Source organism: Lytechinus variegatus, chromosome 15 (genome assembly GCF_018143015.1).
Source record: "Lytechinus variegatus isolate NC3 chromosome 15, Lvar_3.0, whole genome shotgun sequence".
Classification (NCBI taxonomy): domain Eukaryota; kingdom Metazoa; phylum Echinodermata; class Echinoidea; order Temnopleuroida; family Toxopneustidae; genus Lytechinus; species Lytechinus variegatus.
Window position 1 is genome coordinate 13,302,806 of NC_054754.1, and position 144,179 is coordinate 13,446,984.

The following is a 144,179-nucleotide window of genomic DNA, read 5'->3' on the forward strand; positions in this document are numbered from 1 at the left end:
TATCATGACAAAGGGGGAACTTCATGAATTCCGAAGGGCGGGGGCTCAATAAAGGCATCACTGGGAAAAAATATTTTATTACCTAAAATATTTGATGATCTTGAAATCGGTGGCACTGAAAATATTTGTACGACTGTGTTGAACTATATACCAGTGACAGTTTTATGTTCGTATCAGATGACGAATAGTAGAGAAGGTGACTTTGTGAGGGCCGAAGATATAATTCGAGGATTGCACAATAACATCTTAAAAACGTACTGTGCCTACCAGATACTACAAAGATTTGCATACAATGCTCTGTCATTTAGCATAGAATGGCCTCAAGTGTAAACACAAGTTCGGTTTTGTTCACTGTATCTGAACTCACGATGGTACTTTGAATGCATATGTAGCCTTATGTAATCCCCCGGCCCTTCTGTGTTTCATTCTACCCTCGGCTTGCAAGAACTTACTTATTCATTGGAGCAAAGAAATTAGATAGATGTTTAAGAGAAAACAATTTACTGTCAAAGTCAAAACGCTTTGTTAAAACATGCCCTCCACACTCCCAGCTGATCTAATACGCTCGAGAACAAACTCGAAAACAAAGAATATAGTGCGTTGACCGTATATACAGGGCCATCCAATCGGAAGCGCGTTTCGCCTTGATAGCGACACATTCGACCAATCAGAAGTTACGATACGTAATCGCCTTTGCTATCGATAAAAGTCCTCAGCAGACGACAGAGTGAAGTCAAACCATTTTCTCGCAAATAATCAGTTAGACTCCATCCTGCCATCATGAAGGTTTCTGTGATCATCGCATGCTTGGCCATTGTGCCTTTCATCGTAGCCCAGGTAATCATGATCTCTTTCCCCTTTTATTTCCTTTCTCGTATTAATGACATTCAGGTTTATATACACGTGAAGAAGATTTAATATTATTTTTACCACAACGACAAATTATTGAAAAATTAAGTAGTATTGTAATTGCGGCATTGCCTTCAACTGTAGTTTTTCATTACCGGACCCCATGAGCAAATATCTCACGTAACCATAAAAATGACTCCATTTTGTTTCTTATATATTGTTCTATGTATTTTGTCTTGTTTGTAAACATTATGATAAGATCTGTATAACTATCCGTTGCGGGGGGGGGGCTTGAATTGTATTTGTATGAATATTATCAGATTATTTTCCATGTTTTATCACATCAAATTATGAATTCCTCTATGGGAATCCTTGTCACTGATTATAACCAAGAATCATTTCATTTTTTGTAAATGTTCTACATATGATTTAGAATATATGCACCTTTCGAGGGAATCTCTTTAAATGCAGACCGGGTTGGCTTGGATGAGGCGGTCATATACCTTTAGAAAAAAGAAAACATAAACAAAATCTCCAATTTCACTTTCTTGAAGGCTGCTCCTGTAGCCGAGGAGGAGGAAGCATACGACCCAATTGCATATATCGCCAACGTAATCAAGGAAAAGACCCAGCAGGCCTTAGACTTAGTGCAGGAGGGTCATGCTAAAGTGAACGATTTGTTTACCAGCCTAGAGATACCAGCCATCCCGGGCCAGGACCAGTACCCATCTGTTGAACAAATTAAAGCACAGTTGGATGGCCTAACAGAGAATATCGATACCCTAGCTGAGAACATCAAAGAACGTGTTCAGACTGCCATTGATGGGTATGTTTTACAATGCAAAAACGTTGTTTAGGATTTTAACAACGTTGTTTAAACCCGTCACCGCAACAATGACTATTGTTTAAAGCTTTAAAAAAGTTGTTTAAAGATTTAAAAAATGTTTTTTAAGCTTTAAACAAGTTGTTTAAATGTTTAAACAATTGATCAACAGTTTTAATTACTTTTTGTTTGAGTGACTGGTTTAAAAAAGTGCTTTTTTTTACCGTGTACAATGTATGCAGGATTCAATCGGAAAAAAAAGTTTGGGAAACCAATGAGGGCTTGCCCCCCCCCCCGTAAATGGTGATTTCCTGATTATTCGAAGAAAATGAAATGATATATTTCATAAAATGTGTTTGGATTTACAAAATAAATCCTAGTAATTGATTGTTTTTTTCTCTCTCTCTCGCTTCGCTCACACGTGAATTATAAATTTGAGGAGGTTTCAGACCACAGACACCGTATTCTAGGAGCTAGATGTCGATTATATATTTTGGGTATCGAAGTGTCCGTTATAACATGGGAGTTTATATTATAATTATGAGTTTTGTTTTAGAGACAATTATATTCTGGGAAAATAATCCCTTTGTAGCTCGTTAGTGTAGTTTTAAACGGTGATGTGAAGATAATGATAAAAAATATATCTCTTACTCAGATATCATTGGCTTATACTGTATTTTGATAATATTTATTCCACAAAGTTCCATATTTTCATCGTTCGTATGAGGTTTAGGGTGTTTTGTGAAGCATGGGAGAGGCAAACATTAGCTGTATCCATGGTAACAGTGATCAGACAAAGGTTTGGCTCTCGATCGTCTGTTTTGGTGACAAAATTCTCACTTCCTGTACAATTCTATAGAGATATCTCATGATTAATCAACAATATATTTTACTTGTACATTGTCTTTAAATGATATATTTCATCACATCAGTTCATTAATTAGTTACACTCGTTGAGCGTTTAGGGGAGAATTAAGGTCATAAAACACGCAGTGAATGACCGAATGAGGTCGGTTATATTCATCAAATTCATTCTGCGTCTGTTAAGATTTTCTGTTCATCAATGCCGAATATTCGGTTTGAAAATATATGCTGATTCTAAATTTTCAGGATTTATTTTCGATCTAAATCTGACAGATAAGAGGGAAAAGAAAAGAAAGAAAGACTTCATTTTTTGTAGAAAAACAAACTATAGATCGAATGTATAATCGCGACAGAAGATAATATTCCCCACTATTCGCAACAGATCCCGTAAATACAATCAATGATATTTGTTATTCTTAATCTCTTTTTCATTTCATTTAGACTCAACTTTGACCAATTTGACTTAGACGGTGAACCCGAACCCGGTAGTGAGCCAGAACCAAACAGCGAGCCAGAACCAGAACAACCTACATGGTCTTGGCCTTGGTGATTCCATCTTCAGGAATAAATTCCTCAGATGCCACCTCTAATAATTTAATTGAATAGTATGCGCCTCATTGGCAGTTTGGTCCAGATTCTCGCGGAGATAACTACAACAAACGCAACTTCATCACGATCGATCCTCATGAATCACACTTTGTTGTCTGCTTGTTACAAAGAGGGAATTATACAATTACCATTCCTTATTTTGATATATAAAACATAACTTTGTGACGCCACAGGGTAAACGTCTTTTAATGATCGCCATGTTAGCTATTTTGGAACAAGATTATTTATTACGGATAGTGAAATTTGATAAGATATGATAATGTGTTGAGCAATAAATTTTGTTTAAATTTCCACACTCTGTCTGAATAATCTGTAAATTGTCAAGAGTCGGCAGTCAAACATGATTCGAGTTTCGATTTTGAGAATGAATATAATGCTGACACAGACTTTCCGGTGGATTTTTCTTTGATTGAAATGTGGATTTCGGGTTCTTCTGCTGATACCAATACAAGAGAGTTTTTGCACTGCTACACACAATGCTTTCAAGAACATAGAAAATGGCAACAAATAAGTCTTTGTCGAAAATTGGTGAATCAAATCAGCAGTTATGTCCCGAACCCTGAAAAAACAACAAATTTGCAACTTTTCGTCAGCTCCGAAACTTAGAACGAAACTACTGTTCCGGTTCGCCACTTTTCGACAAAGACCTCCCAGCTGTCCATTGTCAATTGACGGGCATTTTCAATACATTTTCTTTGTTCTTGAATGCGTCGTGTGCCGTGGAAGCAAAACCTCCCTATTCATTCTTATTAACCATCCAAGGCCCTGTCCTAGAAAGGGTAACGATTGATCCAATCAATCATAACTCTATGGAAATCCATCAGTGTCATAATTCTTTTCTGTATAGAAATTTGCATATTGTCCTTTGTGAACAAAGAGAAGCTCTGTGAAATTTCAAGAAAACAATGAATGCATGTATATCATAGTTAGAAAATATTGTGAACAAACATGAATAATACATGTTGACAATGCTGTCTGTCCATAGTTACGATTGATCAGATCAATCGTAACTCTTTGTGAGATGGGGCACTGATTGACTATTATGATCATGAGTGAATGCATGGTGAGTGATTACATTGGAGGATGGCCAGCGGTGGGTGATTGGGTGTTGATGGGTGCCGGATGGTTTGGCCAAGTTGCTATTGGGTGGGGTGCGGGCAGTCAAATATATTGCTGTTCACACGCGTGACCAAGGAATTTCCAAACACCCCCTAAACGAGTTTTTCTGTGTGCAAAATAGCCCCCTAAACAAGTTGTCCCCAAAATATGACCTCAGGAAAATGCTTGGGGGAAAAAACATACCTTAAATACGTTTGACCCCGCAATTGGCCATTGACCAGTCTTTCAAAACCGCCTTTTTTCTTGAAAATCAGCGTTTTTGATACCCTTAACAAATCCACGCGCGGACCGCGTCCAAAACTGAAAAAAAACCACCCCTTTAAATGTGTTTTTTTGGGTCACGCGTGTGTACAGCAATATATTTGACTCCCCCCCAGGAGTGGGGTTGGGTGAGTGAGTGTTGAGTGGGTGGGTGAGTTGATCAGTGATTGCATGGGTGGGTAAGTACTGATATGATACTGACACAGCCAATGATCTTACTCTTGCACCCTCGCAAAATGTTTTCAAAATGCATCCCCATAATAAAAACACATTAATACCTGTCCTAAATAAAAGTTTAACTTTTATTAGAATGTATACAATGTCATAATGTAAGCAATATACACATATGTAAATGTACATAAAGTATCAATAAATTTCCAATCAACAGTACAACATAGCATGACATCAATCACCATACACATCAAAAACCACTGATAATGTTTCAGGCAGTCAAGCGCCAAATTTTCACCCCAAAAATTGGACATGTAAAATTTTACTATTCAATATCCTAACTAAATTAAAAACAAAAATCATCCAATATCAAATTGAACAATTTACTAACAATCAGAAGTCTATGGCATAAAAAAATACCTTCTGTTTCTGATTAATATTTGTGTATCGAGAGGTTCAATATTGTGGTGTTTGGTATGAATTTCATTAATGATATGTAAAAACTGGCTTTCATTTTGAGTACTAAAATCATTTATCATTCAATATTCCATTCCACAGTCTTGTTTTGAAACCTCAATCTGTACATAAACCCAATACACTGCAAAACTCCGGTGTTGATTTAACACCAACCCGGAATCTATATATATATGTCCACACCAGAGAAGTGTTAAACAACACCGGTTTTGGTAATAGTCTAACACCAGATAGGTGTTTATACAACACAAATTAGTTTTAAAACCGCATCGGTTTGATTCCAAACTGGTGTTGTTTCAATACTTCTCTGTTGTGGACATATATAAATTCCAGGCTGGTGTTAAATCAACACTTGAGTTTTTGCAGTCTATTCAGTGACAGAATATAAACTTTGCAAAAGCTATTAGTGTTAAAACTAATAAGAAAATCCATTATATTTTGTTAAAAAGTGTTCTTTAGCACATAGGAATTACTATTTTTTTTTCATTTTTAGGGTGTTCTTAAGTATGTGTACAGTAACACATACTTTAGAACACCCTAACAGATTGAAAGATAAAATGTTATGTCAAAATAAATGGGATAACAAAAAATCTTTAATTAAACTAAAGTTGAAGTATACAGATGCCTGAAGATGGTAATTACCATCAAACATACTTCACTTTTTTGTTTTTGTTTCCCCCCCCCAGAACATTGCAGTATCCTGTGGAATATCCAAACATACCGTGTTGCTATATTAGCAAAAATATGGTGCTCCATTTGGCTTTCCATAAATCCATATTATTTGTATAGTCATTTGTAACATATGGAAAGTTGTATCAAATATCTGTCATGCTTGCTATTGTGTTTGAGTCTCTTCTCAGTTATTATGTAGGTTTATTTTGATAACATATGCATTAAAGAAATTCTATCATCATAATCCACAATCAGGCTAATGTAACAAAAGACCAAGTATATAGATAAGATATTCCATGAAATTGCTTGACACACAAAACATTTTGCTGTCAGTGCTTATTATATCTATACTAGCTCAAAACTGAATCACAAAATCATTTTTTGAAAAAAGCTTAATATCTAGAATCCCATCTTAACAGACAAATACAGTCAAAGGACAAAATGGTGAAACTTTGGGTATGAAAAAATATTAGAAATAATTGTCATTAAAAAAACCTTGCAATGTAAACCCCTAACATACCAATAAACTAAGTCCACATGCTATAATGATATAACCAATTATAACGATTCTCAAAGAAATTTCCTGTTCTCCCTTTTCTTCAACATGTATAGCACCTAAAACTCCTGTATAATCAAGGCACATCAAAGTAAAATGGTTTTTGCTCACACAAACACTTATTTGGCAAGGATAGCTTTGAAGATCAGAGATTATTATCAAATAATTGAAACTTATTCACCAATGACTAAAATCTCCTTCAGTTCATATCCTACTATGGAAATATATATATCTAAAACAGTGAACAAAATAGCCAGGGAATTTTATTGTAGTTATTTCAGTGATCTTGAAGACCACTGTAAGACCTCACCAATATCAAGTCTTTCAGTGGACTGTCAATGGTCTCTATTCTGTGGAATGGGGGCCTAATTAAGCAAAACAGATTTTAATGTTCCTATAAGATTTGACTAAAGCAAAGTTACCTATTTATCACATACATACTGATACATTCAAACCAGGGTGTAGCGGGGGTCTGAATGAATATTCATACCATCATATATGCATCTAGGGTAATTGCAATTGTTACATCTCTCAATTCAATTCAATTTCATTTTTTCCTGCAGGAAGCCTTTATATTTGATATCCCTCACTCCCTACGCAAGAAAGCATCATGCCCAATTACAAAATCTGACTTAAAGATAACCTGCTATATCTAAACTAAATAAAATGCAAATATACATATTTCAGTAATGAAAATGAACAAATATGTGTTTAGATACCCTCAATAATGACTACCGGTACTATAACTAATTTTGTGCTACAGTTGGAGTTTAAAAGAGTAAATATCTTGTTACTAGCAGAAAGACCTGAAATTTGAAGGAAAACCAACTTAGGTTTTCTTCAATAAACAAAATACATGAACTATTACTTGATGATGATGAGAGTGAGCAGTATTGATATGAAATTAAATACCAAATAGAAATTTAGTGAAGAGCAAATCTAGACATCTACCAACTCAAGTTACTTAATCACAACACAAAAAGCAACAATAACATGTTCTTTTAGAAAAATAAATTTGTAGATTATACAAAATGTAGATCAATGATAATTTTTTTAAAATAAGAATCTAAAATTTTCCATTCTTTTTTTTTAAAAACAGAACTAGAAAGTTTAAATCAGATACAAGGTTATTACACAAATGAATCAATTTTAACATCACCATTCTTCATACACCACCCCAAGAATACATGAAATGACAAACTTTAGAAAGGTGTCGTTGAATAATGCCTATCATTAATGGATGCTTTGTAAATGATGAACATATATATGTATGTTACCATAGCTACCATTAATAACAAAGTTGTAATAAATATGATACGTGTCTTCTGTGCAAAGGGGATGTTTAAAGTTATTGAATAGGGTCAGTTAACAATTAAGCAAAATAGTTAAGACCTTGGATAAAACTAATTCCATGATAATCAGTTAAAAATAAATGTATGAATACAGAAAAATATCAAAATGTTGGTCAAATCATGCCACAAAGGGCTCAACAACATGTGATATTCATACCTTGCAACAACAACAACAAATATAGTCCAAATTACATGTAGTTATGAATGATTGTATGTATGTAGTATATAAAATATTATATAATGGTGGGTAATTCAGAGATACATGTATAAGATCATAAGCAAGAAGCAAACCCTGAGTAATATATTTTATTACCAAAGGAACATCTAGAGAATGTGAACATATCACACACCGTAAGGCCCGAATTCACAAAGGTGGTTTTGAAAACCCACGGTTGAGTCCATGGTTTATGCAGATTTCCCGTATAAAGTCCCTTAATTTACTGCGTTTACTGAAAAGTGTCCACTGGTGATGCATGCTTTTGTCATAGAGCGCCAAATTGACGCCTGTTGCCGTGGTTATCCACGCTATTTTATTAATGAGTCCACTGTTTTTATTCATGAGTCGACTCTTCAAACAGTGGACTCGTGAATAAAATGGCGTATCTAACCATGGTAACAGGCATCAATTTGGCGCTCTGTGACCAAAGTGCGCATCAGTATTGGACAATTTTTATACACGTGCCCGATACGCGCAAAATTAAGCGTAATTTATACAAGAAATCTGCATAAACCATGGATTCAACCATGGGTTTTCAAAACCACCTCTGTGAATTCAGGAACAATAGTTTACGCAACACTGAAGCATTAGTTATGTCATTGGTTAAGCACATATGTAAATGTTCACACTTTGTCACTATGAGTCGTGTTTCAAGTGAAATTTGTCATCACTTGTGAACAGGGACACCACCAGGGAATTTTGATGTGGGGGGGGGACAATCTTTCTTCCCTATCATCCCTCTTTTTTTCCTCCTCTTTCTTTACTATTTGAAAAATAATAAGGGTGGGAAGTTTGTGAAACAACCCCATCCCCCCATATCGCTGCACTGCTTATGAATGACATTTAATAAGAACTGAAACATACAAGACAGTTCCAAAGTTTTTTAAACCAACAGTCTTCTTTCTTTGCTTCCTATCCATCCCTCTTTTTTTATTCATTGAAAAATCATAGGGAGAGGATGGTCAACACCCCTTCCCCCCCCTCCCATAGCCCTGCCCAGCTTGCCAACAACTGAAACATTTCATGCACATACATTATCTTTTATTTAAAGTACATAGTTTGCTGATAAGAATTTAAATATACAACATAGTTCCAATTTGTTTTCTTTGCTATTTAACAATGATGTAAGAACATGTATATACCCATGAACATGACCACGCACTGGTAATTTCGTCTGTTTCATGTCTCTATAAACTACATCGACATCTGATAACTGACAAAAAGTAAATATAACACAACTTAATATAATGGAAGCACAGATAAAAATTCATCTTGATATTTGTGTAATCATCATAATGTCAACCAGGTTGACTAAAACATTCCCAAAGTTCATAGTCATGATATATAGATCACCAGTGTCCCATTTCATAATGCTTATCAGTATTGAATTATCAACCTGTCAACAGCTACTAGCACTTCATAGTCTGATGGCTAATTTAGCTATCGAAATTGTGCATTTGTCATTGATACCAAGTTATATGAAAAAGGAAGCAGATCCCTTTAATCAAGAGTTCCAATGATGTTCACACTAAAATCCTTGTTAATTGTGTATGACACATGAACACAACATCAAAAAGTATTGTATTTCAGGACTGAGCATTACAATTTCTCATATACATATTAGTATTTAATATCATGTTGGCACGTTCTGAAGCCTATCTATTTCCCTTTCAATTTTGATGCCCCATTCCCAACAATTGAATAATCATGGAACACGCATATAATCATGAGGCAAAGTCTAAAGGAACGTAAAGCAAAGTTCAAGAAACGAACGAATGTTCCCCCATCGGCAAAAACCACTGCATTTTTAGCAACAATGATCTTTCCATTAGTCCCACATACAGATCCAACATGCATGTTACAATAAAGCAATCCTTACAAATCATCAATGTAAAGGGGAATATAAAGGATTTTCTATCATACAGAAAGCAAGTGTGATGATAGAGTAATAAGAGAAATATAATTTCTTAACCTGAATTGCAAACCTTTGGAGGGGTATAATAACGAACAATATAATGAATAAACCTTGAGTCAAATTGCAATTTTGAAATGGCTCATTCATGATTTACAACATATAATTCATTCAACAAATCAAATATTCTTCATAAATAATTCATGCAAAATAATTTATACATCTGGGAAACATATTCATCACCTTTACTAGTATAATGTCTGAATCGGCAGGAAGAAACAATAGTAAATTTGCATTAATTTGTCAAATTGTTCTCTAATTGCTTTGGAGGAACCTCATTTGCATTTTACTGCACTCGTGTGCAAGAATGCCTTGTGCAACACTTTTTATGCATAGCATAGCACAGTCAGATACTTAATGCACTAAAGACCTCATTTCCTTTCATAACTTTGGTTAGTTTGACAGAAACTATGGCTAGTGCATTGCTGAAATGATTGCACCAATTTGCTGATGTCGACCAGCGAACAGAATTGGGCAAAAATCATTACCGTATTTATATGGCAAATATCTGTCTGCCAATCAGCTTTCATGATTATCAGTAGATTATCACCATAGTTGTGAAGTGATATAAACTGGGTTCCAAAAGAAACTGATTAAACTTTACAAGAGCACTGTACAAATTCCTCTCAGTCAAAATGAACAATATTTTTACACAGGCTAGCTTCAATAATCGTTACCAAGCACATGTTAACAATTAAGAGATCGGTTCAATATAGCCCTCACACCAATCTGTTTCAGAATCCAAAGTAAAAAAGGCAAAAGAAAGGCCAATGAAAATGAGATGGGATTAAATAAACTTCTCAGTTTATTACACATGTCCTTTACAGGCATGTTTTAGTGATTGGCTCAATCACATAGTAGTTACTGGAAATTAACATAAACATTTCAAATTTGTGCAATGTCCATGCCAATTTTCATCAGTTTCTCTTGGAACCCAGTTTATATCAAACAATTTATGAAACATTGCCTAGATGCACTTTGCCGGTGGTGGAGCTCATAGTGGAAACCATCAGATGTCCGATTCCCTGTCATGGCCTTTTTTAGGCTTATTGCACAAAGAGTTTGATCTTGACTAAAACAAAACCAAATGCAACTCCCAAATGCATGATTCTGATTGGTTGAAAATCAAGTACACTTGGAATTCTGGAGTTGGGTTTGATTGCAACTCTTAGTGATACCAGCCCCCGATTAGACATCACCATCATACCATGACATGAGCAAATAAGGCTTCAAAATCTTACCAACATAATTTCATTCATACTACAATTATTGCACTTGATTGCCTCGACCATCTCTCACCGGTAGCGGATGAGCCTCGGTGTTGAATACATATTTATCCAGCGGTATTAAGTTCGGGTCATCGCTGAATATAAGGAACAAATATTTCAACGTTTCACCTAAGAAGAAGCTCTCCATCTTGTCCCTCATGTTGACGTTATCAGGGTTTTTCACGTTACCGATGGACGAGTAGCCTCCGCCTGGTATCTTGGTGTACTTCTCAAAGGCTTGGAAGATTTTCCAGGCCCACTCCCGGTAGAAGTTTTGTCCCGTGATGCGGTAGAGGTAGAAGAAGCTCTCGATGGTCTCTGGTCTGAGCAGGTTGTGTGTGTCTGCAGGCTGTTAAGGTGAAGACAAAAAGAAAGAGCACGGATAATGAAGGGATTTGTAATCCTACATACAATGGATGATTTCAAGTTCAGTGTTGGTGTTAAAAGCATACTTACATTTGCCTTACATAGCTCCAACACCTAATCAAAGTTTTAAACAAGTGGAATGCCTCTGGCCGTCTCACCTGCATCACGCGATTTAACATAACAGCAGTGCTGACTTTGAAAACTTCTATAACTCGCACAAGATGTTCAGTGATACTTGGTTACTCTTATTTCCATGTTTTATGAATCAGACCAATACACTTACAGAGATAGGATGGTAATTCAACAAATACCCCCAATGTGGCCAAAATTAATTGACCTCACATGATTTCTGACCTTGATCATGTGACCTGAAACTTGCACAGGATATTCAGTGATACTTGATTACTCTTATGTCTAAGTTTCAAAAGTCAGATCAATAAACTTGCAAAGTTATGATGGAAATTCAACAGATACCCCTATTATGGCCAAAGTTCATTGACCTTTGACCTTGGTCATGTGACCTAAAATGTGCAAAGGATGTTCAGGGATACTTAATTACTATTATGTCCAAGTTTTATGTACAAGACCATCATACTTTCAAAGTTATGATGGTAATTCAACAAATACCCCCAATTCGGCCAAAGTTCATTGACCCTAAATGAACTTTGACCTTGATCATGTGACCTGAAACTTGCACAGGATGTTCAGTGATGCTTGATTACTATTATGTCCCAGTTTCATGAATCAGATCCAAAAACTTCTAAAGTTTTGATTGTAATTCAACAGATACCCCCAAAATCGGCCAAAGTTCATTGACCCTAAATGACCTTTGACCTTGTTCATGTGATGTGAAACTCATGCAGGATGTTTAGTGATACTTGATTAACCTTATGTCCAAATTTAATGAACTAGGTCCATCTATTTTCTTCTAAGTTATGATGACATTTCAAAAACTTAACCCTAGGTTAAGATTTTGATGTTGATTCCCCAACATGGTCTAAGTTCATTGACCCTAAATGACCTTTGACCTTGGTCATGTGACATGAAACTCTAATAGGATGTTCAGTAATACTTGATTAACCTTATGGCCAAGTTTCATGAACTAGGTCCATACACTTTCTAAGTTATGATGTCATTTCAAAAACTTAACCTCAGTTTAAGATTTGATGTTGACGCCGCCGCCGTTGGAAAAGCGGCGCCTATAGTCTCACTCTGCTATGCAAGTAAGACAAAAATGGTCTAAAATCACATGCTTGATAGCTGAATTCCACATAAGCTTTGGCTGAAGACCAGCCTTCTTTCATTTCTTGTTTTGTGCTGATGTAAAATCTGTCAAACACTAACACCAAAACGTCAACACCACTCTTGAAATCACCCATTGATGAGTATCATTAGATTTTGATCTAACATGCATAATACTATCAACTTCAATTTTACTTTGGGGAACAATACAATTTGAGATTTTCATTACTGTAGGCAATAGTTTAAACCACTGACTTGTAAATCAGTCAATATTGGTACACTCTACTTTGGTGTAGTGTGCTCTAGGTACATGTCATTTATATGCATGCCAATTAACCCAATGAAAACTTCTTGATTTCAGCATGAAAAGTGATAGCCATTTCTACAGAGCCCCATTTCACAATAACAAATTTGCAATCACAGTTAAAAGCTACTGAAATCATTTCATTGGCTGACACTAAAATTGCTGAAGTTATTGTGCATTTGTTGTTATAACATGTCTTCATGAAACAGGACCCTGATGACAGGGCCCCATTGTACAGAGTTACGATTGATCCAATCAACCTGAACTCTATGGAAATCCATCAGTGTCATAATTTTTTCTACAGGAAATTTGCAAAATTTCATTTGTAATCAAGGAGAACACCCAAAATTGTCAAGAAATCAATGAATTTATGGATATGCATTCATGTCTAGATTTTTTTTTAACAAACATGCATTTCATTTATTGACTTTGCTGGCTTTCCATAGTTGCGATTGATTGGATCAATCATAACTCTTTGTGAGACGGGGCCCTGGACCTACCTTGATGATAAGATCCTCTTTGACACCAGGCAGTGTATTGAAGTATGTGATCTCGGGTGCCAGGAAGGTGGGCATCTGAGCATACATCTGGAAGCAGGTATGGGCAACCTCTTGGGCTAGCTCCAGGTGAGACTCTGGTAGCCCGTTGAAATGACCAAGGGCTAGCGTACCAGGAAAGAAGCAGGCCAGCTCGTCCTGAGAAGAGGAATAAAAGTGTAATGAGAGTAAAGGTAGTGAGAATTCCCCACAAACGATCAGGGTTACATTAATTTAAGGCCATAAAAGGCCATGTGGTGGAATCCCTTATGATAAGTCTCCAAGCCACTCTAACTGGCCTCATTTTTTGCCTTTTTAATTTTTCTGTGTTTTGTTAGAAAATGTGCTCCATACATGTAGAATACTACCCTTCCCTAAAAAAATTACAGGCCTAAAAATCGGTACAACATTATAAAACCTGATAAATAATCTTGCCTTGGAGCAGATAGGCTGAACAACTGATGATGTGGACTATATAGCTTCAAATGAAATTAATGATAGAGCTCAATAAAAACAAAATTAAATATTACATGTTCAAGGTGCTTTACATATGCCAGGACATGTTTTGTCCCCGAGTCTAATTTCTGCAATGGTAACTCTCTAAGAAACTCAGCAGGACAGTTCTTTACTGGTATAACGCCAAGCTGGTATTAAACCAATTACATAGGAAATATTTTAGTCTAAGTTGATCAGGCAAAGTGGCTGACCTTACAGACGACAAAAATTACTCTAGGGTCTTTTTATCAAAGTGGAGACAATGGCAGAGTAGGGATTCGAACTCAAAACCTTACAATCATGAGTCCAATAACCAATGGACCACACAAGAAAAGTGTGTAAAGTTTATAACACCTATTCTATGGGTTGTCAACTTGAGGCAGTCTTGAATAGAGGTTCTTAACGGAAAATAAAACCTTTGGAACAAGATAGCATGTGTGAAAACAGAAAAATCAAAGAAACAGGTCAACCAAAGCTTGAGAAAAATCGGACAAATAATGAGAAAGTTATGAGCATTTTAATATTGCGATCACTAATGCTATGGTGATCCTCACATTGGCAATGCGACAAAGATGTGTGATATCACTTGTGAACAACTCTCCTCATTACTTTAGTATATATTTCACTTAAACTGCCTCTTATATCACATCTATCAGTAGATCATGTGTTCTCTCTATAGGAGGGCATGTTATACAGATTTTTAAAGAATACATCATGGATAAAGAGTTTGTATCACCATAACAAAAAGCAAAAAGAGACATTTTTGGAATATTTTATTGTCCATCAGAGGGAAAGTTATTCACATGTGACATCCCATATCCTTGCCGCATTGCCAATGGGAGGATCTCCATAGCATTAGTGATTGCAATATTCAAATGCTCATAACTTTCTCATTATTTGTCCGATTTTTCTCAAACTTTCTTTGTTCTTATTCTTTGATTTTTCTGTTTCGACACAAGCCTACTTGTTCCAAAGGTTTCATTCCCCTTTAACAACTCACCATCTTAGGGGTAAATGAATCTCTATGAAGCTCTCCAATGAATGTTAGTTTGTTTGGCTCAGATTGTCCTAAGAGTTTCTTCTTGATGCCTTCTACTGCTGCCGAGTACTCATCAAGGAATCTGAAATCAACACATTCACAATATACCTATTCACACTGAATAAAAAAATCATTACTTGAAAACCCCATATTTGTCAATATGATGTTTGAAGTGCAGTATACTCAATGAAAAAGCTGTTACACCAGCCAGTTTGCTTTTGATGGATCATTATCATCATCATCTTGATAGATTGGTTGATAACCATGTACTCAAAATGATTCATTAATCACTTTGTTTCTCTTTCACTGAAATTATAAATCTCATTTAGATACAATACTGTACATTATGTTTTGATCACTTGCTTTGAAATTATAGTGCAATTCACAAATTTGTAAATTGACCACTTCAGCCTGTGCTGATGGCCAATATTTATATGTACATAATATATATATATATATATATATATATCAATACATAAAATAACAAATAAAAAATAGATAAAATAACAAATAAACACTAGTTTTCCTGGGATCTCAAATGTAGTTTTCATAATTAATCCTAATTGTTCCCTGCACTTGGGATTATCTAATCCTTCAACTTTTTAAGTATCACTCGCTCTGCGTACCCTTCAGGAAAAAGCTGTCAACCACCTTAGGAAAATTAGGCATCTCGTAGTAATGAAAATTGTTGGTGAATACGAAACATAAAAATTAATCATGTACTCTCCTCAAACGAACTTACATTTTTTCTGATTTGCTCGTCTGTAACCACTGTTTGAGTAAATATTCATAGTAGCTATCGGCTCGTGCACCCAGGGTCAAGATAGAGTTGGGTCGGAATTGACCAGAGTTGGCATTGATAAATATTGGTACCAGACCTTCTTTCTTTGGCAAATTGTGAAGGTGCATCATTACCTGTTTAAGAAAAGGATATAGAACTGAAACACATGTATTTATCTCAGTGCTCTAATCTCATCAATGTGTATTCTGAACTCAGGCTCAATTCAAACTCTGGGCCCCGTCTTACAAAGAGTTACGATTGATCCAATCAATTGTAATTCTATGTAAATCCATCAGTATCATTATTTTTTCTACACGCAATTTGCAAAATGTCCTTTGTAATCAAATGAGAACACACCAAATTGTCAAGAAATCAATGAATTTATGGATATACATTCATATCTGACTTTGAAACAGAGGGTCATGGATTCGAATCCCAGCCATGGCATAATTTCCCTCAGTAAGAAATTTATCCACACTGTGCTGCACTCAACCCAGGTGAGATGAATGGGTACACGGTAGAAAGACATTCCTTGAATGCTTTGAACGCCTAGGCAGCCCAGCCGGGGTAATAATAATAGCAGGGCCCACTGGGAGAACAGTTTTCATAACTGAAGTGGCTTTCCTGGGTAAACATACCTATATTATTATTATTATTATATCGAGAAATTGTTTTAAACAAACATGCATTTTATCTGTTGACTTTGCTGGCTTTCCATAGTTGTGATTGATCGGAATAATCGAAACTCTTTGTGAGACGGGGCCCTGGGCTCCATCTTACAAAGAGTTACGATTGATCCAATCCATTGTAACTCTATGGAAATCCATCAGTGTCATAATTTTTTCTACCGAAAATTTGCATAATGTCTTTTGTAAACAAAGGAGAACACACCAAATTGTCAAGAAAGCAATGAATTTATGGATATTCATTTATATCTAGAATTTATTTTGAACAAACATGCATTTTATATGTTGACATTGCTGGCTGTCCATAGTTGTGATTGATCAGATCAATCACAACTCTTTGTAAGATGGGGCCCAGGTCTTAAGTTGTGGATTAAATATGGATAGCCAAATGTGACACAAATTACCAACAGTACAAGGTTCAACATCTCAGCTCATTTGACAGTCAAATCATTAACAATTTCTGGCATTGATAGTAAAATAGTTTTCTTCAACTATCAAAGTATAAGGAAAGTGCAAAGTTAACCCGAGAAACATACAATATACTTTTGAAATTTTTGTCCCAAGTTAAGGGGACTTCAGGATACAGGATATTTAATTCAGATTTGTGAATTATCAATCATTACGACATTTCTAGTTAGGCCGATTCAAAATGTTTGAACAGCGTTCAAACCATTAAATAATAAACGTTTCCCTATATCTATACTCATTTGACTAAATGGGGGGGGGAACCTTCACCAATAGTTCCTGAAATTTTACATTTCACACCTTTATGTTTATAAAATAATTTTTTTTCTCCATATTTTAATTAAATTCTTTTTTCGAATAATAATAATAATATAGGTATATTTACCCAGGGAAGCTGCTTCAGTTCCGAAAACTGTTCTATCGGGCCCAGCTATTTTCATTACCCCGGCTTTAGCTGGGCTGCCTAGGCGCTCAAAGCATTCAAGGAATTTCTTCTTACCGGGTAACCATTCATCTCACCTTGGTTGAGTGCAGCACAGTGTGGATAAATTTCTTGCTAAAGGAAATTACGCCATGGCTGAGATTCGAACCCACGACCCTCTGTTTCGAAGTCCGAAGACTAATCCACTGGGCCACAATGCTCCACTGTCACTGGAACTATCAAAATGAAAAATATTTCCCTTCTTTCTTGCCTATGAAAGATCAACGTCTCTAAGCACTTATTTATTTATTTTCTTACCCTGGTCATCGGATCCTGGCGTGCCCGACACATACTTTTCCTCACCCCTGGGGAGCATTCCAACAAGACTTTTCAAACTACAAGTCATGCTACACTTGCTTTCACATCCTACCAGGTATCCATTTAACACTTGGGTGGAGAATGGCAAAGTGTGGACACTTGGCCGCAGTGGGATTCAAATACATGACCCTCTGATTACCAGGCGAGAGTCAAAACTGCTATACCATGATGCTTAAATGACAAACATATAAGCAAGTATAATCACTATCATGTGAACAAATCATTACAAACATCTACATAAACATTAATGTGAAATCATCTGACCTTATCTACAGCTTGCTTGTACTTTGGATCCCCCGTAGTAAATGAGAGATCACGGAACTCGAGTTGAATAGTACTGACTTCAGAGACGGAGCTGTCAGGTCCCCAGCGCGGTGCGTGTGCATTACCTGTATACAAGTTGACATCTGAGAAGGGTACAGGTGATTTACTCTGGAAACAACGCAGTAGGCTGTCACCTAGTACCACCTGTTAGACAAGGACACAAAGTGTTACATGGTGCCAATCGGTAACTTTGGCATATAAAGAATTAAATGCAAAGACAATGAAAGATTTCTTCTTCTATGACAACATTCAACCATTAAAAGAAAGATAGTTAGAATACATAATTATAAAACATGATTCATCATTTGAACCAAGCCTGTTTGGGGTTCGACTAAACCCCCTAGAATTTTCAAAAGCTAGAAAAAAATAGAGGGAAAGGAAAATAGAAACAACGAGAAAGGATCAAAGGCCCTAATTGAAAACCCTGGCTATGGGGCTGTGAACTGATATGATTTGATTTATCATGATGGTATAATTAGTTATATTATCCTAGAGAAGTAAGTAGACCCTCTACAAAAACAAATCTTTCAGTGAAACTTTTTACCCAAAAGATTTCTTTTACTAAAAAATAGTTATAGAATAGAGAAGACATGACAGGATAATTCAATTCTTCTGACCATCAAACAATTGATCATAAATAAATAAATGGCATAATCAAAACCAATTATAAGTATATTGTAAGTGTTAACAAGAATTACAATTGATTGTATCTTTGATGTGACAGGATCCTATACTTACAGCTTTTTGAAGAAACATATCATCACCAGTGAGATGGTAGGTACTGAGAAAGCTCCCTAAAACTCGGATTGTTGTCTCAAATAAATTAACGTCTTTGTTAGGAGTTACGCTCATCTGTGCTATATGATCCCGAGCCTCTTGAAACTCTGCAAACAAAATTAAATGTACATCTTGATTATAAATCTGGACTGGACGTGTTAAGAAACAGTCACTTCTGAGAAAGTGGGTTACAGAATGTACTTACCATCGGTCAAGCCAATGATGACCATGTATCCAGACTGGCCACCACGGTCAAGAAACATTAATTTCTGAGAGAGTGGGTTACAGGTTGTACTCATTGTTTCCAAACTGTCAGCCATGGTTAAGAACAGTAACTTCTGAGAAAGCGGGTTACAGATTGTACTCACCATCTGTCAAGCCAATGATCACCATTGTATCTAGACTGTCCACCATGGTAAAAAAACATATATTTTTAAGAGAGTGGGTTACAGGTTGTACTGACCATCGTTCAAGCCCATGATGACCATTGTATCCAGACAGTCCACCATGGTCAAGAAACATTAATGTATCCAGACAGTCCAACATGGTTAAAAAACATTGATTTCTGAGAGAGTGGGTTACAGGTTGTACTCACCATTGGTCACGCCCATGATGACCATTTTATCTAGACCAGCAACCATGGTCAAGAAACATTAATTTCTAAGAGAGTGGGTTACAGGTTGTACTCACCATCGGTCAAGCCCATGATGACCATTGTATCCAGACTGTCCACCATGGTCAAGCTAAGAGTGAACCATTCACTCCATTTTTTGCTGATTGGTTTGAGTTCATCATGCCCCCAAGCATGAGCCTTGTAAGCTTTCCAGGCATGTTTGAAGGCATCCACCACGGCACGCTGACGATCATTCTTTGCACCTACAAGGAAAGACAAGAAAGCTTTAGATCTTTATTTTGTACTGATTTATGACTTCTCCATGGATAATACTTGTGGCAATTCTGTAAAATATTTTGTGTGTGTGTGTGTTCAACTCTCATTTTTGTCCATGCTTCCATAATCTCATGGATTACTTTTATCTTTTTTAGAAGTACATGACATCTTTCAAAACAAAATGTAGAACAAAGATATATCAATTTAAGTAGCTCCCTCACATTAAACTTTCTTGCACTGCCTAGTGCACAGCTAATGACAACAAAGAAGATCATGAATCGAGAAGATAGTTCCATTAGAGGAAAATAGCAATCAAACCAACATATTCATAAGCTTTTATAGGAAGAAATTCAACACAATTTAGATGCTTAACCTGTAACAGCTCGGCTCTATTTTATACAAAAAGTTACGATTGATCCCATCAACCTCAACCATGGAAAGCCAACAAAGTCAACATCTAAAATACAATTTTGTTTAACAAATATTTTCTAGCTATGCTGTTATTCATACATTCATATTTCTGTTGAGAATTCAGAGTGCTTCTCTTTGTTTACAAATGACATTTTGCACTTTCCTGAAGAAAAAATTGATGTATTTCCAAATATACTTGAGGTTGATTGGCTCAATTGTGACTCTTTGTAAGACAGGGGTCCTGATGTCAATCAGCCAGAGTTGAACAAGATTAATGACCAGGGGGGTGTTTCACAAAGATTTAAGTATGACTTAGAGTCGCACTTAAATGTCTAGTTGCGCGCAGTATAAAAGGCATGACAGCATTGGTCAGATCATGCCAAGAGGACGCGCACTACTGCGTATTGATCAATAAGATTGCGCGTTGCATATCATGTACGCGTCTACATTTAAGTGCGACCTAAGTCATACTTAAATCTTTGTAAAACACCCCCCTGTAGAAGTTATGTAATGCCACTGGAAATTCCACATATTGCCTAACATCCATAATAATTCCATAATTCATAATTTATTGTTCGAAATAGACATGAAATGAAATACTCCGAAAATTTGCTTTGCCCAATTGATCGTGGGCCCGGCAGCCGCTGTGCAGCGCCAGATCGACGAGGCTCTATCCCTTTAATCATTTAACGCCAAACAGGGTAGCAGCAACTCCCATCTTTTAACGTCTTTTGGTCTGACACGGCCGGGGTTTGAACCCCCGACCTCCCGGTTGTGAGACGGATGCTCTACCAACTGAGCCAACACATCAACATCTCACTTTCCCTCAGCAAACAAGTTGCTTGAAGTTAAGCAGGCACGGCAGCAGAATTGCTTGCTGGTACATCAAGTTTACTTTCCCCAAAAGAAGTCTCTATTGCTGGTATTTCCAATGCTTTTTTACAAAGTCTGGGGTCCCCAAGAATGCCGGCACATATGAATTTAATTGCAAATGTGCAATTGCCAATCAAATTTCCTGTTGCAAGTCACATTTGTTCAAAGCATCATGTATCAACCAATCAGAATGTATGTTTCATTATCACTGTATTAAATGTCAGAGAAGAGATTGAAAAGCATCTACTTACCATACATTGAATGAGGATCATTATTGCCAAGATTTCTTTCCTCATTGTCTGGAAAAGGTATCACTACTTCTTTCTCATCATTCTCCTACACAGGTAAAACACAACAGCAAACAAATACATAATGAATACCAGTTTACCGTCGTGCGAATATTCTTACATTTTTTAAATAAAAAAGGTTACCAATTATTTATTAATATATTTGTTCATGTTTGTTGGTGTCAAAATATCACCTAATCTACAATTACACCCTTATTGCATCTAATTCACTTTTAAAATATCAATTCCACCTCTTTGTTGTTCTTTATAAATATTTTTTGGGTAAAATTATGATTTGGTTTTTAAAAGAAACAGAATTGAAACTGTTTAAACACAGTGCTTTCTGCAAAAACCCACTAGAATTTCGATAGCACTGAAAATGTAAGCCTTTAAAATCACCAGAAATCGAAATATTTGCTGTCAAACTTACACTCCCAATAATTCATCCTCATGGTTAAAACATTTTGAAAAGAAATGTGAAATACAAGATAAGAGAAAGTCTGAATTTGATGTTTAAAAATTTGTTTGATAAAAAGTCTTGAGAATTACCCAGAAATAAATCATACACTTTTGTTCTGGTTGTTGCTTCAAAAATGGTATGGTGCCATGATTTATGAAACATCAATAACACTTTTAATTTAAGAGTTACCACACAACACTAAAGGAAACTATAACAATGATTATATCAACTAAATTGCCTTGCAAAAGCTACAAAATCAAATAAGATTTTGGCTAGGAAAGCTCAAAACATTTGTACCTTTAATTTATGACCTAACTCATAACTAATTAAAAAAAGCAAATAAGAACAAATAGATCCAAATATGATAGTTTCATAAACAAATTCCATGCACAAATGAAGACAAATATATGCCAGATAACATTACGGAAATAACTTCCTCCAAATAAAATTCAAATCTTGAATTAATTTAAACTAAACACATGCTACCAAATGGCAGAAAGGCCCATCCTTTAGTGAATGGGAGAGCAATCAATGAAGTGATTTGTGAATGGCTTTCACTAACAACTGCCATGAGCCATTGAAATTCTCAAATGTGATTGGCTAAGAGCAAATTAGTGAAAATCAGTGACAATCTTTTCATGAAACCCTCCCCTGAATGCATGCACTACTTTACCTACACCGCCCCCATCATGCTAAAATAAGCAGATTCAGCCAAAAGATAAAAGATGAACAGAGAGCCACAGATGGACACCAATTTTTTTCATCCAACAATTTTGTTACCCCTAGGGCACCCGCGGCAGCGCCCACGTCCGAACGATCTATATCATATTCTTCTCCATCATCATTGTCGTCATCGCTGATGTTGTCTGCTATGTACACATCATCCTCATTATTCCTCACCCCTTCCTTGACTACATCCGGTGGGACTTGGATGCCGAGATGGGGCAAGACCCTCTCTCCGTCTGCAAGCTCTGTGTCCTCGTCTCTGATTGGTTGGTTCATCTCTGCGGGGTCTCCACCATCTGTATCCCGATCTCTGATTGGCTGGCCTCCCAATTTGGGTGGACCCCTCTTCCCTGGCCTACCCTGTAATGTTAACCATAGTAATATAATTGAATAAGTAATCAATTATTTGATTAATTTAAGAATTGATCAATCGATTCAATTATTTATTCTTTTTAATTCAATTGTTTTGTATTATTTCCCACTTTCAATCTTTCATATTTACTACAATGATACAGTAGCACTAATGCATGCTATAATCACTTTTTAAGTAAATGTAAAAAGATACACAATACCATAAATGATAAAAACAAAATAAAAATCGTGTACATGTATGTATGAATGAATGAATGATTGAATGAGCTAACGAACGAATGAATGATTTGACCTGAAAAGGGTAACAGAATACTATTCCCTTCGAGATCCAACTGACCAAAAAGTAATATTCACCTTGAAACCTTTGTCCTTCTCCAACTCATCTCCTACTCCTGGGTTGAAATCGTCATTGACAGGATCATGCCCCTCCTGCCCCCCTCCTCCGATCCCTAACCAATCTTTATTCTCTTCATCTTTCCTTGCAAGGGGATTGTCATCTAACCCTCTGTCCTTGGTTTCGTCAAGCACAAAATGTCTGAAAACAACAAAGCTGGCAAGAACACCGATAAGGAGTATCACCATGACAACCTTCCTCTGGAGACGAGATAACCTCCTCCATATCTACAGAGAAAAATATGAAAATGCAAGAATCAATAGATTTTACAACAAAGAGATTTATAAATCAATTCATTGAATGTTCAATAAAAAAATTAGCACTGCCAACATCATTGCTTTGATAGGTTTTAATCAAAATTACTGATTAAAAAAAGAGAAAGTACTAATAACCCAGCATTTAGAATTGTGATCTTGATTTTTAAAAAAATTAAAAAACACCACATGCATATTTTTTACATTTTTCTATATGGAAAACACTGTTCAATTGAAATTTTGAAGAATATACTTTTATCTATTTAATTAAAATTCAATCAAAGAAGAATGTATGATATAATCATGACATCTTTTCTTGGAGAATGAATGGTGGCATGTAAATAGGTTTGTACAATGTCATATCGCTCTTCATGCCTCATACTCTAGGCAATGCTTTAATGTATTTTCACATGATTTATAAAATGCAACACGAAACCAGCAGAATTTGATAATTCAATACAAACAACATTACCTTTTACTTTACAAATATCATGGTAGTTTCACATAAGACTAATTCACCTACATATCAATGTCAAACATTTATTCAGTCACTCTTTCTTTTATCAAATGACAGGGTACATACATGTATCCTGGTAATCGAGTTTTATTTGGTGACAGAGCCGCAAAGACTCCCTTTTTCAAGTCCTTACTGTACCAGATATCCAGGTTACTGCGCACTGCAATAAAATTCAATGGCTTCTTTAATTGCGTTTTATTTATGACTGACATGCTGCTGGTACAATGTTCAGTATTTTTAGTTTGATTTTAATTGAAGAGATAAAATGAAAACTTACCCTCCAACAAGACTGTGTTCTCCTGGCTTTGTTGTTATCATAATCTACTATCGTTGCTTTGTTTGTGAATGGCAGCATGATGATGCCCTCTGTTGGTAAAGCCTATTCTAACAGTGAAACTGTCCAAAAATGGATAAAGAACAAAGAGATTGAAAGTTTGAAACTCACTGAACAGACAGATTTCCATCTTAAAACTCTTATCTTGATCTGTCGATAATTTTTTTTGTCTACCGGTATTTCATGAGATTTGAAATAACAAAACAGATGGAAAATTTAGGTCTATAACAAAATAATGACTGCTGGAATCCACAGCACTCTTTCATAGCCATCATGTACAGCAAGGCTCGACAGATTAGCGGTGGCCACCAGAAATTCACCTCGGGCAACCATTATTGAAAAAATGTTAAGTTTTGGTGGCCCAAATCGGGCAACCAATAATTTTCGAAAGTGGTGCAATTTTCCTCCAGATTTTGCAGATTTCTACAGTTGAAATTGCAAGCCAATTCGTCATGCACCCTTTTTGTTAATCTACACACAAATACACACACAGAAAGATTGCATAGTCACAGAGATACCAAGTTCAAAGACCAGCTATGTGTGAGATTTTCTGTGAATCTGAGTGAGATCACAGACATTGTGTACAATGTATATGGGGATAGGCTGTGATAGTTGCGTGAGACAGAGATTTGAGGGGATGATAAAGCAGAGCTACCAAGTCTCACGCATTATGCGTGAGACTCAAGCATTTTGGACTCTTGTTAATCCCCTCAAATCTCTGTCTCACGCAAATATCACAGCCTATCCTCATATACATTGTATAGTGAGTGATTGTATTACCGACCAGCCTTGTATTACCGAACGCGCGCATCATATGCGTCAGAAAATAATCAAATACGCTCAAACCTTTGCAACTTCCTTCCAAAGGGAACTTAAATAGAAAAATGATGTAAAATTATCAAAAACACAATTTCGAAGTCTTTATATCCTCAAAACAATAAAATATGGCCAAAATAGCTCATCAGTGACTTTGTTGTTTTCCCAACTTTTCCCATAGAAAACACACGTTCGGTAATACGATACCTTTTCAAGTGACCAAAATATTTCACTTGCGAAGAGGGGTCCGATTGGAAGCTGATGTCGTAAAAATGAAAAACAATTTCGGCAAAATTTCTGCATATTTATATTTTGTAGGTATTTGTGTATTTATGGTGAAAGTTTGGTGAATTTTATTGGAATAATGTGTTTGATATGATCAAATTCATGAAGTGTTCGGTAATACGATCCACTACCATACACAATGTCTGTGATCTCACTCAGAATTCACAGTAAATCTCACGCATACAAGTTGCCAAGCCAAGTTCTTTGAACTTGGCAACTCTGGAACAAGAGTCCAAAATGCTTGAGTCTCACGCATAATGTGTGAGACTTGGTAGCTCTGTAGTCATGACAGTATGGAGGCCTACCACTACAGCATACAGTATATATTCAGCCGGCCTCGCCGGCCGTCTGGCGTGCATGAGCTTGCATGCATGAAACCACTGCAGCTAGCTGTGCGCTAGCAGACTATTCAGACTCAGGGAGCTACGATATGAAATGTTACTGGAAAGAAATCTTCCACAGAACTTTGAAAATCTACGTCAAAGTCACATTTTACACCAATGAAATGCCCTTCTACAGTCCATATTACTACATCCTGATTATTTACAAGCATTAAAAAGAGGAATTATGACCTCTCTTTTGACTCAAAAAGACCGATTTCCAAATGCATTAATACACATAAAACTCATAGGTGAGTACATACAGTCCCACTTATGCATTTTTATGTATGTTGATATTTGGTTTCTTTCGAAGCTGTGTCGTTTCTAGCCAAAAATAAACAGACAGCTTCTTTCTTTGTTGTTTATAAATGACTTCTTAAACCACTCTTAAGGAAGTAAATACTTTGGGAAGGCATTTCATTGATATGAAATGTGAATTTTTCCATCATTTTGTCAAATATAGGGAAGGACTTTTCTCACTGTTTTTTTCCAGATAGGCCGTTAACTTTTGCCGTTTTCTAATTTTTTTCTTTTATTTTTTCTATAGTGATTAAGGTACATGTATTTATACCCCTTCCCATTGAATATGCCTGATTAAAGAATATGTTTCTACTGAATAATTATAATAATAATTTTCCCCATTTTATATTAATTTTGTCTTATTCATTTTTCTTTCATTTTCTTTTGTTTTTTCTCTAAATTTTTTTTTCCTGTTCTTTTTTTTTCTTTCTTCATTTTCTTTCCTTTGTTGTAAATTCACTTATTTATTTTTTTAATTTTTGTTTTCTTTTTTTCAATATACAATTCTAAAAATTATTTTTGTTTGTTTCCCCCTTTTATGCATTGTTCTAATTTTGCAGCATATTTTTCTGTGATTTTCTCCTGCTATAATAATATATAGTAATAATACCTGGGAACAATACAATTTTTTTGTTCTCTTTCAATCATTTCATATTTACAATGATAGAACAATTTATATATTACCACAAATCAATAAGCAAAGTAAAATAACAGCAAGCACGATTTACATACAAGATGTACAAAGTGGAAGTAACTTAGTGGTAGTGGCTGCAGAATTAATATTTCAGAAATTTGTTTTATTCATTTTTAATTAATGTTTTTCTTTATATTTTTCGGGCCACCAAACTTTACTAACGGGCCACAAAAAAAATTATTTGAAGGTTTTGGTTGCCCGAACGGGCCACCACCAAAAAAAGTTAATGTGGAGCCTTGTGTACAGTATATGATGCACCAAAAGATACTCCTTTTTAGAGGCACAAGGATGGCATGGGAAACTGTCTCTTATACAGGTGCTACATGTAACTCCAAAAATAAAGACTTGAGAGACCAATTTTCTTTGTTAACATTTACTAAAAAATGATTACCTAGCTTGACAGCACATAAAAAGTGATTATGGCCATGTGTAATGAGGTCACCTACGTTTGCATTACAGGGTGATTCTTGCTTTGCATCACCTTATTAACTTCAAAAGTCTCTATCTCACTAAGTTTATACCCCATGATAGTAAAAGTTTTTTTATTTTTTGAAAGGACATTTCTCAAAGAACCTCAATATGCACTCAAATAACATTGGGGGTAAGGCATTAGTGTTATATGGCGTTGAATAGAAGAATATTAATAATTTGTCAAATCTAATATTTGTGATTATAATAATTTGTATAGTCCCCCAATGACCAAAATAATCATATTTCTGTACAGCACAGAGTCAGACCTTTTTAACAATGTACATACTGGGCTTATGGTCAAGAAATTACTTCAGATTCAACCGGAACATATGCAATTTTTTTTCAAAAAAATTAAAGAAATGTATATATTGTGTGTGCTATTTTTGCCTGCAATAACATTACATGGTGGCCTGGTGGGTATATACTGTATTCATCTTATTTAAAGTATAAAACAATTTAAAATAAATTATCATATTATACCAAATAATACCTCTTCACATATTGTGAGTCTAAATATCTCTGACCTGTGTCATTTGACCTTTCCAATCTGTAACAAAACCAAGTATCACTTTCATCCTACAGAATAGTAGAAATCACATTTTCTGTAAACAAACTAGATTGAAATTTAGAATAACTAAAGAAAAATATGTGGAAGAATTGTTGTAAAAATTTTCGACAATATCATTTATTTTTCTATGCTTTTGACCTTGTTTTTGTATTTACATGAATACGACATTGCAAGACTAATTTGTAATCAATTCACAATAAAGGAAAATTTTCTCGCTTTAATTTGACAGCAAATTTGTAGTCAAGCTTTCACACAAATATGAACCTTTTACTAGTACCAAAAATAGCACAAAATATTGAGAATCCCCACTGACTTTGTACAGGTGGCACCGCTTCAGGCACCATCCCTAGTGCTCAATCTTTAGAGATGTGAAGTTCTATTTATCATAGAGCAATAAAACTTTCTAGATAATTAGCCAATGAATTCAGCTTTAAAATTATACCAAACTTGTTGCCATAGCTACTTTGGTTTTGAAAATATGAAGGAATAACTCAACAAATTAACCAAAATATGTAACAGCACCACCCTTTTCGGTGGGCGACCTCAAGACACATGGCATCAAAGATTTATTATTATAATTTTTCCTTTTCATCATCTACTCAAAATCATAGATCTACATTTTTTCACATAGTTTTTGTCACCATGTTAACAAAACAAATGAGCATCTAACCTCAGTAAGACAAACAAATTTATTGGAAAAAGAACTGACTTGTTCATGTTGTTTCTTTCATGCATGGACATGTAACATGAAGTTAATTGATATTTGTTTACTCAAGCTTTTCAAGGATAAATGTTTAGGTGCAGGTCAAGCTACACTTTAATACACTAAACTTTAATTGAAAATGAAATATTTTTTTTAGTTTGGGCATGTAGTCCAAGTAATTGGGCTTGGTCTTTTAACTGTTACTGCTATGTTAGACAATCTACCCCATAAATCTTGGGCAAATGCATAGGTAGAGATGTACTCCAGTCTTGCCTAGAGGACTCTGTAATGATATTTTTTAATGATTTTGATATTGTCATTACATCATGGAGCCTAGACATGCATATGGGACTGTGTCTGTGCCTAGCGAACTATCTACACAAGAAGGGAATTCCCTTCATATTTAAGATTGGAACCACCGATCACATTTTAGACTAAAATTTCATTAAACTGCGTACCTTTATACACATAATGCGTATAAAGTTATGACCATTTCATTAAAAAAAAATTTTTAAATGAGAGGTTTCTAACCGGCACTTTGTAACATCGCTCATCGAAGCTACGTCATAACGACGGTTCAAGGGTCAAGCCTATTGCATATGCAGTGTTTACGAATAGATGCATGAGACTGGTCTGGTAAGAAACCTCTAATTTTTCTGATTTTTTTGCAAAATGGTCATATCTTTATACGCATTAGGTGTCTTCTTCTTCTGGAAACAGTATAGTCCACCGTCTGGTGCACTGTCGTACTGGTGAAGTGCAGCGTGCAAGTGTATGTACATTATCTGACAAAAAATTGCTTACAGCCTGCAAGTAAAAACAACCACCGTTATTAACGGAGCTGGGTCTGGTCTCTTGTTTAAAGATGTGTAGAGAGGTACAATTAACTGTATTAGGTGTATAAAGGTATGTAATTTAATAAAATTTTAGTTAAAATGTGATCAGTGGTTCCAATCTTATATGAAGGGAATTCCCTTCTTGTGTAGAAAGTTCACTAGGCACAGTCCCATATGTGTGTCTAGGCTCCATGATGTAGTGACAATATCAAAATCATAAAAAATATCAAGGAGTCCTGTAGGCTAGACTGGAGTATATTTTCTATGAGTCTATCTAATGTTTGGCTACTCCAGTCAGTGTTTCCACAGGTCCAAAACAAATTTCCTGAAAATAAATCCCAAATTTCCCGATATTCATAGACATTTCCTAGGATTTTCAAATTTGATTTTTAAACCAGGCAATAGTATGGTTGGGTGACCTTAATTCGCGCGTGACCAAATTTTGCGCACGGTCAAATATCTCTTTACCTAAATAATATCTTTAAAAAACTGATATCACCAACAAAATAAGCGGCCCAAAATTACTCAGTATGGTAACTTTCTTCGAGGTAAGGTCTGAGGTTGTGAAAATATTGGCAGATCGTCAAATTTTGTAACCTTTTGCGTCCGCTTCAAGAAAATCTGATCTTCTCAACAAGCATCAAGAAATCGCCAGTTTGCAAGCAGATGTCTCCAAATAAGTAAAATGTAAAACCAACCGAATTTATGGCATTTTTAATCCCCATCTGATAAAATTATCTTACCTTTGTCTGCTTAATTTATTTTCTAAAGTTTGCAAAAAGATTGTGCACAAATTAAGCCTAAGGTCACACTTTTTATGACAATTTTTTAGCCAAGCGCGCACTAGCTGATCGCCATGGAATTTTGAAGTCGCGATAAGAGCAAAACCCTTGACCTACTTTATAATTCGGTCAAGCGAATTTGACTTTAGGATCTTACCTTCCATCCGGTATTTATGATTTTAATTTTGTGTGTAGCCTACATGTAAACTGAGAAATTTTCAATTGAAAATCAACTTCATAATTTTTAAAATGTGCGCAAATTATGGTCACCCCATCATACAGCAAGCCTAAATTTGGTCAAATTGTGAGTGACCAAAATCAAGGAATTAAAACATTTTTTGGCCCTCTTTAAAAATAGAAACAAAATTACCAAATGAGAGCAGACAACTTTGAGCTACATGTCGAGGTAAACAATTCTTTGAATACAATATTTAAAGTTGCTACATGTAATTGTTTTTAATTGTAATTATCGGAATTCCCAGAATTTCCTAGATTATTTTTTTTCAATTTTGATTTCCCAAATCTTTCCTGGACAAAAATCAAATTTCCTGAAATTTTGTATGGTAGGGGGTCCTAAAGCTACGCACCACTCATTGCGCATGCAGTTTTTAATGGGAAATGCGCACTTTGCGTGGAATTGTGACTGCAGAGTGACAAACGATTCCTATTCAATATTTTCTACAGAGGCTGCAGTAAATCTCTAAATGCAGAGAACACCAACAACTGTTTTGAATTTTTTAGCTATATTCTCTTTAATTTCATATTATCCTATAATAGTATGAACATATTTTAGAAATTGAGGCACAGAAAATTCTATTTTTCTGCATGATAAATCGAGTGCGTAGCTTTGACCCCTTCTAACATCGGGCGGCGAATTCAAGAGGTGTTCGGAAAACATGGCAGGATTTTCGTATTAGTGAGGTTTGTGATATTTTGTTCTTGCTTAATGATCTTTAGAATATTTGCCACAAATTAGCAACAGATAATTTGTTCAAATATTAAAATTGGCATAGTTTCTATCGTTTGTAAACAAAAAATCATAATAAAAGTAATAAAATCATAAAAAGTCGCTATTGCATGCAGATTTACTCAAAACAAAACCAAGTAGGCCTAACCCTTACCCAGTAAAATAATATAACTTTTTACACACTGAGCAGTAGAGTTCAGGAGTCGGACTCAGTATCGGACATTTGTCGCATTATTCATGCAAGTGCCCTGGGGCTGGGCCTAGATGGAGCTGGCCTGCGTCCCTTGCTCGACTGCGGAATGAGCAGCGTACCTCTCCCGCCTTCTACGCCGAGCTCTCCGGGTAGGTTTCTGTTAGATATCTGATCACGCTTCAGTCAGTCGATGATGATAATCGATTGAGGTCCAAAATAAATTAACTCCAACCTCGCTTCAGCTTTTCAACGACCTCTTGGTCTGAGAATCTTCATCAGCTATCAGACAAACAAAGATATAGATATCCTTCATCGTTTTGCAATGTCAATAATTACGTCTCTGCTGCTTTTTTTGTTGGTTTCTTTCAAGACCATCGATTCGACGTGTAATTTTCTGTATTACAAAATCGGAACCACAAGGTGGCGCTCATACAATAAGAAAACCGCATGCAGCTCTTGCAACGCCAATAAAAAAAATATTATTAGGAAAAAATAAATTACCAATCAAGAAAGTAAACAAAATAGATTTATTAGACTGAATTGCCAAACAGTTCCAGGCAACAGCTTAAAGGGATGGTCCGGGCTGAAAGTAATTATAGCTTAATAAATAGAGTAGAATTCACTGAGCAAAATGCAGAAAATTTCATCAAAATCGGATAACAAAAAAACAAAGTTATTGAATTTTAAAGTTTAGCAATAATATTGTGAAAACAGTCGTCATGAATATTCATTAGGTGGGCTAATGATGTCACATCCCCACTTGTTCTTTTGTATTTCATTATATAAAATTATGTTTATTCAATTTTTTCCTCCAAGAACTAGAAAAATTGGATTGACAACTGATTTTGTGCCAGCATTAGATATTTATTGCTGCAACGTATTTCATTATAAGGGAGACATATTATTCACAGTATGAAATAATGAAAAAAATATGATTTTATGTAATAACATAAGAAAACGGAAAATGGAGATGTGAAATCATCAGCCCACCTAATGAATATCCATGACGACTGTTTTCACAAAATATTGCTAAACTTTAAAGGGGAATAAAACCTTTAGAATAAGTATATAGGCATGTGTCGAAACAAATAAATCAAAGAAACAGATCAACGAAAGTTTGAGAAAAATTGGACAAACAATGAGAAAGTTATGAGCATTTGAATATTCATTCACTAATGCTAAGGAGATCCTCCTATTGGCCAGAGGCGTCGATCCTGGGGGGGGGGGGCGATCGCCCCACCTATGAAAATATTGGGGGGGCAAACTTCCCCCCCCCCAATAATTCCAGATATGGCAAAAAAAAACAAGATTGTAATGGTCAGCAAGCGAGAATGAGATACACAACTCGTTCTTTATTTAAAATCGTGCTAAAAAATGCCCGCTTTTCTGATTGGAATATAAAAAATTTCAGCTCGCGCTTCATTTCTGTAGCAAAAACCCATACTTTTTATGATTAAATAGGTGAATGCAAATGTCCCGTTTTCACTTCAAAGCCTTAAAAGAACTCCTGCTTCGATTTGCAATCCTCTTTTCTTGGATATATATCTTTTTATCAAAAACATCCATTAAACTGTCATTTTTTTCAGATCGAAAATCAAAATTTTCAGCTCGCGCTTCGCGCTCGCATCTATTCTTCTTTTAGATACTAATCTTAATCATTGGTACCAAAATGCTTAGAATATCAAGCTTTCAGGTCAGAATATAAAGAAATTTTAGCTCACTCTCGGTACTCGTACTATCTTTGTAGTGAGATATGTATCCTCCTCAGGATTTACAACAAGCAGTTCTAAACAGGCACGCTTTTCCTGTCAGTATACTAAAAAAAAATCAGCTAGCGCTTCGCGCTCGCATTAATTTGTTGGTGAGATACGTGACTGTGTCTCATGAGTATATATATATATATATATATATATATATATATATATATATATATATATGTGTGTGTGTGTGTGTGTATGTGGGTGTCTTGTACGATCCAGCGCCTTTGGAACGTTAATGATTTTGCCCCCCCCCCAATCTGAAAAATGGATCGACGCCCCTGCTATTGGCAATGCGACAAGGATGTGTGATGTCACATGTGAATAACTTTTCCTTTGGTGGACTATAAAATACCACCAAAATGTCTCTTTTTGATTTTACTTATGGTGATACAAACCTTTATCCGTGATGAATTATTTAAAAATCTGTATTTAACACATGCCCTCCTATAGAAAAACTACATGGTCTACTGATAGATGTGATAAAAGAGGAATTTAAGAGAAATATTGTAATGGGGAGAGTTGTTCATCAGTGACATCACACATCTTTGCCGCATTGCCAATGTGAGGATCTCCATAGCATTAGTGATCGCAATATTAAAATGCTCATAACTTTCTCATTATTTGTCCGAGTTTCTCAATCTTTCTGTTGATCTGTTTCTTTGATTTTTCTGCTTTCACACAAGCTATCTTGTTCTAAAGGTTTCATTCTTCTTTAAGCTTCAATAACTTTTTCATTATTTTTATCCGATTTTGATGAAATTTTCGGCATTTTGCTCAGTGAATACTATTCTATGTATTAAAATATAAATATATTCAGCCCGGACCATTATTTCATTTTTACAACGTTCTGTTATTATGTGTTTGTGATATGCTACGAAGTCCGGATTCGTCTAGGACATTTTTGGGGGAAATGGACTTAACTTTACAACTTTGTCCTATTTCACCGTCTGGAGGATATCTTTGCGCCTTCACTAGGATCTTCATCCCCAGAGCGCTTTCCCGACAAATCTGGTCTGACGTTCCGCAGTTCAAAGTTGGGCGTTCCGGTGAGTTTGTTGACGAATAAATAACATGTTTATTTATATGCAAAGGAAACAAACTTGGCAACGGCATGGCATTTATACTATGGTACGCAATCGTTTGTTATTCTTTTGTACACTCCGCAACCGGGCTGCGATTTAGCATACCTCCGTTTTCCAACGATGAATGGGTTCAAAGTAATGCCGAAGTTAAAGATCTCCTGGCTCCGCTTCACCTGGAGTTGTCACAAGGCGACATTACCCCGAAGAATGCAGCTGTCCGATTCTCTTCATTAATGTCTGATTACTTTTCTTCGCATCCTGATTTCATTGAAGATGTGTAATTGTACCCTAAGACCAAGGAATTTTAAAAAGATCATAAGTAAACATGCCCTAGCTATTATCATCTTTTGTTATTTTTTACAGTAGGAAGGATCAGCATTGGAATAAGGTACAAAATCTTAAAGGGGAATGAAACCTTTGGAACAAATAGGCTTGTGTGGAAACAGAAAAATCAAAGAATAAGAATAAAGAAAGTTTGAGAAAAATCGGACAAATAATGAGAAAGTTATGGGCATTTAAATATTACAATCACTAATGCTATGGAGATCCTCCGATTGGCAATGCAACAAGGATGTGTGGGCACTGATGAACAACTTTCCCTTTGGTGGACTATAAAATACCCTCAATATGTCTCTTTTTGCTTTTTCTTATGATACAAACTCTTTATCCATGATGTATTATTTAAAAAATATGTATTACATGCTCTCATGTAGAAAGAACACGTGATCTATATGGATAGATATGATAAAAGAGGCAATTCAAGTGAAATATGTACTAAAGTAATGGGGAGAGTTGTTCACAAGTGACATCACACATCTTTGTTGCATTGCCAATTTGCTATCTCCATAGCATTAGTGATCGCAATATTCAAATGCTCATAACTTTCTCATTATTTGTCCAATTTTTCTCAAACTTTTGTTGATCTGTTTCTTTGATTTTTCTCTTTTCACACAAGCTATCTTTTTCCAATGGTTTCATTCTCCTTTAAGTTATAACCCCCCATATATCCGTTTTCTTTTATTGAACCTTTCTCTCTCTCTCATGCCATTTTTTTTCTCTTTGTGCCTTTGCTCATGTAAGCAAGTCTCTTTTCAAAGCTATTTTTGAATGATTAATGCAAATTCACCTACTCAGTTTTAATTCTATGATTGCTTTTTGTTCGCAATCAATATGTTATGCCTTTGTAATTCACTTTTTATGTACATGTTAACCTGCCTTGAACCAGTATAGGTTCATGGGCCTGGTTTCGCCTGTTACTCTTCATTGTCTCACTTTGTTTATTTGTATTCTGCTTTTCTTTGAAATAAAGAAATGATTACAATAAACAATTTTTTTTTCTTAAACCTCTATGAAGAATTTCAAATCCATCCACAGGGGAAATCGAGGAAGTTATTTTAACCAGATGGGGTGAAGGGAAAGACGTAGAAAGTGTGAAGTAGGAGCTGCAGAGGGGGGACAAAAAGGAAGACTAAAAGGGAAAAAGAAAATTGAGGATGATAAAGAGGCCCGTAAACTGGAGCCCAGGGAGACAAGGCAAAGGGAAACAATTGCATTTTCTTTCAGTGTTCCTCAAACTAAGGTCAAGGGAGAAAAGGACATTTTTTTTAAACAAACAACTGCTGGTAATTGTGTTGGGCACCCAATTGCTCCATTGCCTTCATCATCTTAAATGGGTGAATCCAAGCCTGAAGCATGGCAAGTTCATCCTCCTCCTCCTATCGCTCCTTATTCTTCTCTGCTTCCTTCTTTGACCTCTCCATATCCCCATTTCTCCTCCCTTCTATACTATTTCTTTCAATCCCCAATACAATTTCAAAATGAAAGTACTTTTACCCAACAAATATTATTCCCCTCCTTTTCTAATTCTCTTCTCTTCCTCCCCCTCCTTCTTTCCTTCTCACTTCCAAGTGCTATCAACTGCTATCAAGTTACCGGTAACATTTGAGGGCAGGGGCGTCGATCCATTATTCAGATGGGGGGGGGCAAAATCATTAACGTTCCAAAGGCGCTCGATCGTACAAAACACCCACCCACCCACACACACACACATATACATATATTACTCATGAGACCCAGACACGTATCTCACCAAAAATTAATGCGAGCGCGAAGCGCGAGCTGATTTTATTTTAGTATACTGACAGGAAAAGCGTGCCTGTTTAGGACTGTTTGTAGTAACTCATGAGGAGGATACATATTTCACTACACATATAGTACGAGCGCCGAGAGTGAGCTGAAATTTCTTTATATTCTGACCTGAAAACTTGATATTCTAAGCATTTTTGGTACCAATGATTAAGATTTGTATCTAACAGAACAATAAATGCGAGCGCGAAGCGCGAGCTGAAAATTTTTATAATTCGATCTGAAAAAATGACAGTTTAATGGACGTTTTTGATGAAGAACAAGATATATATCCAAGAAAAGATTGCAAAGCGAAGCAGGAGTTCTTTTGAGGCTTAGAACTGAAAATGGGACATTTACATTCACCTATTTGATCATGAAAAGTATGGGTTTTTGCTACAGAAATGATGCGAGCGCGAAGCGCGAGCTGAAAATTTGTATGTTCCAATCTGAAAAGCGGACACTTTGAGCACGATTTTAAATAAAGAACGAGTTGTGTATCACCATCTCGCTTGCTGAACATTACAATCTTGTTTTTTCTAATGCATATCCGGAATTATTGGGGGGGGGGGGGGCAAAATGATATGTTTGCCCCCCCAATATTTCCCCCCCCCTGCCCCCCCCCCCCCCAGGATCGCCGCCTCTGAGGGTCATTCTCAGGAAAAGGTCTACATTCATGAAAATCACGACTGAACCACCTTGCGACCAACAGTCCAACGCCCTCACGAAATGAAAAAATGACCAGTTCTGCAGACGTGACAATATAATACCCTTTATTGGATCACATGAATTCCATATGTTACGGGAGAAATCAAAGTTTGTTTCATCGTTCAATTCGAATATTATATCATAAAATGTTATACAAAAGAATTAGTGAGTGGGTGACATCATCGATGCCATCATTTCCATACCAACCAGGATGTGCTCGTAATTAAGCGACTCTTTCTTTTTAACATGTACACACGTTCGTATCAATAATACATGAATCATTTTCATTTAGTTGATGCAAGATAAAAGAGCAATGTAGATAATGAATGCCATGCAGGGAATCAATCCCGGACATTCATCGTGCAGTCGGGCGCCTTAGACCACGTGGCTTTGAAATGCCCTTATTTTCTTATCCGATCGTGCTAAATTTTTCAGCGCTATATTATGTTTGTTTGATTTTCCTCCGTATATTCAAATCAACTTTTATTGGGATGACCTTTAATAATCTTTATATTTTCTATTCGCATGTATACAGGGGCCATATGAAGAAATTTGTACTTAAAAGCAATTCAAAGAATCGAATAGAAGTCCTAATTGCGCCTTCTGATTGGTTGGAAATAAAGTGTCGTTTGACTTAAGGAGTTACGGAGTTCAACTTGCAGGTCCCAGGTCTTGGCCAGTCACTCGAGTCTCGAACACTAAATGAGCGTTAGTTTGCAAACAAGAGAACTGATCAATAGGCCTACATCTTAATAATATTTTTACTTTTATTGGTAGGGATATAGAAGTTTGGAACATAATCCTAGAAACTGCAGCAGTAGCAGATCGACAACATAATACTCGTAGCCACTTATACAGAAAAGTTGATGAAATAGTAGATTATTTCGTATAAATATTGAATAAATAACTATTTTACACAAGCCTACCATCAATGCTGTAAATTATCATAAAGCTCATAACCTAATTTTTTCATTACATCTGAGCATTCAGCTTCTATCTGCTGGATCTCAATATAACCTAGATCATGCATCCAATGTGTCGCTGTAAGATTTGAATTTTTCTTCATGGCGAATGTTCCTTGAGCACTACTTTTCGCCTGCGTGTTTTGGGAGACCCATTTCTTCACGCTGTGCGGGAGTTGAAGTCCTGCGAAATTGTACAGGTCTTCCGTTATTCTAATCGGATCATTTGCGAAATCCTCGTACTTCAACAGATAGTAGCGGTCAATGAGCCAGTCTGATGTCTTTGCAGAAGTATTTGTCGTCTCCCGCAACCATCTACACATGCCTACGATGGAGTCGCTGTGCATTATATCAAAGTTAAAAAGTTGGAGCGGCTCCAGGCGACCGACTTTAGAGTATTTGGGATGGGCCTTTCTGTTCTTTGCGAAGTTATACAGGTAATTTATTCGAGATGCTGCAGAGCCGCGAGGATCACGAACTAGATGGATCACTTTCACGTTGACGTGGTCGTCTACGACGAGGGGTTTAATGGTGTCGAAGTCACCACGGATCAGCTTAGCAGCAAGATGACCTTCGAAACTCTTACAGACGTTACTCAACCACTCTGCATTAGGGATTTTACACCCGTTACCTGTTCTCTTGCAAATTGCACGGTTGAGCAACCTTCCTCCCCAGTGGTTCGTCAGGTTAACAACACCAATGAATTCATCGCTAAAATCACACTTGGCGAAGTCCCTCATGACCTTCGTCTGGTAGAAATAGGTTTCCGGAGCGAATGGCCCAGGTAAACGCCATAGTGTTACCATCTTCTCCACCACCCATAGCGGTTCAAACATAAAGAAAATACCATGGTTCTGGTTGAAGAGCTCACCGATGACACTTGAGCCGAATCTCCACTGGGCGAGGATGATAATTACAACGGGTTCGCTACGGGATGAAACCGAAACCGTCCTGTGAATAACGCCACTAGAAATTCCGCCCCTCGGATTTTTTTCTACCCGTCTTCCTTCAGGTGCCCGAACAGTACTATTCTCTTCACTTTCGGTCTCGTATGCGTCGTTCCATTCACTATCACTTTCCGTATCATTCTCCCAGACAGAAGAAAATGCACTGTCATTATCTGCAGAATCACTGCGATGAGTTTTTAAGCGTATCTCGCCTTTATACATCCACACAGCGTTCCTAGTTTTCGTATACTCTTCCAGAAATCTGGCATTGTTTAAGGTGTAGTACACCAGAGCTAACAGAATTCCACAGAGCAGTAGGTTAATCCGGGTTTTTAATTTCATAATGACCTTGAGCGTGGTTCCTTCAGATGATGATCTGGCAACTGGTTGGTGGTGATAAGTAACACAAAGTATTTTCGCGTGCTTTACACTTTCATGTTGCACATTACACTGTAAGACGTTTGCATTTGCCAGCAATTCCCTGTCTTGATACACTGTTGACTGGTAATTATCCATGTCTTTATTTGTTTAAGACCGATCCGTGACCCCGAATAACACATTTCTTACTTTCTCCTAGAGCAAACATTCTCTCCCGTTAGCCATGTAAAACACTGCCATTTCAATAAGCCATCGAAATAAAGAAAACGAGTGTCGGAGAAAGCAAGGACTTCATAATAAAGAGTAGACCGCAATTGATAGTTGTATACCATTACGTAATCGTTTTGAACCACTCATCCGTACAGTTTATTCGTGGATCTCACTAGGTGCCACGCGCGTAAAACATTCCCCATAGACTTGTGTGTTAAAATGGCACTTGATAAATTCATAGAAAATAAGCATGAAATTAGAGGTTCGAATGTTAACTACCATTAGATAGGATATATATCTGACATTCCATATCTGACCAGGGAAGGGCATCGTAGCCAGCTCATTTTAAAAATAAATCGCCATTTATAGAGATAACTATGATATATGGGATCAAGTTTATCATCTCAACAGTAAAATAGCCCCAATTCTTCCGCAGTCAAACAATATTTCCAAAGTCATTATATGCAAGCAGAAAATGTTAATATTCAGACCATAAAACAGAAATTGTTACAGAGCACTATTTAAAAAAACAATTGTAAATCAAACAAACTATATAATGAAAGTTCGATTTCCGATCTGAAATATGTTTTGTATATTGACTTCAAAACTGGGATATTTTAAGCTCAATATTGAGCAAGATAAAAGGCAGTGCGAGCGCGAAGCGCGAGCGAAAATTTTATATGGTGACATAAAGATTTTAAAAATTATTTTCCAAGTCTTCCCCTCATCTTATTTCATTCACTCGTCTGCTTCCTCTTATGTTTCCCCTTCTTATTTTCTCCTCTCTTTCCCTTCTTTTTCTTTTTTCTTTCTTTCCCCGTTTTTTTTTTGCTCCGCCAATAGGGGGGGGGGGGGGGGGGGCATCGGCCCCCCCTTGGATACGCCTATGGGGTTCTACTTCTGGCAAATTAGATATAATAATCCGTCGCTGTGTAAAGAGTACATGTAGTCGGAATTGGCAAACATGCTTCAAAATGGCTGATTTAGTGGATAACTCTCCATTTGTTTAATACACAAATTTTCAGATTTCCCCCTTTATTTTACGTATTTCACAATATCTTCCCCTGACCGTTATTATGTGGTGTGAATTATACTTAAACAGTGATTGAAGTCAAATGCAATTATGTCTACCCGCGATTTCAGGAATTAGGCTTGGCAACAGGGTTGAGGTCAATTACTTTCTTCAGTTATAATTACCCGGGTTTGTTTTCAATTGTGTGTGTGTATTTGAGTTTCGTCAGACGTGTATCAATCAGATATGATTATTTACGTCTGGGACCGACCTTTAACGTCACCATCCGAAAGACGTGACCAGGGCTCGAACCTCTGCATCAATTTGTAACTTCCCCACAGCTTGGATTACAGGCGCACGCCACAACGCCCAGTTACTTTTGTCAATTTTTGTCTCGCCCACCAGACTAGTGATCGAAGGCGAGACTTAGGGATCCAAATGTCGACCGTCCGTCCGTCACAAACCTAATGACACATAATTACTCCACAACCGTAAGTCGCTTTTCAACCAAACTTGGATGGTAGATGGACTTGGGGGACCTGCGTGTTATCCTGCAGTCGGAGGTCACATGGTAAGGTCAAGGGTCATTTTCAGGTCAACATTTAAGTTTACACGATCGATCTCTTATGACACCTATAACTCGATCCGCAACCGTAAGTCACTTTTCAACCAAACTTGGATGGTAGATGAACTTTGGGGACCTGCATGTTATGCTGCAGTTGGAGGCCACATGGTAAGGTCAAAGGTCATTTTCAGGTTAACGTTAAAGTTTACATGCATGACACCTATAACTCCGCAACCGCGTAAGTCACTTTTCAACGAAACTTGGATGGTAGATGGACTTGGGGGACCTGCATGATGTTATGCTGCAGTCGGAGGTCACATGGTAATGTCAAAGGTCAACGTTAAAGTTTACATGCAAGACTCTCTTATGATCGACACCTAACTCCACAACTGTAAGTCACTTTTCAATGAAACTTGGATGGTGGATGGACTTGGGGGACCTGCATGTTAGGCTGCAGTCGGAGGTCACATGATAAGGTCAAAGGTCATTTTAGGTCAACGTTAAAGTTTACATGCAAGACTCTCTTATGACACCTAACTCCACCGTAAGTCACTTTTCAACCAAACTTGGATGGTAGATGGAATTTGGGGACCTGCATCTTATGCTGCAGTCGGAGGTCACATGATAAGGTCAGAGGTCATTTTAGGTCAACGTTAAAGTTTACATGCAAGACTCTCTTATGACACCTAACTCCGCAACCATAAGTCATTTTTCAACCAAACTTGGATGGTAGATGGACTTGGGAGACCTGCATGTTCTGCTGCAGTCGGATCGAATGGTAAGGTCAAAGGTCATTTTGAGGTTAACATTAAAGATTATGTGCAAGGCTCTTATGACAAGTGTTATCCCAGTCATTTCACAATGAAGTTTTGATACAATTCTGTTGCGTGCATGCCCTCGCAAATCACAATATTTTTTGTTATTTTCATAAGTGGGAGAGACACAAAATCGCTTTTGCCTTTTATTTCCTTTCTATAAAGTCATAAATGAAATCAATTTGTATTTCGAACGTATATAGTGCCACTTACCTCAACATAAATCGAAGTTAGAGAGAAACTGACAAGGTGAAGGTGTGTTAATTTAGAGGGCACATCCTGCTTATATATCATTCCCTTTAATGTTAAATAAATTGACATTCTCATTAATGTGTAAATCTGCATGCTCTCTTCATTTATAGACAACATGACATATATGTAAACTCAACTTGTGACCTCCTTCATCAGGGGGCTGATCATTAAAGCTCTTCGTATAATTGAAACCCGGGGGGCCACTTCCATTCACGAGTGGATACCATGCGCGACCATGGGGTCTCGAAAAGCACCCTAAACACGTAATTTCCATATTCTTAAAATCAACCGCGTAGCCAGGATTTCATTTTGGAGGGGGCGGTCAATGCACGCGAAGCGTGCCAACATGCACTTACAGAGCGCGCGAAGCGGGGATTTCCCCCTCCCGCGCGAAGCTTTTAGTGTTTCATAAATGAAAATGAAAAGGAGCCATTTCTCTTGTCTCTAGTACCTCCAATTCGGTTGACTATATTGCGATTTTTGAACCTTGTTTTCATAAGTGATTGTGAACGCACAAAAGAGGTATACAATGGAGGAAATCAAAATGATAATAACTCCGCGCGAAGCGCAGAAGCTAAAGTGTTTTATCACTTTTTCTTGCCATAAAAAGGGTCCCGAGAAAAGGGTATTCTCAAAGATATATTGAAACTTTCTTTGGAAAGATCAGATTTGATTACAAACAATTTAGCATCAGTGCATATTTTTAACTCGCAAAACAGAGGAGAAGATTGGTAGAGGAAGATAATTCCTCCCCGCGCAGAGCAATGAAACTCTGAAATTTCAAAGGGCGGACGTTTCATCAAATGTAGATATCTCTAATACCCAATCGTCTCTAATTCAATTGATTTTCTAAGATTATTGAACTTCATTACAATGAAAATAGTGCGCATGAAGTTGAAACTTCTGTGATTTATTGAAATTATCTATCTATATATATAATAAAGGATGATTATTTTTTTTTACTTATCCTGAAGCGCTTCATTTTGAATACAAAGAAACTTAAGTGTCATTCAAAATTTCAAACTGAGGGCGCAAAACAGGACAGGAGATGAATGTATACAGGGAAATGACATGAAGTTTAATACAATTTGATAAAAAAATATTGTACTTTTTTATTAAATACGACACGAATTCCATACCTTCCTCTTTTTAAATTAGGAACCTGTTTGCCCCCAAATTATGGTTGTTTATAGTAATGAGCTGAAAAGCGGGAGAAGCTGACTTTATAGAGGTGACGGCAGAAAGTGATATAAAGATTTTACCAGCTCGGAGCCGACCAGACCAGAAGTTGCGCGATCAATTGAAAAAAAAAGATAACTTCATATATTTACTTCGGCCTAACATTACTCAAATTCATGTCCTAATGTATACAATTTTAACTTTAACTGGCAAGAAGCACATAGCTGAGGTGGAAAAACAGGGTTAGAGAAAAGGTGGGGGGAACAATGGAGAACTTCAATATTGTCATTTAACCGCGCGCAGCGCGGAAGCAAAATTCATATATGAATTTAGAGCAAGAAGGGTGAAGGATTTTCTCTTTTGAGAAAAAAATAAAGAATAGAAAGAAAAAAACACAAAGCTACCTTTCTTCCCTTCCCTTTTCTCCTCTTTTTTTCCCTTCTTTTTTTTTCTTTTTGGGGACGTTTTTTTTGGGGGGCGACCGCCCCCCTGGCTACGCGCCTGGTGCACCCCTTAACAAGTATTGGCGTGTGAAACCCTACCCTTAACAAGTATAGGAAACAAATCGATACTCTTGGCAAATATTCCTGAAATGAACCCCTAAACAAGTACAGGAATGTTTTATTGTTACAGGTCCTTCGGTCGTCGGCTTTACCTTATTTGGTTTAGTACGACCCCACCTTCTACACCTCGCGCAAATCGGACTCTAAACACGAAGTGTTTGGGCAAAAAGGACATCCTTATAAAACATTTTAATTTTGTTTTATCATCCCCGCAAATTCGACCCTAAACACGTAATTTTCCTAGCGAAATAGATACCCTTTATTCCTTATTTTTGTGTTTTTGATACCCTTATCACGTTACGTACGTAACGTGCCCCATCGTAAAAAAGACATCCTTTTTACGTGTTTTTTTGGTCGCGCATGGTATCCACTCGTCAATGTAAGTGGCCTCCCGGGAGCAACTCCCAGATCCGAAAATAAATGTAGATTTTAACGTATTGTTATGGATGTTAATGTTATTGATGTTACCAAATTAGTTCAGATTTTCAAGCCAATGCACCACTCCACCAAGCACATCAGTGTTTTAATGGCTATCTGTAACTTCATATCAATATTCAAATATTGATAAAAAATTACAAAAGATTTTGTAATCGTTTGTATTTTCAAGCTACATGAAAAGCATCACTGGCCACCAATCACCACTGTGGAGCAATGTCAATCAACAGAAACAATGCAACAAATATCATAATATGAATAATAAATCGAATCATTTTGTTCCGAATGTGGACAGTTATTTGTTTATATTTCCAAGCTAAAGCATCACTGATTCACTAGGTGCCATGAGCCTAATTACATCAGGAGGGCTCAAGCATTATGAAAAATACGAGACATTTGACTTCCTCCTGCTCGTACGCACGGGCGTCCGTCGATATAACACATGATATTTTTATGAAAATATGCACTTTTTTCTTAAAAGTTGATGGAGAGGGGGAAAAATTAATCGTATCAAGTCGGGGTATTCAGTAATGAGTACAGGAGAAACTATATTTCACTGATTTTCATGATTCATCCCATTTGATTAACTCATCTATTCGTGTTTTGGGGCTAATCTTTCCCTTACGCATTGCTTTTTGGCAGAAGTTCTATGGAAAATGCACCTCTTTTCATACAAACTTTGAGACACTCTGTATTCATTCCCCCATTGCTCGAGAATAAATGGGCAGTTAACGACGGGGTTAAAGATTTATTGAAGAATGGAATGTATATTTCATGAAAATGAAAGCCATTTCCCCATTGGATGTTATCTTCAATACGTGTTTTTTAGATGAAGTCAGTTATCGAATAGGCTCTCCTGGCATTTGAGGTCTCTATCGGTGACGTCACTCAGGATCGTCATGCCTGGACCATCGGCCAGGCAGGGGTCGCAATGGTATATGATTTATGCATAATGCACTCGATATATACAATAATCTTGTCCTCCCGTTCAAATGAATGTGAAACTCATATAATTTCCATCAGAGCATTCAACATGAGTACTTTAGTACACATTTCTGCGTTATAAGTGAATTAGAGTCCCTCCAGTGAGTTTGCCTCACCCCTATTGTGAAAATGTATCACCCCTAAGTTGTAACACAGTCAGCTGTTTGCACTCAGGGTCACTCCGTGACCTGTGTGTGCGTTCAAGAGTTGTACACGATTTTCTGTCTCATTTAGGCAGAAATCTTTCATAATGTATTCGTTCGACCCAACCCATTCGAATTTTTTTCAATTTGATGTTGCTGATTGACAAAACTGTATGAATATGATTCAAAATCTAACACTTATTCTAGAAATGGTAACTACTGAACTTCCTTCGCCCAAATTGGGAAGATAAAAAAGTGACTTGGAACTATTTTTTTGACTGGCGGACTAATTAGGGCTATTTTACTGTTTGAGTCGATGAATTTGATCCATTCATAGTTATCTTCATAAATGGCAATTTATTTTTAAAATGAGCTGGCTACGCTACCCTTTCCTGGTCAGATATGGAATGTCAGAAGTATATCCTATCCAATGGTAGTAAACATTCCACCCTCTAATTTCACATTTATTTTTTATGAATTTTTCAAAAGTGCCATTTTAACACACAAGTCTATGGGGAATGTTTTACGCGCGTGACACCTATAAGTACTATGGGATATCCCTAGTAGTGGATGGAATTCCTGGCCAAACTCTTCAGTAGCAGACAATTTCTCACTGATATCAATATATTTAGTCATCAAGAGGTGCAAAGAATTGATTTAATGGCTAGCAAGGCAATATCAGCTAAAGTTAGTAGGTCTGTGTATATGTAAGCCTATATGTAGACTGGTCAATGTATAGAGCGTCTATGCCTCTTTTTGTTCTGATTCATCATTGGTTTGTGTTAGTGTACATCACATACTTAATATTAGAAAGACCTTTAAAAATTGCTCATGTAAAAGGAAGGGGGTAGAGAGGAGCTTTGAGAACTTTACTGAAGAGGACTAGAGTGGTACCTTCAAGAAGGTATTTAGAAAAAGGCACAGAGTAAGGTAAGGTATCTAAGGGCTAATAGTGCTCAACTAAGGAGAGATGGGGGGGGGTGGCTGTGTGCTTCAATCTTAGTCTACCCCCCCCCTCTTTATAAGCCATGCCATCTATGAAATTATCTTTGTTTCTCTCTCTCTTTCTATCTCTCTTTTTTCTCTCTCTCTCTTCTATCTATTTTTATGTATCTCTTCCTTCTTACATCTGAGAGGCAATAGCCCTAGGAAGATTTTGATATAATAGGTCAAATGCAAATGTACTAAAGTGGTATGTTCTTATACTTTTACTGTTTCCTCATTCAATCTCATGTATATCTGGTAATTTTGTTTGAGGCAGTTCTGATATCCTGATATCTACACAAAATTAACATACACCTTTATATCACAATTAATAGGGACCTATTGTCATTACATTCACTGCTGGGCTGTATGCAGGTAGGATATGTATGCATCCATATAGTGAATATAACATGTATGAGTAATACATTAAAATGGGTAATTTCATAGAAAATAGGCATTTTCAATGCATTTCTTTGTGCTAGTGTGAGTGTACAGATATGAAAGAATAGCAAAGTAGCTATTCAATAAAATAAAATTCATAGGTCATATAATATAGGTGCCATGAGCCTAATTACATCAGGAGGGCTCAAGATATTCGTTCGACCCAACCCATTCGAATTTTTTTCAATTTGATGTTGCTGATTGACAAAACTGTATGAATATGATTCAAAATCTAACACTTATTCTAGAAATGGTAACTACTGAACTTCCTTCGCCCAAATTGGGAAGATAAAAAAGTGACTTGGAACTATTTTTTTGACTGGCGGACTAATTAGGGCTATTTTACTGTTTGAGTCGATGAATTTGATCCATTCATAGTTATCTTCATAAATGGCAATTTATTTTTAAAATGAGCTGGCTACGCTACCCTTTCCTGGTCAGATATGGAATGCCAGATATATATCCTATCCAATGGTAGTAAACATTCCACCCTCTAATTTCAGATTTATTTTTTATGAATTTTTCAAAAGTGCCATTTTAACACACAAGTCTATGGGGAATGTTTTACGCGCGTGACACCACTAGCCATCAATGTGGTGTAATGGCCACTCGCCAATGTTACTACTGACAATAAAAATTTAAAGGTCAAGTCCACCTCAGAAAAATGTTGATTTGAATCAATAGAGAAAAATCAGACAAGCAAAAAGCTGAAAATTTCATCAAAATTAGATGTAAAATAAGAAAGTTATGACATTTCAAAGTTTCGCTATTTTTAACAAAATAGTTATATGAACGAGCCAGTTACATCCAAATTGAGAGAGTCGATGATGTCACTCACTATCTCTTTTCTTATTGTTTGAATTATACAATACTTCAATTTTTACAAATTTGACGATTAGGACCTCCTTGCCTGAAGCACAAAATGTTAAATGGAATTCCACGTGTTCAGGGAGGAATGAAACTTCATTTCACATGCAAAGACCAGAAAATACAAATATTTCATATAATAAAATACAAAAGAAATAGTGAGTGATGTCATCGACTCTCTCATTTGGATGTAACTGGCTCGTTCATATAACTATTTTGTTAAAAATAGGCGAAACTTTGAAATGTCATAGCTTTCTTATTTTACATCCGATTTTGATGAAATTTTCAGTGTTATGCATGTTGAATTTTTCTCCTTTTATTCAAATCAAGTTTTTGTTGGGGTGACTTGTCCTTTAAACAGAAATCAAGTAAGACTGCCAATACAGGCCAATACATGGTTGGGACATTGAATTGTGACATTTTTTTCTGAGAATGAACCTTGAATGGAAAGACTAAATTATTTATCTAAACATCACCCCCTCCCCCATAAAAGGCAAGTTTAAATTTCTTAGGTATTTAAAAAAATGATAATACTGAATAAACAGAAAACCACACAATATCTAATTTATCAGTGTAAAAGTGTATTTTTCAATATTTTGTATTTGAGATGTTTTAAATTCATATAATGTACAAATATTTACAGAGTTGAAAAAGAGAAATAGAACAAAAAGACATACCATATAGTGTACTCCACATATACAAACATGCAAATGATAAAACTATGCTCACACATATAATAATATTCTGACAGAATATTCACATGTGCAATCATATGAAATCTTTACGTCTAAAACTCAAATTAAGAATGAATTACCATCAGAAAACAAATTCATCACTTCTATTTGCTTAATCTAAAACTTAAAAGTATGCAGTAACCACAAATAACCCATCTGACAGCACTATACCTTAGAAACTTACACAAGAGAATAAAAAATATCATTTAATTTTGTTATAGAATAACATTATACATATAAATTAATCATAAAACTTTGAAACTGAATCTTTAACCCCTCTTTGACTTTCTCAGGCAGCATGAGGATAAACAATAATCCACGCTGGGTGATTCAAGTACAGTGTTAGAAACTGAGTTTGGTGTTATCATGATACTAACACAAGCTATAACATTGTCCCTGGAATCACCCATTGAGTGGTACAATATATAATAATCTTCTTCAAAGAAAACAAGATAATGATAATGCACTGTATTTGCTAGGAGGGAGATGAAACATTAGATTTTTTAATTCTCAAACCATAAATATGTCTGCCATAATACTGGATGAGTTGGGGTAGTCTTCTTTCTGACCAAAGGGTAGTGGCGTAGTTAGAGCTGAAATTTGGACAGAATATCATGTTATCTCTATCCATAATATTAAAATCAAAACTTAAAAGTGATCCCCCCCCAAAAAAAAAATCAGTTACACAACAGGGCCACTGTTATTCTCCTATTTCATACTTAATTTGTTATTACCAGGGCCCTGTCTTACAAAGAGTTATGATTGATCCAATCAATCGTTACTCTATGGAAATCCATCACTGTCATAATTTTTCATACAGGAAATGTGCAAAATGTCCTTTGTAAACACTGCAGAACGCACCAAATTATCAAGAAATCAATTAATTTATGGATATACATTCATATCTCTTTTTTTTTAACAAACTTACATTTTGTATGTAGACTTTGCTGGCTTTCCATAGTTGTATTTGATCAGATCAATCGCAACTCTTTGTAAGACAGGGCCTTGGAAACATAATCATACAATCTTACACAAATATTGCTAAATAACTCATGATGTGCTATGGTACAGAGTAAGATGATAGGAGTTGGGCCAAGATTTTGAAATGATCTCTTTGCTCGCATACATCACCACTGGAAAGCATTCCATGAAAGGACTTTTTTCTCCGACAAGTCCTGTTTTATCTGCCAATTACAATAGTAACAGTGCCTCTCGGCCAATTGAAATCAAGGAATATTGTCAGAGCTGACAACTTGTGGGAAGAAAAAGTTGATGACATGTTCTTATATAGGCAACTTTATATATCTCTGTTTAAAATGTACAAATTAAAAAAAAAACTGATTAATATACATATAAGATAACAGTATATAGGCATGATCACTTTCCTTCTAAAATAACATATTTTATTTGCCATCAAAGAGATGGTCATGTTGTGAAGAAGTGAATATAATTATTTGTTATCTTTACCGTTTATTTTTAATACGAAGGGAAGATTTCATTAGTAAAGAAGACCAACAAATATAATATCTCTTAAGAACCCCCACAACATCTCACAATCAAAGTTATGACAAAAAAAACATTTATATACAGGCTACTGTGCCCTATTCAAATCCTTTGGGTTCACATAAATTGGTTAGGAGCAATTTGACTTTAAGATGAAATTAACACACTATGCATAATCTGGTATAAAAATGTTTCTAATTGGGTGTATATTTGACTTATGTAAATTTACAGTACTCTATGATGAAATTCTTAAAACATTAAAATTTGTTAGTTTGTTTGCCTAATACCCACCAACCAAAAAACAGTTTGCAACAAAAGTAAAATGCACCCTCAAAGCAGATTAGCACATATTGGTGTATTGCATTGTATTTTGAAAATATTCAAAATTTTCTATGGACTTTTAATACATGTAAGTTAGGCCTTTACAAGAACTTCTTAATGTCTTGCTTTAAAAAAATAATTGAATTAACATGTTTTAATAAGTGGGGTCATAGTAAAGTTTGCTCTGATTATTGTACAATGCTGCATCAATAATAATAATACAAAACTCCCAGCAAACATGCTGCTATTTGCAGGCAATACTTATTACTAATGCTGTTTCTTTTGACCAAAATATAACTCTCACCATTATAATGACGCATAAGATACGCAGATGTCAAGTTACAAAAACTTAAATAATACAGACCTTGTAAAGATAAAGTAATCAAAGCTTAAGTTATGTCAAATGTTTCAGTCGATGTGCTTTGGCTGTTTCTATTTGCGTACATGTAAGACTCATTTCAATCAAACGGACATTTGGAAAATCCCATAGAATCTAAACACAAAATAACACACACCCCACTATATTATGCTTATTTCTTTACACCTCAATACATACTCATTCTGTCAAAAGAATAAGAAATCAGAGACAGAAAATTTCATGAAGGTCCCACATATAGGGGGATTGGACGTACGTATTTCATGGAATTGCCAAATAATTATATTAAAATAATTATATTGCTTACTACATATTTTCTCAGTACATTATTACCATTTTAACAAAGCTGTGTGATCAGGAGTTTGTTAATTCAATGAATTTTCACCTACAGGTTAGCAAATGTGTGGAGAGTGGGCATGAAGCTAAAGAATGCAAGAGCTAGGTTGGACTAGAACCCCAGACCTTAAACCAACTCATAGTATATATCACTAGATCAGGTACCATATGATTGCATTGATCATTTAGCCAAAGATACCATTTCATAAAGACTCATTATAGATAACAAATGCAGCATTTCTGTATCAAGTATATTTAAGCCAGTGAAATTAATGGATTTCAGTAGCTTTAAACTGTTATTGCAAATTTGTTATCAAACAAGTTTTATCAAATGGACTTGAGGTCTTCTTTGATCCCTGGTATATTCACCTAAAAGTTACAAGTCAGTTAGATCACTGAAATTCAATGGTGGTACATAATCATTTGTTAAATACACCATGTAATATGATAAATAAACACTCTTTTTACCTGTAAAAAGGGTTATTTTTTCTGCTGCATAAAATGTACAAATATAACACATAAGATAAGTTCGCTCTGCAACAAAAAGGCATATTGAAAGTTTTGGAGGGCAATTCAGTTTGAAGGTATTCCCTTCCTATACTTCGAACTCTCGAGTGGAAATGGGATTGAGCTTTGTATTTGCTATTATGCTACACGTAAGCAACACGCCTAACTACTATCAATAGCTGTAAAGCAACCACCGCCTTTACAGACCCCAACTACCAACTTGATTAACATGTAGTAATTGTTTTATTTTTATTGACCAGGGCCCGTCTTACAAAGATTTACAATTGTACCAATCAATCGTAACTCTATGGAAATCCATCAGTGTCATAATTTTTTCAACAGGAAATTTGCGCAATGTCCTTTGTAAGCAAAGAGAAGCACACTGAATTTTCAAGAAAACAGTGCATGAATATACATCGAAGCTAGAAAATATTTCGAACATGCATAATAGATGTTGACCTTGCTGGCCATCCATAGTTGCGATCAATTGGATCAATCGCAACTCTTTGTAAGACGGGCCCCTGGATTCATTATGGGTTTTTCATGCGAAAATCTGCCACCAGACATTAGCAGATAAAAGAGATACACCAAACCAAGACAGGGATGTATAGGCGGTGCCTACTTTGCAGCCCCTGTTTGTAGTCTTTCGCATATATATTGCTGAAAATGATTTGTGTACACATCATCAGACTCAAGAAAGCAGACAATAGCTGCAGCCTTCGCTGAGATTATACGCATGATTAGACGTGAATGGGTCTTATAATTAATGACGAACAATCATACTGATTCAAATGTAACTCCCCCCCAAAAAAAAAAAATGACTATACATGTATGTGACAATTTTGCCTTTTACTCATGCATGTAGTTTTGCTCTAAGGCATTTTAGCTGAAAAGTTAAGTTTATGGGGGACTTAGTTTTTAGAGTTATAATTTTTTTCATTATTGTTAAGGAAACAGACATTAAAAGTAACAATCTCTAATATTGCTTTGTTCACATTAAAGGAGAATGAAACCTTTGGAACAAGATAGCTTGTGTGAAAACAGACAAATCAAAGAAACAGATCAACGAAAGTTTGAGAAAAATCGGACATATAATGAGAAAGTTATGAGCATTTGAATCTTGTGATCACTAATGCTATGGAGATCCTCAAATTGGCAATGTGACAAAGATGTGTGATGTCACTTGTGAACAACTCTTCCCATAACATTTGTATATATTTCACTTAAACTGCCTCTTTTATCACATCTATCAGTAGATTATGTGTTCTTTCTACATGTATATGGAGGGCATGATGTAATACAGTTTTTTTAAAGAATACATCATGGATAAAGAGTTTGCATCACCATAAAAAAGCAAATAGAGACATTTTGAAGGTATTTCATAGTCCATCAAAGGGAAAGCTGTTCACATGTGACATCACACATCCTTGTCGCATTGCCAATGGGAGGATCTCCATAGCATTAGTGATTGCAATATTCAAATGCTCATAACTTTCTCATTATTTGTCTGATTTTTCTCAAACTTTCTTTGTTCTTATTCTTTGATTTTTCTGTTTCGACACAAGCCTATTTGTTCCAAAGGTTTCATCCCTTTAATATATCTCTATTATCCCCTATAGCCTTATATACACGCTTTATATCATGATGGCCTTCTGAAATGCTTGGACTGCCATTACGGTAGTCACTACTCGATAACAATACAACCATCCTCATCTTCCTTGTAAATTGCTTTAGGTCCATTTGATTGCTTGTTTTGAGTCTTTACTGAAATTGAACGACTGAGGGAAGGACCAACTTTTTGAGTGGCACTGATAGCAGCATTTGTTTTACGCACTGGTAAGTCAATTCGAGTGGGTGTCACTACAGTGCCATTAGTGTGCACCTTACTAGGAGGCAGTGATCTGGAAAGTGAAATCAGCTGTGATCTTGAGTCTAGCGAGGTCAGCTGAATTCTACGGGATGGACCATTGTTGGACAAACTTGCACTTCTTGAAGAACCCTCACCTACTGGTGCCCTTGTGTTAATTGTTAATTCTTGTTTCACTTCAGCTACTGGAATCGCAATCTTTCTACGGGGTGGACCATTGTTGGACAAACTTGCACTTCTTGAAGAACCCACATCTACTGGTGCCCTTTTGATAATTGCTATTTCTTGTTTCACTTCAGCTACTGGAATCGCAATCTTTCTTACTTGCGTTCTTACAATATTGTTTGAGCTACATGCCAGAGTCTTTGAGCCACTTGCAAAGGATACTGGTTGTGGTTGGTTGGGAGCAGGTTTACTCCTGGAAGTACAAAGTTGCACTGGCTGTGTCTTCACAGGCTTAATAAGGCTTGTGCCTGTTGTTGGGATACTGCTATTTGCGCTTTCAGGCTTGGAGGAAGAATTCTGAAAGGCTTGAAGAGTGTTGATCTTGTGGTTGCAAAGTTGCACAGGATTTGTCTTCACTAGCCTAACCTGACAAGAGCTGGTTGATGGGATACCGTTCTTGGTGGGATCAAAATGAGGCTTTGAAGGAAAAGGTTTCACTGTTTCTGCTTTCACATTTCCCTGAGGATGCATGGTTTCTGGAGCCTTAGATACATGGGCCACTTTTACCTCTGTATTGCTTTGAGGTGTTCCGTTTGAAATTACATCTGTCTTTTCAGCGTCATTGCTGGAAAGCTTTACCTTTTTTGAATTGTCATCTGAGAGTGATTCCCTTTCAATGGGACGTTTCTTAGAACCTTCAATTTGGTTTTCATCTGCTTTGTCTGGACATGTTTCCATCCCTTTTGATTCCATCTCTGGACTTTTAACTGCTCCTGATTCAGATTGGCTTTCATCTGAATCAGAAACATACTCAACCCAATCACCATCTTCAAAGTCATCTTCACTTTCATCTGGTGCAACCTCTGGTTCACTTGTTCTATCAAACTCTGGTTCAACACCTGGTTTGTGCACCTCTCTTGCCTTAAGCGTATACTTCTCCAGGACGCTGTCCATCATCTCCCTCCCCTTGATGGCATTATCTTCCAACCTTGTCCTCAATTCTGGATTCTCATTTGCAGGATCATCGGGCGCATCAAAGAAAGATGCATACCCAGCATTGCACATGTAGTCATTGATCCTACGTTTACTCAGCATTTCACCAACATCTTTGAAGACTTCGGTAGCCAACGGGCGCAGATCAAATTCATGGATCCCTAATTTATCCCTTGTATTTGTCTTCCTGATAACATGGTATACATCGTGGAAATCTGGAAATTTATTACCCTTTACTAATTTACAGATTCTCTTGTTGATTTCTGGGTACCTTGTACCCTTAAAGTTTACTTTCTTTTCTACACCACGCCCTGTTTTTGCCTCATAGCCTTTCAGCTTACACCACTTCTGCCATGCTTCTACAAATCTCTTTCTAAGTTTATGCTCGATCATATGAGATGAATCGTCTCTGCCCATTTCCTCGAGGCTCAATTCTTTCTCACTGTACCTTCGGATCTCTCTATTTAACCTTCCCATCAGTTTTTCCATTCTCCTGATTTTGCGTTTCTTTCCTTTATCTTCATCACCTTTTTCCTCCTCTTCACTTTTATCTTTGCTGCATGATGGTTTCTCCAGGACAGAAGTGTTTGATGATTTATTAGCATCATTAAATTTTGCTACCTCACTAGAACCCCCAGCTATGTTGCCAGGGTCAACATCTCTCCTGGTAGAAACTACTTCTTTCTTGATATCTCCTGATAGAATGCCAGAATTCACATCTTTCGTCCCCTGTGGATCAGATTCATCTGGGCCATTAGTCCTTGGATCTGTCCCAGCTGTCTTCGCATCGTCCGTCTCAATGCCCCCATTACTCAAAAGTTTATCTTCATGTTTCCCTGAATCCCCCACTCCTGTTTTGTTCTCTTTTGACTTTTTAGGCTTGTTGGAAGCATTTTTTAGATGGATCACTACATCATGCACAACAGAGAAGATGGCCTGGTCTTTTATGTCTGGCTTCTGAAGTTCTCCAAGATGTTGTCGAACTGTATTTGTGAACTCCTCCGATGAGAGGTAGTCTTCTCTGGCAGCCTTGAACCCTTTAATCAGATGTTTCCTGATCTTCTCTGTTGTAGCTTTGTCTCTGATCTTCGTCAGAAGGTTGTTGGAGCAGGTTACAAACTGGAAAGAAAAGAAAATTCAGTGTTTAAAGACCTGGTAAAATGGATGCTGGATCTTGTTTAGTCAGGATAATTTTAAATAAAGAAAGAAATTTCTCTTGACATTTCCCATATTACCCAGGACAATTGAGGCACAGAGCAAATCATTGCCATCATTATCCCTTTGAACCCAAAAGCCGGAATACTGGCTTCAAATCATGTGATTCGAAAAGCAATGGTTTTAAGATATCGGGTGGCCTTTAAAAGGGACGAAACCTTAGAGATATTCAGTTGATAACTTCAGTTTATGAATTTGTTGATAATTGGCTTTTATTTATAAGGCTTTAGCATAAAAATGACCAAAATATACCACTCTACCAAACAGACTCGTGCGATAATACACGGCGAGGCATATACGGACCATGCCGTGAGCTATTTGGAATTTTACTTCCGTCAAAGCAGTGATTTTGAGACAAAATTTTAGATTATCGTTAGTATGGGAAGCTAAACAACATCAGCCGTGCTCGGCCAAATACCAGCAGAATGAGGTGCCGCTGACATGGCTGGGCTTGAATCATTTATTTCATATGTTGTATGTTCTTTCATTTTGCAGAAAATGCCAAAATACTTCAGGGTGAGGGTCACGGCCGTCCCAATTAATTCAGGGTTAAAACGGTTAATATATAGAAAAGTTTAATGAGTAAGTAAGATTTGGAGCTTGATTTTTGAGGCAATCTCCCATTTGCAGAAGCACAACATTTTGGAAAGGAGATGCAAAATAGAGTTTTGACAAGCAGGTTCCTCACAAAATAACCTCTACCTTCAATAAAGTCAGTCAACTCTATGACCTTATCACTCAAGTCTGCGGGTGCCCTTGACCCTTTTCAGTGCAATATATTTAGCAGAACATGAGATCAATGATTCGAATCAAAGTCAGAAACCTGCATAAATTAATTTCAATCAGATTCAAAGGATATTAAATAAGAAAATCTGAGAAAAAAGACAAAGGAAAATTTTTAATTTGGGTTATTTCAATTAGTCTCCCTCATGAAAAATTCCTGATGTGCTTACAATAAACAGGATTTTTTTCATTTAAATTGTATTTTTTAAAACAAAGCGCACACACCAAAAATATAATCCTTTACATAACATAAATTTTAAAATCATACATTTCACTACTAAAATAATTCTTAGCTTTCTATTTCACAATTAAATCAAGTCAAAATAGAATTTATAGAAAATATTAACGTCATGAAGATGCTGACAGTTACTGCTGTGTCTACATCCTCTGATGTAGACTGTAGAAAGCTCCTACTGACTGGTTCAAACCAAGTTGATGAACTTTATTGGTACAGCTAATGCTGCATAGTTGGTGTTCTTATTCAAAGCTTTTGTGGAATGAGGATCAGTTTCTTTGGAAGAATTCCATGATTCTGAGGCTCATATTCTCCAGAGAGAAACATTATTTTTTCATTTTCAAGCCAAGGACTGAAGATCAAATGTTAGAGAAACTGCATTTATTCTTTGTTTGTTTAAACTTATAGATGTTCTTTGGGCCATACATTAGTTGGAACTCTTTGACTGCTTCAAAACATCGACCTGCAATGCTCTGACTGAATGGGAAAAAAGATGCAAATTGACTTGAATGATTTCTTTTACAATAAACCTGAATATTAGTATTTAGCAGTTGTTAGCAGTTTCCTAAAAATAAAAAAATATGTTCTGCCGCTTCAACTTTAAAAAATTCGTAATTAAGCAAGCAAGACCCTCGCATTCCTCAGAAGAAATCTTAAAATCAGCTTCGGATCAGCTCCACCATAAAGGCATACCAAGCATTTCTTCATCCTGTACTGGAATATGCCTCCTGTGTCTGGGATCCCTTCACCCAAAAGCATATTGACAAGATAGCGTCTACACAGAGACGGCCTGCTCATTTTGTGCTATACAAGTACCAGCAGACATCAAGTGCAAGCCGAATGATTAACAACTTAGTTTGGCAGTCCCTGGAGCAACAAAGGAAAATATCACGTCTGTCAATGATGTATCAGATCCACAATAGCCTAACTCACTGTCCAACCATAAGGTCAAAACTCATCCCATTACCATATCGCCCAAGACGTGCCCACTGCAGGAAACTCCAGCTCATGACAACTGCAGAACAAATACAGGGAGTCATCATTTCTGCCACACACCACAAAGAAGCGACTCCCAGAGGATACTGTGATGGCGACAAGTCTTGACACATTTGTGTCAAGAGTTAGCAAGTCCTTACTATTTGCTTTTTTAAAGAGAAAAATCGAACAATCACAACACTGAAAATTTCATCAACATCAGATGTAAAATAAGAAAGTTTTGATATTTTAAAGTTTTGCTTAATTTCAGTTTTAACACCCCGGTGGGCACACAAATGAGACTGATGACATCATCCACTTACTATTTCTTTTGTAATCTATTATATGAAATAGGGAACATTCTACTTTTCCTCTCATTGTCAATTGAAACAACAATTAATTCCTCCCTGAACATGTGGAATTAGCATTGTTCAGTACTATATGATTCATTCAAGTTGGTCCTTCTTGTCAAATCTAAAAAAAAAATGAGACATTGTATAATTCAAACAATAAAAAACAAAAGAAAAAGTGAGTGAGGGACATCATCTACTTTCTCATTTGCATGTCACTGAATTGTGCATATCACTGTTTTGTGAAATACAAGCAAACTTTCTTATTTTACATCCGATTTCGATGAAATTTTCAGCAGTTTGCTGGTTTGATTTTTCTCTATTTATTCAAATTAACATTTTTCTGGGGTGGACTTGACCTTTAATTGTTCACTTAATGTTTATTTCAATATTTGTTAGATCCAGACTATACACTAATTTACATTTTTACAATTGTCCATCAAATTGAATAGTTCAAGGAATGATGAAGTTTATCAAAAATTGAACAGAATTGGTACTTACTGGAATTTTATTAATGATATTCAATTTCTTGATAATAAATAACTTACTTGAAATTATTTTTTGAATATCCAATGCATTGCTGCTGGATAGCTAACATTAGAAAACTCGCCAGAAAAATGTTCACTTCACAAATTCACATGTCGCGCCAGCCGCAGTCAATCACATCACCGCAGCACACATGCACACCAAAGTCAATCAATGCAACACACATCAATGTACAGGTGCTATCACTCACCAAAACCCCGCTGAAATACAAGTTACGTCATTAAAATTGATTTGTCGGCGCCATTTTTCCAAAGCAAGCGACGAATTAATTCAGATTCAGGAAGCAATGTCCTAGAAAATGCACTAAAAATGAAGAAATCTGTGATTTTTTCTCAGTTTGAAAAATTTATTTTCTTGCTAAATTATGATCTTATCTTCAAAATTACAAAAAAAAACAAATCAGATTTTTTTCTTTATCGCAGTTACGGCGATATCTGACTTTGCAATTGTTTTAGGAAGTTGCGAATGAGATCCCAGAGCACATGAGAGCAAATTGCTCACCTATCTTGTGACTTTTTGTCCCTTTTCAGCGGCCATAAAAATAGTAAATATCAATAAAATTGATGCAGCAATCAAAAAGGGAAGTGGGAGCAGACGAGAAACATCACTTTTTGATATTTTTTCAGCAATTTTTGAAAATGTTAAAAATTTAATGGGACGGCCAAAATAGATGCGCGTGAGGACAATCAACTGCTTTCTTTCTTTACTTGGCCTTAATTAGAATTTCATCTCGAAAGCCATTTTTTCCTGGCTTGCTTCACTCTCTGGCAACTTAAATTTTTTTTTTTCAAATACATGTCCCCCTTGATTTGATTAAAAAGCGACCTTCTATACAGTTTAAATTGGATTAATTAATATCCACAGGGCCCAGGACCCCTAGCAAAGCGGGGGTGACGAGGCTTTGGCCCATGGCGAAAAATGTTCTGCAACCAAGAATAAAAAAGATTATTGTCAAAATCTACCTCAAAGTTGGATTCTCATGAAAAGTCTTTTTCTTGCTCACTTTTACTCACTCTGGACTTACAATACGTAACTTTTATTTTCCACATGCAGCATGTGCTGGGCCCCCTCTTGTATATATCCGTTATGCCCTGCACAGATCAAGCGTCACTATAAAATTATAACAAAAAGAAAGCCTAAAAGCCTAGGGCAATAAGCCTAGAGACTCGCGTACATGTAAATAGTCATATCTGAACGTACGGTACGCGCCTTAAACAACATCGCAAGCGTCAGGTGATTCGCTCGGGGGGGGGGGCTTTGATTTGCATGTACACAACCCTAATAATGCGACAACAGTTGTCGTGAGAGTTGGCCAGCAGAAGAGGGATGAAAACTTAAAATCACCATATTTTTCAAGAAAGGAAGAGTACCGATAGTAGTATTTTGTACATATAACTCGTGGATTAATCTAGACAGCTGGCAGCCATCCATTTCCAGGAGATTTTAAACATTTTAATTTTTTTTTAATTTCTCCTCGTACACAGACGGCTCGCTATCGTGCAGCCAGGGTTAACAATGCCAAATCCCTCGGGGCTCATCTATTTTTGTCTTTATTTCATAAAATATATATAAAAAGAACTGTACCAAAATAAATATTTTCATGATTATTATTCCATTTTGGCCTGAAATGTACCAAAATGGGGAAAAATAAACTTAAAACGGGGAAAAAAGTGACTTACTTTGGCCGTCGCGCAACTTCACTTCCCTGTTTTATCTGAACTTAACACATATATGGCCATTGGGTCTTTGCAACTTATAGATCAAGCTACAAAGTTCTGTCTCTGACTCTGAGTGTATTTGATGAGTGGAGCCAACACTTCAGTGGAACAACCAACATAACACTACAGTCTGACTCTAAAACAGAGACTGAAGCTTTTTTTTGTTGTCTGGATCATGTTAATAATCAAAGAAGTTAGACCTAGATTTAGGCCATATTAGTTAGAGGACTTGGTTGGCGTGTGAACGGAGAAACCCACACCTGTTTAGACTCAGAGTTTCTCAACACACAACTGAATAAAGGTAGGCGTGTTGCCAAGATTCTCTTGCCTGGTAAGCCAAGTGCGCCCGAGCCGAGGCAAGATCAAGCCTCTCGAGCTCGAGGTACACAGTAGAGGCGCACGGCCAATATTGGAGACTGTCTCCCAAGAGAGAGATTATCTCTAATTATCAGACTTCTTTCTATGAAGAATTTGGGTATCCAATTTCAGAGACAGTCTCCAGTTTGGGAGGCCAATTTTCTTTGTTTACATTTGCTTCAAAAGGATTACTTTGGCGGTAAATAAAAATGTGATAAGCAGATTTCTCATGAAAAATTACCCCTTTTCACCGTCTACTTTAAAATTCACTGTCTAGATCTAGGCCTAGTAGTAGACTTTTTCTACTTTTGTTTTTATATTTTTGTTGTCATCCATATACAAAAAAAAATCATGGGCTTCTGACCGCAGTGGGACAAGTTTGGCCTTATCGTCATCCAAGTCACTGGGGACAAACTTGAGACACACCTCAACTATCTTTCAATAGAATCCACGGTTGGAAGATTTTCAAAAGAAATCTATTGTTCGCGATGCGAAACGGTGCGAAGCATCTCACTGAGTGGGGACTTCCTTCCACCACACGTTTTCCCATTGACACAATAACAACTGACTCGGACACTTTTTCAAATGACAAAAATAGTCTTCTTTTCTCTCCTGTGGCGGTATATTCTTCCAAGTTGATGAAACTATGATCAAAACACTAAATAAAACAAAATTATTCACACTTAAAACACTATTTAACTGTCTAAATACTCCTCGTGATCCGAGTCCCCTTCCCGTGTTGAGTTTGCCCAATTTCCCATAGGAGGGGACTTGGATAACGAGGAGTACTATTAGTCGTTATCCAAGTCCCCTCCTATGGGAAATAGGACGAACTCAACACGGGAAGGGACTCGGATTACGAGGAGTATTTAGACAGTTAAATAGTGTTTTTAATGTGATTTTCATTGATTTTAACAATTCTTATTATCAAAAATATTCATTAATCATGTCTATTAAACATTCTAAAAGTGGCAAAGTGGTTTTGAAGAGGAGGGAAATGAGGGGTAGATGAATATCCACGGGTTAATTGCCGTTTTTTATTTTTAGGAGAGGGGACTTGGATCACGAGTAATAGTACTCCTCGACATCCAAGTCCCCTCCTATGGGAAATTGGACGAACTCAACATGGGAAGGGGACTCGGATCACGAGGAGTATTTAGACAGTTGAATAGTGTTTTTAATGTGATTTTCATTGATTTAAATGATTCTTGTTATCAAAAATATTCATTAATCATGTCTATTAAACTGTCTAAAAGTGGCAGAGTGGTTTTGAAGAGGAGGGAAATGAGGGGTAGATGAATATCCACGGGTTAATTGCCGTTTTTTATTTTTAGGAGAGGGGACTTGGATCACGAGTAGTATTTAGACAGTTAAATAGTGTTTTTAATGTGATTTTCATTGATTTTAATGATTATTATCGAAAATACTCATTAATCATGTCTTTTAAACTTTCTAAAAGTGGCAGAGTGGTTTTGAAGAGGAGGGAAATGAGGGGTAGATGAATATCAACGGGTTAATTGCCGTTTTGTATTTTTAGGAGAGGGGACTTGGATCACGAGTAATAGTACTCCTCGTTATCCAAGTCCCCTCCTATGGGAAATTGGACGAACTCAACACGGGAAGGGGACTCGGATCATGAGGAGTATTTAGACAGTTAAATAGTGTTTTTAATGTGATTTTCATTGATTTTAATGATTCTTATTATAAAAAATACTCATTAATCATGTCTATTAAACTGTCTAAAATTGGCAGAGTGGTTTTGAAGAGGAGGGAAATGAGGGGTAGATGAATATCAACGGGTTAATTGCCTTTTTGTAATTTTAGGAGAGGGGACTTGGATCACGAGTAAAAGTAATCCTCGTTATTCAAGTCCCCTCCTATGGGAAATTTGACAAACTCAACACGGGAAGGGGACTCGGATCACGAGGAGTATTTAGACAGTTAAATAGTGTTTTTAATGTGATTTTCATTGATTTTAATGATTCTTCTTATCGAAAATATTAATTAATCATGTCTATTAAACTGTCTAAAAGTGGCAGAGTGGTTTTGAAGAGGAGGGAAATGAGGGGAAGATGAATATCAACGGGTTAATTGCCGTTTTGTATTTTTAGGAGAGGGGACTTGGATCACGAGGAGTAGTATATACTGTTTTAATTCCTATTGATCTTAATAATTCATCATCGAAAATAGGAAACAAGTGACTTAGTAGTTTAATTCGGATGAAGGGGGACTTGAATCACGAGGAGTAATTATACAGACATTCTTTTTCCCTGACGACATAAAGCAATGGAGACAGTTCAGAGGGAGATATGCAATTTGATTTATTTAGTAAAAACGTGATAGACGAAATAAAGCATAATCATGACAAACATATATAGCATAAATAAAAAGTACGACAAAATGAAGCTATATAGTACTGAAAAGAAGTCAATGCAATTCTGATTTATTTAGTAAAATTAGGGATAAACGAAATAAAGCAATGCCTGAAGAGGGATATACTCGGGGCCGATTTATTTAGTAAAAATGTAAACGAAATAAAGCAAATTTGATAGTGTGAGAAACATAAAAAGATGAATATAATCCTGATTTATGTATATGAAAAGTACTAGTTTACGAAATTAAGCAATGGAGATTGAAAAGAAATAGATGCAATTCTGATTTATTTAGTAAATCATGAATAGACGAAATAAACCAATGGAGACTGAAGAGGGATATAGGGCCTATTGATTTATTTAGTAAAAACACAGACAAAATAAAGCAAATTTTTTAGTGAGAAATATAAAAAAAAGATGAATATAGTCATGATTTTTTTATATGAAAAGTGCTAGTTTACGAAATAAAGCAATAGAGATTGAAAAGAAGATTCAATTCTGATTTATTTAGTAAATTAGGAATCAACGAAATAAAGCAATTGAGACTGAAGAGGGATATACTTGGGGCCGATTTATTAAGTAAAAATGTAAACGAAATAAAGCAGATTTCATAGTGAGAAACATAAAAAGATGAATACAATCATGATTTATTTATATGAAATGTACTAATTTACGAACTAAAGCAATAGAGATTGAAAAGGAGCAGATACAATTCTGATTTATTACGCCAATAAAGTAAAGATCAAAGATTATTTGTAGAACGCCGCGTATGCGGCGCTCTACAATCTTTGGTTGAGACTGAAAAGAGACAAGTCACACACAACCGGAGGTAGGTTGGTAGAAACAGGTAGGAAATGTTTTACGTTGTGAAAAATTGTCCGTGGATCCGAGTCACCGGGGACTTGGATCACCTATACCTATAGATACCTATGGATGCTTCTGAATATATATTCAGTTCCAAATTCTGTCTCCTTTTTAGGTTGGCCAGGTCATGTCCTGGTGGGTCAGCATCAAACTTGAACTTCACATCTCCAATACTTATCCAATCCATTCTCGAAGCTGTGGACACTGGGTGCATTTACTAATTCATTACTTAGGCTATTCCAAGGTTTCCTCATTCTTATGTAAAAGGAATTCTTACGTTTCTCAGTTACTGACCTCGGAATGTACAATTTTTTATCATGACCCCTGGTAGGCCCCTGCACCTGTCCCAAATCTGGCACTACTTCCTGGTCATACCGGTGAAATAACTTGAATGTTTCGATCATGTCTCCTCGTGCACGGCGATAAGCTAATGTAGGAAGTTTTAGTTGAATCAATCTTTGTTCATATGGTAGCAATCGCAACGGTTTTGCGTTTAACACATTTCCTATTCTGCCAACACACAAAATGGGCAAAATTCATTGAGCCAGTGTATCAACATTTCAAATCCTTTTTTCATAAAATGTTACGATCTTTTTCTATTATATCTAAACTTCTTATTTCTAGTCAATTTACTCACATTTGCATCGCCAAAATGTTTTTAAGGCCGTTTTCGAGAGCACCACCTGTCTGTCATCACACGATGGAAGTCGCCATTTTGGAAAATATGACTCCAGAACCGGGTTAATCTTGCAAGTTACTTTTACTTGTCGACGCCCTCTAGGTGCATCAAATAACCATGTGTAATGTATCATTAAAATCGGCAGACTTTCTTCTACAAGTTAGTGACGATTTCAGTTCAATGTCGGCAATGTTTTTCGTTACAAAAAGGAGTTTTTTGGACACTTAAGGTAAATCATGTTTCTATTTTCTTACTTCAAAGCCGTATAAACAGAAAATTTCCCAGGGAACAGTCAAATATCAGATATAAATTAATTCTTTGAAGTGTATTTGTATCAGAAAATCTAATTTTGATATATAAGAATGTGTCGCATAGCTGCGCAAGAGGCGAATGCAAGCCCATGTTGTGCCGCCTAGAGTGTGATTTTGGTGCCATGGCTGACCGAAAGGAGTGAGTGGGCGTGGTGGCCGTGGGTGTGGTACTTGATGCATGTATGTTATTGTTAAACCCATTGAAATTAGTTGTAGGTGATAAGTTGTGCATTTGATTTCTGCATGAATTATGTGTATTGATGATAAATTAATGATAATTTCAACTTAATATTTCAAGAAAAAAAACAGGCGGGAATTAAAGCATGTTTAATTCCAGTCTCATTTTTTTTCATGGTGTACAGGCGCAGACCATGCATTGACTGCTGCCTGGTACTGGTATTAAAATGAATAGATACATGACTATATCTATATTCTGTTGTTTTGTGTCATCATATCAATAAGCTGTCTCATCAATTCACATGATGAACACAATAATGGGTCCCTGTTTTATTATGTTTACTAGGAGGGAGATTATTTTGTAAATGTGATTTTAAATGTAGTAGAAATTCAGATAATGTCAGAGACTTGCTTTTTAACTTTATATATTCCAATATATTTAAAATATTCTATAATTCTAAGCAGTGGAGTACATTTCTAGCTACTGTTGCAGCTCCAGCTGTCTGATCTCGCATTCTCGGATCTGCAAACAAGTTTGAGACATCATGGTAATTATACAGAATACAGAGTGAACATGGACGAACAGAAAGAAAAAAAAAATTACTTGCAAAACTTAATTTTCTACTTTTGAATGATATAAATCTTACAGATACCGGGAAGTATAGTGGGACATTCATTTTTATTTTCTGATTAAAGTCTGTTGAGGAATGAGACCCCCAAGAGTTGATTAATTTTTTTTAACAACGCAAAGCGTCCCATGCACTTCTCTTGTCTTATTCTAATTTGTTATCTTTCTTCTTGTATACTATATTTCCACAAATAGAAGCTGTTTGAATAAGAAAAATATGAAGGTAACACAGCCATGCTCTACAAGATCTCCTCTTGTGTTGCATTTTAGTCAAATTAACTTAGTAACCTACATGAAAAAAAAGTATGGAAGTTTCTTAGATCTACAAGTACCTGTAGATCTGCCACCCAATGGGTACTTGTCTTGGGTGGCAGAAAAGTTCTGCGTATAGCGTCCCTTTAAGAGGCCATATATCTTCAGTTATGGTGCTCCAATTGTAATTTGGTCTTCACCATTGAATTTGCCTTGAAAAAACCTTTCAAGTGATGTATAATTTGTCTGTATTTAAAAAAAAAATCATGTAATATACCTACATATGGGAGGTTCTTAACCTCAGGTACCAACTTAGTGGCCCTTCTTTGTACATTTTCTATTGCTTGAATATGTTTCTTTAAGTATGGACTCAATACTGCATGGGCATACTCCAAATGAGGTCTAATCAATGCTTTGTATAGGAGCAAGAGTTCTCCTAGAGGAGCAAGAGTTCTCCTAGACAGGAATAACCGTCGTTTCTGGGGATTTATTCAACAATTTCTGACATTTTACTGTAATCCCCATTTACCGACGGTAAAGTGTCCGTGTGGGCTCTCATTCGTTATAACACCAGCACCTTTGTCCGACCAGAGTCCAAACTTTGGTGTAATATTTCACATCGAAGTTACAATCTAAGGATGTGAAAACTAAATATGGAAAATATTTGATTCTTCTATTTTCAGATTATTTAAACGATATAGATGAAAATGCATGAAAATGATACTTTACCGATGTTTAGTTGAGTACGACCCAGGAAAACAGGTCGAAATGGCAGCCAAACTATGAAATATTTACAAACGAACGGAGAGGGCGTCAACAATGTACGAATGTGATATCGATATTGCATTCCACCAGCAAGGCAATAATACGATAAGATACACTCACGAAGACAAACGATAATAGTTATAATCGCGATATATCGAGACATTAGCGATAATGACGTCATTCAAGATGGCAACTTGTAAGATAAACCGTCAGGTCAGGAGAAAATGGCTTAGATGACAGATTTCTCAATCATCCAGTGGATTTTTTTTATATCTCCGGTCCAAGGTATGCAATTACTTAAATTGTTTGTATTTCCCTGATAATGTATGTCATAATTTTCACTCAAAAAACAGTTTTAAATCGCGATCTATAAAACGCTAGTTCACTATACGTTGTCTGTAGCCACGGACCCCGCAGCTTTTCAGTCTATGTATGGTGAGTGGAGCCAACGCAGTTCAGCGGAACAACCAAAATACAGAGACTGAAGCTTTTGGTCTATAGAGTTCTCCTTGCCTTGAAGATAAACAAATGTTCTCCTAATAAGATTCATTACATTAGCCTAGTATTGGCTTTATCTTTGACTGAAAGTGCTGGTCAAAACTAAGCTTTGTATAATTATCAACAATCACTCCTAAATCTTTACTAGTTTCAACTTGTGATAGATTATGTGAGGCATTATCATGTGTCATCTCATTGTCATTGAAATCATCATTTCTTTTACCTATTGTAAGTACACAACATTTATCACAATAATGCCACAAGTTTTGGTGGAAAAAATCATGCTTTTGTTGGTGTTGTTTCTATTGTTCTTTTGCAAAGCAAGTCTCTAATATGGGAGATTGTCTCCCTTATATTGGAGACTGGAGAGTCTCCCACATTGGCCGTCACGGCCGTGCGCCTCTACTGCGTAAGATCCGGTGGCAAATTAGACAGCTGGCAGCCGTCTGTTTCGAGGAGTTTTTTAACATTTTTTTTTTATTTCTCCTCGTACACAGACGGCTCGCTATCGTGCACGCACCATTAGGGGACTTGCAATGCAAAATCCCCCCGTCGGGGCTCTTCAATTTTTGTCTTTATTGAATAAAATAATTGACAATTATTGTGACCAAAATGCAAATTAATATTACCTCTTCGCATTAATTGCCAAAAAACGGAGAAAAATCAAGTTAAAAGGAACAAAAACAGTGACTTACCTCGGCTGTCACGCAAATTCACTTCCCCGTTTTGTCCGATCTTAAGTACATAAACATATGGCCATTGAGTCCCTGTATAGATCGCGCTAGAACTTCGGTCTCTGTATTTGGTGAGTGAAGCCAACGGAGTTCAGCTGAACAACCAACATAACGGAGACCGAAGCTTTGGATCTGGTGGCAAATATGACATTGCCCCATACATTGAGTTTTGTGTGGGTTTTTTTTTTCATCTTTTGTTTACTTTATAACAAAATGTATCAGTAATAATATAAAACCAATAGGCCTACCTCATCAAATAAGAATTTATAGTGTGTCTGCTGAGAATTCTTTGCGCTTGGTTTGGTAGGTTCTTCGTCACTATCGCTCAATATGAAGATGACTTCCCCCGTAGTTTCATTTGCTTCCTGTCCTGACTCTGAGCGAATTGCCGCCATTTTACCACTTACTGAATAGAGCAAGCGCTAGCGCACCGCGAGCTTGCCGACCGCGCTAGCGCTGGCGCTAGTAGAGTCGGTCGTATGGCAAGCCGTATTGATATATATTGTGATTTTGTGATATCACGAATTTGAATTACTGATATCACTAATTCGAATTACTGATATCACTAATTCGATTTAGTGATATCACTAATTCGATTTAGTGATATCACTAATTCGATTTAGTGATATCACAAATTCTATTTCTTGATATCAAAAAAGGGATTTGTGTGAAAAACATATGGGAATTAGTGATATCACTAATTCGATTTGGTGATATCACTAAATCGAATTAGTGATATCACTAAATCGAATTAGTGATATCAGTAATTCGAATTAGTGATATCAGTAATTCGAAATCGTGATATCACAAAATCACAATATATATCAATACGGCTTGCCATCATAGGCGGCGGAAGCGGGGGGGACGTGTCCCCCCCTAAATTTTAGGTGGGGGGACGGTCCCCCCCTAAATTTTTTTTTATAACCTTTTTTTTTTTTTTTTTTTTGCTTGTCAATTTTTTTTCCTGCGTCCCCCCCTAAATTCACGTGGCCCCCCTTTGAAACGTGTGTTGTCCCCCCTAAAATTTAGGCTGATGACCTTTTTTTTTTTTTTTTTTTTGCTTGTAAATATTTTCTTTCAAAATCATTTTGCTAATAAACCAGGGTTTTCAAATGAGCTTTTGTTGTTTACCGAGTCGAATTACCCATAGTGGTGGCAGTATAAGTAGAGGAAAAAATATTTTAGTTGCCGTACCCGGTATTATCCGGGGGGGATTTTGATTGGGACAATTTATATAGGAGTCTAGTTTAGGAGACAACACATAGGCCTATATAATTGAATTACAGGCCGAGAAACACAATTTACATTATCCTGCATTTACCACTCTTTTTTTGCTCTTTTTCTTTTCTCGTCCTTTAATTTTCTTTTCTTTGATTTGATTTGATATTTCATGATTTCCGTTTCATAATACATAAATATGAAACGTACATCAAGATCGATAATATAACATAATCATAGATTTAATTCATAGATAAAGTTACCTCATATTAAATTTGTATTTAAAAGTAAAAACGGAGGGTCTTGCCGAAGCAGCTTGAAAATTAACTTATTACAGAATTACAATTATTGGGTCGTTAATGTATATAATTTTTTTTTAAATGAATCACAAACAATTTTTGTGCAATTTACAAAAACTTAACTGATGGATATCGAGCATATGAGAAAGTAGTTTTAGAGAGGGAGAGAGGGGGGAGGGGGCGGGGAGGAGGGACCGTAGGCGTTGTGCACTAAGTAGAAAGAAGGCGAGCAGCAGGCCGCAAAACTTTTGGACTAAAATTGCAATTTTAAGAAGAGATATATACACATTATGACGCAAACGTCGAGTATTATTCAGCTGATCTGTTTGCAACGAGTATATATTGCAAAGTTAAAGTTTTTTTTCAGTTTGCGTTTAAAAATATTTACATCTTGAGGCAGAGAGAATGGGGCTAAACACTGTGAATTTTCCAATAAAGAGGGAAAATAGGCAAAAAGGTGGGGTGAATTCAGCCCCGGTCGGGACTTCAATTGAGTTGCTTCGATGCGCTAGCACGTTGTGCATGTAGCTGATAGAAGAAAGCCCATTCTTTCATCTTCAAGTTACTTCAAAAAAAAATAAATTGGCTTCATTATGGAATGCTATTTTGCCTGATCGAGGGGGTCAAAAACTGCGAATTATTCAATAAACTGATAAAGTGGGAAAAAATAGGTAAGGGTGAGGTGGGGGGGGGGGGGGTCGGCAGCCTCTGACGGGGGTAGGCGCGAGCACGTGGACAAAATCCTACCTTTGTGTCTCCCATGAGTTACCGTAAACAATAAAAGTGACTTTCTGCAAGAGCAGAATCGCCGTTTGTCGATCTCAATGAGGCCCTAAAATGGTGAATTTTCCTAGAAATTGGCATTATACGAAATAGGGGTTGGGTGACTTAAGCCGTGCACTGAGGGGGTAAGGCTTCGATGTGCCAGCACTTCGTTATAATGTAGCAGATAGAGATAACTATACTTTTTGCATCCAAGGGGTTTTAAGACAATGAAAGTGGTTTGCTATTTAGGAGAAACATCTTTGTACCTCGAGTCAATGTGGGCTCCAAAGTCGCAGATTTTCTAATAAAAAGGTAAAATACGGAAAAGGGTTGGGTAATTTCGGGAGCCCTTGACGGGGGTAGGCTTTGCTGTACCAGCACCTCTTTATAAGTAACTGATAGCATGATGTTACTCTACGGTCTCCAAGTGCATGGGTTAAGGCAATGAAATGGATTGATATAGCAGAAACGCCTTTTTGCCTCAATGGGGGCTCCAAATTGACAGATTTTCCTATAAATTGTTAAAATGCGAAATTGGGGGGGGGGGGTTGTGTGACTTCAGCCGCCCCCTGAGGGGGTAGGCTTCAATGTGCCAGCACTTCGTTACATGAAGCAGATAGAAAAAATACTACTTTTTATCCAAGTGGTATTGGTGGTTTGCTATATGAGAAACAAATTTTTTCCTCAATGTGGGCTCCAAATTCGCAGATTTTCAAATTAAAAGGTAATCTAAGAGAAAAGGGGTGGGTAATTTCAGGAGCCCCTGAGGTAGGCTTTGCTGTACCAGCACTTCTTTATATGTAACTGGTAGCAAGGAAAGGCATCAACTCTGTCGTCTCCATCTGGTTTTAAGAAAATAAAAATGGATTGATTTTTAGCAGAAACACCCTTTAGCCTCAGTGGGGGCTCCAAATGCAGATTTTTCCATAAATTGCACAATACTGAAAAAGGGGATGGTGTCTTCGGCAACCCACTGACGTGGGTGGTTTCGATTTTCCAGCAATTCTTTATATGTAGCAGATAGAAGAATGTCTACAAATGGCTTCATTACATAGTAGAATCACTTTTCATCAATGTGACTCCAAAGTGTCGAATTTTCCAAGAAATGGGCAAAATACGAAAAGGGGCTGGGTGACTTGGGGCAGCCCCCTGATCCTGAGAGGGTAAGTTTTGCTGTGCTCTCACTTCTTTAAATGTAGCTGATAGAGAAAAGCCTATACTCTTCCGTCTCTAAGTGATTTCAACAAAATAAATGTTGTTTTTTACCTATCCGAAGCATCATTTTGCCACATTGAGGGCTCCAAAAGGCAAGATATTTTAATAGTCAAGCTTCGGATCGATAAGGGTGGAGTACCTTCGACAGGCTCTTGAGGGATATGTTTTAAGGTGCCCGAATGTAATTGCTTGCGACATGCAGAGCAATGCCTCCTCTAACTCTTTTAAGAGGTTTCATTAACATAACAGTTGCTTTAATGTAAAAAACGCCTTTTGCCTCATATACAAATTATGTAATATATTTTCTAACGCGACGCTAAGCGTGCTACACACCAACAAAGGCAAGGCATGAGACCGATTGAGTCTATTGTACTCTTTTGAAAGGCAACCAGCAAGCGCATTTTAGTCAGTATCACTAGTGTGACTAGTGACGGAGATTGCTTTTTTTTGGTGTCATTTTATCGCAATATCAGGAATACATTTGGGAGAATTTTCCCTGTAGCTAAGCAAGTTAAGACATTATTAATACTGTCATGAAGCATATCTATGTTCTCGTTAATATAATATTTATCTAGCTCTTTCTTGTAGAATGCTTATATTTTGCATTATTGTTGATATTAATGACAAAACAGAAAGATATCAATGCACATGCAATTTTTTGCCTAAAAACATAGAAATTTTGACTTAAATTCATATATTTTAACAGGCCTAGCTCGAAATAATCGACGGCCATGGCCGTCGATGCCCCCATTACTGGCCGTCATGCCCTTCTTCTTTCTGCTAAAAGTTACGGCCACTAAAAATGTGCCCTTTTTATATGGCCGTGGTGCCCTTTTTCTGATATATAATGTGCCCCTTTTGAAAGTCTGCACCTTTTTTTCTGAGCGAGGAAAACTTTTCTCCGATCTCAAAAAGTATCCAATATCTTAGCTTTACCAGCAACGTCCAGTGCATGTATGCAGTCTAGTCTGAAGCCGCGCCGAACGATGAGCTAGCTATACACCGCTAGCGGCCGGCCGGCAGCTAGTGCGCTTTACATGCTATAAGCTGCAGCATAAGAATGGACGAGCCCTTGATACACAAAATGAGTTCATTGTCTGCGTGCACAAAACAATAAGAAAACACACAACCAAGCTCACTTGAGCTGATTGGACCTTCGGATAGCCAATTAAACTTTTGGGGAAACAAAGAAGAAGGCACGTGGTTCCCTTATCAGGAGAGGTCATGACTTCAGAAATAAATTGACCCCTCCCCCATCTGTGTGTGTGTGAGGGAGAGAGAAAGATAAGGGTGGGAGCCGGAGAATTCCTTTCATGTTTCAAAACAATAATGCAACCTTTTTTCTATCCCCCTCACACAATGAAAACTACATTCCAACATGTGCCAGTCTTCACCGGTACTTTCTCGACTAGTCTCCAAAAATAGACCCAGTTATACATGTAGGTTCAAATGATAAAAAATCGTAATTTTAAAAGGTATTTCAAATTAAATATTTTGCAAAATATTTTTTTTGAAATACATGTGTAGAATCGTGGGCAGTGCCACAAGTGGGGGCGGGGACATGGTGTGGGCAAGGGATGTAATTGTTCAAGAAATGCTCCACCTGGGGTCAGTCTCAAAGAATAGTTCATGAATGAGTTGTTTACATCTTTGGGCTTTGGACTTTGAACTCTGATCTGGGCTGATTCATTCATATGCAGGGGTGTGGCACTTGGAGGGATGCATGCATAATACCAGAGTACCAGCATGGATTTAGGAAGGATTTTCATTGGAACAATAAACTGAAAGTTTTAATCTCATTTCATGTAGTTTCTTTTGATATAAATATCATAAGGGGAAAAAGGTCCTACTTTCATTTATTCTAAACATGTGACTTTGATGGAGATTTATTCATGGGGTGGGGGGTCACCATAAAGTAGGTCAACTATTGTGACCTAAAAGACCTGATTCCCGACGAACAATCGAATCATTCGATTATTTTTTCAGGAAATTATTGAATGGTAAAAATGACAATCGTCCCAGGCCTAACATCCATGCACCATAGCGGTCACGCACAGTTCTCAAAGTCCTTTGCTATTCGTTCATTGTGTGTATAGAGGGCGGATAAATGACAAACACAGTACAAGTACAAGTACATGTTCCTTGTATACAATGCATTTATTCCAAGTTCCACTCCCATCATATCAGCCCATATCAATAAGCGCAGCTACCGCTAGGTCATGGAAGTAGGTCAATTTTTGAGTGCGTGATTTCTGATTTCTGATATTCCAGGAATCTCGATTAATCGAACTAATCGAATGTTTTCTCTGGCAAACAATCGAATGGCAGAAAGGGTATTCGTCCCAGGCCTACTTGGCATGCCATGAGGTAATTTGGATAAAGAATTAGATGAAATTTACTTCTACCAGAGGTACTTTTACTTGATTTGTTAATATGTACATGTTACATGTTGGATGTCAAATTCAAGACTCAAAGCAATGCAATGATGTGTTATCCTGTCCTGAAGTGATTCTGAAGAATAATGAAACTTTCTTTTAAAACCTTATACAGTGAGTGTTGTCAGACTATTAAAAATGTATAACATCGACTGTGGAAAGCCCCCCCCACGCCGCGAAACTGTAACACCTACAAATGATTTATTACATGCCCCTTAAAAAGTGGCCTTGGTGCCCCTCTGTATGGCCTTGGTGCCCCCTGCTGCCTGGCCTCAGTGAAAAAGTGCCCCTCAAAAAAGTGGCCTTGCCCCCCAAAAATCCTATTTCGATGCCTGTATTTATCAAAAAATAATAACCGGACTGTCCAGAAAACGATTGCGATCGATTTATACTATCTAAATCATTGTGAAATGTGTATTTATTTGATATTTTACATTTGTTTGTGCGAAAATAATTGATTTTCATGAAAAATCCAAGATGGCCGACAAATATGGGGTCCGGGGGGGGGGGGGGCACTTCCATTCACGAGTGGATACCATGCGCGACCATGGGGTCTCAAAAAGCACCCTAAACACGTAATTTCCATATTCTGAAAATGCACCCCTTAACAAGTATTGGCGTGTGAAACCCTACCCTTAACAAGTATTGGAAACAAAACGATACTCTTGGCAAATATTCCCTGAAATGAACCCCTAAAAAAATACAGAAATGTTTAATTGTTACGGGTCATTCGGTCGTCGGCTTTACCTTATTTGGTTTAGTACGACCCCACCTTCTACACCTCGCGCAAATCGGACTCTAAACACGAAGTGTTGGGCAAAAAAGGACATCCTTTATAAAACATTTTGTGTTTTATCATCCCTAAACACGTAATTTTCCTAGCGAAATAGATACCCTTTTTTCATTATTTTTGTGTTTTTGACACCCTTATCACGTTACGTACGTAACGTGCCCTATCGTGAAAAAGACATCCTTTATACGTGTTTTTTTTGGTAGCGCATGGTATCCACTCGTCAATGTAAGTGCCCCCCGGGTATGGGGTCCTCTGGGCCTTCAGTACAGGATATGACCCGGCAGCAACACATTTTCTTGACCACTGATATCATGCCAACATGTTGGGACCAGGGCTCAAACCTTATGTACCCTATCAGCTGAAGGCCAGCCCCGGACTGTAACGATGTAACTTTTAATGAAGAAATACTAGTTTCACAATGTCGCCAGCTACTGTCCAATACATGAATGACAGTCATGGTAATAAATCATCTGCAAACAGTTACTAAAATTTAAGCAGTTAGAGTGACAGGATTAAACAATTAACGTACGTGCTTAAAATCTTAAACAGCGTTCTACACTTCTGACCTATCATTTCCCAATTTAAAAAGCTCAGATTTTTATCGTTGATAAGCTGAGTAAATCACTTTGATAGCCTAGATATTGCGGGCCTACTTTGTACTCCGGATTTAAATTTAACAGATTCACAAATATGATCGTTCATTTTCTCAACTGAGCACATAATATTTTCAATAAAATTGGCTTTTTCCAGGGACTTTCATTTAGCACATAAAAGTCAATAATCACAAAGCAAATGATATTGAATGTTATAAACATTGATAAAAAAATGTAAACAAGCAGGACAAGGAGGATATTGCTGTTAACTTTCAACTGTGTCCATGGTTCTTCTCCCAGTACCTCATTTCACTTATCAAAAGATCCCGGGCCAAGATCCTTACGTTTAGAACTACTCTTACCCCCAACGTTTTCAAAACCTGGTGGGGGGGGGGATAATTTTGTTCACTCATCCTCCTCGAAGCGATCCAACTGCGATATACGATCTTCTTAGTTATCAATTAGTCTTTAATAATCGACAAAGCAGAACTGGTGGTGGTGTAGCTATGTATATTCCCATGTCATTCGAGTGCCACACAAAAGCTGAATTGTGCGTCATGAATAATTCGTTAGAATCTATTTTTGTTGAGATTATTATTCCAGGAAAAAAAAAATGGCTAGTGGGAGTTGTCTATAGGCCACCTAATGGTGACGTATATGAATTTGTTGAAGAAATGTCTAAAACTCTTTCGAGTGCTTCATTTAATAGCAAAAATATTGTCATCATGGGTGATTTCAATATGAACTTATTTTGTTACGATAGTGATAACTCTGTTAGTCACTTTGTTGATACTTTAAGCACATTCTCCTTGATTCCATTGATTAACAGACCAACTAGAGTAGCAGAGAACTCGCAAACTTTAATCGACAATATTTTCACCAACTTGCACCCTATTCCCTCTGCTGGCATTATTGTAACTGATATTTCAGATCATTTCCCTATTTTTGCTAGAACATCTTTAGTATCAAGGAACTCTGGCGATGCACTCAGTAAAAAGCTAACACGCAATTTTACTCAACATAACATTTCACAATTTAAGAGAGAATTGGAAAAAGCTGAATGGAGTGAAGTCCTTAATGAAACAGATGTTGATAAGTCTTTCAATAAATTCATGGACATGTTTATGTTATGTTATGATAGATGTTTTCCTATAGTGCAGAAATGTAGACAAAAATATAATAAAATACCTCGAATGCCATGGGTTACAAAATCTTTACTTAGGTCAATAAATAAGAAAAATCGTTTGTTTTGTAGGTATAAAGCAAAGCAGACCACTGAATCTAAGTCAAAATATACCCAATACAAAAATGTACTGACCTCTGCTCTGCGCCAAGCAAAGAAAGACTACTATCATTCTCAACTGCAGTCTGCATGTAATGATGTTAAAGGAACATGGAAGGTTATTCGTAATGTTTTGAAATCTAATCCTAGACCACAAACTATTACAAAACTTGTCTGGAAAGATGATTGTATTGAAGATAAGAAACTGATGTGTGAAGCATTTAATGATTATTTTTCTAATATTGGTACTACTCTATCTAGCACTATACCTAATATCCAAGAAGCCTTTGATAATTATTTGGACAGTCCAAATGAAAAAACCCCTTTTTTTTGTTCCTGTTGTCAATACTGAGGTTATAGATGTTGTAAGTGGCTTGAAAAGGAAGAAGAGCCCAGGTTTCGATGGTATAACTAATGACTTGATAAAAGATGTAATTTCATTTGTAGTTATACCTCTCACTCACATTTTCAACTTGTCTTTAGTGCATGGAAGTGTTCCTGCAAAAATGAAAATAGCTAAAGTTGTGCCCATACATAAAAAAGGAAACCCTGTAGAAATGGGTAATTATAGACCCATTTCTCTACTCTCTGTATTCTCTAGAATCTTGGAAAAACTTGTATACATTCGATTGATTAAGTTTTTGAAGTCTTGTCAAGTTTTCTCAAGTTCCCAATTTGGTTTTCGTGAGAAGCACACTCATGCCATTCTATGCCTGTTAGATAAAATATCTTCTGCACTTGATAAACATCTTCACACGATTGGAATATATTTGGATTATTCCAAAGCTTTTGATACAGTGAACCATGATATTATGTTGCACAAACTCTCCTATTATGGGTTAAGAGGGACTGCACTGAAATGGTTTAGAAGCTATCTTAATAAGGTAGCCAGGCAACAATTTGTGCAGCTTAATGAAACATCTTCATCTATGCGACCCGTCACATGCGGAGTACCTCAAGGCTCCCTTCTGGGTCCCTTGCTTTTTATTTTATATGTAAATGATTTTCCTAAATCTTCAGAGATGTTTTCTTTTTGTTGTTTGCAGACGACACAAGTGTTTTCTGTTCTCACAGAAACTTAGAAACTCTTTTAGGTGTTGTTAATAGAGAGCTTGGTGTGCTGACGAAATGGATTCACGCAAATAAACTGTCCCTTAACTTATTGAAAACGAAATATATGTTATTCAGTAACAGTAAAACAGTTATGCCCGCTAATGTAATCTTTGATCAGGTAAATATTGAAAAGGTATCATCTATTAAATTTCTAGGTCTTTACATTGATGATAAGTTGTCTTGGAAGGCGCATGCATCCCATTTATGTAAAGTACTCTCCAGAAATGTTGGTGTAATTAACAAGCTGAAGTTTATATTCCCTAGGAGTGTACTTCGCACATTGTACTCTTCCTTAATTTTGCCCTACCTAAATTACGGTGTGCTTGCCTGGGGAACCACAGCCAAATCTTACTTAGAAAAAATCCTGCTCATTCAGAAGAGAGCAGTGAGAATTATCTCGGCGGCTGATATGCGCGCTCACACTGATAAGCTTTTTTACGAAAACAAAATGCTGAAGGTCCAAGATATATATCGTCTATATCTCGGATGCCTCATGTATCAGTTGGAGAAAGGTGGTGTACCCATGGCTATAGCATCTATTTTTGTTAAGAATAACCAAATACACAAATACTCTACGAGGCAAGCTGCTTTATACCATGTATCATCAGTAAGAACTCAGCTCAGAATTAATTCACTTGCATATGCTGGACCAAAATATTGGAACTCTCTAGACAATTCTATCAGGCAGTGTGTCAGCTTATCTGTTTTTAAACATAAACTAAAATTTTGTATATTGTACACCTACATTGAAACGTGACATTTCGTGCTACATGTCGTGTTGCATTATTGATATTTTCATTTTCTTCTGTTTCTATATCCTACTACAAGTATATGGATTATTTATAGACTGTTTTTTTTTTCTTTTCTTGGATTTATATATGTAATGTAAATAATGTATAATTTTAGACTTATAACCTCTGTAGGCCTAAACTCCTCTTCAACTCTTGATTCTGAGTGTCTAACTAAAAAAATCCTCATAGCGATATTTAAGTATTAATGCTAGATCTGTTATTTATTCATTTATACTTACTACAGACAACTGGATTAGTACCCCCCGCCCCTGTTTTGTCGTGTGTACTTACCTTCCTCTACCCTACTCTAGTTAGTTGTTCTTTTTTATGTTACTACTGTATATATATGTATATATACTTTTTTTCTTGCTTCTTATCTGCTTTTTTTTTCAATGCAGACGTTTAATTATATTGTATCATACATATTTTGTTGTTGTATCAAAGGTGATCTGTGCTTAACAAGCGTTGCTTCTATACAGACCACCTCTTTCCCATATTTTCGATATCTTTTTAGCTCATTGTCCATAAGCTTTTATTCCTCTTGTGTTTTTTCTTTTAACCTTATTGATATCGTACATGACATGCATTGTATTTTGGTTGTGGAAAGAAATAAATGAACTTGAACTTGAACTTGAAGTTATACGTACCGTCATACATCTCTATGCGTACCGTACGTACGTACGGTGTGCGCGCGAGCGTGCGTATGTCCATTTGTATTTGCCATGCACGACAGGCCGGACTCCAACGTCTTCTGCTGGATAAACTAATTTCTTCTGTAATATCATCTTTACCATGATATAGCAATGTTGAGGAGTTAAAACATTCAAAGATGGAAGAATTGCCAAAAGCTTTCGTTAGTTCCCTGAGAGTGCTCTTTGAGATTTTAGACGAGGACTCCGACGGTTACGTGGAACTTGCGGAGATTGAGAAGAGATGGCAGGGGAATTCCGTCACCGGACTCCCCGCCGGAGTTGTGGACTCGCTGAGAGGCATCGCACCGAAGGACGGGCGGCTGTCATTCGAGCGATTCTGCTCAGGGCTCAAGATCACCCTGGAGAAAAACCGGGCTAGCAGCAAAGGGAGGCAAGTGCAAGTCAGGGGATCAAGACACTCAAAAGATGAAAAGCAACTGACCACTGCAACTGTGCGACCCAATAATGTAGTCCATCCGATGAGGGCAAAAAGTGCTCCACAACTTCATGATGTTCCCACAAAACCAGTTCGACAAATGCGGAACTCTCGATCATCTACGTCTGCACTTCCAAATGAAAAGAAGACTATTGACCCTCCAGACTACGCTGCACATATGCAGAAAACAAAGGAAAAGTCACGGAAACAGAGTGAAAAATCAGACGAAATATATTCCAAACCGCAGTCTCAAACAGACGCTGGGGCCAATCCCAGTTTGGCTGACCGAAAGCGTGTTGAGGCAACAATAAAAAGCTGGCAACAAGAAAAAAGACAAAGCTCTTCACAATTCCAAAGACAGCCAGATGTTATTTATGCCAGGAAACAAGATGTCAATGTGTATGCTAAACCACCGCAGCAAAGCTTTCCTGGTGAGTATTTTTTTTCTATTACCAATGGCAGCAATGGCAGCGATTCCCTTTTTCCCAATTTTTTTCAGATAGAAATATTAAAATTTTCAGCTTGCGCGCTTTGCGCGCGCATCTATTGTTCTTTTAGATACCTATCCTAATCATTGTTACCTAAATTGCTTAGAATATCAAGCTTCCATGTCAAAATACAAAGAAATTTTAGCTCGCTCTCGGCACTTGCATTATCTGTGTAGTGAGCTCCTCCTCGCTCGTGAGTTTCTACAAATCATTCCTAAACAGGTACCTTTTTCCTGTTTTTAGGTCAGTATACTAAAAAATTTCAGCTCTTGCTTCGCGCTTACATTATAATTTGTTGATGAGCTATGAGATATATGTGTCTTTTTGAGTCATACATACACACTAACACACACACACATATAATTGCGGGGGGAGGGGGGGGGGGCAAATCAATGAATCAATGTTCCAAAGACGCTCGATCACACATCTCACTCACACACACTCACCTAGGCCCATATAGGCCTATGTGTATGTGTGGGTGAGTTATGTGATCGAGCGCCTTTGGAACGTTGATTCATGATTTTGCCCCCCCCATCTGAAAATGGATTGATGCCCCTGCTTGTACAATATACTTCTAGTCAACCTGGGGACTGTTCCCAGGGGACTGTTTTATAAAGCTGTCTGTAATTTAAGCATGGTTTTAAGTTTTAAGAATGACTGGTGATCATTTCTTGTGGTAAATGATACTTTACATACATATGTCTTATGTGATGATAAAGGTTCACCAGTCGTTTTTAAAGTTGCTCTTAACTTAATATGAACAGCTTTAAACACCCGCCCAACATTCCTTTGATGTTAAGCAGATAATTGAATTAGCATGTAATGAAATTGTTATGATCTATGGTAACCATCTAGGTCTTAATGAATAATATTTTGACTTTGAAAGTTGTAGGATTACTTCTTTGATAAGATTGCAATTTCATTTTATGATAATTAATTAATTTCCATTAAGTCTATTGAAACTTCATTTAAGGGGGGGGGGGGGTTTAAACTGGGTACAAGTCAAGAAATTATCGGCTGTTTGAAATAGGTTTTAAATACCTGTGTACCTGTACCTTTTCGCTCCTTTATTTTGCAAGTTTCTGTAGTTTGAGCGCCTCTTCGTAATTAATTCAGACTCTTGTGATTTGTGAAAACAATACTGAAGCCTTTAATACAATGAAAAAAAGGGGAGAATGTACTATATAGTTTGAAACCTTGAATCTCTTCCATTTTTCAATTTGTATGAATGATGTGACATGTCCTCAAGTTTAAAAGCAAGTTACATGTATATCCAATTACCGTTAGCCTATATCCTAATCCCCTGATTCTTTGGATCTGCCAGCAGCAAAAAAGTTAAGCTTCCTTTGTTTTCTTTCAAACTTTTCATATTCCTCTGTTGATATTCAGCAACTAAAGTGCAAATGATAGGCTTCCAAAGCTTAAAAATATCTATAGATGCACTTTCAAACTATACCCAATACCCACCAAACAAACCCTAAACAATGAGATACAAGATGTGCAAATAGTCAATGAATGGTCATTGAAAAGCCCCTAAAGAATACAGCGAAGGCGTTTGAAAGGCTTGTAATGAGTTCATTGACTATTGTGAGGGTCTGGACACTACCTATACTGTTTTGCACTGATGAACACTGCCTCGGCACTCATGAAAGACTCAGTATACATGTAGCTTCTTGCAGGAAAGCTGGGGCCGATTGCACGAAAGGGTCTTTCCAAGGACCGTCTTTCGTGTCGCCCATCTTTTATGATACGCCATAAGCGGGGTGTTTCTGAAATTTATGATAAAGAATAAGATTCGTTAGCTTGCTTTTAATAAAATTTTAATACAATTTCATAATATATCACATCATTTCATAGACAAATATTTTGCTTATTTTAACGGACGAATAAAAAATGTTTGCAGATGATTTATTTAAAATGCGTTTCACATGGCGCATCATAAAAAATGGGTGACACGAAGACGGTCCTTGCAAAGATCCTTTCGTGCAATCGGCCCCTGCTTTTCAGAAGATAATATCTACAGGTGTGTAAGAAATATATTACTGTATTACCTGGTGGTAATGCAGTAATTTGTGCAGTGTCATATTTCTTATACCAATGTTTTTTTACCTGACTGCTATAAAGAAGCATGAATGCCTGTGAGCAAGCAACCAGGGGACCAACGGCTTAGGTCCTCTCGTAGGGACCTGGCAATGAGGATAAATGCCTTACCAACGGGCACTAGCTCACCACTCGTTTATTATGAAAATTCAAATAGTGGTCAGCACACACACACACAAAATGAATATAGAAATAATATAGTCAGGTAATTCAGTAAATTCAGCCATCAGATCGTTCTGATGATATTCTAGGAAAAAGGACATTACATTTACACCCATATGCATTCACATACACTTGCAGAACCTTTTTCTCCTTGAGAAAGCTGAATCACACGGCAGCCTTGCACAAATGGTCTCTACAATTTGGACATTATTGCAGAGGAGGCAGAAAAGGGGGGCTGGATAAACCAGCAGTGAATAGAGAGGCGTCAATTTGATCAACAATTATTGAAAGAGGCTGGCACCCACTTTCAATGAATAAGTGATGGAACAATGAAAATTGGGTAGCTCTTGGTCAAATACCAGTGTTCCAACATGTCTGGCTTTACACATCAATGGTCTTTGTTGTTGTGTGGTGGACAAATTTGTTCATTTAAATCGGGAGAAAATTTTATAGGAACTAAAACAAAGACATAAAGACTGACTTTCAACTTTTTTTTTCATTTGCAAGTGATATTATCAAGTTCTTTGTAATTTTGAAGATAAGCAAAGAAGGGAATAAGAAAATTATGAAATGTATATTTATCATATTTGAATACTTGAATTGTTTCTGTTCTTGATTTCACGTGCATCGAATGGAAATTCGTCTGTTAACCACAGTGAACTTCAGCCCTGTCAAACAAAGTTACATTCATGATTGAATATATCCTCTCTGAATTAGACCAAGTCCAAGGTATTTGATGATAGATCTGTTAATCAAAAAATGGCATCAAAATCTAATTCAGTTTGTTTATACAGTCTCAACAAATAACATTAAATACAAACAAATGGTAATAGAAAATAAAAATAGATTATGATGGAACTAGCAAAGGCCAAGGGCCTGTCATAAAATAATTGTTACAGTAAAATTATTGAGTTGTTAATTTAAAAAAAAAACAAGCCCCCCCCAAACAAGAACAAAGAAACAAGTACCTGTAATCCAATGTTTGAGTTGGAAAAGAGTCATTTACATTTTATTGAGACCTGGTGAAAGTGATTGGACAACCTTCCCCTAATCTATGTACATGTATTACTACATGACTGCTTGTTGCTCAGCAAAAGAGCAGCACTTCAAGCTGAAATGAAAGAAATATCCCCTCAAATTCTACAATAGCCCCCAAGGTGAAAAATGATAGCCCCCAAAATAAGGATTATTCCCTACAATGTACATGTATTTGTATGGTACCACTACCATGTCTTTCAAAGTTTGTTGTTGATGATGATTAAAGGAAACCAAAAACTAAGAATCTTATTGGAAAGAGTATTAATGAGAGGAACAATTTAAAACACGTTTCATCAAAATCTGTTATGAAATAAGCAAGTTATGGGCATTTAAAAAGTCTTGTACTTTCTATGGGGGTCCTCAAATTGGCAAATGTGCTTCAAAATGGATGATTTTGTGGACAACTCTTCATTTGTTGTACTCAACTTTTCAGATTTTCCCCTTTATCTCCTTGACATATGTGGTGTTATACTGTTAATTATATTTTCCCCATGACATACATTGTATGTTGTGCTCAGGAGGAGGCAAGATGCAATTTGAAAGATGAGAAAATCTGAAAATTTGTGCACAAAACAAATGGAGAGTTGTCCACAAAATCAGCCATTTTGAAGCACGTTTGCCAATTTGAGGATCACCATAGAAAGTAGATCAAGCATTTTCAAACTTCCATAATTCGCTTATTCTATAACTGATTTTGATAATTAACAAGTTTTAGATTGCTCCTCTCATTTTACTATTTCTGATGAAATAGATTTTCTCCTTGTATTTTGGTTTCCTTTAATGGTTGCTTCATTATAAAAGCTTGTGTTCGGTGCATCAAATTGCTGCAGGGATCTTACCTAGCTTCTATCCATTCTTCATTGCAGATGAAACATCCAAACAGCATGCAGAGTCACATTATGAGAAGCCAGTGAGGAAGACGAGTGAGAGTACTCAGAAAGCAGGAGGAAGAAGGAAAAAAGATGAACCTCGGAGACACACTCTATCCAATGGCATTGATTATAATATGGTAAGAATTAATTTTTTTGATGTGTATCACAAAAATTGTTTTGTGACATACTAGTGTTTAGAATAGATGTATCATGAAAGTTGAGGGATGTTGTCTAAAATGCATACATGTACAATGGTCAGAAGATACTTTTTCAATTTATACCTACACTTGAAAAGAAGTTTAGAACTGGAATAGAGATAATTGTGTGTGACCATTATAAAAGATCATTTAGAGGCTGTTCTCATCCTTTCTAAAACTAGTTTACTGAAAGCTAATTCAGGAAACCAGTTTGAAAGATCGCTTTGTTAGCGTTCCCACTTGATCATACAAAAGTAGTTTTCAAAATCACTTCACATAAAGCACTCTTGTTGCTATGGAAACGCTCACAGTGGGGTGACACGTTTCAAGCGAAATTCGAAACCGCAGAATGGTCATTCTACACCTGTCTTGTAGAGTAGCGCGCTCAAAATGTGGGAAGATCACTTTCCCGAAGAACGGTTGTGTGAACTTGTGTCCTTACTTACGCTAAAACCAGTTTAACTATGCAAAGCGATTGTGAAAACTACATCGCGAGGTGGTTTTTCAAGACCGCTTCGACCGTTCTCACTACACGTTAAACTAGTTTCCAGTATACTAGTTTTAGGAGCATAGTGAGAACAGCCTCTTACAGCCTAAGTGAAAAGTAGAGAACTTAAGTTCATTTGACTATTTATGAAAAATCATGTGGGCTGCAGGAGAAGAAGTTCAGAACTCGGAGACTCCCAGGTCAGTAACAAATTAACCTTTTGAGAAAAATGAAAGAAAGAGAAAACGAAACCAAACACGTTTGTAGACAGAGGGTTGGTGAATGGACTAGACTGCATCCCACATCTTTTGTGTTTGAATGACAAATATTTGGTGACTTATTCACAATGTGCTTTCACACCTAATGGATCACAAAACATATTTTTCTAATGCAGAATCAAAATAATCATACAATTCCTGAGGCTGAAGGAATAAAAACAAATTAAATAGCAGGAACAAGATTTTGAGAACTTTTTTTTTTACTTTTAGGAATGTCCATTTACTACAAGTTCAGAAAGATGCATAGTGGAATATTTGCTGGATGTTTGAAAGCAAATTAACATGTAGGCGTATGTAACTTTTGATGCGATGCAGAATAATGTGCATCATTTGCTCTAGGAATGCAGGCTTAAAACTGCAAGAACTTTACCCGGGCCGTCTTACAAAGGCTTGCAATAGATTCAATTCAAATTCTAATTGTGATTGATCTAAAATTGTGTACATTGTAATTATAGGAATTTTAGATCAATCACATTTGAGTTTGATAAAATCTATTTCAGCTAATTATATGAAGGTTCCCTGGTTTTTGCAGGTGGGATGCAGAAAATAATTATCTGGGAATAAAATTCTGAACAAGTTATTGTTGTTCACCTTTATTTTAGTGATTTGGTACTGGTAGGTCTAAACCCAATCATATGACCTGAGAAAAAATCTGAGGTTAGGTCAGGTAGTCTCCGAGCAACCATTAAGAACAGAGAATCTTTGTATGAATGGGATTCTCAACATGTGTCTTCTATCAACTGGGGCCTTTGATAGCAAACTGTTACAAGCTACTGAAATAATTCTCCATGTAGGCCCTATATATTTCTGACCTCTTTTCATCATGAAGGGCAAACGATGTAGGTCTACATGTACATGTATTAATGTAGGTATTGTATAATGTGTAGTTTTGCCTCCTGGCATGGCAACTACCCTGGCAAGTCTTGCAAACGTAAACATACAAGAAAGCAGAGCGACCAAGTCTCACGCATTATGCATGAGACTCAAGCATTTTGGACTCTTGTTCATCCCCTCAAATCTCTGTCTCACACAATTATCACAGCCTATCTCCATATACTTTGTACACAATGTCTGTGATCTCACTCAGATTCACAGAAAATCTCACGCATAGCTAATCTTTGAACTTGGCATCTCTGAGAAAGTAACTGTTGTATGTAGTTTGCGCCTGTAATCCAAGTTATGTGGGGAAGGTACTAATTGATGCAGAGGTTCGATCCCTGGTTATGTCTTTCGGATGGTGCACTTCCAAATGACTTGGTCCATTTATGGTCATCTTGACATGTATATTGTTGAATTCTGTATTTTTGTTGAAAATCTCCCATCATTGACCTTTGTAAAAATATAAAGCTTGTGGTTCCTAGCCAGTATACAATTGTCCAAGCTGTACAAAGAGAGCAGACAGACAAACTGATAAAGTTCAGAATGAATTCTGTTCCCGTAAAATGTCTTATCATTTGTATCTTTGTCTTTGTGCTTTTATTGTTGGTAGTATGGAAGGGTTTTATATCCGTTGATATTTACTTGAGAATGAGTCACAGACCTCTTAACAGCCACCGATCAGTAATCAGTTATCAACATTCTGTTAATGAATCAGAAGGAGGGCATTCAGTCCAGGATAGGCCCCATAGGAAATTGACCAAACCTTGTTTTTTTTATATATACAATATTTTTTGATGGTTTCTTGTCAATTCGAGGGTGCTGATTACGAATCTGAATGATGCCACTCGTGTAACCTTGAGCATTTTCCGCAAATTGGCAAAATCCAATATGGCCGCCAAAATATGCAAATTACTCATGAAATTCATAAAATTGTCCGCACATTGGCTGTGAAATGCGTGAAATTGTGTGGCAGGAGTGAAATACAATCTTAAAAAATAATTTTTGACAAAATATTTATCTTCCTGATATTCAAAATGGCCGCCATAGGCCATTCTATACACTATCATGTACAATATGAATAGGGAAAACTAATTTTCACAAAAATGAGCACTAAATTGCAAAAATCGCGATGTATGAACGAAGTAATATATGCAAATCATCATTACTAATGAGATATATTACTTATTATGTCAAATATGGGAACATTGCTGTATTTCGATATCTAAAATAGCCGCCACTGGCCCAAAGAGTATTATGTACAATGGCAATTTAATGGCCGGGGCCAAAAAAATGAGAATATTGAGCATTAAAATGCATATTATTAAGATAAACGAGTGGAATACTGACTAAAAAAAACATAGTTGTAAATATGCCATTTATGTGGTAAATGCTGTATTTTGAAATTCAAAATGGCCGCCATAGCCCCTATCTTCATCATGTACAATGCGAATAGAGAAACTAATTTTCACACGAGTAAGAAACATAAAATGCATGTAATTGTGATCTATGAGTAAAATATTGTCTGACAACATGTTTTATAGCAAGACATATCATTTCTTTTTGTCATGCATGAGATAAATACTGTATTATGAAATTCAAAATGGCCCCTATAGGCCCTAACAGTATTATCTACAATGTGAATTGGGACATATAATTTTGTACGAATTTGGATTTTCTTGACTATGACATCCATATAATCCTGTTGTATGAGTAAAACGTTGTTTGAAAACATTTTTTTTAATCATCGCATTTCTTATTTCATATAATTGATAAATACTGTATTTTGACATTCAAAATAACCTCTACAAGCCCTAAATAAATTATGCAACATTCGAACAGGGAAACTAATTTCCACAAGAGTGAGAATCATAAAATGCATATAACTGTGATGTATGGGTAAAGATATTGTCTTAAACATTATTTCTAACTAAATACATCACATATGGGTCGTGGACATGGTGGAGGTAATAAATGGTGTACTTTGAAATCCAAAATGGCTGCCATAGGTCCTAAAAGTATTGTGTACATTGTAACATGGGACATATAATTTTGACAGAATTTGGCTTTGCTTGACTCTACATATTGCATATAATTGTGAATTGTGATGTAAAGGTGAATAATTGTCTAAAACCATGGTTTCTAACTAGATATATCATAATGTTGTGTAATTAAGGTGATAAATGCTGCATTTTTAAATTGAAAATGGCCACCATAGGCACTTATCGTATAATATACATTTTGGGTGGAGACAAATCATGTTCACAAAAAGGGCATATGGCAGCCATTTTGAATGTTGAAATACAGTATTTATCACCTAAATTACATAAGATATGATATATTTTGTTATAAATAATGTTTTCAGACAACGTTCCACTCATACATCACCATTTGACCAAGCAAAGCCAAATTCTGTTCAAATGATTTGTTCCCATTCATATTGTGTATAATACCGTAAGGGACTGTAGCGGCCATTTTAACTTAAAAATAACCGTATTTATCACCTAACTGGCAGAATAAATGATATATCTTAATAGAAATTATGCTTTCAGACAATATTTTACTCATAGATCACTATTACGTGCATTTATGGTGCTCACTCCTGTGAATATTGGTTTCCCACTTTGCATTGTACATAATACGGTTAATGTCGATGGCGGCCATTTTGAAAGTCGAAATACAATATTTAACACAAACTTAAAACCTGAATGATATATTTCGTAAGAAAATAAGTTTTTAGACAGTATCCAATTAATTTATCACATATATATGCATTTTAGCGCTCACTCTTGTGATTTCTTTTCTCCCATTTCTCATTTCTGTATAATACTTTTAGGGCCTTTGGCAGCCATTTTGAATATCAGAATACAACATTCACCACATACATGGCATATTAGTAATATATTCCGTTAATAATTATGTTTATAGTCAGTATTACAACTGTTTAATCTTCATAATAAGCATTTTAGTGATCACTCTTGAGAATTTTTTGGCCCCCATTGCCATTGTACGCAATACTGTTTGGGCCAGTGGCGGCTATTTTAGATATCAAAATACTGCAATTTTCCTATATATGACATTACAAATGCTATATCTCGTTAGTAATGGTGATTTGCATATATTACTTCGTTCATACATCGCGATTTTTTTCAGTTTAGTGCTCATTTTTGTGAAAATTAGTTTTCCCTATTCATATTGTACATGATAGTGTATAGAATGGCCTATGGCGGCCATTTTGAATATCAGGAAGATAAATATTTTGTCAAAAATTATTTTTTAAGATTGTATTTCACTCCTGCCACACAATTTCACGCATTTCACAGCCAATGTGCGGACAATTTTATGATTTTCATGGGTAATTTGCATATTTTGGCGCCATATTGGATTTTGCCAATTTGCGGAAAATGCTCAAGGTTACACAAGTGGCATCATTCAGATTCGTAATCAGCACCCTCGAATTGACAAGAAACCATCAAAAAATATTGTATATATAAAAAAAACAAGGTTATGCCTCTTCTATCCTGGACTAATTCCCTTGTTGAGCTAGTTTTGTGGGATGAGATTAGTGGGTTTTAGCTTGCCTGGAGATTTCTGCTTTCCAATGATGGCAACAGATCTTTTGCATCATGTACATATGCATTCATCTCACAAAATCATTAAATAGACAATTTTTTTCATCAGTTAATGGGTAACAATTGACTTTTGAAGAAATGAGGGCTTGATTGAATTCCCTCACCTGCACAGTAATTCAATTTCAGTCAGTGTGAATCTGATACTAGGCCTACTATAATACATTGTAGATAGGCCTACTGAGTATATGAAGTTTTATTAAAAAAGGAGCTAAATCCATATTTTGCATTTTTCTGTAAATCAAGGTTTTTTAATTCACAATTTTCCTTCTGCTGTTTTGTATATGATATTGCTATCATAACGAAGTCATGTTTTTTAAAAATTGAGCATTCAATATCATTTTTAAAATGCATTTAGCTTTTTTTGGAATAAATCTAAGTTGGATTTAGCTCCTTTTGGAATAAAACTCAAACTTCCAATCAGTTTTTATCAATCTTCCCAAATTTTGTTTAAAATGCAATTTGGTCCATTTGATTCCCATGTCTATACTCTACTAGGGCCAGGGGTGTTTTGTTATATAAAAAAAATTGGTCAAAAGTAGATAGCCCCTTTTGGAATCAAGTGGCCTGTTGCATAAAACTTTTTACCTGAGAAAACTCTGGTAAAAACTGAAAACTATTAAAGGTTAGTCTGATTTCTGCCATTGAATTTAACACAGGGCAAAAACTCTGGTAAAAACAACCTGAGATTTCTCAGGTAAAAAGTTTTATGCAACGGGCCCCTTGTGTTCATATGGATTCCACCTTCAATTTTGCCTTAGATATTAGCCAAATCTGAAATGATTTAAGTTTACTCAGTATTGACAGTATTGAAAAAATCCATTCAGTTACAGTATGCTGCTATGTATAATTACCGCCCTTTCACACGGTAAAAAAAAATGTAATTTGAATGATGATTTCAGTGAAAAATAAGGCTAATGACAAATTTTTAGCACATGTGAAACCAAACTAGAACATGATTCGAATCACGAATGCTAATCACAATCTCAATTACATGTACAATCGCAATCATTATTACAATGATGATTCAAGATTTACGTGTAAAAAGGCCCTTCTCCTAATTATGAAACGACACACTAACCCCTTACACTAATTAACCTGCTATCAAGTGAATCAACCTTTAACTTAGATGTTATTGTTAATAGATAAAACAAACAATGGATGAATTCATGAGAGCTACATGTAAGACTCCGTTCTTATTACAATCCTAAAAACTAGTTTACTAGGAACCGGTTCAAGAAACCAGTTTGGAAGATCAATTTGCTACCGTTCAAATTTGATCATCAGAAAGTGGTTTCAAGACCACCTCACAGCAGCTTCAAGGAGAGCGATCTTGTTGCTTCAGTATGGGTATGCGCTCAGTTTTGTACGAAATTTGAAACTGCATCGTAGGCATTCTACACACAACATGAGTGAAGTTTGCTTTTTGATTTACAGTTGTATCCTCGCGCTATTAAAAACCAGTTTCACGAGGCAGAGCGACCTTGAAAACTACATCATGAGGTGGTGTTCCAAACCGGTTTGGACAATCGCTCTCAAGACTGCTTCGACCGTTCTCATTTCACATCAAACCAGTTTCCAGTACCGGCAAACTAGTTTTAGGATAGTAATGTGAACGGGGTCTATAGGTGGTTTCAAACCGCCTCGATTACAAGAATCCCCGTTAAATTACGAGAACATTTTTAGGCTAAAAAAATACCCATGAATTATTCCTGCATTCACACCGCCCCGAAACATATCCTTCGGGGTAAGTTCCTGAAGTTATGAGCATGCGCAGTATGGTCTAATAAGCAGGCAAGGCGCGAGATTCAAAATCACTAGCCCAGCAGCCACATACAGCTCCAGTGCTCAATAACGCCCAACGACACGCTGGGCTAATAGTTCCCGTAAATTGCTTTCACATTGCCAAAATACCTGCGACCTTGGAAAATCCCTGCGAAAGTTCTCGTAATTTCGCCAAGTACCTACTATAGCGGGTATTTTCTTTGGGGGAACTTACGCGCAGTATGGTCTAATAAGCAGGCAAGGCGCGAGATTCAAAATCACTAGCCCAGCAGCCACATACAGCTCCAGTGCTCAATAACGCCCAACGACACGTTGGGCTAATAATTCCCGTAGATTGCTTTCACATAACCAAAATACCTGGTATTTTCTGATCGGGGTAAATTTACCGATCAGAGAATACCTGGAACTGACAAACTTCGAGGCGGTCTGAAACCACCTTATGTAACTCAGGAGCTTGTTCTGGAGCCCCATTTCATAAAGACCGTTGCCATGGTCTTGCCATAAGTCCCTTATGAAATGGGTCCCTGGAGAATGAAAAAGGCCTAACAGTTAAATGCTAACCAGTATCTTGGTGATAACTGTGTGTACACACCTACCTATTAGGAATTACCAAGCAACAAACCTAAAATGAGGCCTCAAATCCGTGCTAAGCTTCAGATGAATGGTGGCATAGAAGAAAGAGAGTCAAAGATTTAAACTCTTCAAATGTCATCTTAAGACCAGTAGGTTTATTATAGAAGTACCGTGACCATATTATTGTCAATGAACAAAAAAATGAAAAGCGTAGGAATTTATGGTGAAGGTACTGTAGTTAGATTCTTTTGCATGCAACCAAGGAGGCTCGTTGATGCAACATAGAGTTTGGAATGTGTTTTGTTGACATGCAGTATTAGAGTTCCATTTTACATATAGGTTACAACATGTTGCTGCTGACATACATGTAGGTTGTACTAGTTTCTATGGCAACTTTTTTCTGAACAATGAAATTTGAAAGTAGTGAAGAGGATTTTTTTTTCTCAGTGTCTCGTAATCATTCCACCCATAAACTTCACCCTGCAGACTCACTCATGTGGCCTATTTCATAACCATTGGCGGAAATCCCAGGGGGGGGGGACAGGTCCTCCTACCCCAAAATAGTAAGGAGGATACAATATCAAATTTCCCCCTTTTATTTTTGGTCTTAATATGATGGAAAGAAATACGTCATTCAAAATCGAAATAAAATATGTATTTTGGTTGATATGACCTTACTATTTGGAATATTACTTTTTTTTACCCATCAAATTTGTTTTGGTTGAAATGACCTTACATTTTGGGTGATAACTTTTCTTTTTTTGCTAGTCAAATTTTCCAGCCCCTGGTCCCCCTTCCTTTGGGGGAGAGATTTCCGCCCTTTTTCATAACAAAGATTTACAACCTAAAATGTTCATGTACATACTTTCCCCACAACTAACTGGAAAACTTGTTTGTGATATGCTGTTGGGCCCAGTTTCCATGGTAGTATATTTGGAACATCACCTTCTGTATCTGGGGTGGCATACTCGCCCATATTAGTGACATTTTCAAAGACATTTTGTAGTTCAAACTACGGTTACATACTCTAGCTTTCAAAATGCAAACATGAAAGTGGTGATGCATGGAAAAAGGTGGGATTTGAAATGTGATTCTTTAATCTGTATAGCCACAAATGTTCAAAGTAACATAATGTTCAAAGTAACATAACAGAATCCTCGATCATTATTCTCCAAGGAAAGTTTACTTTGAAACATCCATGATGGTCTCATCACTCTCATGGTAAAATTGATACAAGTATTTGGGGTGCACTGTGAGTGAGTTGAATGAGTGAGAAACTAGAAACTGGACTGGGGATTGAACAGGTGGGGGGGGGGGATTGGGGCAGGGCAGTAAAAAGTTTTTTCGGTGTGCAAAATAACCCCCTAAACAAGTTGTCGCCACATGACCCCTAAACAAGTTTTGTCTACTCACTAGACTAACAATAAGCTAGAGACAAACCAATATTCATGGGTATCACATGCCCCCATTGCAGTTAGGGTTAAAGTACCACATCCATGTAGGAATACAATGTAAACACTGCAAATACAATGTCATCCAATATTCATCAGGTAATGATTTAAAAAGCCCTGGGGAAAAAGCTTGGGGGAAAACATACCCTATAAACACGTTTAGGTAGTCTTTAAAAAAGGATTGGATATTAAAAAAAGTACCCTAAATACATTTGACCAGGCTGCGATTGACCATTGACCAGTCTTTCAAACCACTTTTTTTGGTGGAAAATCATTATTTTTATACCCTTAATGAGTGCACATGCGGCCTTCGGTCAAAACTGAAAAAAAAGCATGCCTTCAAAAAACTGACACCCACCCCGTCCCCCTGGGATTGATTTATGTTTTTTGTTTGATTTGGGACCTATTAATCTATAAAACCTTTTTAGAAACTTGATAAACAATTGGGCTTCCTGATTGTGCATGCAGTACATTTGGCCACTTTAATTGCATTTTTTTTTGGGGGGGGGAGGAGAGGGGGTGAAAGACTTCATCTTAACATTAAAGTTTAAACCATGGATGTACAGCTTATTATTTCCTTGGTAAAACCATGACCATCTGTCTTCTGAGAAGTTAATAAAAAAAAGTTCTATTTGATCTGCCTCGGTCTCTAATGACCCTTGATGATATTCATGCAGGTACATGTAATCTGAGGATGTGTTCTATCAATTTTATGCACTACATGAAGATCAAATCACAAATATGAATTCAGAAATCATAAATCAAATCCTGGTCACTGGCTTTCAGCAGTGCAGTGTTTATTGTGATTTTTTATCAACACTGGTTCTTGCGTATTTCAAGCCTATGGCCGCATCAAATCGTAATGTGCAATTGACACAGAAAGTATCATCTTGGAGCATACCCGTGTCCAAACCTGAGGAAGAATTATAATCTCTGTTGCATTGCAGTTTCTTTTTAAATCCCATGGTCCTGCAGAATCACCTTTCAGAATGCAACTTTGTGTATTTCAGTGTTTCATGTTGTTGATTGCTATTTTTTGTTGGTCAAAAGGGGTCAAAAGTGATCCTGAATGATTATTTTTCATCAGGCAGAAACCATTTGAAAGCAACTTGTGCAGTCTCATAGTAATTTGAAATAAACTGCAAATATCATTTTAAAACATGTCTTTAGTGGTGTTTCGGCTCAGTGGATAAGTCTCCAGAAGTTGAATTACAATGTCCAGGGTTCATATCTCACCTCAGCATGTGTGTTCTTTGGCAAGGTGTTTTTTTTTACATTTGCCACTCTCCACCCAGGTGTACCTAGTAGAAAGAGTTTCCTCGAATGTCTGAGAGCCGGATCATCAGGGAAGTTACATGTACATGTATCCTAAAGCATGGGCAATAGTAGTAGGCAGCACTAAGACAAATTTTTGCTATACATGTACCTACAAATATATACAAATTTTGAATTCAAATATTTAGTTATCAATAATTTAAGCATGGTTGGTTAAGATTTTAAACACTTGTTTAAACACTGTTTAAACAACTACTGTGTGATTCACATAGTAAACAGCATATTTTCAACAGTACATGTATAGGGAAATCATGTTGATTGAAATCATTGAATGCAGTCTGATCTTAATCTTCAATACGAAACCATTGCCTTCTCTGATTAGACAGATTTATTAAGACTGATCTATTTAATCTCCCACCAATGAGCCTTGAAGGGGGTCATGTGGATAATCTATCTTTTAATGGACCATGTGCTGATTTCTAGATGACTTTAACAGGCTTCAAGCTTTCACTGAATCAAACCATGGAGCCTACCATGATCAAACTTACTTTAAAGTCAATAAAAGATCATTTTTTTTCCCCAGGCATTGGTGATCAGAAGCCCGGGGGGGGGGGGGGGGGGGGGGGGCACCCAGTATATAATGCATAGTGGGTATGTGCCGTGGATGGGACCCCCATTTTCACACTCAAATTTCCGTTCCAAGGCATAGCATTTTCTTCTTATTGAGAAAAAAAGAAGAAAGAAATCCGCTCCAAAGCTTGGCATATTTTTCGTTACGCCGTTCCGATCGCATTGATCTGCTATAATGAGCCGCAATTTTTGTGAAAAGCGGCAGAGCTCACCCGGCGGAGGCTGCGCTATCTGCATGACCGTTCCATAGGGATGCATATATGCGCTCACACGCTGGCGATCCGTTCCAAGGACCCCCGTTTTCACAAACATTTGTAGTTCCGAAGCCTGTTCCGAGGACCCTCCTTTTTACAATAAGCCCGCTCCGAGGCCCCCGTTTTTTGTCTCGCCTGTGGCACACCCCCACCATTTTTTTGGTCGAGTGCCCCCCCCCCCCCCCGGGATCAGATGGCTGTTCAACAGTAAAATTGTGATGCGATATGATAGTTTAAGAGCTCATCTCAATGTAAAAAATATGCAGATATACATACATGAATGAACTTTGTTCCTTTTCACTATATTGACATTGAATGACTGTGATACTTGTGCCGCCTTGATAGTAATGTTGCAAAATGACTATGAACTTGGACCTCCAGTGCTATGAAGTAGGTACATACCTGTTCACTAGTATGTTTGTGTAGGTTGCCTTTGACAAGAGATGTGTTGAAAGTGATGTGTGCAGTCTCGGTGCTGTGATCTTCTCAATAGGTGGTTTCAGACCGCCTCGAATTTCGCCAGTTCCAGGTATTCTCTGATCGGGAAATTTACCCCGATCAGAAAATACCAGGTATTTTGGTAATGTGAAAGCAAACTACGTGTAATTTCCCCGAAAGAAAATACCTGCTAAATAGTAGGTACTTGGCGAAATTACGAGAACTTTCGTGGGGATTTTTCCAAGGTCGCAGGTATTTTGGCGATGTGAAAGCAAATTACGGGAACTTTTAGCCCAGCGTGTCGTTGGGCGCGGGGGGCGTGGGTGGCTGCTGGGCTAGTGATTTTGAATCTCGCGCCTTGCCTGCTTATCAGACCATACTGCGCATGCTCGTAACTTCGGGAACTTATCCCGAAGGATGTGTTTCGGGGCGGTGTGAATGCAGGAATAATTAACGAGTATTTTGTAGCCTTAAAAAGTTCTCGTAATTTAACAGGGATTCTTGTGATCGAGGCGGTTTGAAACCACCTAATGAAAATTGGTAAGGAATCAATATGGGAACTTGAAAGTAAAATACATTTTAACATGTATATGTTTAGGACCAAAACTTAAAACAGTGTTGAATAGTTATGATTCATGATACCTGTTCTGTTTTTGTATTACACTTTATTTTAATAGGTACTTTATGCTTGAGATTAAAATTTCTGATTAAATACAGTAAAATGAAATGAGAAAAACGCTGAAAATTTCATCTAAATCTGATGAAACGTATCTAACACAGTAGACTTATGCTTTTCTCGAAATTCCACAATATTTTCTCCTGAGTGGTGGGACCGATTTCAGCTCTCAGTATGAAAGTTCAACAAAGGTTCAATATTAATCAAAACTGAAGTCATTTTTTTTCTCCTTTTGAATTTCATGATTTATTGAAGTGCAATTTACTTGGATATTCCACATCAGTAAATCTTCTGTGCTTCTTTGTAAAGTTGTCAGGATTTCTTCCGCTAGCCCATTCAAAATAAAAAGGAAATGCTTGTTTATTTCCTTTCAGTCTCTAGTTCTGTGCCCATTATTGTGTAGCTTTTGATAGATTTTGTCATTATACTAGCATATAGGACCTAGATGTGTTTGATTAAAAAAAAACATATAATAATTATAGAGCAGTTGTGATGGTAAACCCAAGCATTTAAAGATGGTTGGTATCTACATGATAATTTTGAAATCAATTTTGTAATAAAAGCAACACCATTCAGAGCTGCAGGAATTTTGATATGAAATATAAGTGCCAATTAATGTACAAATGTAAAGAATGGGTGTTTTGATAACACTATAGATTAAAAAAAAACTATATAGTGTAAAGTGCAAGGTGTGGTCCTGTTGCCACATTTATCTGTGTATCCACCGAGGCTTCTGTTCTCCTATTTCAAAAGCTGTTAATGCATTTCTCAAAGATTAATAGTGTGTATAATTTAACTTTTGCCAGAGAGAAATGCTCTACTTTAATATCTGTGTGTATATTTCAAGTCATTCTGAGTAGAATAAAAAAAAATTATTATCCAGCTATATCGAGTTGAGATTTGCCACACATGACGGTATTTGGGGTTATTTGATGCCTTGCCAAAGGATGTTGTTGCCAAATCAGAAATAGAACCCATTGCCTTCGTGTTTCCAGTTTCATTGCTTTAACCACTGAAATATAATGCTTTAATTATACTGCTGTCATTATTGTCTTGCAGTTTTAGAATGTCTAGTCTGATCATCAGTGTATGATATATCAGTTACATGTATGTAGGCCCAACAGAAATCCTTTGACATTGGATATTTTATTTCTTTGTTCTTTATAAAAACAATGTATATTTTATTTATCAAGCCAAATCAATGGAATATGAGTTTTTAAGTAGGGGCCTTATTCTATGGCTATCTCCCTGTCGATGCAATAATTATCTGCATGACTTTGCATGTCTCCAATAAAACGATGGTATTCATAATTCTCCAACTCTCCCATCGAGAAATCAAGACTGTTCAGGATTTTTTTCATTGAGATTTGAACAATCCTATGGCGAAACACTGTGATTCTCCCAAAGAATCAAATTTCAATTTAGCAATGATTATGATACCGCCCCAGGTCACCCTGTTCTGTGATGGCTGTAACCTTTGAAAATGAACTCGGGAAGAAAGGAGACAATGGACTCTCGTGTTGTCAATGATGAAATCGGTTCAGTTTTGTCATGTCTTCCTTTTTCCTTGAGGTCCCCTGAACTTTTAGTTTTCATTTGCCCAGCAAATGCTGAGTTGATTTGGTTGTTGAACTCGGGTATTAGGGTTGAGGTAATGATTTTATCCTCATAGAATTGGTTGGCTCTGTATCAAGCTCGATTTGCATTATTGGCCTAGTTACATGTGCCTTGTAGCCCCTATGCAAATAATATTTTTATGTATTTGTACCTGTAATGTGTAGGCCTACTCTTAAAACAATCTAAAATATAGTAGAAAATGTTACTACTGTCAGCTGGCTGTTGATCCAGTAATTTTGATACTAATTCTTTGTTTTTAACTGAAAAGTTACTGGACAGACAGCAATTTTACTGGTCTTAGACCGTCAGACCGGCGCTAGTGTCGCACGTTGTAATACCACATGATTTCCCAGCAATACTTCTCTGTGGGAAGGTTTGTAAACATTGAAATTCCCACGGTCAGAGTGATTGCGCCAAACATATATCTTTTCAGGTCAAACAGTTTATGCGCTGTTTTATAGTGAGAAATAAACCATTTTGAAAATATCAATATATTTCATTCAAGTTGATAAACAGGGTGAATGTTGAATTAACAGCATGTGTAGGGGCTTGTGAATGAGACTGTGTTGACTTTCAGAAGTTTGAGCCTTCAACCTTCTTTGTGAGAATTAGACTTTGTTCTGCGGTCATACGTAGGCATCCAGGCCTGTTTGTATCAGCCTTAGTTTTCAAGTTATCCTGCTATTTCATCACAGTTTGTACCCCAAATCATCCTGACCATAACATGATGAAAAAAAAATCAAGATGCCACAATAAGACATAGTATATCTTGTTGGTTCGTCTCTAGATTACAATTCCAAGTCAATTTATTTCTATTGATTTAGTTTCATTTTCATTTATTTCTTTTATTTCATATTTGTATATTTTGTCATATTTTTGGAGCTGGAGCCAGGGGTGGGACAAAATATCTGTCTACTTTATCCAGCTACTCTGCAGGGAAAGACATACCTGATTTATGGTTTAACGTGGAGTGTCGTGGCCCAGTGGATTAGTCTCTGGACTTTGAAACAGAGGGTCGTGGGTTTGAATCCCAGCCATGGCGTAATTTCCTTCAGCAAGAAATTTATCCACATTGTGCTGCACTCAACCCAGATATTAAGGTGAATGGGTATCTGGTAGGAATTTTATTCCTTGAAATGCGTGTGCGCTGTAATCTTAGTAATTACGGCTGCCAAGCTACAGCTGGGGTAATGAAGTCCTTTGGAAACACATAGAGACATTATTCATAATTGTGATATGCGCTATACAAGAGTTGTATATTATTATTATTATTAGGCATGGAACGCTTTATCCATGATGCCATACTTCTAATTATTTTATTACCCAAGGTAGTCACTCCACTTCAGTTTATATATAACACTGCTCTACCAGCTAGCCCTGCATACCTTCTCTAATCTAAATGCTGAGTGTCAAGTAATAAGGCAGAATGTCACATTTTCAAAGTCTTTGATGTTTAATTGACCAGAGATTGAATCCATGTCCTGTGAGGTTGGGGGCTCTACCACTGAGCCAAGTAGCTATTACATGGCCGGTCGCCATACTTTCCATTGCATTTTATACGGATGAGAATTTCTCCTCTTTGGCTGTTTTTGAGACGTCTCTTGAATCTTTTAACTGAGATTCAATATCAGACCTGAATTTGAAAATTAAGCTAAAACAGGACTGATGGAGAACCACTTAAAAGTTTCTTCCATATTCTAGTATTTGCTCAAAACATCAATAGCGCAGAAGTGGAATGCGAGGTCGGTAGACTTCAATCAAAGGATAGCCGACAGGCCGGATATTGTCTTGGGAACTCTCCAATGAAAGCTTCTGTGAAGACTTGTGCACATGTATGATTCAGGGAATTTTTATGACTCCCTGTATGATTCATCAACTCATAAATGTTGTGATTGACAAATCTATGAATGTAAAGAGAACTTATTTGTCAAATCTAACTGAAGGAAATTCCTTGGTCTCTGACAAAGCAAAATCAATGTTCATGAGAAAATTGTTATTGTGAATTTTGCGAGTTTGCCCGTAGGATTTTATCATTTTCCCCTTATTTCTGAAAGTTTAGTTATACCCAAGTCAAGAAATATATCTATACATTCTGATAACTGGTAAATATTGATTTCAGAATTTTCGTCATTACACTTGTAGTTCTAATCTTAATAATTAATCAACTCCTAGGATTCATCTCATTGTTATCATGTAGACCTTATGTGCTTTCTACAATTTGGGTTGAAAAATTTAGCAACCTGATTGTTTTTAGATACACGATTCCATATTGAATTTCATTATTTTTCTTCACAACTGAGCTAACCATTAGAGCAAAAATAAAAGCATTGTCAATTTTGTGGAGAGGTAGAATAGGCATGATCAAACAGAGAATGATGATGGTACTGACAGAAGGAAAGCGTAATAAAAGCTGCATTGTCAGTCATAAACAAAAAGAAAGTATTTGTTGTCATACGCAGTTTTCAGAGTGAGATCAGCTTGTAATATATCAATTATGTCAGGCATGTGTCCCCCAAATCGCATAATTTTCTTTGATATGGTTTGCATTGTTCTTGAAAGCATCTCCTAAGAAAGAAATTTATAAAAGTTCATTGAATTTGGTTAAGAAGATGTACTTTGCTTTATGAACATTTTTATGCCCTTGCAGAGAAGTCTGCAGGGGGCATTAAGCGTTGCCCCTGTCCGTCCATCCCCTCACTTGGTTTCCGCGCAATAACTTGAAAAATGTTTAATGGATTTAACAAATTTTGGTGTGTAGGTAGATGACACCAAAATACAGGCTAAGTTCGAATTCGGAGTCTGCAGGTCAAAGGTCACAGCTCATTGAATATGTCATAATGTGAGTTGGTTTCTGCATGATAACTTATGAAATATTCAACAGATTAAAAAAAAATTTGGTGTGTAGGTAGATGACACCAAAATACATGCTAAGTTCAAATTCGGAGTCCGCAGGTCAAAGTTGGTTCAAAGGTCTAGATTTGTTCATTATATATTGGTTTCTGCATGATAAGTTCAATCATATTGAATGAATTTCTGATTGTGTTAAAGGAGAATGAAACCATTGGAACAAGATAGCTTGTGTGAAAACAGAAAAATCAAAGAAACGGATCAACAAAAGTTTGAGAAAAATTGGACAAATAAGGAGAAAGTTATGAGCATTTGAATATTGCGATCACTAATGCTATGAAGATAGCAAATTGGCAATGCAACAAAGATGTGTGATGTCACTTGTGAACAACTCTCCCCATTACTTTGTCTTTAGTATATATTTCACTTGAATTGCCTCTTTTATCACATCTATCCATAGATCATGTGTTCTTTCTACATGAGGGCATGTAATACATATTTCTTAAGAATACATCATGGGTAGAGAGTTTGTATCATCATAAGAAAAAGCAAAAAGAGACATTTTGAGGGTATTTTATAATTTATAGTCCACCAAAGGGAAAGTTGTTCATCAATGACATCACACATCCTTGTCGCATTGCTAATGGGAGGATCTCCATAGCATTAGTGATTGCAATATTAAAATGCTCATAAATTTCTCATTATTTGTCCGATTTTTCTCAAACTTTCTTTATTCTTATTCTTTGATTTTTCTGTTTCTACACAAGCCTATTTGTTCCAAAGGTTTCATTCCCCTTTAAGTGGTGGCATCTGTGTCCTTTGGACACGTCTACTTTCTACATGTAGTTGTACATGTAGATAAAAAATGTCATTGTCCTCCTTTGCCCCATATGACTCCTTCCTTGACTCTTGATATTTCAATAAAAGCAGTTTTACTGAACACTTTATGGACAAAAATAACAAATGCGTGCATTGCAAGACACTTTACGATGCTCCTCCATCAAGAAGGGCCCATGAATTAATAATTACGTTGAAGCTTAACTTCACAGCATGCTCTTATAACCAAGCCAGCCATGCAGCTAATAACCAGGTGTAAATCCTCTACCCGAGTCTGCTCCATGGAGAGACCTCTCAAACACTAGAAGAAACTCTTAATTAGACCCCCATGTGTGGTGCCATCAGTAAATTGATGTTTTCTTGACTTTGCTAGGACAAATTTCTTCCCTGTCTTGCATGTATTACAATGTAAAGGGCAAGTTCACCCTGACGATAATAAAGAAAAATAAGAAAAGAATAATAAAGTGAAGATTTTGATGAAAATCTGTCAAAGAGTAAGAGTTTTTTTTATAATTTTTTATTTTGTGATATCATAAACGAGCAGCTCCACCATAAGTTGTGAGATAAATAAAAAAAAGCCATTTTCTTTAAAAAAATTGGTATTTTCTATTAAGCCTGTCACTCTAACAACAGGTTGTTTAAACTGTTTTATAATTGTGAAAACTATTTAAACAACTTGTTTAAAAAGTTTAAACAGTTGTTTAAAAAGTAAAATATTTGTTTAAAAAGTTTGAACAGTAGTTGTTAGAGTGACGAGCTTAAACATCGTGCTTAGAATTTTAAACAGCGTTTTTAGAGTGTACACTTACAAGGTATTGCTTAATATGTCTCTTTCTATTATGTAACTACATGTATCAATATAATTTGCATTTTAAATGGATTCTTAGATACTTCTCATATGTTATTAACTATAAAGCAGTTCTCTGAAAAGTCTTACAATGGTGTTAGTATTATGGTCAACAAAATAAACTGACAAGGGATTTCAGCATTCACTAGTACCAGGGAATACAGCCTACCCCAACAACAGTAGGTGGTTTCAGAAGTTCGTCAGTTCCAGGTATTTTCTGATCGGGAAATTTACCCGATCCAAAAATACCAGGTAATATTTGCAATGTGAAAGCAAATAACGCGTAGTATCCCAGAAAGAAAATACCCATTAGTAGGTACTTGGCAAAATTACGAGAACTTTTTTGGGGATGTTTTTCCAAGGTCGCAGGTATTTTGGCAATGTGAAAGCAATTTACAGGAACTTTTAGCCCAGCGTTTAGTTGGGTGCGGGCGCTGTGGGTGGGTGCTGCGCTAGTGGTTTTGAATCTCACGCCTTGCCTGTTTTTCATACCATACTGCGCATGCTTCTAACTTCAGGAATTTATCCTGAAGGGTATGTTTTGGGGCGATGTGAATGCAGGAATAATTAATGGGTATTTTTTAGCCTAAAAAAGTTCCTGTAATGAAATGGGGATTCTTATGATCGAGGCGGTTAGAAACCACCTAGCGTATTATCTAGGTGAAGAGAAGGGATAAAGGGAAGACACAATATATATTGATTGCAGTCATTCATAGTAGTGGTGGTAGAATTCAGTTATATATAAAGCATTGCTCTGTTTTGTGTTTCCAAAATGCATTAAATCTATTCTTTCCTCTTGTCAAAGAAAATAGTCTAAAGAATAAACACTGATCAAAAGATATTGTGACCCACATACAGAGTCTCTTCAAGAAATATGTGTTGTTTATGTATTATTTGAATTCTATGAAAATTGAAAAATAAACATTTGTCAAAATATCTGTATTCCAGGTCTACAATATATATTTTTTATGAACTGTTTTGTTAATTAAATTGTTTCCTATTATTATGGTAATTGTTTGGGGGGATGCAATTTTGCTGAAGAAAATACTTTCAGCAAAATATTGACAAATCACTGGTAATCCTATTTTACCGCTTGAATCATAATGGGTGATATCCTCAAATTCCATTATTTACCTTTAACGTGGTTTCTCTGCATGTGGCTTGCCAAAGTGTGGTTGAATTCTCTGTTAAAGCTTGTTTTTTGTTATTGCTTAAAATGTTTAACTTTTAAGTATTGCTAGTAGATAACCAAGTAAAAAAAAAATCTGTTAATGATTTTATCCACAATGTTTCCTGCCAAGCATAGTCATTGCATATTCAATGGTTAAAGTAGAGTTTACCTCTTATTGCCAGAAGGTTTTTGATAGTATCGAGTGCCCAAATTTTCAACAAATTGATTATTGAAAAATAACAATTTCGAGTATTTCTATTGCCAAATATTAATTCAATTAGAGGAGCATAATCCCCTTTTAAACTCATTTAGTTATTCCTTTGATTGGTGTTATTGAACCTTATACATCTGGAATCTCTGGATGTGCCCCCCCTGTAACAAAAAACCCTAAAAGCTTAGAAATTAATCATGAAGCTGACTATCAATTGCATTGATAAGTGTGTATGATCAATCTTAACATCAGTCTCACAATCAGTCGCTAGGCTTTATGTTTCTTTGCCCTGTATGGAGGAAGGGTTGACGGCATCTTAGCTTAGGGTGGTTGACCACTTACAGTACAGTGAAGAGAGCGCAGTGTTTGCAAGACTGATATCTTGAGGTAAATGACACCTCTGGCAAATTGTGAATATTCTGCCGAGGTTGCTGACCAGCTCTGATTGAAGATGGTCGATGTCTTGAGAGGTAACGACTCCATTGATCATTGCAAATGACCGCCCAGAAAGGTGGCTGACCAGTTAGTGACCACAGGAGACGGGTGGCCACAATGGAATATCTGGGGGTGGCTAGTCTTGAATACCAGACTTTGATTTTCCATACCTTGTTATGAGTCTTGATTGTTTTGAAACCTTATACAGATGAGGACGTACATGTAGTTGAAGATTGTTGACATGGGGTGAAAAGAGATTAAGTGTTGGGTGGGGGAACATACATGTATACATGTAGTGGCACCCATAAACTAATCATGAATGCTCCATATATTTGATGACTACTTCAAAACATGAATAGCCAACATGCCCATTATGCCTGCCTTGTCTGTTGCGAAGACCAACTTTTGTCAACACTTCTAACAAAAGTCCATTCACAACGCTTCTTTCTCCGCTGCTACACATCAAAGTGCGTCTCCCCTCGTTGAACACAGACTCGGCTGTATGCCCCGGCTTGTAGTTCTCTGAATAATTGACGATGACAAGAATTATGTATTGATCACCATTTCAAGATCAGCACCGTTCAACAATAGGGCTATCGTTATTGATCGATCCTATGTCTGGCCTTTGTGGAACACGTTCTAACAAAAAGCCGTAGCTTCGTGTAATGATAATCTTCCTGGATTAGTTGACCCAAGGACATAACAATTTACAGACATGATTTTCTACCAACTTGAATTGGAATTTAATCAAAAATTTATATAAAAAACATGTTTTGGTAGGTACTTTTAATCTGTAAGCATGAAGCCTATCCAATAGAAAGAGGGAAATGTACCAGTAGCTTCCCCTGACTCAACCATATTTTGAATATATTTCTTTTACATGATCTACTTTCTCAGTTTACCTCTTCTCAAGAAAATTTTCAAGTCAGGACGTGTTTTTTTCTTATTGTTTAGGTTGATGCGTGTGTTTTCTCCAATACCCGTATTGTTATCCTTTTATGGAAATCTATAATCATGTATTAGCATTCTTAAACACGATAGATGTAAATGATTTACAGTGTACCGGTATATGTTTCACATTTATATACAGCGGTAATCTTTAGTTGTTGCTACATCATGACTTTATTCAAGTTCAAAAACACTGATGTAATATATATACTGTACATAAAGGACCAGGGGAGCGTTTCATGAAAGGACTTGTCGGACGTTTTATCCAACAAGTCTCATTTTATCCGACAGTTACTATAGAAACAGTGCCTCTCAGCCAATCAGAATCAAGGAAAGATGTCAGATCTGACATCTTGTCAGATAAAAATGTTGATGAAACAGTCCCCTGGACCACTGTTTCCATTCCAAAGAAATGGCAGGTCAATACATGGATTGCAGAACAAGTAACACATACAAATATAGAAAATCATTATTATATGTAATGAAAAAAAGTAAAGATTCCTTTTTGTCTGACTGCAGTGTGAGAAGAGACCTGGGTAATAATACTTCACCTTTGTAGATCACACCACTGTGTATGAATTGTACATGTAGCTTTTCTCATTCTTCATTTTTGAAGCTTACTCCATGCACTAGCCTCATGACCCCCCCCCTACCCGTACAAGGACTTATGCTTTTACTTTCAAGAGCAAATGATCCATTTATAAACTGAACTTTTAAAATCATATTGGAAAAGATTAATAGTTTGGTTACAACATAGTAGGACCAATTTTCCATATAGTTGTAGGAGAAAGAATTGTAATGTAGGGGTGTGGTCTTGGAGCCCCCCCCATACAAGGACTTTGGTTTTTTAATGGGATCAAGAGCAAGTGAGCCATTTATTAACTGAAGTAATGAAATCATGGATTGGAATAGCTCCATGGTTTGGTTTCAACATAATACATGTAGGACCACTGACCAGTTTTCCATGTTCTGTATATGATAGTGTATATGTACATACATGTACAAGTAGGAGGAAGAATTGTAAAGGTGTGGTCAGGGATCAAGCGACTTCCTCCCTGGTAAGATACTCCAGACTTACACTGTCTATTTTATTGTGTCTGATGCATGAAACCATTATCTAAAATGATGTGTTTGAGAAACATTTGTAAAAAGGCATAAACACCAATTAAAATTTACATATTTAATGGTGTTCACTCTTTCATATCTTTCAGCTGAAGCGCATGAAGCAACTTGAACAAGAAAGGGACATCTTTCTGCAGGGCTTAGAAGCTCTGGAGCTAGCAAGGGATTGGTATAGACAGCAGCTAGCTAGCATCAGAGACAGGCAGGAGAGAATCAACAAAGCACAAATTGATTTCACAGAGGTATGATGATGATGATGTTGTTATGGTGATGGTGGTGGTGATGATGAAGATGGTGATGATGATGATGATAGTGGTGATTGTGGCAATAATGGTCATGACGATGAAGGTGGTGGTGGTGGTGATTATGATGATGAGGATGATGGTGGTAATAGTGGTGATGATGATGACCATTTTGAGAAATAGTGATGATGACAATGATGGTGATGATGATGGTGATGATGGTGTTGATGATGATGATAGTGGTGATGCTGGAAGTGGTACATGTAGTCAAGATTTTTGGTAATTAGTATTTTTTAAATTAAAATGAATTTCTCCTTATCTTCTTTTATCACAGTTGCATGTTTATTCTTTCATCAGTTCAGTTTTCAATTTTTAGGACATGAAACGTTTCTAATTCAAGCAATTCTATTCCCAATTTTCATTCATTCAGGACATTGATCACCAGGACATGGTTGTATACAGGACGACACGAATCACAGATCTTAACAGGCAACTCAGGGCACTCATAGCTACCCCAGAAAAGGTAAACTAACGACAACTCATGCAATTCAATTACATCCCAAGATATCATCTTCTCTTGCCTCAGGCAGTGCTCCAAAATAGCGCTCAGGTTGTTCTAAAGAAAAGTCATGTTCATCTTGTTTGCGAAGAGAGAAACAAGATTATTGGAGAGATAGAAGATCTAATTCAAGGATGTGATTATAAAGTGCACATCTGCTTTCTTCCTACAACTGGAAATTACACCTTGTTCTACTGGCAGCATGAGCGTATTTGTAGTTTATTCTTTGTAAAAATGGATAATGAATTCTTGATGAATTCTAAGTAAAAGCTTTTGTTTAATAACTTGGAAGGTAGTAGACAGATGGTACTTTTATGAAATCTGAGCTGATAGAGGTTTGGATTATAGGAAGATTTTTGTAGAAATTGGGAAAGAATGAAACAGTTTTAACTCAAGAGAACAGATTTAATATTTCAAAGGGGCACATAATATGAATGTCATTCCTTCCTTTAATTGCAAGCAAATATAAGGAAATCCATATGTGTGGATTGCACAGAACATAAAACGTGTCTATCGATCATCATCTACTGAGCCATAATGAGATTGAAAATGTGTATCATGGATCTCGTCAAAAACGTGGGGGTTGTGGTTATGATAACATTTCAAATGGTTACTTTTGAAAAAATATAAACTGGCAACAATGATTGTTTTGTCAGAAAGTGAGCAGCTGCTGCTCATGATAGGTCTTTGATATTGATCTAATTGTTAATTGAGGTCATATGAATTCTGTATACTTCACTGAATTTCAATGATGTCTGTGCTAGTCCAAAGATACAGTGCATTATTCATGGGACCATGAGCTACAATTGCGTAGGTTAATTAGATCTTAATGAACATTTTCTTTAATAATAGCTGCAGACAGCAGCAGTAGTATTGTAGTAGTAGTACTACTAGTAACTAGTAGTAGTAGTACATAGTACGTAGTAGTTGTAGTAGTAGTAGTAGTAGTAGTAGTAGTAGTAGTAGTAGTAGTAGTAGTAGTAGTAGTAGAAGTAGTAGTAGTAGAAGTAGTAGTAGTAGTAGTAGTAGTAGTAGTAGTAGTAGTAGTAGTAGTAGTAGTAGTAGTAATAGTAGTAGTAGAAGTATTAGTAGTATTGGTAGTAGTAGTGGTATTGGTAGTGGTAGTAATAGTAGAAGAAGTAGTGGTGGTGGTGGTAGTGGTAGTAGTAGTAGTAGTAGACATGGTAGTAGTAGTACTGTGTAGTCGTAGAAGTATTCATATGTAGTAGGAGTAGTTGTTTACTGTAAAGTTGTTAATAATGTAAACTTTTACTTTAATATACATATAGGTTCGTATTTAGGAGAATACAAACCAACAGGCTTTAATAATCAAATTCTTCAGAAGTCTCATCTTGAATACGGTGCTTGTCATTTGTATACATTAAAGAAAACGACTATTCATAAACGTATATTTTATTTTTCATTGAGCATCATTGCAATATTCACCATTCACTTCATCAATTGACACAGTCCAAAGCATGAATGCAAAGTATAATACCTCATGGATGCCCAAATAATAAGAAAATCCCTCCGAATGAAATTGAAGAAGGAAATTAAATGATCCATGAGCGTGTACAATTTGAACCCTTATTGTATTTTTAACTAGTGTATTGTCTAGTACAGAATGGAATCACATATTTGTGTAGGAGGATCGCTATTCTGCAAAGATCTAGGTCAGCATGTTTAAAGATTTTTAGCCTTAGAAATGTGATTTGTTGATTTTGTGAGATTGGTCCAAACGTGCTTCATGCCAAGTTCGGCTCTCAACTCCATTCAGAAGCCTCTCGTCAGTATGAGAGTTGAGCTAAGGTCTGATGTTGATAGCAATGATTTTGCTTTGTGTCCATGCAGAAATGGATCTTGATTCCCTATTATTTTTTAAATGATTTTTATTATTGCACATTATATTTGTTAAGTTGGCTAATGTCTATTCCTGACATTTTTGTTAGGCTTTACATATTAGTGACAAACTGTACAAACAATAATAAAGTTGCAACACATGTACATGTAGTATTTATATGCAGTATTCTCAATTGCTCAACAGCGTAATGTTACATGTGAATGGATATCAGTGCAAAACTACCTGTGATTTCCACTCTTGATTTCCACTCCCTGGGGAGTATTCTTTTTAATGCACTCGAAGATTAATATTTACAATTTATTTTCTTTCAGTCTGTCAATATGCTTAGCAATTTGAGCTTGGGAGCTCTTGGCTGAATAGCTCCCTTGAGAAAAGAGAAAGTATGTAATGTACATCAGTGAAGTGTGTGGGCAAGCCAAAATAATGTGACTTTACAGTTAATAAAAATATCTTTCTGATTTATGATGTGCTATGTACAATAGTTTATTATCACTAATTTCAATACCCAAAAGTAAGCTTTTTCGGTATTGATATTTTCAATACCGGTATTACTAATAGCTTCAATACCGGTATACCGACTAATACCGAGTAAATTCCCAATTTATTGTGCAAACAGTGTCCAATGTTTGTTTAGCCCTGATATGGCCTCGGATAAAGAGGGGATGCTTGTGGTCAGCTGAGGAATGCTCAGCATGGTCCATTCTCAATAACTCTCTTTCTTTACCAAAAGTTATACGATCATGCTTTCTCCCCAACGAGAGCTGTGAATTACCTGTGCATGTTTGCAAAATAATCTCAGCAAGCACATGGTACGAAACCAATAAGTCAAGTTGCCAAATGCTACACCGCACAAACTCACTGAGCACTACTTACTTTGCTAAACGTGTGTACATGCCCTAACTTCCAAGCACCAAAATTCCCTGCTAAAACTGTCAAGGATATATGCGTGATTTTCCCTTCACCGATCTGGCCCCACTCATTCACATTCAGATTCGCCCCTTTTGTTTACCACTCACATCAACACGTGTTCGTCGAAGGTTCAAAGTTTGTTGACCTCAAATTTTGACGTCTCGTAAATAACTTTTCTTATAAATGTCCATTGTGTTGAACCCCACCCCCTCTTGTGAATCTCCACGTTGTCTAAAAGTAAAACCCTCCCCCTAAACTTCTTATCCGGGCTTCTTATCCCCCGGCTGCCTCTTTCTCACTCATTTTTTCTTGCTTTTGTTTTTCTTTATCTCCCCAGCCCCTTAATTCTTCACTCTCTCTTTCCCATTGGCCCATTCTCTCCCCGTCACCACCCCTCTCTTACCACGAACAATCAACATCCTCCTCTTCTCCGAATCTCGATCTTCCCCTCTTTTTTGTAAATTTCATCTTTCACACATGCCAAATTTTAGTTGATCAACATCTTATCACGCCACGAGACCATCATAAATTTAAATTACAATCAATCCAATAGTTTATTTTATTCATGACCAAACATGCACAAAACGGATACAACACCCATCACAAATCACACAAATATTCTCAGCCACTTTCTTCCATTTACGATCACTTCACAGATCAAAATAAACAAAGAGGGATGGCGTAACATTTTTTTCCTGTTAATGTTATCAACATTTTCTGTCTTTTTTATTTTCATATTTAATTTGTTTATTCATTAATGTATTATTTTTTTTCTTTATGTATTTATTTTTTTTTTTTTTGGGGGGGGGTCAGACGATTTTTGTAGCAGGCTTATGGTATAAAAGTAAACTTTTCATAATTGAAACAAGTCAAGAGCAGTCCAGAAAAAAAACATTGCATAAAGAAAAAAAAGTGTTAATCCCTGTGGTTTGTCTGTCAATGCACAGCACCCCCCCCCCAAAAAAAAAAAAAAAAACTCAGTGGACATTCCCATTGATACAAGTTAAGAGCAGTCCGAGAAAAAAAAACTTGCATAAAGAAAAAAAACAAGTGTTAATCCCTGTGGTTTGTCTGTCAACGCCCCAAGCCAAGGTTGATACTTTGTTGAAGCCCCGCAATACACCACGTGGTCAAAAGGCAGGCTAGGGAGTGTTTCAAAAAGAGTTTTGTCAGTGTAGAGGGATGTTACAAGCTAGCAAAAACCCTCGCATGTGATTGGCGGAAAGCAAATCTGTTGTTGAAACCACTGAAAAAAACTCTTCATGAAATGCTCTCCGTCTCGGTCGACTTCGTTGTTTACTGTAGCTGTGTACACGAGTGCATGGAGCTGAGCCGACATGCACCCCAGTATCAGTAGCGGTGGGGCCGAGGCCTTATGCAGCGGCTAACGGAGCTCAGACAGTAGTTAAGGGGCGATGTATTCATTTCGAGGTTAGATTATTGGATTCTGATTTCATTAAATACGTTGAGAGAGCCAAAGAACTTATTGTTTTGGCTTAATTTTACTGTAAAATACCCATAAACGACAATACAGAAGAAAATACCGGTATGATATTTTCAACTTCTGGTATGACGGTATTTCGGTATTGAAATTTCAACGGCAGTATCCATACCGGTATGACTTTCATACCGAACGGTATTACTAATACCGGTATCTTACCCAAAAGGTACATGTATATGTATAATAACGTATCTGCAAGGGTAATTGAACTGTTACCCTCTTCCCAACCCCCCCCCCAAAAAAAAATGAATATGTACCAGTCCTCTTTACAGAGCTGGTGTTAAAGGACAAGTCCACCCCAACAAAAACTTGATTTGAATAAAAAGAGAAAAATTCAACAAGCATAACACTGAAAATTTCATCAAAATCGGATGTAAAATAAGAAAGTTATGGCATTTTAAAGTTTCGCTTATTTTCAACAAAATAGTTATATGAACGAGCCAGTTACATCCAAATGAGAGAGTTGATGACATCACTCACTCACTATTTCTTTTGTATTTTATTATATGAAATATGAAATATTGTTATTTTCTCGTCATTGTCATGTGAAATGAAGTTTCATTCCTCCCTGAACACGTGGAATTCCATTATTTTAACATTTTGTGCTTCAGGCAAGGAGGTCCTAATGGTCAAATTCGTAAGAAATATATATATAATTCAAACAATAAAAAACGAAAGAAATAGTGAGTGAGTGACATCATCGACTCTCTCATTTGGATGTAACTGGCTTGTTCATATAACTATTTTGTTGAAAATAAGCAAAACTTTTGAAATGTCATAACTTTCTTATTTTACATCCGATTTTGATGAAATTTTCAGCATTGTGCTTGTCTGATTTTCCTCTATTGATTCAAATCAACATTTTTCTGAGGTGGACTTGACCTTTAAATGAAGGCCTAGGCATGTACAGTCCCCCTCCCCTGTTTTTTTTTTTTTTTTTGAGGGGGGGGGGGGGTTCTTCTTTGCCTTTCATTCGGGCTTGGTTTGTTTCCTCATGTTTGTCCATCTCTGTCTATGTTTGCACAGTAAGCTGTTAGTTAAATGTTTTCATTGTCTACGTCTTTTGTCCGTTTTCTGCTTCTGCCTTGAAGATTTCAATGGATTTTTACTGAAAGGCTGTGGGGAGGGATTAATTTGGGATGTGTTCATGTTTAATCTTTGAACGCAGCAGGAGGGTAATGAAAAGCACATTTTTGCATGGTAAATGCATATTGCAAGAGTTCTATCCGTGCTCAACTGTACAGATTCGGACAAGAACTTTAGAATGCCCTAGTATTTTTCTGGGTGGCATACAAGAATGTTTCATGTCAAAGGTCGAAACCACCCCAACATTCAAGTTGTTTTGAATGAAAGAGAGACATCAAACTAGCATATCACTAAAAATTCCTTCCGAATCAGATCTAGAATAAACAAGTTATGCCATTTTGAATTTTTGTACAAAGATTGATAAAAAAAGCAGTACATGTGTGCAACTTGGGTGGTTCAAGTTAGGTACATTTAACCGATGATGATAACATACATGTAGCAAGGTTTTTTACGTGACTGCTAAGAAAGCACAAATGCCTGTAAGCAAGCAACCAGGGGACCAATGGCTAAGGTCTTCTCCGAGGGACCTGGTAATGAGGATAAATGCCTCACCAAAGGGCACTAGCGCACCACTTGGGAATTGAACCCGGGTCACCGAAATGCGAAAACCCTGCTCTACCGACTGAGCTATCGCGCCTCCTTTGTTACACACTCAGTATTTATGTGATATTCTGTTTCTATATTTTCACATTTTACCTTCAATAATGTAAATATAATATGAATCTTCCCTGCAAAATCACTATTATTGCAAAATACATTATTCAATGATGATCTACTTGTTTGATATTTGTACCAAAATTGAAATTGGCATGTCATTCATGATTTGCAAGGGCATGTGAAAGTGAATGAAAGATGCTGATCTCATAAGTTTTTAGTTTCCATCTAATTTGCATTATAGTTTTATTGCTTATTTAATTTTTCTGTAATTATCAAAGTCATCTTTTTGTGAGGTTATCTCTTGCTTGTTAAAGTGATTGTTGCATTTATGTTTTTCCATCAAAACTTGATTCTGAGGAACATCAATCTAAAATACAAACCCTCTGGGGTTGTAACCTCTTTGTATTAATAATATAGGATATTTATATTGCGCACATATCCACCTTGTTACATGTAGGTGCTCAAGGCGCTCCTATATTACCCGACTAAGCTAGGCGTTCATAGCGCACACAGCTTCTTAAGGAATTACTTCCTACCGGTACCCATTTACCTCACCTGGGTTGATTGCAGCACAATATGGATCAGTTTCTTGCTGAAGGACATTACGCCGTGGCTGGGATTCGAACCCACGACCTTCTGTTTCAAAGTCCGAAGACTAATCCACTGGGCCACAACGCTCCACAACGTATTCCATTCCCCTTGAAGAGTTTAATGAACTCTATGAACTTATTCCTACAGTGTAATGCTTCTTGGTTACCAAAAGGGTATATTTACATGTAGGCTCCCCTCAGAGTTTACAAACTCACTTATTTTATGTGGACCTACATGTACATGCAAATGTAGGTACCAGTCGGGTTGTGAATTTTACCTGTTGGGGCACTCATCTTAATATAAAAAAAACTAATTTAATTTTGTAAATTGTATATCATTTCTCTTGCAGGGCTTTCCTAACCACATGAACCTTGCTATTAACCAGTATGGGAAGCCTACCGGTATCCAGCAGGGCGACATCGGTGCACCCCTCTTAGTTGGTAAACTCAAGCAACAGAACAAACAATTAACAGATGTAAGTATGACCAGTTCTGCCACGATTAAATGTAAATTATTTTCATAAAAATGCATCCATTTGTAGTTGATTATCTATGAAGGCGATTTTCTGGACCTCATGTCATTGTTACAAGTTATACCTGATATTTATATACAAGTTACAGTTTTTCACCAAAATTGTTTTTGATGAGAAAATGGAAAGGACAGAATCTCTGGAACAGGTTCTATGTCCCTTTGTATCGAGTTACTCAGACATAACAGATCTCTTTATAAGAACATGTGTGTTGTTTACCATCAAAGTAAACATCACTTATTTGATTTAATAGACTGTGAAGTTGGTTTCATTCCCCACTTGTCAGAAGATATGTTTCTTTAAAATAACAGCTTATGCCCTTCATTCTATTTGATATGTTGGCTTTAATGATAAGTGAATTCAATTGATATTGTTGGAGACAAGTATTATTTGTTTTGAATAGACATTTCCGATGGGTTTAGATGGGTTTATTTGAAGATCAGCATGGATTTCACATCATTACAGTGGATAAGTGAATTGAATGGGGTATTTAGGTGAGGGGGAAGGGTTAGTTGAATAACATCAATCCTTTCAAAGGTTTTTTTTCATTCAAATGACCTTGAGCATCCTCAATTTTGCATTGTGATTTAAAAAAGAAATCACATCCGATTTCCGGTATCATCGTATTAAAATGTATCATTTATATAGCAGTTGCATGTATTCCTTTGGAGACTGAATGCATACGCGATAACACATGTTTTCCATGGTATGAAAACTTGTATGCATGCAGACACAGTCTCCAATGGGTTAATGAGATATTTCTAAGCACTACATATAGTGCTATTACCCTGGCTTTAAATTTCAAAACTTTCAATTATCTGTCTTTTCTTTTCCCTTTTATTTTCTTCCATGCCTTCTCCAATCTACAACCAATGCTTTGCTATATTTACTGTCTCTATTTCTACTCTTTCTTCTTCTCTTCGAGATTATTCCTGGCCTATTCATTTGCTTTGAAAGTGAAATGTCATTGAAACAGTGGCAATTACATATTGAAATTTCTTTTTATTTATTTTAGTGTTTTCTACTTTTTCCTCTCTTCTAGAATATTCCCTACATGTTCATTGGCTTTAAAAGTGAAGTGTTGTCATTGAAACATTGTGGCAATGATATTCATATTGACATTTATTTCATATTTTTCATTTCAGGAGGTGTCTTCAAAGAGCGACCGGATTTCCAAACTGGAGCAAGAAAAGGCTGCCCTCATAAGGCAGCTGTTTGAAGCGAGGGGTCGAAACACCAACACCAACAGGGACCTACCTGATAATACGACATTCCTGTGAGGACCAAGTGATAGGACTGATATGAATTATATGATATAGACATCAATGTCCTTGATGAATCAAAGGCATATGTGCATCTATAAGGAATGATGAAGAGTGATTTTAGCACCAAGTCTTTGCCATGGAATCAGATTCTGGGCAGATTCAGGAAGCTGCATGCCTTTGACGGTGATGGTTGCTAACGATGCAGCTCCACTTCTCAGATTGATGCCTTGTGTGAGGATTCCTGATTTGGAACCATCTATGTGCCCTAGAAAAAGTCCGTGGCATATCTTTGGTACTGTATTCGACGATAACAGAAAGGTTACCTCTGTAAAATGTCCCTCTTCTACAACTTCAAGTAGATAAGGAGAACAAGGTTTGCATGACCCAGTATCTACATGGCACCCTGAGAATACCCCCTGGAATCGGTCCATCAAGATACCTCCACTCCGTATGGTCTTGATCCTGGCCCGGAAGTACAGTCCAGTGGAAATAATTTTTCATGTGTGTGTGTATACAATTCCAAAGAAGTGGATCCCACCAACCATGAATAACTGTCTCATGAGCAAAATGATGATGGGGACACTTCTTTTGTGGTTGTTCTCCGAATGATTCAATACATTCTTGGATATGGTTTCCCAGACTGTAGTAGGTATGCGCTATGCAAGTACCTGTTAACCATAACAGCCTCACAAACATCATCTCTATCTGTTTAGGGTAACTTGTAATCAATGATTATTTCAGTTCTGTTACAATTTTGATTTGACCATTGCCACAACTTTTTTTTCTTTAAAAGATAAACATGACAAGTTTGGTGAAGTCATTCTTAGGTGCTGAAGCACACATGAGTTTTAAGTGACCTCATCGCTGGATTTCCAGTAGCGTGTGTATCATCTGACTGCTACGGTAATCAATTTTATGCCACACTTAACTGTGAATTTTAAGTGCAAGTGAATCTTAAGTGCACCCAATTTCATCTAGTGTTCACTGTAGTAATGTTCTCTGGATATTTTGTGGAGTCATCAGCATGCATTGAATTATTTTCACAGTCATGTAAGAATGTGATCTTTGGTTAGTTTAAGAGAAATAACTTGTCAGTTTTCTTGTTGAAGTAAGTCACCTTTTTCCAAGGGAAGAATATCAATACAGTTCATGTAGGAACTTAGGCTTTTGGTCACTATTTTATAGAATTTTGTGTAATCGTAAAAAACTTTTAATTATCAATATGAAACAAGACACCTTTCTTATTTGTATATAAAACTATTTATTATGGGATATATTTTTAGCAAAGTGTATATATGTACAAGAAGCAGGGAGGGAAATGCATAGTAATTTTCAAAAAGATATTAAATTTTTAAAAGATATTTCACACATTCTGCAAGCATTGTAATAGACCACTTGGTTGTGTAAATTTCTCTACTATTTATCCTCTCTCTTTTAGCTCGTCAATATTGTTTTCTACAATATGAACTTATTTATGATCATGAATACCTAATGTTGGCATTGTAGCTCAAAGCATGTTTTAACTACCGGTAATATTTGTCTTATGTAAATGTTAACTTCTTTCAGTACTTGATGTATGATGATAATATTGTTTTTAAAAACTAAACCTTGATTTCTGTACTATTTATTGTGATACGAAATTAAGAATCCCACAATGGAAATAATCTTATTCTTTCTTTGCATTTATTTCAAAGTACAAAATCAAGTAAAAATTTTAAGCTAAATCAGAAAAAACACAAAATAGTTCTTAATGGATTTAATTTAAAGGACTGTCTCTGAAGAGTATAAAAATAATGGTTTATATGATTGATGACAAGTACAATGCACATTGCCAATGCTGTAGAATGTGTTTTTAGTAGTAGTACCTAAACTATCCTTTCATTTATACATGTAGTCACTAATCATAGATTCATTCCATACACTGCTCATTTCATCAGCAGTATATTATTTATTTGGCGTGGATATATCAGATATTATTTGGGAAAGACAGCAGTTCTGAACTCCTGGGCCTATTTTCACAAAGACTTACAACTATTGTAACTCTGCCATTATGATAGCTACCATGGTAACAGGGCTCAGTAGCCAAGAAAAATTAAGGTTTACATGGTAGTTACAACAATTGCTGATACCATGGTTGTAATTATTTATTGAATAAGGCCCTGACCTCATTAAGGGCAGAGCTAATGAGAAAGGACCTATGACTCATAGTTGTAATATTTTTAGAATGATAACTAGTGTAAAATTCATTACATGTAGTTTTAAGAATGTTTTCTCAGCACTTGCCGGGGTGTTGTCCCTTCTCCCCAAATGTTCTATTTTTGTTGAAACCAATTTGATAGCAAAAATAATTGAATGATGATTCTTCTATTGATTAAAAGAATATGAAATATCAGTGCAATCTCAGTCAGAGAATGTGTCCAATGGTCAATTGCCAAGCTCCATGATACTGGTTCCAAGTATATTTTCACTGATGAAGTATATTCTTTACATTTCTGTATGAAATCATGATAAAATTGTCTTTTGAAGCACACTTCCAACAATTTATACTTTTTGATGGTATGATTACTATCGGGAAAAGTTGATTGTTTCACAGAGTTTAAATACCACACAACTTATTGGTCTGGTAGTATTGTGTTCAATTGATCATTTGATGGCAACTTCTTTTGAATTAGATTATGAACATTCCACTGCCCATTATAGGTAAACTTTGCTGTTCATGTCACTTCTAGTAAAATAACATTTAAGTGCTGTATGATGCATCCCATTCATTGACAAGTTTGTTTATCAGTTTTCATGTGTTTCTCTTTCTGGGTTGACCTCTCCCGATTGAAACAATGGGACTCTACTTAATGGGGACACTCTGGATGTATTTAGAGGGCAGTTTGAGTGGTCTTAACCCAACTAGTGTAAATCTAGTAGAGAATTGATTGGTAACCATATCAGATGGACACCTCTTAACTCTTGTTTAATACAAATTTGATGCAAGAATAGGCTGTTTTTCAAACAAAGTCCTGTTCATAAAGGCTTCATCAACAAAATTTCTACAATGCGTTTACTATCAGCCAATCAAATTGAAGGATTTCACTAGCTTTTTAACGGTTAAATATGATAACAAGTTTTGTGAAACAGGGCCCCAGAAGTGCGCTTGCAACAGTTATCTTTACTCACAATTAATTTCTTGATTTGATTGGCTGAGAAGCACAGTTAATATGGTAACTGTCGGATAAAACGTCCGACAAGTCCTTTCATGAAATGCTCCTCAGATGTATATGTAAATCATCACTCTATCTGGAGGTCATCATGTAAAATGATAGGACTGAGGTACCAGCTGCCACTTTAAACACAGCAGGTATAGGAAGCATTAGATGCCCACACCCCTGGAGTAGCAACTCAATTATTCATTAGCATGGTTGACTCAATAAGCACCAAAACCTCGTCAAACAAAGACACTTATCCCGTGAGGGCTTGGTCCACCAAGGTGCCAATTACATGACCTTTCTATTCTTACCTCACAATGCTATTGATCTGTACACTAGCATGGTCACTATCATTATTGGCTATTGATTGACCGGTCCATTGTAATGAGGGCTGAGGCTATTAACAATGTATATTGGTAATGAGGCTGGAACGGTTATTGACATTGACTCCAATATGGACTGATATTTTGTTATTTGAAATAGAAGATTTAGCTTTTTATACCTCTTGCTTGAAGAGGTTAGGTTGTTTTGGTTTTCTGATAATGCTTAAGGTTGGTTGAACGGTATTGGTATTTGCCCTGGCCAATCAAATTCAAAGTTTTCAGTAGCTTGTAACAAATAGTGAAAATGTCCATTTGTTTCATGAACAAATGTATGAAATTTTATTTCTCATGATGTATTTTATGAGCATGCTCTTAAACACAAGAGGGGGCACAAGTAATAGAAACTTATGAGCATTCAGACACATGGAAATGGAAATATCAGGTAAAAACAACTGGCATTTTAAAATTGGAGATAAAACGAGTGCAATATGCCACTCTTCTTTCTCCCTCCCCTTCCTTATCTCTCTCTCTCCCCCTTCCCCAGTCCCAATATCCCCTTTTCTCAATTTGGTTATACTTTTCGTATACTCATGGACCTACCATGGTATACTGTATAAAGCATCTTTTCATTATTTGATTATGTTTTTGACCATTTCTTTTTTAATCTGACAGAATAGTTTGAAAGCAAATAAATTGACAATTCATTTAATCATTTGAATTCCAAACAAAGGTAAACATTGTGAACAAAGTCAAATATGAACAATATATTGAGAACCAGAGAAAGGTATTATACATTGTACTCATTTTTTATCGAAAAAAGTAAGACAGAGATTTGTGAACATGTTAATGCTGAAGTTTGTCTTATGTTGGTCATGTTTTGGTAGTGTTAATCGTATTCTAGATATGTTTTATAGAATGATGTCACTTTGCATGCATGGCACATCGAAAGGAAAAGATTTGAGCTATTTTTGCAAGTCGTAATTAGTTCGTAATTCCGAAGCTTCGTTATGCCAAAGGTTTGGATATTCCGAAGGTTCGTTATTCCAAAGGTTCGTATTTCTGAAGGTTCGAAATTCCGAAGGTTTGTAAGTCCAAAAACGAAATGAGGTTTGTAATTCCGAAGGTTCGTTAATCCGAAAACGAAATGAGGTTTGTTTTCCGAAGGTTCGATGGTCTGAAAACGTAATGATTAGCGAACCTGACTAGTATTTCGTTTTCGGACTAACGAACCTTCGGAACAACAAACCTTATTTCGTTTTCGGATTAACGAACCTTCGGAACATCGAACCTTATTTCGTTTTCGGATTATCGAACCTTCGGAATAACGAACCTTCGGAATAACGAACCTTCGGATTAACGGACCCTTTTACGTCTTCGGAATAACGAACATCGAGGTATAGGCAATGTACGTGATTCAGAATTATGAACCTTCGGAAGAAAGAACCTTCGGAATTACGAAGTGTAACCGTAATTAGTAATATTGCATTTCATCTCTGAGAAATAAGTTTGCATAGAGGAAATTAAGTAAGTGCCACACATGATTATTCCAACCATACACCCAGTTTGCATACGTGCAACTTCTTATGCTGGCTTGAACACTTTAGTACAAATTAAATCAATCTTGGGAGTATATTGCATAGTGTTTCGAAAAAGGACTTTTTATCCAAATCATGTTATCAAGTAATTCATATATTCTTTTCAGTATCTGAATTCCAATTTATGTAACTAAGATGTTCATAAATATTTTTAGACAATTCTTAGATCAGTACAATTTGAAAACAGCTTTTGACCTTTTGTTTGTAATCATGAAATCAAATCTTTGGTTATAATTTAGCTTTCTCAAGGACCAAATACTTTTGGAAGTTGGAATGATGGTAGCATGGTTGATAGCATCATGTTTGAATATCAATATTTTATAATTATGGTAATGCAGTGAAATAAGTTTTGTAAAAATTTGCTTTCATGTAATTCACTTGGTTAAAGTGAAACATGATTCTTTTCACATGAACAAATTATTGCTGGCTTATAATTCTACAATTAGAAATAAAAAAAAGTTGTATATTCACTGCTAATGTACACTGTATATATGTAATTGTTACTTTTGGTTTATCATTGATTTTTATTATCAATTATTACATTGTACATGTATGTACCTCTCATGTTATTTAGTTTCTTTTGCCAAGTTTGACTTGGCAAGCTTCTAGGTAGATAACATGTAGAGAAGAAACCTATAATTATACCTACAAATCTAAAATTTAATTAAATATCAACAATTACCTGTACGTGTTATTTACCTTTGATACTCTGTAAAGGTATTAGAACCATTCCCTTTTTTAGTTCACGTGTAATATGTACTAATGCCCTTGATGTGTAGTATTTGATTTATTGTCACGATAATGAAAACAAAAATTTTCTTTATACATTGTTGATAATGCTATTGAATATAACAACTTTCAGAAATCATTATGATTACAATTTCACATGTACAATATTTCATGAAGTATACAATTCTATGCCAAAGAATCTTGTTATGTATTAATAAAATAATTTACGATAGTTGATATTTATTCTGACTTCATGCTATGCACTGTATCCAGGTCTCTTCTTGATTTTGAGGCTATTGTCCAATTATCACTTTTATGTATTTATTACATGACTTATTCTTAATTTGGTGTAGGCTGTGATTTAATTTGAGTTTTTGAGAGGCATGTTTATGATATCCTGTGTTTCTTTTACCACTGTGTAAAAACAATTTTTATTTGTAAAAAAACCAAACATACTGTATAGATAGAATCCATATAACTTTCATCCTTTTTGTTCATTCAGTTGATGCTCTATGCTTGTCAGTTTTGTAATGTTTTTCTTCTCCACATCAATGCCATGTCTGTTATCTATTTATATTTCTTAAGATGAATGTGAATTCCAGAGTGAACAAATAAAGCCACAAGGATCTTGATCTTTGTGACAGAATTATAATAATTCATCTTCAAATTTGGTTTTATTTTGTGAAAGTCCACGTATTGTAGACTCTGCATGAGATTGCCTTCCATATTAAGATGAATAATCTCCTAGCTCGAGGCATTATTTCAGACCAGGGCCCTGTCTTACAAAGAGTTACGATTTATCCGATCAATCGTAAATATGGTCGGCCAGCAACGTCGACATCTATTATGCATGTATTCTCTAGCTATGATGTATATTCATGCATTCATTGTTTTCTTGAAAATTCACTGCGCTTCTCTTTGCATACAAAGGACATTGTGCAAATTTTTCGTAGAAAATATGGATTTCCATAGTCACGATTGATTGGATCAATCGTAACTCTTGTAAGGCGGGGCCCAGGGCCCTATTGCATAAAAGGTAGTATTATGGTAACTTTGCCATCCAGTGGCAAGTATCATGGTAACAGTACTCATCAGCCAATCAAAATCAAGGATTCCATGAAAGTCACCATTGGATGGCAGTTACCATAGCCTGCAGGCACACACCCTTGGGCTTTTACAATTCGCATAGTGCATATTGCAAAGTCTGAAGTAGGGAGACTAGATTCACTATTTGCTGACACAGACAATGACTTTGGCATATAGTCTTACATCTAGACCTGTTATTATTGCTAAGAGTGTCAAATACGAGTCTGTGCTTGCAGAATATAGTTACCATAATAGACATTTCTAAAGCAATAGGGGCCCTGAATGTGCAAAAATTGATGAAGGCAACAGTTTTGGTGGTGGTAATGATGGTGATAATGATGATGGTGGTAATAGTGATGATGATGATGGTCTTGATAGCAATGATGATGTTTATGATGATAAAGATGGTGATGATGATGTATATGATGATAAAGATGATGATGATAAAGATGATAATGATGATGATGTTTATGATAAAGATGATGTTGCTAATGATGATAAAGATGTTGATGATGATAAAGATGGTGATGATGATGTCTATGATGATAAAGATGATGATGATGATAAAGATGTTTATGATGATGAAGATGGTGATGATAATGATGATAAAGATGTTTATGATGATAAAGATGGTGATGATGATGTTTATGATGATAAAGATGGTGATGATGATTTTTATGATGATAAAGATGGCGATGATGTTTATGATGATAAAGATGTTGCTAATGATGAGAAAGATGATGTTGCTAATGATGATAAAGATGTTTATGATGATAAAGATGATGATGATAAAGATGATGTTGCTAATGATGATAAAGATGATTTTTATGATAAAGATGATAATATACTTGGTAAACAGTATCAAGAGCAGGGTAATTGCCATCTTAATGATGTCCCTGACCTATGCTTCGAATATGCTAATATCATATGCTGAAAAAAGTTTATTAATTTTCCTAAAACAACATTACCCAAAAGCTTTCTGTATAACTAAGTTTCTTGACCACTACTTCAAAGAATAACGACCATACCATTCATGAAATGAGGAGTCTTCATTATTTATTTCTATATACAGACAATGAATGAATACAACCAGGCATTCAATAAACACAAGGCATGCATTTATATTGCATAGAAACAATAGGAGGTGCATCAAAGAGCAAAACATTAAAATAAATACTGTAATTGTCCACAAGATTTATCATATTTCAAACAAAACTTGAAATATTACAGGGCGAGGATGCAGCTGAGCAGAATGCATTCAGGACTTTTTCCCCTCCAAAGTGTTACAATCTATAACATATCAGAGCCAGCCAATCATATTGAGCAATTACAGTAGCTTATAACACTAGCTTGTAACTCGCAAATGATGACAAGTTTCATGCATTAGGGACTAGATCGGGTGGATCATCCATAAATGTCGATCCTTAATCCTTGTATTTGACTTTGTGTGAAACAATTTTTTTTTGTGATCTTTGGTTCATTATCATATCTTCATATCACTTTTGTTTTAATTTCTTATATACCCATTTATTTCCATTTTAACATTGAAACAAAAACGTTGGTACAACAACATGTACATATCGGAAGCTTTATTATCGGAATATCTATGGGGAAGTGTCAGATGATGTAAAAACATTGCACAAGCCAAGAATATCTTCCCTGGAGTTCTATCAAATATATATTTCAATTTTTGAAAGAAATTGATGGTTATTTGCACTGTTGCATAGGACGCATACACAGAGCCACCATGAAAAACCACAAATAGGACTGCTTCTAAGATTCTGCTGAACACATAGTATTTTTTCACAATCTTAAGCTTTTCTCACATGATTGTGAGAATATGTGTCCTTGAATTCCGAGATCCTAGCTTCAAATAATGGCTGGCTCCTGGGGAATATTTACCATTGGTAAACACAAGAAACAACTACTGTCACCTGCTTGCGCTGTTCCGGTCTAGACGGAGAATAGACAATAACCACAGGTGCATGACCATCATTGCGATACAGAGCCGGCTGGGCGTATCAGAGATAATACAAGAGCTTTCCAAGACAATGATTATACCATGTATGGTATGGTTCAATAGTCATCATGTCATCAACATCACAAAGCTACATCAAGGTGGGTATAAAAGGTAATTCCTGATTAATGCAATCAAATTTCTGCATAGGGTGTGTCTATTTTGAAAGTAAAGCATTGCATATTTTTAATTCAATAATTCATTTTTTTTAAGATTATATAACAAATATTTTGTTAATTTACGTTGTTTTCTGAACAATAAAGGCGTCCAAGATATGGAAATTGTGCTCGTTCGACCACTATGACATCGAACGTCAAACCCCTCAAATACAAGTCACAAATATGAGCAGTGAACAAGAGGGCTTATTGCAGATTACTTCGCCCATGTGCAGGGCTCCCACAATTCCATAATCTTATATCCACATGGCCCGTCACAGAAAACGAAAGGTCTCTAATGTCTATTCGAGAGTGTCTGAACATGAATGTTAATATTAATTTGTTGTGAATAATTACATTTTAATGATCAGAACTTGGGGTTTTCCTTAATACAACGGGTGGTGATCTTTTTGTTACTGGATTGCTAAGAACAATGGCATACAGATGGGGGGGGGGGAGCTTGGGGCACCATGGACCCCCCCCCAAAAAAAAAAATAATAATGGCAAAGAAAGAAGGGAGAAAAGGGGTGAAATATCATATTGTGTTATTTCTGAATATTATGTTAAAATCTATCACTAGTCAAAGGTGAGAAATTTTGCTCGCTCAAAGCCTTTTAGAATTGCTGCCCCATACGCCATTGTCTGGCCCCCTCAAGAGTTTTGGCTCATTACGCTACTGGCCAAGAAGCATGAATGCTTGAAAACAAGCAAGAAGATGGATGATTTAAGGTCGGGGGGGGGGGGGCAATGCTACTTATTGGAGAAAATCAACTATCCCTAACCTCAAAGAACATAACAAATAGTCCCCATTCTGATGATTGAATAGCTTCAAATAATTATAATAGGCAAATAAAATCACCAATAGGTAGGCCTAGCCTAACCAAAACTTGCATTTTCATGTTGATGAATAAATAAAATATGATTTATGAAAATGTCCATCAGTTAACAATGCGATTTACCATGCCCCTACTGCCGATTTGTTCTTTAGCAAATGTTACATGTCACAATAATCATTACTATTTAACAAATAATGTGTGTTTCTTTACAATAAGTAGTAACATGTGGATATGGTCTCGCTTTCAAATATCAAAAGAATAAGCACTGTAATGCAGCAAAACTGATGTTGAAAAACTCAATGAAGTTCCCTTAGTAATATTAAGATAGCACACTTATTGCACATGATTATTGTTGATTATATACACAATTAAAATATCCTTCATATTCGTACATGTACATAAGGAAATAATATATTTACTCTTGAATAAGAGGGAACTTATACCTTGGTCACATTTGCTCTACGGTGGCCGTAAGGCGAGTAGATAACAGCCGTTTTATTCATTTTAATTCAAACCACCTACATGTAGTTGGACCAAAAAAATGTTAAAACGGCTGTTTTCGACTCGCTGTACAGCCGCCGAAGAGCAAATGTGACCAAGGTATTATCAACTATACAAGAACATTAGATAGCCATTGGCACATGAAAACTGGATTATGTGACACCTATACAATATCTATATTATTCACATATTGGGTAGAACATTAATGGGAACATAATATAGTTCATGGAAAATTGGATATATTGCTCGAAGTGACCATATACAAAATAATTGAAAAGAATACTGTTTCTTTGAATGACATTAAAGATGATGGACTAAAAACGCATTCAGATTTTTTCATTAAGGATGGTCAATATAAAGCATGATATATCTTTTTTCAAAGACATATCATTGTCAGTTTTCATGAAGAAAGAATAGACCGGTTTACTAATGAAGTCAAATTTATGGATGTTTCTTCCCTCGTGGCCTAGTAATGATTAACCTGTAACAATGGTATTTCAACACTTGGAATCCACTTTGCATACATTAGTTGTTGCTATGTCGGGCAAACCTCAGGCAAGCTTTCCGGTTGTTAGGGGCAACCTTAGTTAAACTGGTATGCATAAAATTTGAATATGTTAGTAAACCGGTCTATTGAAATTTGCTGCATCCCAAAATTGTGATTAGAACTGGAAATACATGTAACTGTAATAAAGAGACAGCTTCTTGCTATCCCATCTTAAGACATTCTTCACATCAACCTCCGGATCTTTCAGACACAGATAGCAAGATGTTAAATTAACCATATGAGGCAATATATTGAACACAAATTACATAACATAACCATGGTTCATCATTAAACTGGAAGAATAAGCAAACAAAAGCTATCAAATTTCCCATGAAAACTGATGAAAATATTCCTCTGAGGTAATTGTGTAATATCATTTTAAAAGCTCATAGCTTCCCCTTTTTTCTTATCCTTGCAATAAGTGGCTTCTTTATAGTCATAACACAAAAGTGAAAAAAAATTAAAAGAAATATCAAATTAAAAGAAAGACCCTGTTTAAATGAAAGCCAATAATAATGTTTAAGGTGTAATTACCTGTCATATCCAAGACATTAATCAATACTTGATAAAATGAGGTGCATTAAAACATGGCAAGTTCACTCATGGCACAAAATCAATTAATCATATGGCAGCGATTTAATGACCAAGTTAAGTGTGCAGTCAAAAGAGAGAACTCTCTCTCTATATCAAGCGAAAGCTCATCACTAGTGACAGATGAAGTGACTGAAGACATTATCTGCACATGGAGATTTATTTAAACAAAGGCATATGTAGATTTATTTCTCAAAGTGGAAAAAACTGCTAAGATTTGAATGCGAGGGAGCAAAGTCATTGAGCTGGTCGTGACAGCGTTTTTTAATCAATAAGTTGGAGCTGTGAAATCTGGGGCACAGATTGAAATGATTTTATAAAAATAAGCAATAAAAATGTTTTGAAAATTTCTTTAAAAAGGGGAGGACAACAGCCCCCATCCCTCTACCAAGCTGCATACAGCCATGGGTATTGGTGAAAATACAGCAAAATACACAACAGGGAACCAGGTAGAAGTATTCTTTTCAAGAAGTGGAAACAACTGGTATTCATGACTTCTGAGAGTTCTGATATTTAAGAATATCTTGTGTCAACACTCAGCTTGTTGAATTCATTCTCTGGTTGATGATGGTGCCGTACTCCCTAGCCAAGGAAAAGATAGCTTCTGAGAGTTCTGATATAAAGGAGTAGCTGGTGTCAACACTCAGCTTGTTGAATTCAGTCTCTGGTTGATGATGGTGCCGTACTCCCTAGCCAAGGAATAGATATCTTCTGAGAGTTCTGGTATAGAAGAGTACCTGCATCGTTGTAACGAGAAAATGTCTTGGCAAAACCGCATCACTTGGTCCTGCACATATATAGAGAAAACATTGCAAAATATATAAACGCATATATATTTAAAAATTAAAGGACAAGTCCACCAAACAAAAAGTTGATTCAAATAAAAAGAGAAAATCCAACAAGCATAACACTGAAAATTTCATCAAAATCAGATGTAAAATAAAAAGTTAAGACATTTTAAATTTTTGCGTAAATTCACAGAACAGTTATATTCACATCTTTGTCGGTATGCAAATAAGGAGACTGATGACATCACTCACTCATTTTTTTTTTTTGCATTTCATTATGTGAAATATGAAATATTCCAATTTTTCTCCCTGTTGTGTGAAAAACCGATTAATTCCTCCCTGACCATGTGCAATTCGCATTGTTTGATACTATATGGTTCAATCAAGTTGGTCTTTATTGTCAAATCTGTAAAAAATGAAATATTGTATAATTCAAACAATAAAAAACAAAAGAAATAGTGAGTGAGTGAGGGACACCATCGACAGTCTCATTTGCATGTTACTAAGTTGTGCATATCACTGTTTTGTGAATGTGAAAAACAACATAACTTTAAAATCTCATAACTTTCTTATTTTACATCCGATTTTGATGAAATTTTCAGCACAATGCTTGTTTGATTTTTCTCTTATTCAAATCAACATTTTTCTGGGGTGGACTTGACCTGTACACAAGTTGGAATTACTTTCATTTGACATTGTTCACCAGATTTGTCACAAGGAATGTGAAGTATGAAGCTCGTAAACAAATATTGTGAGGCGTATGGTATTGAAAGTAACTTGCAATCAGTCCCCAAATCAAACACATGTCTTACAATTAATCCTAAATTTCCAATTGATTGCTTGTCTTCTTCTCGCATCAAGGAGTTAAAACTGACTAGCTATAGCTAATATTGATCGTTGTAAAATTGAAACAGAAATCTGCAACTGATTGCAAATATTTATTAACAAGATAGAGATAGACCACATCAGACTGACATTTTTGTCACATTTCACCCTCCCCCCCCCTTGATTTTGAGTCTTGAGTACCCCTATAATGCCATAAGAACTTTCAGTGTTCATCATACATACCTTGAAGTAGATCATAAGTTTCTTCAACTCCTCGTTAGTTCCCATGAACCCCCAGGCTAACGCTGGAGTCATGTGATGTGATATACTGTACATCTTAGCTAGAAAACCATTGGGATTCTGAAAATAAAATAGAAAGTAGATGTGTAACTGCGTTTTTACAGTCACGTATCAATCGGATGTGATTATTTACATCTGAGACCGACCCTTTAATGTCATCATCTGAAAGACGTGATCAGGGCTCAAACCTCAAACTTCTCCATTAATTCATAAATTCCCCTGTGAAGTTTGGATAACAGGCATACACCACAATGCCCAGTTAACAAGTAAATAAACATGTTAATTTAAATTTCACATGGGCAAGGAAGGGATTTAACATATTGAAAACTCTGAATATAGCGAAAGAAATTCATTAATTTATCGAAACATAAAATGGAAAGGCACCCCTTGCAGCAGAGAGTGTATGAGGTTATACAGTAATACATTATAAGCCTCAACTTTCCTAGCACTATACTGATAATGTAGATGATGTTTGGTAATATTGGTTATGGTAATTTTATGGTAATTTTGAAATGAAAGTCAAATAAGTTCGTGAAAGTCATTACCTGGAGCATTCTTCTCTTTGCTGCTAGTACAGACCAAACAGCCGTAGCAAGAGCCTGGGCATAGGGGAGAGAAATATGGTTAAAAGTTAATCATCAAATATCCAAGATGTATCGATTCAAGTTTTGAAAATGAGCATAGAAAAATAGTTTATACATGGTATATCAACGTGTATTTATAAAAGTGTAGTTCTATTTGGGAAAATCAATAAATTTAAAGTTTAAAACACCCTTTTTCCCCTGCAAATGTTCAAATCAAAGTAACTTCTGTATTGAACTCTAAAAGGAACTTATAGAGGATGATTTAGACATTTGGGGCTATCTAGCCACTGGATCTGTTTATTTCTATATTATTAACATAATAACGATAGAATTTAATTTATTCAACTAGTAAAAATTTTAGAATGAGAATCAAACTTAATTTTTTTTAATTCCATTAGATAGTTATCTGTTTTGAATGACTATTACGTAGAATTGAAAAGGGTGGGTTGGCTGAGAAATAAAAAAAAGTGATGATGGGGGAGGGGTGGGGAAGAAGTTACTTTTATTAAACTTCATCAGAGCATGACGAAAATATCCGTTTAAGAACACGTATACCCCAGTTTTTCCATGGACCTACTCCATGGTTTTTCTCAATCAATTACTGCCCCAAGTAAGTATCAAAACACCTGTTTCTTGACCTCGGTCCGAAGATAACATGACAGCCCGAGCGCGGTTCCCGGCAAAGCAAAGCATGCCGCCATTTTTTATTCACTTACTTTCCTTATTTCGAGGTCGATTTTCTTCGTTTGAAATTGAAAATGGACTAACATTGAATTTCTGAATACAATATGCCTTTGAAAACGTGATTAAATATCGAATAGAATAATTTCATTCCGAAGGTCCTACCAGCGTTCTCGCCAGAAAAAAAATCACGCATGTCGGGGACTTGTGCTGCCACTCCTGGGGGTGGGTGCGGGAGGGGGGGGGGTTCACCCCTCCCGCGCGGAGCGCGGAAGCGACGGCCTTTTGAGACGCTAAGGAAGCCCCATTGTGCCATTTTTAAGCCCACACAAATGCACATAAATGCACAGATACTTGCCGTTCAGTAGGCTTGGGAGCCAGCGCCGAATCCAAGCACTGAGATAGAAAAAACATGGAATTTGGAGCTGACAGAATGATTTACTTCGAGCAGAGGACAAACTTTCTCTGCTTGGAGCCTGCAGTGTATGCCGTGATGCATCGTGTGTGTTGTGTGTATTTCTGTGACTGTGCAAAGCCAGTACAGAGCACGTGCGTTGCGTTAAGCAACACTTGTGATTGTATCATCAAAGTACATAGGGATTTGTGTGTGACTTGTGTGAGAAGTTTTTTTTGGGGGGTTTTCATTCCAGAACCCCCCCCCCCACCATCATTTGCTCGCTAGTCTTAAATGGGAGTCTTGTCATATTGGAATATTGACCAGAAGTTAATAAAACACATATTGTTCTGTCAGTAATGAAATTAGCGATTGAACTATGGATATTTTCAGTCATATTTCCTTTAATCTTAGTCTTTTCATTCCAAACAATCATTTTTTAATGATGTATTTCACCTTTATCCAGTTTGCCATTTTCTTAAGTGACTGAAAACAAAGACTAGTCCCAACCCTCCGCGAGTTGTTTACATAACTTTCTTTGTCTCCGCTAGTATTGCACAATCTTGAGAAGCACATGTTTGGAAATCTGATATTCTTGCGGAGGGGGGGGGTTACAAGATTGTCGCCCTTTTCATTCTGTGTTGGGTTTGGCTGCTACATGGCCTGTGTTGAGAAATTAGGTCAGGGTAAATTTAATTGCAAAGAGAGGCTTTGGACGGCATTCATGATGGATAGTCTTTTTTTAATGCATCATTTAAATAATTTCAACTTCACATTTGCAGGCTTGCAGGTATATTGTATGATAAAATTACTTTTCTCAGAATTGTACGAAAGTTCTACAAAAACTTTATCTTTTTACATTGTATTTGGACACGAATGCAGATCTTTCTTGACAAATAATGGGCTAAAAATACTAAACAGTACATACAGACCTCAAGTAAACTAAGTACCACACATTCAAACTTGGATTAAATCAAAGTTAATAAAACACATATTATTGTTCTGTCAGTAATGAAATTAGCGATTGAACTATGGATATTTTTCAGTCATATTTCCTTTAATCTTAGTCTTTTCATTCCAAACAATCATTTTTTAAATTCACCTTTATCCAGTTTGCCATTTTCTTAAGTGACTGAAAACAAAGACTAGTCCCAACCCTCCGCGAGTTGTTTACATAACTTTCTTTGTCTCCGCTAGTATTGCACAATCTTGAGAAGCACATGTTTGGAAATCTGATATTCTTGCGGTGGGGGGGGGGGGGGGTGTTACAAGATTGCCGCCCTTTTCATTCTGTGTTGGGTTTGGCTGCTACATGGCCTGTGTTGAGAAATTAGGTCAGGGTAAATTTAATTGCAAAGAGAGGCTTTGGACGGCATTCATGATGGATAGTCTTTTTTTTAATGCATCATTTAAATAATTTCAACTTCACATTTGCAGGTATATTGTATGATAAAATTACTTTTCTCAGAATTGTACGAAAGTTCTACAAAAACTTTATCTTTTTACATTGTATTTGGACACGAATGCAGATCTTTCTTGACAAATAATGGGCTAAAAATACTAAACAGTAAACATACAGACCTCAAGTAAACCAAGTACCACACATTCAAACTTGGATTAAATCAAATCAGATATCAGTCAAGCACGGAAATCACTCTATCATCACAGCACTAAAAATTATAAACAATCACTTCGAAGAAACAATTGCCAGGGTCAAACCACGGTCAAACATGTGCTTGCGTTGTGTCCTGTGTGTGTATAATGTTTGCAGTGAGTTGATCTTGTGATGATGGGGAGAGAATTTGTGTGTGTGGTTTTTATGTCTGCAGTGAGTTGGGTCATGGATGACTGGGAGAGAATGAAAGGACCAGGGAGTCGGGAGGAGAACCGTAGCGAGCAGCCGCGAGCTAGCTGGGCGCCTTGCCACTTTCCTAGCCGTGGCGTAGGAGGCCTGTAGTAAGTGGTCTTAAGTTGGTGGGACTTCGGCGCAACCCGATAAATTAAGTTGATATCACTAAGATGAGTTCAGGGAGTGTATTTTTTTAATGAATATTTCCATTTAATTTTTCCACGCATGTCGCCACGCATGTCGCTGAAATTTTACGCATGGTTCCACTTGGTCTCCATTTCCGCACGCATGGTGTTTGCACCATGCGTATTATACACTGGCGAGAACGCTGGGTCCTACTACAGGCAGAGAGGTCTTACGTAATAGCACAGCTGTTGTTTATCATTTCGTCCCTGGCCCAACGCTCATAATCTGGCCTGTGGAGACAGCGGGGATTACCTGGCCAAGCGAGGTTCATCAGGCGGGTGTTTCATAAAGCTGTTCGTAAGTTAAGAGCGACTGGTGATCCTGTCTTCATTTTTAAAGTCGCTCTTAACAGCTTTGAGAAACGGCCCCATGATCTCAAACATGAATTGCGGTCTTTATTCAAACGGGGGTTTGACGTAATGGAGCCATCTGTTTTGAATAACTGTTTGTAATGCTGGGGGTGATTTGACTATGGGGGGGTGAAAAAAAGAACTTACTGTTTCTTTGACTCCATCAGATAACCATCTGTTTTGAATAACTGTTTGAATTGATGAGGGTGGGTTGGCCAGGTCATCAAAAGCATCGAGAAGAAAGAAATCCAACACAATGTCATAGAATGAAAGAAACTTCACCTGGATAAAATGTCAATAAAATAATTTGAAAAATCACTTTTTAAGACACAAAGTATGATACAAAACAGATATGGACAAATGTTTCTGTTGAACTGATCTGAATAGATGTAGATGGGTTAAAAGTTAATATAGTACTTAAAAATGAGATTATTATTTTTTTAAGTAGTTCTATTACACAAAAACTAGCATTAAAATATTATCCTTTGATTCATATTGTAATAAATTTTGAAACTACATACATTCTTTTTTTTCCTGAAAATAATTACAACTACTGCTGGTACACAGGCATTGTTGCACAAGCAGGTTTCATGGATGATAACTTCTAACACTGAAGCATGCAATCTCAGCTCTACAAAGGAATTTAATATCCCTCCGTTTCATCTATGAAAGAATTCATATGTGAATGGCTTCCATACCTTCCTTCCATAAAGCTCCTGTTCAATGTCTTTCCAGCTGCATGGGTCTTTCACATATGTCATCATCTCATCATAAGCCTTAATAAACCCTTCGGTATCCTGGAAAAATCCAAACAAGAACCAGTTTCTGATTTAAAGATATTATGCTTTGAAAATGGGAAGGCTGATTTTTGTTTTGTTTTGTAATAGAGGATGAAAAATATGGTTCAGTCAAACCTGTCTTTGTGGCCACCTGTCTGTGGTGAAAACCTGTCTATAGTGGCTATCTAAATTGTCTCCCATTTAAAAGGAATATTGTGTTATCGAACCTGTTTTCCTTTTGTAGCAGGTTTGAATGTATAACGTCAGTTTACTGATCTATCCCACTGCAGATATAGGAATTACCATCCTGTAAGCAAACTATCAGTAGACCTACAGCTGATATGCTTTACAGGAGAATGTGTTATCTGACAACTTTCAGTGATATTTACTGGATGAGAAGAACAAGTGCCATACCACTGCTATTGTAACTGCCGGATAAAACATCCAACAAGTTCTTTCATGAAATGCTATCCAGATGCCACTCATGCAGATTTGGAAGCCCCCCAAAATAGGTATTACTCACAAAGTTTATACCCATTCACACAATTGTATTTTGTAGGTGGTCCAAGGGCTGCTGTTAAGGGGAGGTTGGAAAAGGGCCAGGTTTTGGCATGCAAATGAAAATACTTGATTACTTGTATCCGACTTCATTGACACATATCAAATCATGGAGTTTAGAACAAACAATAGAGATGGATATTTTTAATAACCAATAGAAAAGTGTTATGGCTCAGTGGATAAGTCTTTGGACATTCAGCACAAGGTTTGGGCTCAAATCCTATCAGACCCTGTTTATTTACACAGGTTAAAGGTCAAGTCCACCTCAGAAAAATGTTGATTTGAATCAATAGAGAAAAATATCCAGACTAGCACAATGCTGAAAATTTCATCAAAATCGGATTCAAAATAAGAAAGTTATGACATTTCAAAGTTTCGCTTATTTTTATCAAAATAATTACATGAATGAGCCAGTTGCATCCAAATGAGAGAGTCGATGATGTCACTCACTCACTATTTTGTTTTGTTTTTTATTGTTTGAATTATACAATAGTTCAATTTTCACGAATTTGACCAATTTGACCTACTTGCCTGAAGCACAAAATGTTAAAATAATGGAATTCCACATGTTCAGGGGGGGATGAAACTTCATTTCACAGGACAATGACGAGAAAATAAAAATATTTCATATTTCAAATAATAAAATACAAAAGAAATAGTAAGTGAGTGATGTCATCAGTTCCATCATTTGCATACCGACCGAGATGTGCATATACCTGTTTTGTGAAATGAAGTGAAACTTTAAAATGCCATAAGTTTCTTATTTTAAATCCGATTTTGATGAAATTTTCAGTGTTATGTTTGTTGAATTTTTCTCTTTTTATTCAAATCAAGTTTTTGTTGGGGTGGACTTGTCCTTTAAGTAAATGGATACCCAGAAGGCAGAAATTCCTTGTATGCTTGAGCACATGATGGAGGTAGCTAAACCAAAACAGGAAGAGCAACAGATAAGACTTACATAGTTTGCATGCCACAGTAGATCGGCAGTCAGTTGAAGGCCTACATCTGAAAAGTAATCTTTGACCGTGCCATCTTGGAACAGAACTATGGTGGCTTGGCGAATACAGTGCAACTTGGCAAGGAAATCTTCATCACTCGAACACTGCAAAACCTGGGTTCTATTGAAATAACACAATACAAAGTGATCAACTTACATTAATCACAGCAGTTTCTCATGATACAGTAAACTCAAACCAAAATTCAGAGGACTCTTAAAAAAGCAGGATTCCACAGAAAACATGTTTTATCACTCCGAAAAATGAAAGAAAGGTGATAAGTGAAAATCACAGCATAATCTAAAAGTCTCCAGTTTTCTACAATATGGAAAATAGAAAAATTCTTCAGAATTCAGGAGGGTTCCACAATATTTAATGACAATATAAAATTCAGCCCCACCCCCAAAAAGTAAAGAATTTTTAAAAGTACTATACAGTGTAAATCATGAAAACCAATGCAAAATCCAATAAATAGTAAACATTTTGTTAAAATCATGTTTATACAAATTGTACTCGTTCATCATGCTATATTACCAAGGAATTCAGTTACATTTCTTGAGAGTTATGAATAATCTGAGTAACAGATATATTACTTAATCAAACCTTTACTATTAGAGATTTGTGTCACAATTGGTTATCTAACGTTATACCACAACTTTGGACCAGAGCTTAACTAAAACCCAAGTTTAGAGTACGGGCCACTTTGTTCAAATATGGTGCAACAAAAAGAAAGAACTTGTGAATTTTAAGCTTCATGCACTCATGCCTCAGAAACTATCAAACATTGTGTGGACAAACTGATGACATTATAATGACATTGTGAAAATGTTAATATCAGAACAAGCTGAATCCAATCAATCAAATTCTTTATTTCTTGTTTGCATCCTACCTTATTCTTCTTGCCTGAACACCGCCCTCTTTGACCACCCTTAGAGCTCGGTGATAGAGCTCAGGAGAGCTTTCATCCCCAGAGAAGAAGTTCAGCTCACTGGTGAGTGATGAAAGGTCATCCAGCTTCCAGAGACACAGGAAAAAATAAAAGTCTTTGTAAACTGATAATGCTATCAAATGGATAATTCATTCAAATACAGTCCGACCTCTCTTATCCGGCCTCCCCTTATCCAGATCTCTCTATTATCCGGACGCACACTTGCCGAGATTTTTTTTTTCAAATTTAATCTAGTACCGGTACGTGAGGAAATGAGATTCCAATCTAAACAAGAGAAGTTGAAAAATATATGAAAATGTCAGTTTAAAAGATTGATACATTAGTGCTTCAAGTTTTGAGCTATCAAAGTTGGTGCCTTTATTGTTTTTTTTTTTGGGGGGGGGGAATTGAAATTTCATATATTTTTTTTGTCATTAAGGACTGTTCTTTAAATACCCTCAAGCAATGTCCCCCAAAATAATAAATGTTTGATAAAAACACCAGAAAGTGCTGATATATGCTAAAAGAGACCTAATCACTGGCTGTATATGACATCCAAAGACGTCTGCGTCTTCTTACCTCTGCTGCCGAAACAAAAGAGTCTGAGTCTGATGCACTGTCACTCTTGATACTCCGAGAGAATTCCCGGTCCCAGGATGCATTGCTCACATGGCTGATGTCTAAAGAGAGTTCGCCAAGGTTGGAAGCCGATAACCTGTTGGCGGTATCGTCCATCTCTGGTCGGAGACCGTCTGCGGCTTCAATCAACTTCTCCAGCTGACTGATGAAGTTGGAGTCTACCAGCTCCTGAATCTGAAATACAGACATCACAAAATATGCTTTGAAATCAATGGCCAACCAATTTTACATCAGACAGCAAATCAATGAACCTCTGTACAATAAAGCAATTCAAATACTTGGGACATCGTCAACGGGGCGATAAGATCTCTATTTTTTCTCTCTATTTTTGGGGGAAAATCTCCTTTCTGTGTAAATAGTTAATCCACCAGAAGGCATTCTCTCTGATACAACTATCTTACTAAGAACAGGGAATCTCAAATGGATGAAAATTACATAATATACAGCGCTATTACAGTCATTTTAAAAGGTCAAGTCCACCCCAGAAAAATGTTGATTGGAATAAATAGAGTAAAATCAAACTAGCATAACGCTGAAAATTTCATCGAAATCCGATGTAATATAAGAAAGTTATGGCATTTTAAAGTTTCGCTTATTTTTCACAAAACGGTGATATGCACAACTCAGTGATATGCAAATGAGTTAGTCGATGATGTCCATCACTCACTGTTTCTTTTGTTTTTTATTGTTTGAATTATACAATTTTTTTCACATATTTGACAATAAGTACCAACTTGACTGAACCATATAGTATTAAACAGTGCTCATTCGACGTGTTCAGGGAGGAATTAATCGTTGTTTCACTTTACAATGAGGGAAAAATTTAAATATTTCAAATTTCATATAATAAAATACAAAATAGTGAATGGATGACGTCATCAGTCTCGTCATTTGCATACAGACCAGGATGTGCATATAACTGTTTTGTGAAATCAAGCGAAAATTTAAAATGTCATAACTTTCTTATTTTACATCCGATTTTGATGAAATTGCATTTTATGCTTGTTGGATTTTTCTTTTTCATTCAAATCAACTTTTTGTTGGGGTGGATTTGTCCTTTAATAACAGTCCTGAACATTTCATTTTTTGAGATGCATATCATCCTTACTTATTTTCATTTTCCCTTTTCCCTGCTCTCACAGAACTGCAGCTCATAATGAACGTATATCATGAATTGTCAGACTCAGAAATATATCGTGTTATGATCAGTGATAATTTGCTGGCAATACTTGACTACCATTGAAATCAAATATCAACCAGCATTACTCTGTACCTGTGCCTGCCCATCTATTTCAGTTTGTGATTGATGTTGTACATGAAGAGCAGTCCTCCAGTAGCTGATGGCTCTTTCAAATGCTTCTTTACCTGCAAGTAAAGCAGTAGTAGCAGGAATGGTATTTATATTTTTCATAATGACCTACACAAATACCTTTCTACAAAATGGAAAAATAAGGAGTATTTACCTACTCACATCATCATCGTCATCATCATTGCCATCATCATCATCATCGCCGTCATCATCATCATAAGCATCATTATCATCATCATCATCATCATTTCTATCATCATCATCACCATCACCATCAGCAGCAGCACTTAGTATCCTCATTATCATCATCATCATCATTTCTATCATCATCATCATCACCATCACCATCAGCATCAGCAGCATCATTATCATTATCATCATCATCATCATCATCATCATCACCATCACCATCACCATCAGCAGCATCAGCAGCACTTAGTATCCTCATTATCCGCGTGGAGCGTTGTGGACCAGTGGATAAGTCTTCTGACTTTGAAACAGAGGGTCGTGGGTTCGAATCCCAGCCATGGCGTAATTTCCTTCAGCAAGAAATTTATCCACATTGTGCTGCACTCGACCCAGGTGAGGTAAATGATTACCCGGCAGGATTAATTCCTTGAATGCATGAGCGCTGAGAGGCAGCTCGAGCTAAAGCCGGGGTAATAATAATAATAACAACGCGCCTCGGAATAGAATATTTCTAGATAGATGGCGCTATATAAATGCCTATTATTATTATTATTATCATTATGGGCCCTTGACTGACAAAAAAACCCAAAGAAGTAAAATGACAAACCTAGATTGAACATTCCTTCCACCGTCATCAAATCCGATGTGTTGACTGGTGTTAGAGCTCCACTGCCCGAACTGGCAGCTCCGCTGCGCAGGGTGCTGACACTAGACAAGGAGCTGATAGAACTTGCTTTACTAACCCTGGCACTGGATGAAGACTGTGCTCTCATAGGAGGTACTCTCTGTTTAGGAGCCGTCTTGGGGGAACTGGTCAGCTGACGAGAGTAAGGACGGGGCTGATGATTGTTGCTCGTAGTAGCTGAGGAATTAAAGACATAAGGTTGTCTAGTACTCTAAATGGACTAGTTGAAGTCAAGAAAGTAATGTCAGAGATTGTTTCAACAAAATTGCATTTCCCATGTCCTTCAAAAATTGGTACCCTGACAACACTAAATAGTATATTTTTATAATCTCAAGTTAAACATACATGCAATCATGGAGATCTTTCATGTCATAAGTGAAAGGACTTGTGTGTGAGGTACAGTATGTTTGACCACAAGTTGTGCAATTTGTTGGCTGTAAGCTATATTTGGATTGAACTATGCAAGATACAATTGAGTTCACAGATTATGATGTGATGTTTTTGGTTTTAAATAAATAAACTTGTTGATTACCAACCAAATAAAATCAAGGATTCCAGACAAGTTATCTTTGGATATATACTCTCTCTCTCTCTCTCTCTTTCTTCTGTTTATAACTCTCTGTCTCCCTGCCATTCTCTGCTTTAGACCATGGCGGATTTTCATGTATCATGGAAGCTTACAAATACATCTTACCTGTGTTCGAAAAGACATTTGTTATAGGTTTGACCATGGTTCTGGGTTGCTTACGACGTCTACGTCTTCTGAGCAGGCTAGCCGTGACCATTAGTCCTGTGACAGTGACAGAGAATGCCACTGCTAGCATCACCTTCGTCTTTGTTGTTAGAGGCATAGTTTCAGTCTATAAAGAAAAAATATTAACAACACTGCAAGAAAGACGAGAGCTCAAGAATGTGATGTTAAGTTATTCTTTTTTTATCAAAAGCACAAAAATGTGTGGGAAAGAAAAGAAACTATGGAATTACGAATTGAGATCACACAAACTTGATTTTCATTTTGAAATATAGAATAGGGAAAAAACATTTAACTTCAGAACAAGGCATTTTACAAGATTAATAAATGCAGAATCTGATAGTGCTGAAAATCTAGCTTTGACCCTCATGGAGATGTTGGTCTATTAATAATCTTGGTAATATTCATTATCATGCCAAAGTTGCCATTTGAACCATCAGACAAAGTGATATCAATCAAGGCTTCTCACAAACTTTTTAGGTGGTAGCTTATTCAGGTCACCAAAACATCACATTTTATCTTTTCGAAGGCTAGAAAAAAATGTAGAAAAATATTAACTTTAAATATTATGAAAAAAAAACTTTTCCTGCCATGAACATTATCAGTTTCAAGTTGCACCATTTTTCATTCACTGAAGTAGGCCCTAGATTGTCATTGTAATTCTAATACTCTTGCAATCATTAAATTCCATCAAGAGTTAAAAAAGACACACTTCCAGCAAGAAATTGATAGTGTTCATAAGTGTGAGTGAGTGATGTATTTTTCTGAAGTACCACAAGAATAGTGATGCTACATTCTTAGCAGCAAAGTCACTATCACACACATATGCCAAAGGCCTCAGTTTGCATCTTCCCTAGTTAACATTAAAATAATTGACCATGTACTCAAATATTCTAACAAGAACTGCAAGATATCTTGATTTTGAAAATGATTGCATTAATTCTGTGAGCAGTGTGAGGATTTCTTAATCCAAGCTCCATTCATTCATGAAAATCGACTTGAAATTGTGGTTATAATTAGGAAAATAGAAAGCAGTTTTAACTTTCATTGCTCAGATCTCAGCTTAATTGCACAATCTATCAGGACGTGTTTTGATACTGCTTTGACTTCCAAACTGTTTTAAAATTGCACCAAGAGGTTTTTCAAATGGCCACCGATCACACTGATATCGGCGATCGGTGTGAAACAGCCGTGGTTAGATCGTTATCTGCTGCCGATCCAATGATAGGTTACAGGGTTACTTGGAGGGTTTTGGAGGGATGAGCTTATATTATAAGTAGGCCCTAATATTCATTGATTCATTTCAAGTTAGGATGAGTGGTTCTCACCAAACTCAAAGTCAAACTCTCAAACAACCGTGCTAGGTCTAAAATTAAATGCATTCACACCGGCCAACTTTGAGCAAATTTCCCCACCTGCAATTGTTCGAAAATATCATAGCAAATCACTCATTCAATGAACAAATAAGGTTATGATATAACCTTGTTCTCTGTTACTACTCCCTGTGTGGGGAAATAAAATATCCGAATCTGAGAATCAAATAATCAATGAAGTTCAAGTAACTGAAAATATGTCTGCCTAGTGCTGCAGCCGAACCGCCGAACCGAACGCAAAGGCCTGGTTCGGAAGTTCGGTAAAAAAAAATAAAAGTATGTTAATGCAATACGTAAGTGCGATGACTACATAGATTTAATAAAAATTAAAAAAATATTGGTTAGTGATTGTGCACAAAGAGAATTCCACTCAATACATTTTCAAAATCCACTATGATAACTCCTATCTCGTCTTTGAATGAACTGTTATCAACTTAAGAATATTTTACTAACATAAATATATTTTTTCTTGATAAAATGAGGGGACATTTTGAAGCTAAACTCGGTATAAAAGTGTGGTGTAATTACGTATTGCCGTAATCGATCGTGATCGGACCTAATCATTTTGTATTTAATAAAGAAAAAAAAACAGACATGAATTCATTCCTCGTAAATAACAAAGTATGACAGTTTCGGTCTCGTGTTTGATTAGATTTTTATCATTTTCATTTTTTTTTTAATAAACATGAATATATTTTATTCCTTATAAAACATGGGGACATTTTAAGCTTAACTCAGTTAAAAAGTTTAGTTGAATTACGTATTGCTGTAATCGGACTTACATTTAATTGTTTTGTGTTTAATTGTTTTCTGTTTAAAAAAGAAAAAGACAAGACATAAATTAATTCCTTGTGACTGACAAAGTAATGGTAAAGTACTGTATATATATTCCACCTTTTAAAATTTCCATATTAATATAAAAAATAAATAAATAAGAGATGGAGGAATGAGGGTGAAAAAAACAGAAAAGATAAAAATTCAAACCAAATCAACGCATGTTCCCTGATCGATGTTCCGGAAATGGTTGGTAAGGAAAGTTGAAACAGGAAGTCCAAACAACCTGCTCTTGGTTGCTATTATACAGGTAAAATTCGTATTCCGAACTTGAAACGTTTTTCCGTTGTCAATATTTTCTTAAAAGTGGTTTAATCTGGTCAATTACTGAAAATGAAATGATAAATTATCAGTTCCGTCTTAGTTCTGACGATCAACGCCGAGTGATTTCACAACACAAAATACACAGTACAGTCCCATGTACTCATTTTCGTGTTGGAAATATGTTTGAAGTCACGTAGCGTCGATCTTTCTGGACCAAGAATGGACTGATATTTTATCTTTTTAAAGTAATTCATTGACCAGATTTTACCACTTTTCAGTAAATAGGGACTTTCTAAAACACTCATATTCTTTGGAATGTGAATTTTACCAGTATAATAACAGTTGAGTGGAGGTTGTTTGTCTACTGTTTCGACATTCCCGATCAACACTTTCCAATTTGAGAAGCTGCGTTGGCAATGACATCGTAATCGATCATGGTCATAGCTACATGAAATAGTCATGAAATAAAATATTCTGATCTTTGTAATTCTGTTTCTGTCCTGATTCTCTCGTTATCAATATTTTTTTAATTTTCATTTTAAAAATGAAAGTAGAAATGACTCTAATTTTTTGTTTAAAGATTAAAACAAAAGAAAATTCAACAATCTTCATAACTATTCTTTTTTAGAAACAAACTTTATTATAAATATATGACAGATCTTCTTGGAGATAACTTGTTTGTGGGTAGCGATCTCTATTTTTATATGTAAAATTTAAATTGGCATTTATTGCCAACCCCGAACCGAACTAAAGTTCAGAAAAAAATTGCCGAACCCTGCCGAACCGAACCCGAACATGCCACCTGACTTGCAGCACTATGTCTGCCTATGAGTCTGAGTAGTCAGGAGGCTCCTAGAGAGTAAAAATCGTTTACTAACGTATGCTTACTCTCCCTGGAGCCAGGGATTGCGTCCCACTCATGTGCATGAACTGCAAAAAAATGAAACTTTCCCCCCTGAGATTTCTACTTTCCTTCTAAAAGATCTAGCCCTAAATTGTGTACATGGGATACAATATCATTTCCGACATTTCTACGATATTGATTTTATTTTTAGACAAG

At 36.3% G+C, this 144,179-nt stretch overlaps 6 protein-coding genes and 2 long non-coding RNA genes across 11 annotated transcripts in view; 3 read left to right on the forward strand and 5 right to left on the reverse strand.

Moving 5' to 3' along the window:
- Positions 1–692: 692 nt before the first annotated feature.
- On the forward strand, positions 693–3,438 carry LOC121429222. The gene is made up of 3 exons (XM_041626183.1): positions 693–837; positions 1,404–1,675; positions 2,978–3,438. Exons 1-3 carry the CDS (start codon positions 781–783, stop codon positions 3,084–3,086), a joined length of 438 nt encoding a protein of 145 aa, XP_041482117.1. The 5' UTR covers positions 693–780; the 3' UTR covers positions 3,087–3,438.
- A 4,868-nt stretch (positions 3,439–8,306) lies between these two features.
- Positions 8,307–31,944, reverse strand: LOC121428457 (endoplasmic reticulum mannosyl-oligosaccharide 1,2-alpha-mannosidase-like). 2 transcript variants are annotated; one of them, XM_041625072.1, is made up of 12 exons: positions 31,495–31,944; positions 24,482–24,600; positions 23,394–23,660; positions 22,842–23,027; positions 21,446–21,530; positions 19,712–19,897; positions 18,983–19,128; positions 18,185–18,388; positions 15,932–16,104; positions 15,151–15,271; positions 13,620–13,814; positions 8,307–11,556 (listed from the first exon to the last, which is right to left on the reverse strand). In XM_041625072.1, the coding sequence occupies exons 2-12, from the start codon at positions 24,557–24,559 to the stop codon at positions 11,206–11,208; spliced, it is 1,992 nt and encodes a 663-aa protein (XP_041481006.1). In that variant the 5' UTR covers positions 24,560–24,600; positions 31,495–31,944; the 3' UTR covers positions 8,307–11,205. The 2 variants fall into 2 exon arrangements, with proteins under 2 accessions (XP_041481006.1, XP_041481005.1); XM_041625071.1 differs by having other exon boundaries at positions 22,722–23,027.
- Positions 31,945–37,257: 5,313 nt separating this feature from the next.
- Positions 37,258–39,813, reverse strand: LOC121428866 (carbohydrate sulfotransferase 3-like). The gene has a single exon (XM_041625734.1). It carries the CDS (start codon positions 39,630–39,632, stop codon positions 38,136–38,138), a length of 1,497 nt encoding a protein of 498 aa, XP_041481668.1. The 5' UTR covers positions 39,633–39,813; the 3' UTR covers positions 37,258–38,135.
- A 13,427-nt stretch (positions 39,814–53,240) lies between these two features.
- On the reverse strand, positions 53,241–68,677 carry LOC121428599 (death domain-associated protein 6-like). The gene is made up of 2 exons (XM_041625356.1): positions 68,454–68,677; positions 53,241–55,865 (listed from the first exon to the last, which is right to left on the reverse strand). The coding sequence occupies exons 1-2, from the start codon at positions 68,598–68,600 to the stop codon at positions 53,406–53,408; spliced, it is 2,607 nt and encodes an 868-aa protein (XP_041481290.1). The 5' UTR covers positions 68,601–68,677; the 3' UTR covers positions 53,241–53,405.
- Positions 68,678–79,411: 10,734 nt separating this feature from the next.
- Positions 79,412–116,296, forward strand: LOC121429032 (suppressor APC domain-containing protein 2-like). Its single transcript, XM_041625928.1, has 6 exons — positions 79,412–80,268; positions 84,492–84,634; positions 107,171–107,323; positions 107,754–107,846; positions 114,837–114,962; positions 116,162–116,296. The coding sequence occupies exons 1-6, from the start codon at positions 79,539–79,541 to the stop codon at positions 116,294–116,296; spliced, it is 1,380 nt and encodes a 459-aa protein (XP_041481862.1). The 5' UTR covers positions 79,412–79,538.
- Positions 116,297–116,878: 582 nt separating this feature from the next.
- On the reverse strand, positions 116,879–122,774 carry LOC121429160. Its single transcript, XR_005971877.1, has 2 exons — positions 121,148–122,774; positions 116,879–120,801 (listed from the first exon to the last, which is right to left on the reverse strand). It is a non-coding gene; the product is annotated as an uncharacterized LOC121429160 (long non-coding RNA).
- A 1,478-nt stretch (positions 122,775–124,252) lies between these two features.
- LOC121428521 (mitoguardin 2-like) overlaps positions 124,253–144,179 on the reverse strand; it is a 21,411-nt gene continuing 1,484 nt past the window's right edge. For 2 of the 3 annotated variants that reach the window (XM_041625207.1, XM_041625208.1), the window contains exons 2-12: positions 140,592–140,757; positions 139,820–140,074; positions 138,988–139,079; positions 137,655–137,888; positions 137,037–137,161; positions 136,111–136,270; positions 134,514–134,612; positions 133,963–134,097; positions 130,317–130,370; positions 129,715–129,831; positions 124,253–128,645 (exon numbers count right to left, since the gene is read on the reverse strand). In XM_041625207.1, the coding sequence (XP_041481141.1) occupies positions 128,502–128,645; positions 129,715–129,831; positions 130,317–130,370; positions 133,963–134,097; positions 134,514–134,612; positions 136,111–136,270; positions 137,037–137,161; positions 137,655–137,888; positions 138,988–139,079; positions 139,820–140,074; positions 140,592–140,748 (1,572 nt within the window). In that variant the 5' untranslated portion in view covers positions 140,749–140,757 and the 3' untranslated portion in view covers positions 124,253–128,501. The remainder of the gene's footprint in view (positions 128,646–129,714; positions 129,832–130,316; positions 130,371–133,962; positions 134,098–134,513; positions 134,613–136,110; positions 136,271–137,036; positions 137,162–137,654; positions 137,889–138,987; positions 139,080–139,819; positions 140,075–140,591; positions 140,758–144,179) is intronic. The other variant, XM_041625209.1, reaches the window with a different exon arrangement.
- On the forward strand, positions 131,880–133,092 carry LOC121428522. The gene is made up of 2 exons (XR_005971806.1): positions 131,880–132,220; positions 132,868–133,092. It is a non-coding gene; the product is annotated as an uncharacterized LOC121428522 (long non-coding RNA).

What these genes read in the sequence shown, in the direction of transcription:
- LOC121428599 (XM_041625356.1), bottom strand. Translation starts at nt 68,600, where the DNA reads ATGGCGGCAATTCGCTCAGAGTCAGGACAGGAAGCAAATGAAACTACG. An exon ending in ATAAATTCTTATTTGATGAG is followed by an intron (nt 55,866 to 68,453) that starts GTAGGCCTATTG and finishes TTTTCTTTCCAG; the next exon opens with TTTGTAACCTGCTCCAACAA.
- LOC121428457 (XM_041625071.1), bottom strand. Translation starts at nt 24,559, where the DNA reads ATGCTGCCATTCACAAACAAAGCAACGATAGTAGATTATGATAACAAC. An exon ending in CTGCCGCGGGTGCCCTAGGG is followed by an intron (nt 21,531 to 22,721) that starts GTAACAAAATTG and finishes TTACCTGTGTAG; the next exon opens with GAGAATGATGAGAAAGAAGT. An exon ending in AAGAGGATCTTATCATCAAG is followed by an intron (nt 11,557 to 13,619) that starts GTAGGTCCAGGG and finishes TCACCTTAACAG; the next exon opens with CCTGCAGACACACACAACCT.
- LOC121429032 (XM_041625928.1), top strand. Translation starts at nt 79,539, where the DNA reads ATGGAAGAATTGCCAAAAGCTTTCGTTAGTTCCCTGAGAGTGCTCTTT. An exon ending in ATGGCATTGATTATAATATG is followed by an intron (nt 84,635 to 107,170) that starts GTAAGAATTAAT and finishes CATATCTTTCAG; the next exon opens with CTGAAGCGCATGAAGCAACT. An exon ending in AGAACAAACAATTAACAGAT is followed by an intron (nt 114,963 to 116,161) that starts GTAAGTATGACC and finishes TTTTCATTTCAG; the next exon opens with GAGGTGTCTTCAAAGAGCGA.
- LOC121428866 (XM_041625734.1), bottom strand. Translation starts at nt 39,632, where the DNA reads ATGGATAATTACCAGTCAACAGTGTATCAAGACAGGGAATTGCTGGCA.
- LOC121429222 (XM_041626183.1), top strand. Translation starts at nt 781, where the DNA reads ATGAAGGTTTCTGTGATCATCGCATGCTTGGCCATTGTGCCTTTCATC. An exon ending in TGCCTTTCATCGTAGCCCAG is followed by an intron (nt 838 to 1,403) that starts GTAATCATGATC and finishes ACTTTCTTGAAG; the next exon opens with GCTGCTCCTGTAGCCGAGGA. An exon ending in GTTCAGACTGCCATTGATGG is followed by an intron (nt 1,676 to 2,977) that starts GTATGTTTTACA and finishes CATTTCATTTAG; the next exon opens with ACTCAACTTTGACCAATTTG.